Raw genomic sequence first — 144,179 nt, forward strand, 5'->3', positions numbered from 1 at the left:
TCGAAGGCAAAAGAGAGAATTTATTATTAAAAAACAAACTTTGTAAAGCTTTTAAGTCTTATCGGTCGAAGCTCTGTAGCAAACCCTCGACATATAAACATTGTATATACAACAAGAGAACCTAATAAGAAGAAGAACAAGACGAATTGCTTATTGGAAGTTAAAACCCTAACGATTTTAGCCACAAAACAACTTGAAGGTAATAAAAATGGTGTCATAGTATAAATGTTTATCTTTGACCTTAAACCCTTGAGCGAATTAACGTACAATTGCATGTTCGATGGAATTAGCAACATGGTAAACGGTAGAGATGGAAAACTCGTTTGTCATTGTTATTATTAAGAAAGTTGACCTCGAGAAATTTAGTTGCAGAGAAGTATGGTACATAACACAGTGAAGAAATGAACACACTTACGAGAATCGATGCGTAGTCATTACACACAAGTAAAACCCTAAAACTCTCATCATCGTTGATTCTACAGGGTAAATCACCATCGTTGGTTTGGTAAGTCAAAAAGACCGTGCGTGGAAGCACAACAAAATGACATGTATGCAGGTGGAAGAGTTTAAAGAAGACTCATATAGATTTTATGAACTATATCAAAATCATTACGTAAGCCCCGAAATAAATACCACATTGAAACTGTAATTGAGAAATGAGAGTATTCATGTAAGTGGATGCAACACATTACAATCAAATCAATATATATTTTGAATGCAAATGCAAGTGAGTGCATGATGTAATGGTTGGGGCGGTCGGTTTACACGCCTTTGGCCAGTATCGAGTCCTGCGGAGCTGCGCTGCAGCGTATTTGGGCCATGGCCAGTGTTATATGCCTTTGGCCAGTATCGAGTCCTGCGGAGCTGCGCTGCAGCGTATTTGGGCCATGGCCAGTGTTATATGTCCTGCGGAGCTGTGCTGCAGCGTATTTGGGCCATGGCCAGTGTTGTATGTACTATGTACAGAATGTATTTGACAATATATAGCTTCTTCAGCAGGGCCCCGCCCCCCTGAAAATATATATATATATATATATATATATATATATATATATAGATATATATTGAATGCAATTGATATATGACACACACATGTGAGTTAAAATATGAAGGGTCTAGATAAGGTTAAAATAATGCTGAGCATGGTTTTAATATAAATTTAGTTTAACTATAGAGAAACAACAATGCATATAAATCAAATGTGTTAAGAATTAAGAAACATATTTTTAGTAGATAGACCCCATGGATTATAAATACATTATCAAAAGGAAAATTTTGGACAAGTGGTAAATATGTTAGAGTCAATGAGTAAGGGACTAGGGGATTTAAAATAATTATATTGGAAATATAGGAACTTAAACCACAAATCTATGAAATGTTAGGATCACATATGAAATTTGTGAATATGGAAATACTTTGGTATAACTTCCCAAAGATCTAAAAACAAGTATATTAATGAGTAAGGGACTAGGGGATTTAAATAAAGATGATTGCAGAAGCATAGATAATAAAATATAAAAACAAAATTGCAAAGAAAAGATATTAACAATAGGGAAGAATTCAATGTTAGAAGGATTTTATTTGTTTAGTATAAACAAGTATGTAATTATCTATATTTCTCGAAAGGAAACATGTTTAGAAGGAATGATTAAATGTTTCTATATGGTTCAATGATTTACTGTAGTTCTTATTAAAAAAAATGTCAAAAGAGGTTCATTACAACTTCATAACTATTGATCAATTACACTAAAATTTTAAAGAAATTAAGAAATATTTGCACCCAGGGTAAAGAAAGATATTATAATGCCACCTATGAAGGAGTATATACAAGATGGGCTTAAAAGATCCTTCACAGAAAATAATACTGAATAACTATCAAAGGTAGTTACATCAAGAAGATTCAAAAGCCTAGGATATATATACTTCAACATTTGAATGTTGAAAAAGATATCATTCTATCTATCATTCATCTTTAAAATTTATGAGTGTATTTTTATTTTTGAAGCAATTTCCCTTCTTTCTTCCCAATCTTTAGTCCTCTGACTTTATCAAGTTTATTGCCCATTTGCAAACCGATCCCTAACTGTGTTTCTCTTTTCTTCAAGGTTACTATACTATTTTATTTGGTCCACAGGAGCCCCATCCCAGCCTATTTTAGGATAAATGCATTTCTTTTATTGTTTAAGTATCACAAACATTGTATAGTGTTGGAGGCACACACTATATTTGAGCTTAAACTTCAATTTGAAATATTTTCTCTCATAGAGAGCTATTATAGTTGTTAATGACATGTGTGGTTTCAAAGAAATTTTTTTTAAACCATGCAATCTTGTGAATGTTCTCCAATGCATCTTATGGTTTTAAATGAATGTAATTGTTTAAAGCCCTCTAAAATATCTAGATCATCATTTTTATTTTCTATTTACATATATTGCTTTAAATATGTTTCTCTCATAGTATGAATAGATGGATGTGATGGAATGAATTAGATATTTTTATTTATTAGGTTAATATTTTTTCAATTGTATTTTTATTTACTTCTCTTTATTTTAAACTCCATGATCCACTCATAGGTGTAGAGTTTTGAATGCTATAGTTATTTATGTGTAAATACATTAAAAATAATAGTGTAAAAAAAAAACGCCTCTATAAAAATGTAGAAAGAATTTGAACAATCTTTTAAGAGATTTACTTTTGTCCTTAATAAGCAAGGAGATTAACAATGCCTCAATAACAAATGTCCATTAACTAGTTAGAATTTAAGTAAAAACTGTATATATAATAGTAAAAACTATATAATCAATTACCAAATGAGTATTATCACATTTAGAGCTTTGTTGAATAAGAAACGAACATTAATCTTAATTATAAATATCTATAAAACTTTACTTAAAATTATTATTTATTTGTACCATTATTATTTTTTGTAGTTTATTTTCTATTTAATTTAAATTAGCCAATACTAAAAAAAATATTTATTAACATTAAAACCACTATAATTTAGAAATATATGTTAAACTTTTGTAATATTGAAAAAGTCAAACCAATTTATTTAATTTTTTTTTTCTTTCTTTCTGGGTAAAGACTATTTCTATTAAAAAAAGATAAAAATATTTACAGAGAGGTCTAGACCTTTGAGGGGGCCGAAGCCAGCGTTCCACCAAAGAAACTTAAACATATAGCTTTCTTCAATCACCTTACATAATTGAAAGACTTTGAAGCAAGAATTGAAGAATGCTAAAAGACAAAAAGCTAACCAGACCTATAGTTGACATAACAGCTCCAGTGGCAGCTCTGCGTTTGCTGAGAGACAATCTTTTGAAGCCACCATTACAAAAAGAATCAAAAACCAGGCTAGCTAGGCCATAATTGTTTATGAACTGAAGACTATAGCAATTCGTGCTTATACCAAAAGCAGTGCCAGAGGAGGCATGAGCAGATGTAACAAAAACCATAGATGCTTAACCTGAGGACGACAGATCATAAACGAGAATGCTGACAGAGCCTTTGAACCAAAATTCTTTAATCATGAGTATGAGAGTCGGTCGCGTCCTTATTTACTTGGCTAGGAGAGCCAATCCATGTAACCATTTTATTATCTTCAGCTTCCAGAACACCGCCATCTGGAGGAATTACTAGATTCAAAATGCTTTCTGTAAAATGCACCGGTTCACAAGCAAGTACTTGATCCTGAGAAGACACTGGCTGGGGTTGAGGGGCTTCCGGGATTTCACCTTCGTTATGCATATTATCAGCGTTGAGCACTACCCCAACAATCTCACCCTGAAATCCGCTTGCATTCTGAGACTGAGACTGAGACATGGAAATGTTGTCCGAACTGCTGGGCGCATCTTCCTCCTCCGTAAGAATTACAGTAATATTGGCAGAAATCAAAGGCTTATTGAGCCTGCTCCTGAACTTAAAACGGGTGGTCTGAAAGGAGCTGTTCAGAGAAGGCCGAGAATGATCAGAAGGTGGGGAGGACCGGGTGGCAAAGGCTAAAGGAGTGATGTTCTGAGGAGCAAAATGAGATACAGGGCTTCGATTGCCAGCATTACCACCACGACGTGAGACTCCGCGACGTCGAACCATGGCTGGATGAACAAGGAGCTTAGGAAGGGAAGATGACCAGAGCTGGAGGGGAGAGGACCAGGCGCAGGCTGAACAAGCCAAACTGAAGAACCAGAGGAGCTTCCAGACAACCTGAACAGAGCAGGGGTGTGGAAAAAATAACGAGCAAAGGAAGAAGGAGCCTAGAATGTCACTTGCAGAAACCAGAGAGCAGGCCATGATTAAATCACCTTGCAGAATTTCTCGAGCCGAATGCGCATTGAATGCCATTAACAGAGCCATAATGCTGTACCTTTCAACATTCATATCAGATGCTGCGGGAATGTGTAAGCTGCGTCCACCATCCAGGTGCCAGGACAGCTGCCTTCTCTGCATGCATCTCATCAATGCGGATTAATAACACCCGCATCCGGGTAAAAAGTCAAACCAATTTATAGTATATGGGAATAAGTAATTAATTTTTATAATTTTAATTAAAAATAAATTTCCAATTTACATTCTATTTTAAATTTTAAAATAAATTCTAACACCCCACCTTCGAACCACAATTTTTTAAATATAATTCTCCTTCATTAACATCTCCACAATTTTTTAAAAATGATTCCCTTTCATTAGCATTTCAATAAAGTGTGTTTCATATGTCCACAATTTTTTTAAACATATTCTGTGTCATTAACATTTTAATAAAGATTATTCATATTCTATTAGAATTTGCCCACAATGCATGATGCGTAAGAGCCAAAACAGTGAAACGTTCCGGAAAAGTGAACGCTGAAGTCAGCGAAGTTCCATGTTGAATTTCGTTTCAATCCAGTTGAACTCCTTCCTCGGAAATTTTGGAATTCCTCTTCATACTGATCTCCTCTTCCATTGTTTCCAATGGCTCAGATTCATGTTGTTGCTATGGGTTCCCAACAGCACGTCAGCAGAGAAGGCATGCCCATCCTGTTTCTGCACAAAACAATTGGCAAAATTTGTGTACACAAAAACATTTCAGGGATTAAGACTGTACTTTCCCAGAGCCCCCTAAGTGGAGGATCAGTCAGAGTGCGGGCACCCAATTCCAATTTATTTATGGTGGCTCCTTCCAGAAGGGATCAGGTGTTGCTGGCTGTCCATGGCCAAAAAGCAGACGCAACTGGGGCTGTAGGAGGTAACATGAAATGAGTTTTCATAACATATGTTTGTACTTAAAGGCATCTGTTTAACAGCTCTGAAATGAAAAATCACGACTTAAAAGAAAAGAAAAGAATCAGACACACGATCTCCCTGGATTTCAATAATTGGGGTATTCGGGGCTATGTTAAGTGTTTTGTTGTGTTTTAACGAAGAGCTGTCTCTACCTTGCCTTGACAGAAGATAATGACCAAAACTTGAAGTTTTAAGCTAAGAGTTCATTTTGCTTTGTTTTGACAGAAGATAATGAACTCAAACATGAAGTTTTGAGCATGCAAGACCAGGATGATGCAGAGCTCACTGTTCCAGTTTTCTCGCTTCCCAAGGTTTCTCTCAATCCCATTTAGGAGTTCTGAGGAGCATAATGAGTTCATTGTTTCTCACGGCACCATTCTTTTCATCAAAGTTCATGTTCACATTCTGCTTTCTGGAATTAGGTCGCTGTAAATATTTTTACTCCTAGTTCTTTTACAGTTTTTAGCATATATAATTTCCAGAGGACCTGCAGCTCCCAGGATTTTAGTAAAATATCAATTCAATTTTGATGTCATTTGTAAATGGATACCCTCTTTCCAAATGGTGCTCTTTTAGTTTTTATTATGTATAATTTCTAGAGGAACTACAGATTGTAGGATTTCAATAAATAATCAATTCAATTTAAGTGTCTCACAGTTTGTAAATGGATACCCTCTTTCCTAATGGTTCTATTTTAGTTGCTCAACAGTTGTTTTAAATAATTTTAACTTATAAAAAATAGCTTACAATCTAGAATAAAAATCAGGCTTTTTCGAACAACAATAAAAAGAGACTACAATTTAGAACAAAATTCGGACTTTCCAAACAGCAAGCCAATTTTGAATGAAAGTTTCCTTTAAGGACTCTAAGCTTCTTTCCACGAGGCCCTCTTTGCTTTCTTCATTTTGCTGTCGAATTTCTCATTTCTCTTTCCATCTGCCACTGCTTGATGCATCCCAAAGCTGTCATCCTCATAATGAAACAAACTACCTGCAAAAAATGAACATACTTCACCATTGAACTAAATAAATAGAAGAGAGACTTGAGGAAGATGCTATTTTTCAGCGAAAGATAACCATAGTTAACTTGCGTAAGCATAACTTGAGCGATTCTGACCAAGGCAGTTTGCCCAAGGCAAGCCAAACATACAGTAGTGAAGTTCAAACTCATACAATTACACATAAGAAGATTCGGATTTCAAACCATCCTATCTACACTTGTAAAATCGTTCTGCTGAGATTCAAAAATCTCCCATTCATTCAATTCAACAGCTTCCTTAGCGAGAGCATCCACTTTCTTATTCCAAATCCTGAAGACATGGTGAAAGGAGATACGATAAAAAAACATGAACCAGGTACTTTGTTTCAGACACGTTATCACCGAGAAATGGGTTTCTAGGAGTGTACTTACCAGACAAGAATTTAATAACCATATTTGAATCTTATTGTTTCTAGCCTTTGAGATCCCAGGCATTTGAGGCCAATTCATTTTACCTTGGCCTCTACATAATCATTACTGTTTGATCCTAAACCTATGTAAAAAAAATCGTCTACCTTGTTTCCAGAAAATCAAAGTTGTGTTGTGAAAATCACGAGTTTTTCCCTAAATGATTAAATCGGCAATTTTTTCATTTTGAAAAAATTGTGTGTTTTCCCAAAAAGTTGTATTTTTTGTATATACCCAATTTTTTTTTTTCGTCTAGTATATTCTATGTACCCTCACCGATTTAATCCCAATCGGGATTATCACAACATTGAATCAAACCACCCCCTACAATCCTGGATTTCTATGTGAAGCTCCTTCAAAGAGTAGAATAGGAAATTCCTAATCCCAAGATAGAATATCTTGCACCCATGTGATTGAATCTTTGTTTTCTTTGATCCAGTCCTATAAGAAGTTAGAACCACTCCCTCACCCACTTTTTTCCACCTGGTCATAAGATTGATAGAGAGAGTGTTGAAAATGCAACAAGAAAATCCTAATTTAATTTTGTCATTGAATTAAATTAGGAATGAAATTGTAATTCCACATCAAAAGACAACTTGTACGAGTTAACTAAGTTAAATTAACTTAGTTGACTCAGTTAATTCGAGTTGAGGGTCTAATTTCAGTGATGTAGAGTGTCCCCTACATTATGGGAGCCCTGGTTGAGTTTATTTTGAGTTGTAATTAATTAATTCAGTTTAACTGACTTAAAGTTAGTTAAACTAGTTCCAACTGATGGAGGAACTAGTAGGAGGTCAGACAATGGGGTGCTGCTTCATGTGTTCAACTAGTTAACTGATGATTCACTCATAAATAACTCATGCATGTCAGATTTGAGAGTTACCGAGTTGAGATTGGAGTTCAGAGACATTGTACTATCGGTTGTACAATCATCCAAATTGTATCGGTGGTGCATGTAGTCAGAGGAAGGCCTATGAGGATTGTGCAATTCATATTGAGGAATTCCCCTAATTAATAGGGGGCTAATTCCCAAGGAAACAACGCAAGGAAATAGGGACATGGGCAAGCAGAAAATTGGTTAAGTATTGGCCTGGGCTTGTCTACGAAGCTATGAGACAGATAAAGATAGTGCAGAGGTTGCTCGGGCTTGAGCAAAGCATTGTAATTTTCTCATATTTTCTGATTATTGCAATATACAAATAGTCGGGGTTTTTAGCTGTGGCTTTCCCTAAGAAATCATTGTGTAATGTGTTGATTGAATTCTTTTTCTTGTATGCTTTGTGATTTCATGATCGTTTAATTGTTTCCGCTGATGAGTAGAGTAGATTCAAGTCTATTGTTTTAGTAAATTATAATTAGTAGTTTGAATCTACAAGGAATTTCTACATGGTATCGGAGCATAAATCACTCTAGAAGAGGAGAATACGAGTTTGTCTTTTGTAGGTGAAATCAAATTTGCAGTATCATTCTTCAGAGTCAGCAGGATGTCGTTCTACGGATTGAGACTCGAATATGCCCTTGAGGGTAGTTCGAACTATATTGCTTGGAAGGACATGATGGAGGCAGTGTTGGAAGACAATGGGCTTAAGGAATTCATAGACAAAGATATTCCTAAGCCTCCAACAACTGATGCTCAAGATCTGGCAGAGTGGAGAAAATGTGTTGCAAAGGTGAGAAGGATCATACTAGAAGGAGTTCAAGATCATATTGTCTCGAACCTCCACGGTAATCCAATGTGGATGGCCTTGACAGACCTATTTCAGATGAACAATGACCACAGGAAGCTGGAACTAAAGGACAAGCTCATGAAAATCAAGATGGAGAAGGGCGACATAATACCAAAGTACTTGACCAAGTTCACCCAATGTCGGGATGAACTTGTATATGTTGGTGTGATAGTTGCTAAAAATGATCTAGTCAGCCTAACACTTCTAGGCCTTCCCAAGAGCTGGCACATCTACCAGGATTTGGTAAATGGGAGGGAGAAACTACTAGAGTGGGAGTGTTTGTGGTCCAACTGTGAAAATCCTATCACTGCAGCAACTGATTTAATTTTTCTACTTATTCCACAATAAGTTATTTATGAAATTACTTCAATAAACATTAAAATAAATATTACTGCAGATATCACACCGTAATACAGAAACAAACATATGCACAAGCATTAACACATTGACATAGGTATTTTGGACAACAGTCCTTGGAAAACCCAATGTGGGAAAACTGGTGCAGCAAGGGAGGATTTTATTATTCAACAATTTTTCTATACAATAGAGTGCCAAATTGGCTTACCCATAAAGAGAAATAATTCTCTAGCACTTTTCCCAATCCCAGCGTCAACCCGGCTAACCTCTACGTGTTTCTCAAACCCTCTGCGTCAGCCCCTGCTTGACTGCGTCAGCCCTAGGCCTCTCTGCGTCACTCACGCAGACCCGGCAAGTGACTGTGCAATCTTCTGCTACCTTTGCGTCTGCCTGAAAAGCCCTGCATCTGTCTCTCTTGCCTCAGCGCTGATCTCCAGTGGCTGATCCCGCCTCTCTGCTCCGTACTTGCTGCCTCCTGACTTCTCACCAGACCACTGGTTCAATTTCTTAGCTAACTCCACTCTAGAAATTGAATTGACTAGTCTCCCTCAGTGTCTTCTCCAAGTGACCCTCAAGCCTCCTCTTATACTTTTCTCGTTGACAAATCAACGGCCAAGATTAAGTCCCTAATTAACCGCTAAGATTAGATCTGGCGTGATCCATGACTTTTGGACCATTCTAACACAGTTTTATATTAATACACAAAAATATTTTATTTTCCTTAAGTTTAGACTTAAGGACTCTATTAAAAATATTAATTATTTTAATATCTCCCAAACTGTTTAGAATTTGCCCAAACCCTTTTTGACTATTGGAGATCTCATGTGCCTTAGCCTCTCCACCAATTTTCGTGGCTAGAGCACATCCGATGCTACCCCAAATCAACACTCCCTCTTAGTGAGGACTGTGTTCTAGTAATATTCCTCACTAAGTATCACCCTTATCATCTGGCATCGGTCCCTGTGTTGATGCTAAGTCTCCTTGCCCAACATCCTATGCTCTGCTGCATCCTGTACTACTGCCCATGGCTCTGCTACTGCCACTGCTGCATCTGTATGACAACTCCCTCTGCATCCGTGTTGCTACTGGTCCTTTCTCCCAACACTGCATCCACACTGCAACTCCCTCTGCGTCCTTGCGGTTATCACTCCCATTTCTGCTACTGAAATAGGTTCTTTACCATCCCTATCTTTTCCCTAAAGTAGTCAAATTTTGTCCTTCCAAGGGCCTTGGTGAGGATGCCCGCCACCTGTTTTCTTGTAGGAGTGTAGCTCAACCGTACGGCTCCTTGTTGGACACAGTCCCTGAAAAAGTGACACCAGATATCAATATGCTTCGACCTATCATGAAACACTAGATTCTCAGAGAGCTTGATGCAACTCTAATTATCACACATGATCCTGGTCGCCTCCATATTCCTTCTGAATAGGTTCACAAGCAGTTTTCTAAGCCATATGGCCTCACACGAAGCTGTGCTTGCCGCCATATATTCTGCCTCAGATGAGCTCAGAGCCACGAACTTCTGTTTCCTACTGCACCAGGAGGTCATTCCTGATCCAATGTTGAAACAGTACCTAGAGGTACTTTTCCGATCCACTGAACTTCCTGCCCAATCTGCATCAGTAAATCCACTCAATATGATATCCTTACTCCTGGTGTACAAGAGTCCATAATCGACTGTTCCCTGTAAATACCTGAGAACATGTTTGGTTGCTGCCCAGTGCGCCCTCTTCGGTTCCACCATGAACTGACTGAGGGTGTTGACAGAGTAGCAAATGTCTGGCCTGGTATTGACCAAATACATCAGGGACCCTATGAGCTGCCTATATAGGGTGGGATCGACATCCTTGTCTTTTGATGCATCAATCTTCTTCCAGTTGGTGATCATTGGCGTAGCCATAGGTCTATAGTGCTCCATCCCGAATCTTTTCAGGATTTTTGTAGCATACCTCCCTTGCCCAAGGAATATTTCTCCCTTCTGCTGCCAAACTTCCAACCCTAGGAAGTAGTGCATTTGTCCCAAATCCTTCATATTGAATTCCGTGGCTAGATTCTTCTTGCAGTCCCCAATGAGTCTAGATGATCCAATCAGAAAGAGATCATCCACATACAATACTAAGATTAGCTCGTTCTCTACAGCCAGATAGTAGAGATTTGGATCTGCGTCACTCTTGACAAACCCCATCTTCTACAAGTAGCCATCTATTCGACCATACCATGCTCTTGGTGTTTGTTTCAACCCATACAAGGCTTTCTTCAATCTGCATACATGAGACTTTTTCTCATGAGTTTCAAAGTCCTCTGGTTGTTCAATGTATACCTCCTCTTCTATTACGCCGTTCAGAAATGTCGTTTTGACATCCATCTGATGGATCTCCCATCCCATTTGGGTTGTAAGAGATATCATGGTCCTAATAGATGTATACTTGGCTACCGCGGCGAAGGTCTCCTCGTAGTCAATCCCTTCCTTTTGAACATACCCCTTAGCCACAAACCTGGCCTTGTATTTCTCAACACTGCCATCTGCAGCGTATTTGATCTTGTAGATCCATCTTGAACCTACCACTGATCTGTCTTGAGGTCTTGGCACAACCTCCCAGACATCATTTACCATTATGGAGTTGTATTCCTCTACCATCACATCTAGCCAAATCTGATGTTGATCTGCCTCCTTGAAACTGGCAGGCTCTCCATCTTGAGCTACTAATGCCTGATATCTATCTCGTTGTTTTTGCTCCCTCTTATTGTTTCTTGGCACACCGATGAAGTCCTCTGAATATCACAGAATTTGATGAAGTTCCCTACTAGTTCTTCCTCTGCTAGTAGGTGCTTCTGTTCGCTCCTCCTCCTCATCCTGAGAATCTTCCTGTCCTGAAGAAGAATTCTTTACTTCAGTTGGTTGAAGAGGCTTAACCAACGGCTCCTCTTTCGACTGCTCCTCGGAAGGCATCTCGCGAGATCCTCTGAAAGCCCTGCCCTCCATGAACTTTACATCTCGTTGTACTACTACCTTCCTGCTCCTTGGAAGATAGATTCTGTATGCCTTAGCATTCTCGCTATATCCTACCAGATATCCTTTTTCCGCAGTCTGATCCAGCTTCTTCCTCTTTTCTTCTGGTATGCGGCAATATGGTAGACTCCCAAATATCCTGAAATGACTAACTTCAGGTGTCTTCCCTGTGAAGACTTTCTCTGGAGTAATCTTGCCCATTGCCCGATGAGGAGTCTTGTTCTGAACATAGACTATTGTGTTGCATGCTTCTGCCCATAGGAATTTTGGCATATCCTGATCATACATCATGGCCCTAGCTGCTTCTACAATAGTCCTGTTCTTTCTTTTTGCTACCCCATTCTGCTTCGGATTATATGGAGCTGTCCACTCTCTTCTGATGCCCTCCTTAGCGCAAAAATCAGTGAAGTCCTTATCGACGTATTCTACACCATTATCTGAGCGCAAAACTTTTATTTTTCTTCCTAGTTTGATTCTCCACTAGAGCCTTGAACTCCTTGAATCGACAGAAAACCTCATCCTTGGTTTTCAGAAAATAAATCCAAGTTTTCCTTGAGTGGTCATCAATGAAGGTAAGGAAATACTCGGCACCACTGAGAGCTTTGACGGACATAGGTCTGCAGATATCAGAGTGTATCAATCCTAGTACACTCTTGGCCCTGTGTTTGCTCCTAGGAAATGCTTCCTTGGCATACTTTCCTAGAACACATCCCCTGCATACATCATCTCGTTCCGTACTTAGATTCGGAACTCCTGTTACAGTGTTCCTGAGAATTCTCAGAGCTCCATGGTGCAAGTGACTCATTCTTCTGTGCCATAGTTCGTTCAAGTCCTTGTCTCCATGACTGCCTATTAGTGCCATTGGTGATTCTAGTTGCAATCTCTACAACCGATTACTTTTCATCCCGATCTGCACTTTCTTTTTCCACCTTGGGTGTTTGACGTATACCTTCTCCTTGATGAAGTAGACGTCATAGCCCTTGCCTTGTAGTTGCGACATGGAAAGTAAGTTCATCCCTAATCCTCGTACATGCAGTACATTTGTAACACAGAACCGTTCTCCCGATTCTGTTTGAAAAACTATCGTACCCTTCCCTACTGGAGTACACTTTGCTTTGTTCCCCATGGTGATTTGAAAGTTCATCTTCTCTTCTCGATATTTTGAGAAACACTCCCTGATTCCCGTCATATGCCATGCAGCACCACTATCTATATACCATACTTCTGATGATGCAGAACTAGTCATACACGCCACTTCTTCTTCCAGCCTGGAAAGCCAACATAGAGAAATCAAAATCTCTTTCTCTTGTGCAATCTTTTGAAAATCTATGTGAGTCCCCTAACGTGGATGCCTCTGCATCGTGGTCTCAACCCATAACTGATTTTCCCTTTCTGTCTCTGATTACTTGCTCTGATACCATGTGAAAATTCTATCATTGCAGCAACTGATTTAATTTTTCTACTTATTCCACAATAAGTTATTTATGAAATTACTTCAATAAACATTAAAATAAATATTGTTGCAGATATCACACCGTAATACAGAAACAAACATATGCACAAGCATTAACACATTGACACAGATATTTTGGACAACAATCCCCGGAAAAACCCAATGTGGGAAAACCGGTGCAGCAAGGGAGGATTTTATTATTCAGCGATTTTTCTGTACAACAGGGTGCCAAACTGGCTTACCCACAGAGAGAAATAATTCTCTAGCACTTCTCCCAATCCCAACGTCAGCCCGACTGACCTTTGCGTGGCTCTCAAACCCTCTACGTTAGCCCCTGCTTGAATGCGTCAACCCTGGGCCTCTCTGTGTCACTCACGCAGGCCCAACAAGTGACTGCGCAGTCTTTTGCTGCCTCTGCGTCTGCCTGAAAAGCCCTGCGTCTACCTCTCTTGCCTTAGCGCTGATATCCAGTGGCTGATCCTGCCTCTCTGCTCCATACTTGCTACCTCTTGACTTCTCACCAAACCACTGGTTCAATTTCTCAGCTAACCCCGCTCCAGAAATTGAACTGATTGGTCTCCCTCAGTGTCTTCTCCAAGTGACGCTCAAGCCTTCTCTTATACTTTTCTCGTTGACAAATCAACGGCCGAGATTAAGTCCCTAATCAACGATTAAGATTAGATCTGGCTTGATCCATGACTTTTGGACCATTTTAACACAATTTTATATTAATACACATTAATATTTTATTTTCCCTAAGTTTAGACTTAGGGACTTCATTAAAAATATTAATTATTTTAATATCTCCCAAACTATTCAGAATCTGCCCAAACCCTTTCTGGGTATTGGAGATCTCATGTGCCTTAGCCTCTCCACCAATTTTCGTGGCTAGAGCACATCCGATGCTACCCCAAATCAACACCAACTTGGTGCAAGAAGAGATTCGGTGGAACACCAGAGATGGATCCTCATCTAAGCATGATGATGAGGAGAACTGTGCCTTAGCTGGAAAGGCAAAGAAAGGGAAAGGGAAGTCATCCCATTCCAAATTAGATTCTAGTCAGGGTGGCAAGAAGGACTTGTCGAAGATTAAATGTTTTCACTATCATGAGCTGGGACATTATGCCACAAAGTGTTCGCACAAGAAGCCCTTAGGAGGAGCGGCAGGTGAAGCTCTTGCTTCACAATTCGAGTTGGATTTCACCCTCATCGCTTGCATGGTGACATCGGTGATGGGTAGTGTGTGGTATCTGGATAGTGGAACCTCATTCCATATGACCAACAACAAATAATTCTTCAGTGACTTGGAGGAGAAGGACCTCCAGATGCACATCGAAATGGGAGATGATGGAAGGTATAGCACAACTGACATCGGTACTGTTACTTTTCAGAGGGAGTCTAGTTCTCCTCTCACATTAAAAGATGTCATGTATGTTCCGGGTCTGAAGAAGAATTTGGTTTCAGTTGCTATGTTGGAGGACTATGGCTACGATGTGATATTTAACAAAGGAAATATTTTCTTTCGTCACATAGCCTCGGGACAAGTGAAGTGGATCGGAGTTTGGGTGAAGAACCTCTACAAATTAGATGTAGAAGATTGTGTTGCTTTGAGTACAAAAGCAGAGAAGGTGCAGAGCCGAGACATCGGTGAGTTGTGGCATAGAAGATTAGGCCATTTGCATCACGGAGTTTTGAAGATGATGTAACAGATTTGTACAGGACTTCCCAAGGGTGCACTAGAGTAGAGAGATACATGCAAAGGGTGTACATTGGGGAAGTACACCAAAGCCACCTTTCATGATAAGGACAATCGAGTGCAAGTGATCCTTGAAAGAGTTCACTTAGATGTGTGTGGATCGTTCTTGACAGCCTCCATGACCAAACAGAGGTATTATGTAATATTTGTAGATGATTTCTCACATAAGTGCTGGGTTTTCTTTATGTAGAAGAAAGATCAGAGGTTCTCTAAATTTTGTGAATTTAAAGCACTTGTTGAGAAAGACACTGGCAGGAAAGTGAAGGCTCTTAGGAGAGATAATGATGGAAAATATGTGTCGAATGAATTCAAAAACTTCTGTGCATTAGAAGGCATTCAACGAGAGTTAATAGCACCCCATAACCCACAACAAAATGGGGTGGCTGAAAGGAAGAACAAAAGTATCGTGGGAGCTGCACGGGCAATATTACATGATCATGGCCTACCATTGCACTTGTGGGCTAGTTGACACGTAGTGGTCAACATAATGGCAGGTATCTCCATTTGATCTGGATTTCACTATTGTGCAGGATTTTTTTTTTTTTTTTTATGATTTTCAGGCGTTCGGGGAATTTCTCGGCTGAACCAACCAACTCCCGGATTGCATTTTCTGAAAGAGCCTAGCGAGTTCTTGATCACGGGCTTATCATTTGAATTTTTTTTTTTTATGAATGCATGAAGGGTTTTCTGAAGCATCTCACATTAAGCTTAAAATTCTGAAAATATCACTGTGGATTATTGACAAATCTGGCTGCTTAAGAGTCGAAAATCTATAAATATTGTAAATTTTTAGCTGGTTCTTAGGGTTTCATTTATTTTTTTGCATTTTCAAGTTCTGGCTGTTTGTTTTCATTGTTAACAGGCTGTAGGTTACAGGTCTGAGGAGAAATTTTTGTTTGAAGCCAGATCTAGGCCCTGGAGGGTAAGATCTGGCCTCAGGATCAATTCTTGCAGGTTTTTTGCCGAAGAAATTCGAGACTCTCCAAGCAATTTGTCTGCTGGGGTTTCATTTAAAATTGCTTTCCAGGAATATCAACCAGCAATCTTGCAGTCCAAGGGTTTTAAAATCATTCATTTTCAGATTTTTTTTTTTTTTTTTTAATGAGGGTTTCAAGAAATCTGAAGCAGAGTGATCTAAAAAAAAATTAATTAAGATTTTAGGGTTTCTGGTGAAATTTCTACAGGTTGATTGGCTGCCTGGTTCTTCATGAGTAGAAGAAAATTTCGAATTTGTTTTTTATTGTTGTCTTCTAGAGAATTTCAGAATTATTCTTTACTGTCTAATTTTGGGTTTTAAATTCTTCAAATCTGGAAAGAAAATTTTCAAACAGAGATTTGGGAAATTTCTGGGTCTGTTATTGCTGCCTGGGGTTTTAGTTTCGTTGTTGCAAATTGTAGGAATTTACAGGGTAAGTTCGACGGAAAGAATACCAAAAGGACACCGCTCACAACCAGATCTCAAATCAATACACCAGTATTTTGACGTGGTTAAAACCCTCAGAGTGCAAGGAGGGAAACAGTCCACGGCCTGTCCCAACGTGGGTACTACAGGCAATTTATTAATCAAAGAATGAAAATTTACATAAGCTTCTCTCATACATGGATTACCCGAACAATGACCCTCCATGCGCTTTAAATAGAACTCATGGACCAATCGGGTGTCAAGCCACGGATCAAGTGTCGGTAATACCGAGGTGAGAGTGAACCGTCGGATCACTACATATCGTGACCGTCGGATTGTAAGTTACAAAATGTACAACGGTAAAGAAACACACTTTACCTAACTCTAACCTAACTCTATACTAGACCAAGTTGAACTTAACTATATCCTATGTGTCGGAATATCCTAACATCCCCCCTTAAGAACAACTTGGGATAGGATTGAAGGATTTACAAATATGACACAATAGGAGAAGGAAGGAGGCACTAGAGCCTATCCCCCCTTAGTGACAACTTCCTGAACTCCAAGCATATATCGAAGTTTAGTGAACTTCGCCTCTGTGAGAGCCTTTGTGAAGATGTCTGCAACCTGATCATCTGTTGGACAATATTGCACTTCAAGAACATGGTCATGAATGAGCTTTCTGATGAAGTGCATGTGTAGTTCAATGTGTTTGCTGCGCTGATGCTGGACTGGATCTTTGCATAGCTGAATGGCACTTTGATTATCACACCAAAGTGTGGTTGGATGCTGCTGCTCAAAGCCAAATTCTGATAGGATCTGACGAAGCCACAAGGCTTCCTTACTAGCTTCCACGGCACCACGATACTCTGCTTCTGCTGACGAAAGAGAAATGGCAGCCTGTTTCTTACAAGCCCATGTAATAGGTCCTGAACCAAGAGTGAAGACATAACCGGCAGTAGACTTCCGATCATCAGGGTCACCAGCCCAATCAGAATCAGTGAAACCAACTAACAGAGGAGCTGCTTTGGCACTGTAATGAATCCCAAACTGTACTGTACCTCGAACATAACGAAGTATTCTTTTAGCTGCTTTCCAATGACTTTCACGGGGGTTTTGCATAAAACGAGCAACAAGGCCAACAACAAAGGAAAGATCAGGACGAGTATGGGTTAAATACAAGAGTTTTCCGACAAGTTGACGGTATAAGGTAGCATCAACTTCAGGAGAAGTACAAGAGACTGAAAGTTTGACTCCAGACTGAAAGGGAGAAGGGGCTGGCTTATAGTCTTCCATGTGAAAATGACGAAGAATATCACAAGCATACTTGGACTGGGAAAGGAAAATACCCTCTTGGGATTGCAAGACTTGAAGACCGAGAAAATAGTGTAAATGTCCTAAGTCTGTCATTTCAAATTTCTTTTTAAGGCTGGTTTTCACATGGTTTATAAGGTTGGGATCACTACCAGTAAGAATAAGATCATCAACATAAAGAACAAGGATGATAAGAGAGTTGCCCACTTTCTTGGTGTAGACAGTATTGTCAGAATGACACCTAGAAAAGCCAGATTCTAAAAGAAAGTTATCCATTTTGGCATACCAAGCCCGAGGAGCTTGCTTGAGGCCATAAAGGGATTTCTTAAGTCGACAAACAAGGCTGGAGTCTGTTTGTATGAAGCCAATGGGTTGTTCCATATAGATTTCTTCCTGCAAGTCCCCATGCAAGAAGGCAGATTTAACATCCATCTGATGGACTTCCCATTTTAAAGAGGCAGCAAGGGAAAGAACAAGGCGGATAGAGTTCATTTTGGCAACAGGGGAGAAGGTTTCAGTGTAGTCAATGCCTTCAACCTGTGAAAAGCCCTTAGCAACGAGACGAGCTTTATGTTTATCAACTTTCCCATCTGGTCCATACTTGGTTCTGTAAACCCATTTACATCTAACAAGTTTGCGTCCCTTTGGTAGAGGAACAAGATCCCATGTATCATTTGTCATTAATGAATGATATTCTTCATTCATAGCTGCTTCCCAATGTGGATGGCCTGAAGCTTCTGCAAAAGTGTCAGGATCATGATTTACTGGAGCTTGAGCCAGTAAAGAAGAGGCTCTTTCAAACTGAGAACGTGTACGTCGCTGATCTGTAGGATCACCGGCAAGATCACCTGCTGCATCCCGAGTAGCACGGACCCATCTTGGAAGTTGAGGATCCTGAGAAGGTGGGGGAGGATTATCATCCTCGCTTTCATCATCTGAAGAAGAAAGGTTTTCAAAAGTAGAAGAGATAGGAAGAGGTGGCACATCCGCCGGACTAGGCTCGCAGGCCGATTTATTTTCATCAAATTTTACATCTCTTCTAATGATAACATTTTTGGACTTAAATGGAATAAGTCTATAACCTTTTACATCTTCAGAATATCCAACAAAAGTACATTTCTCACTCTTAGGTTCTAAAGCTTTATGCTTTTCATCTGGAATATGGGCCCATGCTTCACTTCCAAACACACGAAAGTGACTTACATCTGGTTTAATGGAACTCCAAGCTTCTTCTGGAGTGATATTCTCTAGAACCTTAGTAGGAGTGCGATTGATTATATAATTTGCACAATTAATTGCTTCGGCCCAAAAACTAAGACTGAGTCCTTTAGATTGCAGCATACAATTAGCCATTTCCTTTAAGGTGCGATTTTTCCTTTCAGCTACACCATTTTGTTGTGGAGTGTATGGAACAGTATGTTGCATTTGAATTCCATTTTCGGTGCAAAAGTTGATGAATGTGTTTTTAACATATTCTCCACCATTATCAGTTCTTAGCTTAAGAATTTGATGTCCAGATTGTTTTTCAACAAAGGCTTTGAAGGCCAAAAAAGTGTTAAATACTTCGCTCTTGAATTTTAAGAAGTATACCCAAGTGCGTCTGGAGAAATCATCAATGAAAGTTAAGAAGTACTTGCAGCCAGAGAATGAAGCAACAGGAAGAGGACCACATAAATCACTGTGCACAAGCTGTAAAGGGGCTGAGGCGTGCCAAGAGGCACGTTTGTCAAAACTGTCCCGATGATGTTTTCCGAGTACACATCCGGAACAAACACCATCTCTGCAAGATACCATAGGAAGACATGTCACCATATTTTCTTTGCATAGATGCTGAAGGGAGCGATAGTTTAAGTGACCAAATCGCTCATGCCAAAGTTTGCTCACTTCATCATTATGAGCAACAAATACTGAGGGAAGATTGGATGACCCAAAGTTGTGAAACTTATACAACCTTTTGGAATCATCAGCAAGACCAGTAGCTAGAATCTGTTTAGGATCTTTTAGATCCTTGATTACAACATCATGAGGTGAAAATTCAACAATTTTACCTTCACCTGAGTGAGTTATCTGATAGACAGATAGAAGGTTGCAGGATAAGGTTGGAACACATAATACATCATTAAACTGACCATTGTCTAGATGAACAGTTCCAGTCCCTACAACATTAAGAGATCTATCATCACCAATATATATATTTTTGGTGTTACAATCATTTAAAGAAGAAAACATGGCTTGGTTTTTGGCCATGTGACAAGAGGCTCCAGAATCAATGAGCCACTCATGAGAATGAGAAGAAGAAGAAGATACATTTAATGCATAACCAGACTGAGATGATTGACAATGAGATGCAGAAAGTGCCATTCCGGAAGTTGAAGTTGAAGTAGGCTCCACATGGATGTTATGTTTCTTCATTGCGGCTTCCAAGGCTTCCATCTTCTTAAAGCATTTAGATTCTAAGTGGCCATCTTGATTACAAAAGTTACAATGTCTATCAGTCTTCTTCCATTTGTTTTTATTGGTCTTATCATTTTGCTGAAATGATATTTCATTTTGAGGCTGAGATGGTTTAGGACCATTCTTTTGAGGATATGACTTCTTAGGATTCTTTGAATTTGGTTGCTGCTGGGCGGCTAACGCTTTCGTGGAAGAGTTTCCAAGATTAAGAAGACCAAGGTGTAAGAGTTTTTCTTGTTCTCTTATTAAGGAATCACAAAAGGAGTCAAAGGAAGGGGCCTTGTAGTCTTGTCCTTGACAAATGAAAGCTTCCCTTGTAGAATGGAAAGTGGAAACAAATACAGAATAGGCTGGTCCCAACTTAGTAAGGATGGAATAAATAAGGTTACCATCTTCTTTCTTAACTTTAACACCTTCCAAGAGATATCTAAGGGTCTTGAATTTGGACAAGAAATCTTCAATGCAAGAAAAATTATTAGGATCCAAAGTAAGCAGCTCATTTTCAAGTTGATGGGCTCTAATTTCATTTTTAATCCCAAAAACTTTAGCAAGTTTTTCCAATGCTTCATGAGGAGTCTCAAGTCCTGCAATGTGGAATCTAAGATCAGGAGAAATAGACATCCCTATCAAACCACGTGCTTGATCTTGTCTATTTTCGCATTTTGCCGCCTTGTCTTCATCTTTTGGTTTCTTCTCTTGGTTTGTGGCTATTCTGAAGAGACCTTTACTTCTAAGTAAATCTTCCATGTATTCTACCCATTGGAAGTAGTTAGTGCTGTCAAGAATGACTTGGCATGGACTTTCCATTTAAAAAAAAAACTAAAGCTGAAGATGCTGAAAGTAAGTGTTCCAACGGATAGATCTCGAAAAAATAGGCGGTTTTAAAAAAAACGGCTTTGAAAAAGGCTTCCGGATGAAGAAGTTATGGCTTTTTGAAAAAAAATTGTTGACGTTGCCGGCAAAGTGCGCGAATGTGCGGGAATGAAAAAATCCGCCCCCACAAAATGGAGACTTGAACCCAAGACCTCTACTCTCTTAAAATAGCTTTGAACCAATTGATCTATACAAAAAATTAGAGAGAGAGAGAGAGAGAGAGGGGGGGGGGGGGCCTTGGTTTGCGTGCTTGCCTTGAGAAAGCTCTTTTTCCCTACAAAACACAAAACACAAAACCCAACACGAATATGCAAAGAAAAACGAACCTTGTGGCTCGAAGTTAGCTTTAGCCAAAAAACTAGAAATTTTAAAAAAAAATCTCAAAGTTAGCTTTAGCCGAAAAACTAAATATTTTTCTCAATGTTTTTGATTTTCCGAGATCACACTAAGGTGCAGGGAAAAGAGCATACGCATGAGAAAAATCCTTCCTTTCTGTTTCTGATTTGCCCAGATCGCACAGAGTCGCAGGGCAAAGAGCATACGCAGAAATGAAAGGTATAGATCCGGTTAAAAAAAAGGCTAAATAAACTGAGACCGAAATAAGCAGAGAGAAAATAACAGTAAACTGCAAAAGAAACACTGTATACCTCCCGATCTGAAAAATGACGCAGCTAGGGCTACCGGAAACCTTTTCGCGTGAAACGAAAGGGGTTCCTCACTGGAACAGATGCTCCGAACGCAACAGAGCAGTCCTCTCGGCCCGAAAGCAGTCAGAAACAGCAGATCTAGGAAATGACAGCCGCATGCAGTTCTACCGGCTTCAGATTTGGATCACCAACGGACGCGGCCCTCAAATAGCTCTGATACCATGTAGGAATTTACAGGGTAAGTTCCACAGAAAGAATACCAAAAGGACACCGCTCACAACCAGATCTCAAATCAATACACCAGTATTTTGACGTGGTTAAAACCCTCAGAGTGCAAGGAGGGAAACAGTCCACGGCCTGTCCCAACGTGGGTACTACAGGCAATTTATTAATCAAAGAATGAAAATTTACATAAGCTTCTCTCATACACGGATTACCCGAACAATGACCCTCCATGCGCTTTAAATAGAACTCATGGACCAATCGGGTGTCAAGCCACGGATCAAGTGTCGGTAATACCGAGGTGAGAGTGAACCGTCGGATCACTACATATCGTGACCGTCGGATTGTAAGTTACAAAATGTACAACGGTAAAGAAACACACTTTACCTAACTCTAACCTAACTCTATACTAGACCAAGTTGAACTTAACTATATCCTATGTGTCGGAATATCCTAACACAAATAAACCCCCGCTTCATTTTTCCATCCCCTCCATGCCTCTCGAAATTCGTCCTCACCTGCACACATACAACAGCAAGCAAATCTGCATTTCTCCACTCGCATTTTCCTCCAACCATGCTACCAACTTCACGTAGCCTTATACGCTGTCTATTCTACGCTGCCTGCTCAACCCTTTCACTTTCCGCTCCATCCTCTACCCTCAGCGGTCTCCACTCCATTCCCACGCAGCGATTTCATTTCCTCACGCAGCCTTCAACGCTGCCATTCCTCACCCAAATGCTGGCCCCATCTGCGTCAAAACTTCCAGCTAGCTCGAGCTGCTGCCACCACCCACGTCGACCTCCTTTGCTCTGAGCTGCATATCTTCCTTTCTTCCTACCCGCAGTCTTTCCATCTGCCTGTGATTTTTATCCCCTCTCCCTTCCACGTTTACCTGCTCCGCAACCCCTCTTTGCAGCGTACCCTCTGTCCAGCTTGCCCTCCTCTTCGTCTGTTGAAACCTTCATTCCATACGCACGTCCAAACCTGCATACGATCAATAAAACTGGCCTTCATTTGTTTTATATACGTTTAAATTTCATTTTGTTTAGTTTTTTTTTAATTTAGAGTTAGGCTTAACGTAAGTCCTCCTTTTTCTTTTATTTAGTTTTGGTTTTATTTAACTTAGTTCTTTTGGTTTTTTTTCTAAATTTAAATTTAGTTTTATTTCATTTTGACTTTTAAAAAATATATAAAATTTAAAAAAAGGCTTAAAAAAAAACTTTCTTTCAAGTTCCATTTTTCGTTTATTTTTTATTTCATTTAGATTTAAACTTTTAAATTTAGAAAAATCATAAAAGGGGAATTTTTTTTTTTTTTTTTTTTCTTTAGTTTAGATTAAATTTTAAGTTTTATTTAGTTTTTTAGATTTGAAATTTTATTTAGATCTTAGATTAAAGTTTAGTTTTATTTTTTTGATATACGTTAGTTCATGTTTAGGTTTATTAAATCTTTGTTTTAGCTTTAGAAATAAATTTCCTTTATTAGAATTGATTTTATTATAGTTTAGGACTTTAGAGTATTTGTAAAAAAAAAAAAAATCCGCTTAGTTTTAGATTTTTATATATATATATATATATAATTTTTTTGTGTTTTAGTTTTAAAAGTCAGAACTATAAAAAAATTATAAAAAATATAAAAATCTCTCATAAAATATAAAAAAGCATGAAAAGTTTTCTTTTAACTGAGATTAGATTTTTATTTGATTCAGATTAGTTTTTTTTAGATTTTTGATTTTAGTTTTATTTCAAGCAAAGAAAATCATAAAAAGTTATAAAAACATAAAAAATCATAAATGTTTAAAAAAAAAAAAAAAATAAATAAAAAGGTCCCTTTAGTTTAGTTTAGATTAGGACTTTAATTTTGTTTTATTTCAACCTTTTAAATTAAAAAATATAAAAAAAAAATAAAATAAAAGGTTTCTTTTAATTTAGTTTGAGTTTTAATGTTATTCAGAGTTTAGATTTAAAGTTTCATTTAGACTTTAGTTAGCTTAGTCTTGTTTTATTTGAAAATATAAAAATATTTTGGAAATTTTTTGCTAGTTTCAGTCTTGGCTCAGGGATTTGTCATGTTTGCAATATATCTTTTCTGCTGAGGCTAAAATTTTGATGTGGGATTAATGTTTATCATTTTCATGTGGTTAAATATGCTTGAATGATCATTTAAAGATTAGCTATATGAATGTGATCTCTGGTTAGCATTTAAAATTACGTGGTTATTTAAAGCACTTAATCTTTCGAATTTTAATTGCTGGAATATTGTTAAGACATTGAGCATTTATCGATTATCTCGCATTTGGCAAAAGTTAACCTTTGTTTGAGTTATTTGATGGTAAATGATTGTTAATGAGCTCATATTTCTGCAAGCATTTGATAAATAATCATTCAGTCATTAACTCCATAAGGCACTGGTCTATTAACTTAATAAAATCAAATAAGTGCTTGTTTTCCCTCGTGTCTCCCAACCCAACTGGTCCATAGTTGGTCATCCATTGTCCCATAGGGTCTACCCCTCTTAGCCGCGGGAGATAGGTTTAAACGGAGAGATCGGGGATCAGGGTGACAGCCCCCGGTCTGAGCGTTGTCGTGACAATCTGTGTGACAACATGGCTGAAGCATGCAACACAGTTGTATATGTGTAGAACATGAGTCCTCATCGGATTCTTGGGATGAGTACACTAGAAGAAGCTTTATCAGGTAAGAAACCAGATGTGGCACACCTTAGGATCTTTGGTTCATCAGTTTACTGTCATGTTAGGATACAAGGAAAAAGCTAGAGCCAACAACTGAGTTGGGCATATTTGTGGGGTACACTGATACACCTCACAACTATTGAGTGTACCTGCCATCTCACAGGGTGATAGTGGTTTGTAGAGATGTGAATTTCGATGAAAAGAAGGCCATGAGATGTTCCCTTGTGTTGGCTTATTGGGGCTTGATCCAGGTTCAGAGTTGATTTAGCCTAACAAATTCCGGTACTACTGGCCCTTTTGGCAACAGTTCGTGGAGCGCAGACTGAGTTTTCACCCGAAGTAGTATGGGAGGGTGCTAGAACCAGGTTTCCACACCCTGGATATGTTTGATGGTTTCAATTGGTCTACAGTTCGACCCTACGCGCATGTCACTACGCGCACTTACCCGTTCCTCACAGCCTGAGATGTTGCCTTTGCGCAGCCCTACTCGGGGGCCGAACAATGTTATTACCCAAGTCCTTACTAGTAATCCAATATTAGTTGATTAACTTAGCTTATTTGTATGCTTTCAGTTATACTTAACAATATTCACAATTCATACAAGTGCGCGCAGTAAAGAAACAATATATTCGCAAATGATATCAAACATGTAATAACTTAGAACAGATACATAGAATTGGTAACAAAACCTTTCTTTATTAATCCATTTTCTGATTACAGACTCAACTCCACCCTACGCACTCAGCTGCAGGGGTCCGCGCACTCAGCTGCGGACTCTACGCCCTTAGCTGTAGAGCCTTCTCCTACTCTATGACCCAAAATAGACTTCGCACTTCAACTTAATCTCTAAGACCTCTCCTGCCCATCCTCTCTTAGCTATCTTTACAACTTAGAGCCTCGCTTTATTTATACAATCCCATGGTCCGGGGACCATGGGTAGGCCGACATTACATTCAAAACTTAGGGCAGACAACCCTATGACTCTAACATACATTTCACGCCCACATTTTGCAGAGATTTACAATCATATCAAGTCAAAACTTGGGCTTTGAGCCCCAAAACATGCCTTGGGGGGATTCCATGCCCAACACCTTGCGAGGGAGCTTCAATTACAGGTAGATGAGGAGCTTTTAGCTCCAAAGGAAGAACCTTAGGATGATGTGGAGCAACCACATGCAGAGGAGCAAAGAGTGGAAGCACCCACTTATGCAGAGACTTCCAGAGATGGAAGGAAGCACACCAAAGAGGCTGACAGATTGATGCATGATGCTAGAGAGAATGTGGGAGCACCCACATCACAGCGTAGATAGAAGAGGTCACTAAATCGGTACACTGGCTACATGGCTCTGATGTCGAGATGTGTAGAGATTGAGCCATCCTCATTCGAGGAAGCCATGCAACAACCGATATGGGTTGATGCCATGGTAGAGGAGTATGACTCCATTATCAGAAACAGTGTTTGGGAAGTGGTCTCAAGACTAGCAGACAAGTAAATGGTGAGTTCCAGATGGCTTTACAAGATAAAGCAAGCAACAGATGGGAGTGTGGAGAAACACAAGGCTAGATTTGTGGCCAGAGGGTTTTTTCAGGTGGAGGGAATTGATTACGAGGAGACATTTGCTCCAGTAGCAAGATACTCTTCAATTAGATCTATTTTAGCACTTTCAATGCAGATGGGATGGAAAATACATCAGATGGATGTGAAGACAACATTCCTCAACGGAGTGATTGAGGAAGAGGTGTACATTGAGCAGCTGGAAGGATTTGAGACCTTCAACAGAGAGTTGCATGTGTGCAGACTCAAGCGAGCGCTGTATGGATTGAAACAAGCACCCTGTGCTTGGTACATTAGAATTGACAATTATTTCACCAATTTGGACTTCACCAAAAGTGAAGCAGATGCAAACCTTTACCATGTTGTGGTTGAAGGTAAATTGTTGATTATAGTATTATACGTCGATGATTTAATTCCAATAGGTGATGAGAAGCTGGTAAAATCTTGCAAAGAATATCTTGCAAGAGAATTCGAGATGAAGGACCTGGGGCTCATGCATTATTTCCTTGGTATGGAAGTATGGCAAGGAGATGAGGAACTGTTTGTCTCTCAGGGAAAGTATGCCAACGAGATATTGAAGAAGTTCCACATGGAGAGCAGCAAACCCATGGAGATTCCTCTAGCAAGGAATTGGAGGAAGGAAGATGCTACTTTAGGCGAAGTAGTGGAGGCTACTATTTACAGGCAGCTTGTGGGTTCACTTATGTATTTGGTGAACACATGACTAAACATATGTTTTGCAGTTAACCAACTTAGTCAAGCAATGGTTAAGCCAACCAAACTCTATTGGAAGACAACTATGTTGATTTTTGATAGCATCGGATGTGCTCTAAGTCTCAAATTTTGCAGGGAGGCTTGGGCACATGTATTCCAAAGAACCCAAAAAGCGTTTTGGGAAATTCCACCCGGAGATAGTTTTATTAACATAATTAAGTATTTTTAATGGGACCCTAAGTTTAAACTTAGGAAATTAAAATAATTAATGGTTATTAATCTAACTGTGGGTGTAACTTCTAGAAGAAGACGAGGATCAAGCAAAAATGATCTTAGCCATTGATTAGCTTCTAATCTAGGTCGTTGAATGTCAACGAGAAGATTATTTAAGGAGGCTTGAGGGTCATTTGGAAGACACACAGAGAGTTGATCAGTCAGATCGAATTGCTGAAGCTAGAGGCAGCGCAGTGATTTCGTAGTGATCACGCAAAGAGGGGCAGAGAGATTTTTGGCTAGAGGATCTTCTCTGGAGCCAAGAATACTTAGCAGAGAGGCAGAGAGACACACAGAGGAGGCAGCGCAGTGCCCAAAGAGGGTGACGCAGAGCTAGGAAGGGCTCACACAGGGCCCACACAGAGCAGTGCAGAAGCCTTCCACGCAGAGGTCCGAAATTTGCTGAGGAGGTTGACGTTCTGAGCTGAGAGGGCTGGAGTCAGCTCTTGAGAGCAAATCGATCCAGCAAAGAGGTGACACAATGCCTTAGAGGCTGATGTAGGTCCACGCAGTGACTGCGTAGGGGCATCACAAAAGTAGTCGGGGACTTATTGGTTCAGTTGCCGGATCAACTGGGACTTGCAATGTAGAGTGAGGTAATCTCACTAATTTCTTCTGCTGAGTGATATTCTCTGTACTAGATTGCCAGCAAGGCATCCAGAGATTGTATTTAGAAATAACTTCTACTTAATAATAAAAACCCTCAGATCTGTTGCACTGGTTTTCCTGTACTGGGTTTTTCTGGGGACGTTTGTCCAAAAACAACTGTGTCATTTGTGTTGTATATTTCTCTTGTTTAGTTTCTTGTTTCGACGTATTATTTTAAATGGTGTAGGCTGCAGTGTATGTATTTCAATGTTTGCCGTAGAAAACTGCAAATAACTTGTTCATGTAAATTAACAATTAGGAGAAATATCATCAGTTGCTGCAGTAAGGATTCTGATTTAGGATTTTTCACATGGTATCAGAGCAGTGTAGGTGAAGCAAGAAGAATAGTGCCAGAGAACCCAATGATGAGCAGAGAAGGAGATCAAATAGCTACAGGAGGTAGCAATTTGAATCCCTAGAGGGATTGCGCAGTCCAAGCCAGGAGGGCTGAAATTTCGAGGAAAGTCTCTCTCTGAGTGAGTCGACAAAGAGGAAGGGCTTCCAGATTGAAATTTTGTGGTGCCAGAGGGTGCATCATAGAGCCTCAATGTCAGGAAAGAGTTGGTGGGATGCATTTTTTTCAGTAGGAAAATTGCTGGGTTGATAGACGTCAGAAGAGAGAGGAGAAGCACAGTGAGGGATTTTTTCCTCAGTAGACATCCCGCCAAGAAGTCCGTTCCCTTATTGGCTGAGCAACAATAGTAAAAAGTAGAGAGGAGCAGTTCGACATTTTCGTGGTAGAGATGGCAGCCAGTAGACTGAGAGAACGGGACAGGTTGGATGGGGCATCCAACTATGTGATCTGGAAGGCAAGGATGTCGTGCCTTCTGGATGAACATTTTCCCAAGGTCCATGTCGATAGCATGGTGGCTGAGCCCGCGGATCTAGATCAACTGAAGAAGTACAAGGGAGAAATAGCGAAGACCAAGAGGATGATCCTTGATGGAGTAAAGGATCACGTAGTCTGTCACATCGCCAGTAGAGGGACTGTTAAGGAGATATGGGATGCCTTGGCAACGTTGTTTTAAGGATCTTCCAAGCAACGAAAGATGTACTTAGAGCAGAAATTGAGATCTGCACAGATGCAAAAGGGGTAGCGCATTGATCCGTTTCTCACAAAGCTTCAGGAGACCCGGGACGAGTTAGCAGCTGTGGGGTCTACACCTCAAGGTTTCAAGATGGTGAGACTGACCCTAAACTCAGTCTCAAAAGATTGGCAAGTCTTTGTCCAGAGCATCCTGGGCAAGGCAGCTTTGCCAGATTGGGATAGTATGCGGGCAGCTCTCAAGCAGGAAGAGCTGAGGAGAGATCTAGCCAAGTGTAAGCTCGACGAAAGCAGCAGCAATGGGTCGAAGCCCAAGGAGGAGGAAGAGAATGTAGCCCTCGCATCCAAGGGGAAGTAGGAGCAACGGGGGTGGAAGAAGGATGTCTCAAAGATCAAATGCTTTAGGTGTGGTGCAATGGGTCAATGCGCAACACAATGTCCTCTCAGGAAGAAGGACAAAGATGAGAAGCACGATTTGAAGGTTGCACCCACGAAGATCGAGGATTTTTCCATGACAACCGAGATACCTCGAGGAGGGAGGTGGACTGATTTGGAGATGTAGTTCAAAGAGCTATAGATGGGAAGGATTCTTAAGGAGCCCACCTCTCGAATCAATTCTTTGCTATGGGAGCCCAGATCAGAAGTAGCAGGATGGACCAGTGTCAGTTGGTGCAGAGGAGTGTTGGAGTGACAAATGCAATGGCTAGAACGCCATGTCTAAGCAGCATAGGGCAGAGTTGCAATAGTGCAAGGAGGCACAGTGCAGTAGCAACAACAATGCAGTGGCTTCAAAGGGATAATGTGGGACTAGCAGCAACCAGATCTTCAACATCGAGATGCATCTATGTTAAACACTTGTTCAGTAATTTGGGATGTTTTTCCATTGCTGATGTAGTAGCAACAACAATTTGTAGTGCAGGGGCAGTGGGCAGTGCCAGAAGCAGCACGAATGCAGAAATTCAGAGGGAGATGTAGTACGGATGCAGTGTTGACAGTGGCAATGTCAGCAACAGTACAGTTGCAGCAACAACGTAGTAGTTGGTGGACAACATGTCAGACATCAGCAGCGCAGAGGATGATGTTATGAAGTCAGGGTGATGCTTCAACTGGTTGCATTGCTAGAGCACATTCCTTGCTAAGAGGGAGTGTTGATTTCTGGTAGCATTGGATGTGCTCTAAGTCTCAAATTTTGCAGGGAGGCTTGGGCACATGTATTCCAAAGAACTTAATAAGCGTTTTGGGAAATTCCACCTGGAGACAGTTTTATTTAAATAATTAATTATTTTTAATGGGACCCTAAGTCTAAACTTAGGAAATTAAAATAGTTAATGGGTATTAATCTAACTGTGGGTGTAACTTCTAAAAGAAGATGAGGATCAAGTAGAAATGATTTTAGCCATTGATTAGTTTCCAATCTGGGCCGTAGAATATCAATGAGAAGATTATTTAAGGAGTTTGAAGGGTCATTTGGAAGAGACACAGAGAGTTGATTAGTCAGATTGAATTGCTGAAGCTAGAGGCAACACAATGATTTCATAGTGATCATGCAGAGAGGGGCATAGAGAGTTTTGGTTGGAGGATCTTCTCCAGAGCCAAGAATACTCAGCAGAGAGGCTAAGAGACACACAGAGGAGGCAGCACAGTGCCCAAAGAGGGTGATGCAGAGCCAGGAAAGGCTCACGCAGGGTACACTTAGAGCAGCGCAAAAGCCTTCTCCGCAGAGGTCTGAAATTTGCTGAGGTTGACGTTCTGAGTCGGGAGGGCTGGAGTCAGCTCCTGAGAGCAAATCGATCCAGCAAAGAGGTGACGCAGGCCCATGCAGTAACTGCGTAGGGGCAACGCAAAAGTAGCCAGGAATTCGTTGGTTTAGCTGCTGGATCAACCGAGACTTGTAATGTAGAGTGAGGTAATCTCACTAATTTCTTTTGCCGAGTGATATTCTCTGTACTGGATTCCCAACAAGGTATCTTGAGATTGTATTCAGAAATAACTTTTGCTTAATAATAAAAACCCTCAGATTTGTTGCACTGGTTTTCTCAGATTGGGTTTTTTCGGGGACGTTTATCCAAAAACAACTGTGTCATTTGTGTTGTGTCTTTCTCTTGTTCAGTTTCTTGTTTCAGAATATTATTTTAAATGGTGTAGGCTGCAATGTATGTATTTCAATGTTTGCCGTAGAAAATTGCAAATAACTGGTTAATTTACATTAACAAGTAGGAGAAATATCATCAATTGCTACAGCAGGGATGTTGATTTGGGGTAGCATCAGATGTGTTCTAACCACGAAATTTGGTGGAGAGGTTGGGGCACATGAGATCTCCAATACCCAGAAAGGGTTTGGGCAGATTCTAAACAGTTCAGGAGATATTAAAATAATTAATATTTTTAATGGAGTCCCTAAGTCTAAATTTAGGGAAAATAAAATATTAATGTGTATTAATATAAAACTGTGTTAGAATGGTCCAAAAGACATGGATCAAGCCAGATCTAATCTTAGCCATTGATTAGTGACTTAATCTCTGTAGTTGATATGTCAACAAGAAAAGTATAAGAGATGGCTTGAGGATCACTTGGAGAGTACACCAGAGTGATCAGTCATTCTATTCTCTAGAGCGGGGTTTGCTAAGAGAGATAGAATTAGTGATCGGGAGTTGCAACTAGGGGGCATTGAGTATAGAGAGACAGAGAGACAGAGATAGTGCCGGGAGAGTAGTGTAGTAGCCGGGGAGAGTGACGCAGAGCCAGCCAGGGCTCACGCAAGGCCACGTAGAGGTAGCTGGGAGCTGCGCAGAGCCTCAGAGAGGCCAACGTTATTGACGCAGAGGGCCAGAGGGCTGACGCAGGGCCTCCTAAGACTGACGCAGACCCATTCGGGGTGACACAGGGCCAAGTTCAGAGAGAGGCTGATGCTAGGGTTTCTGGGGCAGATTGGTGCTGAGGAGCTGCCGGAAGGATTATCCGAGGTTTTAGCCAGGAGATTTGTCTCAAATTGAGAAGTATTAATGCCAAGGAAATTCTCTATTGGGTAGGCCAGTTTCGGCACCCAGATTGTACTCTGATATTGCTTAATAAGAAATCCCTCAGATAGCTGCACTGGCTTTCCCACGTTGGGTTTTTCCAGGGACATTGGTCCAAGAATAATGGTGTCATATGGTGTGATTGTTTCTGTTTCCTTTAGTTGTTGATCTGTAATATGTTGAGCATGCACTAGTGTTTATTTTCAGTATTTACATTGTAAATAACTTGTTAAGTAACAAAACAAGTAGGTAGGAATAAATCAGATAAAGTGCATGGAGGGTTTCTAACTAAGTAGACTTAGAAACTTCAACATGGTATCAGAGCGTGATTGCAGATCACAGTAGGATTAAGGACATCAGCCGAGTAGAGCAATAGCAGTAGAAAACAGTTCTCCCGAGGTGACAGAAATTGTTTCTAGCGGAGCAACAACAAGGAAGTGTGACGCAGTGCTTGTGTCATCAAGGGTGAGCCGGGAAGAGGTAGCGCAGAGGCTAAGGAAGGCAAAGGGAGCCTCACATAGAGCCACGCAGAAGCTGAGAGGGTTGACACAGTTCGCTGAGGAGATTGGGTTGCTGGTGTCGGGATTGCGCAAAGCCTAGGAGCTCTCACCTTCAGGTTGCTAGGGTTTAGAAGGTTGTGGGAATATTGCAGAGTGGCGCTGGTGAGGTACTGTAGTTAGAACAATACCTGACAGAGCAAGGCCAAGAGGAGGGAGTTGCTGCCGAGGGTTTCTAGCCGAGGAACCCGGATTAGTGGTGCGGTTGCACAAGACGATCAAAGTAGGGGGCATCTCGACAGCGGGAGAAGGATTTTAGGAGGGAAATCAGGACTCAGAGGGAGTCTAGAAGAGAACTTCCAGATGGGAAGTAGAGACTCGGAGGAGTCAAACAGAGAACTTCGAGGAGGGAAGTAGAAGAGCATCATGGCACTACATGGAGTAAGAGACCAGGATAGACTGGACGGAGCGTTGAACTTCGCAGTCTGGAAGGCTAGAATCTTATCCGTAATTGTGTCAAGAACTTCGCCTTGAAGGTAATAGTTATCCCAATCGACCCCAATGATAATGAAAAGTACGAGGAGGCAATGGCGAGGGCCAAGATCATCATCCTTGACGGGGTCAATGATCATGTAGTACCACACATTGCCGAGAAGGAAACGACATATGAGATGTGGGAGGTGTTGACCACTAGAGTGGCACCTGATGATTATATGAAGACTCCATGTCCAAGGATGATCTAGAGGACACTTATACCATCAGATGTCGTCATTCAACAAAGTTTTTTAACTCTACTTCTATATTCTCATCATCTTTCTTGTATCCAAATTCCACACCCTACGGGGAATTGTAATGAGTGATACTAGTAATGATGAGTTTTAAATCTGTAACAGGGCTAAGATGTTGGGACTCTATCAGCAAACAAGTCCACCTTGGAGTGTTTTTTTTATCTGGTTAATTATCCTGTCTTTTTTAGAGGCGGATAATTTTTTAGGTTTTTTCACTCACGTTTTACCCCAAAGCCGAGGTGAAGGTTTGAAGGTTGAGCCCCTGACACATCTTAGTGTCTAAATTCGATGTATATTACCATACTAGATCACACAAAAAATTTCGTGGAATTTGGTTAGGTCTAGTTAGTTATTTTTTAATTTTTAGATTTTCCGCAGATCAAAAACTGCAAATAAAATTGTATTTAAATTGTAATAAGTGTAGTCTAGAGAAATTGTATGGGGTATGAGTAATCAAAATTACACCTTTCACCCTCAACTTTCTATTATAACACACTTTGAGGGGTTAATAATGTGTTTTGGACCCTCAAAACCCACTTTTCCTAAGTTTAGTGGGAAATCTGGCAATTAATTAAGTCAGAAATTAAATAAATTGAGAAAAATAAATATCCACACATGCTAAATGTTGTGGAAATGAGGTGGAAAATTATGGGGGAGTTAAAATGAAGTCCCAAGGTGACGTGGACTCCTAAAATCAAGGAAAAGACGTGCTCAAATAAAATCGAATTTCTGGCATTAAATGAAAAATATGCTTGGAAATTCGAATTTGTGAAGTTAATGCACATTTGGGAGGATTTGGGAGAATATTTGGTGGAGATTTTTGTGGGAAATTGTCCCCACATGGGTTACCACCCATATACACTTGTCATTCCACCATAAATTTCGAATTTGGCACATAAGGGAAGAAGAAAATGATGTCCACTTGTCAGAATTCAATTTTTACACTTGGCATTGGAGCTCCATTTAACAGATTCGAATTGATCTTTGGGATTGTCACTTCATGCCACTTGTTTAATCACTTCTACATTGGGATTGGCTCCAATGCCATTTGTAATTGTCATTCTTCATTGGGATTTGCTCCCAACTCTCTATATAATAAAGCCATGGGCTCTCACATTGTATAATATTGTAACTAGCTATTGTGCTTGCGGAAGCGCTTCTGCCTTGTACACTTTCAGAAATATCAATAAAGACTTTGGGGTTTCATTCATGAGGTGTTCCTCCTTTTCGAGTGTGATGAATTGTTGAGCATTGGTATAATTCCTTTTACTCATGCTTTGATCTAATTTGCTTCCATATGCTTTTGTAGATTTGTTAATGTAGAGCTATCTTGCATTGACATTTGATTTAGAAATATGCTCTAGGTATAGAATGCTCTAGTTGTTTTAAATAAATCTCTAGAGTTTCTTATCATTGGTTATTGCTAAATCTATATGGAACTAATTCTTGATTGAAGTTTTGTAGAGGGACCATCCTGTTGGAATTACAGAATCAAGCGTGAGGGAAAGTCTTTGGAGAGACCAACCCACTCTTGATACATTCTTAAAGGAGCTCTCATTTGTTCTTTGAACCTTCATAGTCTTATTATACAAAGTGGTTTTGCAGGGATTCCGACACATAGCTTGTACATAAGCCGAGAACTTCGAAATTTAAATCTCTTTTAAAAAAAATTGTTCCTCATTTCTTTCATTTGCTATCTAAGAGCTTGAAGATGGCTAAGCAAAGACGAGAGTTTACTCTTGCTCTTTAGCTTAGCCTTTTGTAAATTATAATTGTACATATACATTTTATCTTGCTGTTTTTTCTATTAATACTTAAACTTATTTTGTAGTCATTGTTTGGATTGTTTGCTAACTCTTGTGTGGCAGATTTTGAAGAGCAACTTCCCGCAACATCTAACAAGTGTTTGTAGGACCTTTGACAAGTGTTGGGTGTTCGATTTCCAAGGATGTCGTGAGCCCTTTTGAGGCTTATTTTGGCCAAGTTGAGTTCACTAGAGGGCTGCCCATTTTCCTCTTTAAGTCGTGGGCATTTGGAGGAAACTCACACCTTGTTTCCCTTGCATAAGTTTTGTGAGATCTTGTCACTACTTTCTCAAGAAATGAGGTCTAGTGTCCAAGTTTCAAGCAGTTATTGTGAGGACTCTCCTTGTAGTTTAGTTGAGGACTTTGAAGGACCTCTTCTCTTTGTAATATTAATAAAAGATCTAATTTTCTTGTGGGAGCTTGGGATTTCTTCCATGGTATCCTATCTCCCCATTTAAAGGGAGGCTTCTCTTGGGTAGATTGACATTTGCATGGTTTAAGCTTTCATACTTCATTCACTTACATGCATGCTTTAATTGGGAATTAACACAACCTCACTATCACATTTCATTAAGTTAAAGTTTGTTACAATTTCATTTGAGCTTTGCATTCTCTATCTCATTGTTGCTTGAAGCTACAAGCTTACACTTTACTTTGGGCAATTCATCCTTTACATGCAAGCATTTTATATTCTTAACAAACTTTGATTCGTTTCCATTTACCTTCGTAAATTGTTTCATGAGCACTTGAATACATGCTTCAATTTTATGCTACATTGTTATCTTGAATATTGGAGCAATTTATTGTCATTGTCTATTTGAAACAAATTTTACTTTCAAGCAAATTACTTGTATCATTTTAATTCATTGATGAAACACATGCAACACTTGTAAGCTAATTTTATTCCTCCAATTGAAGTTATAATTGCAACTTATGTTGAACACTATTTCATTTTCAAGCATTGCAAATCAATCTCTTTGAAGCATTTGCATGTATCATTATTTTAATTTGGGGAATTAACACAATTTGCATTTCATCTAGGCATTTTAGTGTAGGAAGGCTCAAGCCTCATTAAAATTTTACCTCCAACATAAGTTGGTTGAAGTAGACATCTTAGGGATCCTCTACTCCTCTATTGACTCCTCACTGTGAAATCCATATCATTGGGCGAGGGTGAGGTTTGAGGATTGAAGAGTTAAATTGTAATCTTGTTGTAGAGCTAATTAATAAAATTAACCAAGAGCACTTTCCATTACATTTACTTGTCTCTTGATGGTTTGAGTTTTCATATGCAAAGTCTATTCCAAAAGCAAGTATTGTAATCATTTCAAACAAGTGTTTTCTTTTCAAGTTTCAAGTTTAATTGCATATTGATGTCTTGGTTTAGCACTTCTTTTCTTTTACATTTCCAAGTTAATTACTAATTTTTGGGTTTTGGCAAGATATGTTTCACATGTTTTGATTTATAAAGTTGATTATCTCAAAAGCATTTTGTATCTTACATATCTTGTGCTAACAATTTTTATGTACATTTCAGGGTTACTTTGTTTTCTCTTTTGAGAGCATTGCATTTTACTTTGAGCAAATATATCTTTAAATTGTTGAGCAAATTCCTTAGAAGGCACTGGTTTTATGGTTTTTTTTTTAATCATATTAATGATTGGCATTGTTATTTCAAGTTGCTCATTTCATATTTGCTCATAAATCCTTAAAAGTAATCCATTTTCACTATAACACTCTCCTAGAAACTCACATCTTTTAACTTAACTTTTCATTAGGGACCAACCCCCTTAGCTAACCTAGGAAATAGCTCAAACGGAGAGAGTCGGGATTAGTGTGACAATCCCTTCTCTGAGTTCCCTGCCACCAACCACACGTTGTGGGGTTGAAGGCTTTTCTCACTGACTTGTAAGTAGGTGTAGGCGGCAGGGTCAACAGGAGGCTCTCAAGAAATTGTATTAGCATACTTCTATGCAGAGAAGGATGCTACTTGAGAATCAATTGAGGTCGTATCAAATGAAGAAGGGAGAACCGATTGACACCTTCCTCGGAGGATTGAATGAGATCCGATATCATTTGACCGCTATAGAAGCCATGCTGGATCAAGAGTTGATGGTGAGGACAACCTCGAATGCTGTCTCAGAAGATTGGGAGGTATTTGTCCAGAGTATATTGGGCAGAGGGACTTTCCCACCTTGGGACGAGATGTGGGTGGCTCTTCGCCAGGAAGAGATCAAATGGCAATCGAAGACGGGTAGCACCAGCAACGGGATCAAAGTCAAACAAGAGGAGGAAGATGTTGTCGTAGCATCTGAAGGAAAGCAGGAAAAGCAGAAGAAGAAGGATCTCTCCAAGATCAAGTGCTTCCACTGTGGGGAGCTAGGTTATTATGCGACCCAGTGTCCAAGGAAGAAGAGTAAGGAGAGTCTTCCGAGACTAAGGCAACGCCAACAAGGGTAGAGAAGGAAGTTTTGACAGACGATCACTGTGCCATGAGTGCATACGCACCACTTGAGCGGAAGTGGGGAGACATTGAGTTGTAGTTAGGCGGACTACAGGTGATGAGGGGCAGGATCCTTGAGGTACCCAACCTCTTGGATTAGACCTTGCTACAAGAGCCCCGAAGAGGAATAACAGGATTGACTAAGTCAGGTAGAGACGGATGTGGATGGAGCGGCAGAGAGAGCTACAGTGCAGGAGTCCCGAGACAGCACGAGGCTAGCAGGCTACAACAGTGCGAGAGGCACGGGAGTGTTGCCCCAGTGTAGGATGGCACAGAGAGGTGTGCAACGGTGCGAGATGCAGGGAGTTGTTGCAGCAACACAGAGGTAAGAGAGGGAGCACTTGTTAGCGGCAGAGGGAGCTTTAACATCAATGGGTGTCTCTAGCCCAACAATGAGGTCAGATTGGGAGATCAATTCCTTACTTCTCAGTAACTAAGTTGCAGTGCAGCAGTGGGTAGCACGATGCAACATGATGAGAGGAGGTGCAGTGCGGACGCAGTGCTAGAAGAAGTGACCAACAACAACACAGATGCAGAGGGAGCTGTCGTACAGATGCAATAGTGGCAATGGCAGAACCATGGGCAGCAGTATAGGATACAGTAGTGCAGGGGATGGTGGGCAGCAGGCCTAGCATTAGCACAGGGACCGATGCTGGATGATCAGAGTAATACTTAGTGAAGAGTATTGTTAGAGCACAATTCTCGCTAAGAGGGAGTGTTGATTTGGGGTAGCATCGGATGTGCTCTAGCCACGAAATTTGGTGGAGAGGTTGGGGTGCATGAGATCTCCAATACCCAGAAAGGGTTTGGACAGATTCTAAACAGTTCAGGAGATATTAAAATAATTAATATTTTTAATGGAGTCCCTAAGTCTAAACTTAGGGAAAATAAAATATTAATGTGTATTAATATAAAATTCTGTTAGAATGGTCCAAAAGACATGGATCAAGCCAGATCTAATTGTAGGCGTTGATTAGTGACATAATCTCAGTCGTTGATATGTCAACAAAAAAAGTATAAGAGAGGGTTTGAGGGTCACTTAGAGAGTACACCAGAGTGATCAGTCATTCTATTCTCTAGAGTGGGGTTTGCTAAGAGAGATAGAATTAGTGATCGGGAGTTGCAGCTGAGGGGCATTGAGTACAGAGAGACAGAGAGGCAGAGATAGTGCCAGGAGAGCAGCGTAGTAGCCGGGGAGAGTGACGCAGAGCCAGCCAAGGCTCACGCAGGGCCACGTAGAGGCAGCCGGGAGCTGCGCAGAGCCTCAGAGAGGCCAACGTTGCTGATGTAGAGGGCCAGAGGGCTGACGCAGGGCCTCCTAAGGCTGACGCAGACCCATCCGGGGTGATGCAGGGCCAACGCTGGGTAGAGAGGGGTTGACGCCAATGTGGAAAAAGTCGAAGTCGGGATTAATTCGGCAAGGGTCCAAAAGTTGAAAAACTCGGCAAAGTCGGGAGTTTTTCGAAAAAGTCGGCAAAAAGTCGGCAAAATTAAAAAAATACAAAAATATTCATTTTTAAAAAAATCCGGACTTTTTCAATAAAATCCCGACTTTTTCAATAAAATCCCGATTTTTTCAATAAAATCCCGATTTTTTCAAAGAAAAAAAAATCATTAAAGAAACTACCACGATTTTTTGGAAAAAGTCCCGATTTAATCCCGACTTTTTCGATTTAATCCCGATTTTTTCGTTTCTTAAAAAGTCGGCAAAAAATCGGCCGATTTAATCCTTTTCTTGAAAAAATCGCGTTTTGGGGAATAAATCCCGATTTTATCGGGACTTTTTCCACACTGGTTGACGCAGTCTAGAGAGAGGCTGACGCTGGGGTTTCTGGGGCAGATTGGTGTTGAGGAGTTGCTGGAAGGATTATCCGAGGTTTTAGCCAGGAGATTTGTCTCAAATTGAGAGGTATTACTGCCAAGGAAATTTTCTGTTGGGTAGGCCAATTTCGGCGCCCAGATTGTACTCTAATATTTCTTAATAAGAAATCCCTCAGATAGCTGCACCGGTTTTCTGACATTGGGTTTTTCCAAGGACATTGGTCCAAAAATAATGGTGTCATATGGTGTGATTGTTTCTGTTTCCTTTAGTTGTTGATCTGTAATATGTTGAGCATGCACTAGTGTCTATTTTCAGTATTTACACTGTAAATAACTTGTTAAGTAACAAAACAAATAGGTAGGAATAAATCAGATAAAGTGCATGGAGGGTTTCTAACTAAGTAGACTTAGAAACTTCAACAAGGGATTCCAGTCTAGGAATATTCACAAGCTAAACATGTGTTGAGATACCTCAGAGGCACCACTCAGTTTGGTCTCTAGTACATGAGGACAGAGGGAGTGAAGCTGCAAGGCTTCACAGATGCAGATTGGGTAGGGAGTCCATCTAATAAGAAGAGCACATCAGGGTGAATCTTCTGTATTGGGTCAACAATAGTTTCTTGGTAAAACAAGAAGTAACGATCAGTTGCACTCAGTTCGGCAGAAGTAGAGTACATGGCTACTAGTCAAGCAACTTGTGAGGCTATTGGGATGAGGAAGATCCTTGTTGGGTTATTTGGTCAACATATGGATCCTACAGTGATTTACTGTGACAATCAAAGTTGTATCAAACTCTTTGAGAATCCAGTTTTTCATGATCGAACTCTCTGAGAATTCAATTTTTCATGATCGGTCCAAGCATATCGACATTTGGTATTACCATCTACGAGATTGTGTGCAAAAGAGAATCATGTTGTTGGTACAAAGGAACAAGATGCAGATATTTTGACAAAGGCATTGTAAAGATGCAAATTCGAGTTTCATAGAGGCAAGATTAGGGTAACAGATAATCCCTTTCTTGTTGAGAGGGATTGTTGAAAATGCAACAAGAAAATCCTAATTTAATTTTGTCCTTGTATTAAATTAGGAATAAAATTGTAATTCCACATCACAAGACAACTTGTACGAGTTAACTAAGTTAAATTGACTTAGTTGGCTCAGTTAATACGAGTTGAGGGTCTAATTTAAGTCATCTAGAGTGTCTCCTACATTATAGGAGCCCTGGTTGAGTTTATTTTGAGTTGTAATTAATTCAGTTTAACTGAGTTAAAGTCATTTAAACTAGTTCCACCTGATGGAGGAACTAGTAGGAGTTCAGACAGTGGGTTTTCGCTTCATGTGTTCAACTAGTTAATTGATGATTCACTCATAAATAACTCATGCATGTCAGATTTGAGTGTTACCCAGTTGAGATTAGAGTTTAGGGACAATCTACTATCAGCGGTACAATCATCCGAATTGTATAGGTGGTGCATGTAGTCAGAGGGAGGCTTATGAGGATTGCGCAATTCATATTGAGGAATTTCCCTAATTAATAGGGGGATTATTCCCAAGGAAACAACGCAAGGAAATAGGGACTTGGGAAAGCAGAAAATTGGTTAAGTATTGGCCTGGGCTTGTCTAGGAAGTTTTGAGATAGATAGAGATAGTGCAGAGATTGCTCGGGGTTGAGCAAAACATTGTAATCTTCTCATATTTTTTGAATAATGCAATATACAGATAGTAGGGGTTTTTAGCTGCGACTTTCCCCAGGAAATCATTGTGAAATGTGTTGATTGAATTCTTTCTCTTGTATGCTTTGTGATTTTGCAATCATTTAATTGTTTCCGGTGATGAGTAGAGTAGATTCAAGTCTATTGTTTTAGTAAATTACAATTAGCAGTTTGAATCTACAAGGAATTTCTACAGAGAGCAGCAGGTAAGATTTTCCTTGATCACTTTAGTAATTGGAGATTTGGCTTGAGAAGTTACTAGAGATGCACTTTTTCTTGTTCCAAATGTTTTATTCTTATTAAGTCATCCTCAATAGAAAAATTTTAAGCAACAAATTCCAAACACTTCTCAAGATTTTTGTCCCCTTTCATCCTTTGATGTATAAAGATGCCCTAGCATCAAACGCTGTTCCACATGAACAACCATCACAGAAGGAAAAGGAAATGTCCTTATTAATTAAATAACATTCCACACCTCTCGAACAAGTGGGAGTAATCAGAGTGATATAGATTCATCATTTTATTTGCAATGAACACAACAAGAAGGATCGTAAACTCCCCTATATTTTAGGTGTTTTTCTTGTCAATTTTTTGTCTTTACTGAATATAGAACTGTAATGTCCCTTCCTAATTATTTTCCCAAGGTGAGGAGAAACCATTTTTGCCAATTTTGTTATTTTTGGCTTAATGCAATTATGATGAAAGAAATTAGGAGAAAAGGGGTCGATATGCCTTTTAGTGGATTGTGGGGGCCATTCACTCACCCAAAATATGCACCCCTTGGAGGTAGTTTGATTTTCCTAAGTCGGGGATCGAAATATTTGATGGGACCCACGTGGGGCCCAAGGGAGCAAGCATAAATAAAAGGAAGTGAGCAACATTTGAGACCTTTTTGATGATTTGAGAATTTCATTGTTGCTTTGGCTATTTAGCTAAGCTACAAGTGTTGTTCAACACAACAACTTCCCAAGGAGTGAAGCTCATCCTTCTCTTCGGTGGACTTCGAGTGCCACCCTAGGAGGGCTTTCTTTTCCATTGGTGACAGAGAGAAGATCATTCAGCAGAGGAGTATGCTGCCTTGGCTAGCAAGGACGTAGTTTTGGGAGCAGCTGGGACGTAGTGGGAGAGACTGCATGTTTGGTGGAGTAATAGAGCCAGGGAATTCAGATGTGAAGGTTGTTGGAGGTATTCACATCGAGTATCCACTATGGAAAGGAGAAATTACAACAGGAATGCCAGTCAAATACCCAGGTCGAGCTGCTGGTTAAAGGGCCTGCGTCATCCTCACTCAGGATTGCGCAATCATGAGTGGGGGTCACTTGGAAGGAGGCTTAACTAGAGGATTGGGGAAATGGGTTGTGGGGAAATTGTTGTTGGGTGTGGAGCCTGATTATCTTATGTATTCAAAGGTATCGCCGCATTGGACCCCAGTTCGTAATGGGGCGGCAAAGCCGCCCGTAAAATATACACTGCAGTCGGGTCCAGGGGGGATTGAGGGCAGCGCCCCCGAAGCTAAAAATAGATGTAAAATTGCCTTGTAAAATGTTGTAATTTTGTAGTCAATCTGGGCCGTTCATTAGGCGGAGATCTAATGGTAGAAGTTATGTTTAATTTAGGGTTTTGTGCCCTAGAAGGCAACCCCTCGCTATATATGAGGGAATTGTATTGCGTGTAAGTAGATCTGTATTCTGAGCAAGAAGAGAGAGTAGATTGAGAGAGAGAGAGAAGAGGGAATTACAACGGATCTGTTGTAGGTTGTATCTCTTCAATTTGTTGGATAATATAAAAGGAAGGACTGACTGTTTCTCCGTGGACGTAGCCCAAATAGGGTGAACAACATATATTTGCGTCTCTCTTGTTTTATGCGTTTTCTGTGTTTATATTTCTGCAATATTTCGTGTTCCATTGCTCTATAATATATAATTTTCTAACAATTGTTGGGAGTCCGATTTGGGGAGGTTTCCTGACTCTGTGGCAGCAAGTTACAACAATTCTAGTTACAGGCAGTGAGTTCTAGTATTGGAGGAGGGCCAATCCCTAAGGGGTTGAATTTGGCAGGTCAAAACTAGGGAAAACCCTTTCTGGGTTTTGCCGGGTTTTTGGACGAGAGTACATCCCCAAAGTTGCAGAAATTTATGGGTTGTTTTGAGGGGGTAAATCAAAGCTTGAAGTCAGCCAACAATGCAATTTTGAGGGGACATCACAATTTTCTGGGGGTAGCGAATTCATAGCAGCTGGGCACTTTTGTATTAATCCCCTGAGGCTTGTAGCTTGCCTTGTGCAAGCCCAGGTGCACCTCATCCAACTTCTATTGTACTCCAGCATATTTGTTTAATGAAAAATGAGTCGGGTGTTGATGAGAAATTTTTGGTCATATGTTCCTTACTGAATAAAATTTTATTGTGAATGTTATTACTTATCTTTGTTACCACTGCAAATTTTCCATTAGGAATATTACAATGGTATCAGAGCATGTTCTTGGCCAGGGTGGGGAACAAGAGTGGGTGATGCCATCGAGATACCAAGGACTGGTTTTCCAGAGAGGCTGTGGTAGAGGCAGAGGTAGGGGTCGAGGTAGAGAAGAGGGGCCAGACCCATTTTCAGACACTGAAGTGGAAAATATCATAGGCCGGATGGAGAACCAAGAAGAGAATGAGCAGCCCAGGCAAAGGAACACAAACCAAGTCTTAGAAGAGCTGCTGAGGACAAACCAACAGATGATGAGGCAAGGGCAGTTGATGATGGACATGATGCAACAGGTGATGGGCCTGCAAATGGGTGGAAGACCGGAGGGAGAACCTCAAGGTGACGGGGGTTCCAGAGTAGGAGGAGGCAGTCGTACCTATCAGCCTCCACACACCCCACAACATGGGCAAGCTGGCCACCCCACAATGCCTCATTTCATGGAGGAGGTTGAGCCAGAGAGAGAGCCGGACCTGGTTGCGGACTTGGTACATTCTGTCGCATCAGGCATTGATGAGTATGAGGGGTTGGATGGCTGGATCAAGAGGGTGATGTCCTTTGGAGAGTACATCCACCTCAAGGAGAGGCGCACTACCGGGGCTGGAGGCCACTATAAGGGAGGAGCATCCAACAAAGATGTGTAGAAGCTATCAGGGAAGATTACACTCCCAAATTTCGATGGGTCAGCGAAGAGCTCAGCTAGGGCATGGATCCAAAAACTTGATACATATTTTCACTTGAATCCCATGAGGGAAGCTGATGCCATACGTTTCGCCACCCTTCACTTGGAAGGGGATGCCTAGGAGTGGTGGTATCATGGGTTGATCATGTTGGGGCACCTTCACATCACCACTTATACAAAGTTCACCAGGAGATTGTTGGAGAGGTTTGAAAGGAAGGATCCAGAGCTACACTTTCGAGAGTTGGCCCACTTGAGACAGACTGGCAACCCAGAGATCTACATTATGGAGTTCCAGAGACTTGCAGTCATGTTGACAGATATTTCGGAGGCACGGCTGATCATGCTGTTTGTGGAGGGGCTTGCTAAGCCTTTGTGTGGCTCGGTGAGGGCTTACAAGCCCACATCACTACAGGATGTCATTTCTAGGACTTGGGACATGATTGATGCAGTGCCCAAGAACCGGGCCTTTGTTCCCACGAGACCCACAGCCCCACAGGGGAACAGAGATGCGAGGCCACCACAGAGAGATGGAGGACGTAGCCAGTTGGATGATGACACCCAGAGGGACCTCAGGAGGAGGAGGTTGTGTTTCACGTGCCAGGAGCCTTGGGCACTGGGGCACAAGTGCACCAAGGGAAAATCCCATTTCATTGAGGTGTTCTCAGATAGTGAGCCTAAGGAGGAGGAGGCCGAGGCAGTAGAGGAGTCGGGAGATGAGGGAGGACCATCATTAGGAGGGCCACCACCATCACCACCACCTAGAGGAGGGTCGTTTGCCCCAACCAGGGGAGTCCTCGCTTCACTTTGGGGCGTGCCAAAGTATTTGACACTCAGGATTATGGGGACTATACAGGGACAACATTTGTCAGTCTTGGTTGACAATGGGGCCACCCACAATTTCATTGATGCTCAGATGTTGGAGCGTAGGGGCATCCAGACAAATACATTTGAGGGGTTTAGACCATGTAATGTACCAAGTATGTACCTGCGTTGACCTTGAAGATTGGGAACTACTCACTCACTGACCATTTCTTCGTGGTTGATGTCCCAGACACCAATGTAGTGTTGGGTGTCCAGTGGTTATATGCATTGGGGAAGGTCACTACTGATTGGCAGAAGCTAGAGATGGAGTTCTAGGGTCCGGATGGGCAGTCGGTAATGTTAAGGGGAATGCACTCTTATCCCTCTCAGACAGTTTTAGCCCACCGGATGGAGGCAGATCTGCGACATGGAGATGTGGAGTGGGCAGTTGAGCTACAGATTTCTGAGTTGGGTGTTGAGAAATGGCAACAAGAAATTCTAGTTTAATTTGTCCTTGAATTAAACTGTGAATTAAATTCGAATTCTATTCTCATAGCAACTTAAAATTAGTTAATTAAGTTTATTAAACTTACTTAACTTAGGAAATTCGAGTTGGAAGTCTTTCTGTCGTCACGTGTATGTTCTCTCTACTTTGTAGGAGTCTAGTGTGAGTTTTAATGAGTCATTTCAGTTAAATTAGTTCTCAAACTGATTGAGAGAATTAATAGTGAGTTAACAGTCAGTGGTGTCACTAATGAACTCCACCAGTGCTACTCTAGTTAACTGAATATTTACTCATCAAAAACTCATGCATGTCGATTCTGAGAAAGACCCAGTTGAGACTAGAGTGCAGGGACAGTGTGCTATTTGTTTTAGATTTTTCTGAATTGCACTGACAGTGCATGCATTCAGGAACTGATCCTTAAGGGATTGCGCAGTTTTTAGAGGATTTATTTCCCTTTAAATACAAGCTATCCTCCATAGGAATTACGCATTGGAAGAGAGGATTGGAGAGCTTGTGAAGAGGCTAAGCTTTGACCTTGAGCTTGCTTATGAGTTGGAGATTGAATTTTATAAGTGCTGGGATTGTTCTAGAGAGAACAAGCTTTGTAATTTCATCTTGATTTTCCGGATTAATACAAAACAGATAGTGGGGTTTTGAGTTGTGGCTTTCCCTGGATATTTATTGTGTTATGTGCCTTTGATTTTCTTCCTTTATTGATTATTGTTTGCTTGATGTTTATGGACTTCCGCTGTAAAGAGTAGAAGTAGATTCTTGTCTCTTGCTTTAGCAAATTGCATTAGCTTGTGAATCTACAGGATTTTCTACATGGTATCAGAGCTAAGAACAATATACTAGAGGAGATTTCGAAGTTTTGAGTTTCTAGGTTACAGGTGAAAGTCGAATTTGCAATACATACTTCAAGATCGAAAAATGGCGTTCCATGGGTTGAGGCTTGAGTATGCCTTGGAAGGCAGCTCAAATTTCATAGCCTGGAGGGACAGGATGGAGGCTGTGCTAGAGGACAATGGCTTGAAGGAATTTGTTGAACAAGCAATTCCTAAGCCAGTAGCTATTGATGCACAAAACTTGGCCGAGTGGAAGAAGTGTGTGGCGAAGGCAAGGCAGATAATCCTTGAGGGAGTTTGAGATCATATTGTCTCGAGTCTCCATGGAAAGGAAACCTTGCATGCTATGTGGAAAACATTGACGGACTTGTATCAGAATAGCAGTGATCAAAGGAAGTTGGCACTGAAGGATAAACTTCGTAAAATCAAGATGGAGAAAGGCGAGACAATTCCAAAGTACTTGACCAAGTTCACTCAATGTCGGGATGAACTTGGAAGTGTTGGAATCACGGTTGCCGAGGAGGATATGGTGAGCCTTGCTCTTCTTGGACTCCCAAAGAGTTGGCATAGTTATCAGGACTCTGTCAATGGTCGGGAGAAGCTGCCAGATTGGGAACGACTATGGTCAGATTTGATGTAGGATGAGATCAGGAGGAGCACTAGGGATGGCTCTTCATCAAAGACTGATGATGAAGGGAACTGTGCCTTAGCGATTAAGGCGAGGAAGGGGAAAGGTAAAATTTCCCATTCCAAATCAAGATTCTTATCATGGAGGTAAGAAGAAGGACATGGCGAAAGTTAAATGCTTTCATTGTCACAAGATGGGACACTTTGCTACAAATTGTCCGTTGAAGAAGTCCAAGGAGAAGTCCTCAGGAGGAGCAGTGGGTGAGGCTTTGGCCTACCAATTCGAATTGGAGTTTTCCCTCATTGCATGCATGGTGTCTTCAGTGATGGGAAGTGTTTGGTACTTAGACAGTGGAGCTTCATTCCACATGACTGGCGACAAAGAGTTATTTAGTGAATTGGAGGAGAAAGATCTCAAGATGCAAATCGAGATGGGTGATGACGGTAAGTATAGTGTTATTGGTGTGGGGACTATTACTTTTCAGAGGGAGCATGTGGCTCCACTCACCTTGAAGAATGTTATGCATGTACCTGGACTGACGAAGAACTCGGTATCTGTTTCCATGCTTGAGGATAGAGATTATGATGTGATCTTTTCGAAAGGAAAGGCATTCCTTCGACACATAGCCATGGGTCGAGTAAAGAAGATAGGGATTCAAGTTTAGAATCTCTATAAGATAGAGGTAGAGGATTGTGCTGCTTTGAGTTCAAAAGCAGAAAAGATGTTGAGCCGAGACGTCGGCGTGTTGTGGCACAAGTGATTGGGCCACTTGCATCATGAGGCTTTGAAGATATTGCATCAAATCTCTATCGATCTTCCCAAAGGTATACTTGAGCAAGTTGATACATGCAAGGGTTGTACTTTGGGAAAATACACTAAGTCTTCCTTTGGAGACAAAGACAATCAAACAGGGTCTATTCTGGAGAGAGTCCATTCAGATGTGTGTGGACCATTCTCGACAGCATCCATGACCAAACACAAGTATTATGTTATATTTGTTGATGACTATTCTCGTAAATGCTGGGTATTTTTTATGCAGAAAAATGATCAAACTTTCACAAAGTTTTGTGAGTTCAAAGCATTGGTAGAGAAAGAGTCTGGCAAGAAGGTTAAAGCTCTATAGAGTGATAACAGTGGTGAGTATGTCTCCAATGAGTTTAAGAACTTCTGTGCAACGGAAGGGATTAAACGAGAGTTGACAGCACCCCATAACCCTCAACAGAATGGGGTTGCCGAGAGGAAGAACAGGAGCATAGTAGGGGCAACAAGGGCGATGTTGCATGATCAGGGCCTACCACTACACTTGTGGGCTGAGGCATGCAACACAACGGTTTATGTTCAGAACCGTAGCCCACATCAGATACTTGAGATGAAGACACCAGAGGAGGCTTATTCTGGTAAGAGGCCAGATGTTGGTCACTTCAGGATTTTTGGGTCATCAGTTTATTGCCATGTGACCAAAGATGCACGGAAGAAGCTTGAGCCAACAGCAGAGTTGGGGATCTTTGTGGGGTACACTGATACACCCCACAACTATCGGGTGTACATGCCGACCAGTCGGATGACAGTGGTTCGCAGGGATATCAGGTTCGATGAGGAGAAGGCCATGCGAGTATCCCTTGAGAGGGAGCTTGAGCTACATGTGGATGAGGAGCTTTTAGCTCCTAAGGTTGAGGGACCTCAGATTGATGTGGAGCAGCCACATGCAGAGGTTCAGAGAGTGGAGACATCCACTCAGGCAAAGTCTTCCAAAGAGGGAAGAAAGCGCACTAGAGAGGTTGACAGATTGTTGGATGATGCATGGGAGAATGTGGGAGCACCCTCTTCTCAGCGCGAACAGAGGAGGTCACCAGAGAGGTACACATGGCACTATGGGTGCATGTGTTGTGACAGAGCCATCTTCCTTTCAAGAAGCAGTGCAGCAGCCGGTTTGGGTTGATGCGATGGTGGAGTATGACTCCATAGTTCGAAATAGTGTTTGGGATGTGGTCTCAAGACCGGAGGACAAGTCAGTTGTGAGCTCCCATTGGCTTTACAAGGTAAAGCAAGCTGCAGATGGTAGTGTGGAGAAGCATAAGGCCATATTTATGGCCCGTGGCTTTTCACAGGTAGAGGGGATTGACTATGATGAGACCTTTGCTCCTGTTGCAAGGTACTTGTCAATCAGATCTATTTTGGCACTATCAGCACAGATGGGTTGGAAGATCCATCGATGGATGTGAAGACTGCCTTCCTCAATGGCATGACTGAGGACGAGGTGTACATAGAGCAAGCCAAAGGTTTTACAACCTTGGATCGTGAGTCACATGTGTGTCGATTCAAGAGAGCGTCGTATGGGCTGAAGCAAGCACCCCGTGCTTGGTACACCAGGATAAATATCTACTTCACTGGGTTGGGCTTCACGAAGAGTGAAGTAGATGTGAACCTATATCACATAGTGGTGGAAGATAAGCTGTTGATCATCGTGCTTTATGTAGATGATCTTATACTGACAGGTGATGAGAAGCTCATCAAATCTTGCAAGGAGGACCTTGCAAGAGAGTTTGAGATGAAGGACATGGGGCTCATGCATCACTTTCTTGGCATGGAGGTATGGAAGAGAGATGGGGAGTTGTTTGTATCTCAGGGCAAGTATACCAACGAGATACTCAGGAGATTTTGCATGGAGAGCAGTAAACCCATGGAGACTCCTCTAGTTGGTAACTGGAGGAAGGAGGATGCATCAGAGCCATGTACCCAGTGTACCTGTTGTCACTCCCAGAGACAGCCTTGGATTGCTTACAAGACCAGTGCCTGGGTACATATAAATCGGTGTGCCTCAAATGATTCTCAAGCGGGAGGAGACACCACCCGTATTTTATACACATATATTAGAGAGTTGGTTCTTTCATCCAAAGATACAAGCCATATGTTTCAGCATTTCTACACACACATGTTGAAATTTCTAAGTCTAACCGTGAGAAATTTTCTTGCACTATCTGGTTTATTTTTTCACCTACTTGTTTAATTACTTAACAAGTTATTTAACCATACTGAAATAAACACAAATGTAGTCTCAACCATCTACAAATCATCAATTGAAAGAAACAAACACACAAGGGACATCGTTATTTTTGGACAATTTTCCCCGAAAAAACCCAACTTGGGAAAACTGGCACTGTAGTTCTAAGGGTTTTATTATTAAGCAACTTTCTTGAGTACAACTGGGTGCCAAACTGGCTCACCCGACAAAGAAATCAATCTGGCAGTGATACCTCTCTTCAGAAGCAGATATTCGGCAAGTCTACTCCACGAAAATCTCTCCAACGCCTCTTTGAGGCTCTGCGTCAGCCCTCCTGGCCTTTGCGTTAGCCTGGAACCCTCTACGTCAGCCCTCTGATGCTCTGCGTAGGCTCTCTGGCCCTCTGCATCACTCACGCAGGCCCTCTGGCCCTCTACGCAGTCACTCTGGCCCTCTTCGTGGCTCCCGTTGGCCCTCCGTAGCCTTCTCTACCTCTGTGTTGGTCCTTTGGTACTATCTCTACCTCTTTGTTATGCGCACACTGTCCCTCGCTGCAACTTTGATCACTGGTTCGATTTATCTCAGCAAACCCCGCTCCAGAAAATCGAACTAACTAATCAACTTGGTGTATCTCCAACTTACCCTCAAGCCTCCTCTTATACTTTTTCTGTTGAGTCTTGAACGGCCGAGATTAAATCTCTAATCAACGACTAAGATTAGATTTGGCTTGATCCATGTCATTTAGAATCTTCTCACCCAGTTTTATATTAAGACCCATTAATATTTTTATTTTCCTAAGTTTAGACTTAGGAACCCATTAAAATTATTAATTATTTAAATATCGCTCTAATTGGGTGGAATTTCCCCAAACCATTTCTGGGTCTTGGAGACCTCATGTGCTTTAGCCTCTCCACCAATTTTAATGGCTAGATCACATCTGATGCTACCCCAAATCAACACTCCCTCTTAGCGAGGAATTTGCTCTAGTAATGCTCCACCACTGAACATCACCCTGATCATCCGGCACCGATACCTGTGCTGATGCTTGGCCTGCTGCCCAACATCCTCTAAATTGTTGCTTCCTGTACTACTTCCCATGGCTCTGCCACTGCCACTGCTACATTTGTACTGCGACTCCCTTTGTATCCGTGCTGCTACAGGTCCTTTCTCCCAACACTGCATCTGCATTGCAACCCTCTCTCATCATGCTGCATCGTGCTACCCATAGCACTACCACTGCTACTGCTGCACTGCAACTCAGTTACTGAGATGTTGGTAATTGATATACCCAACTACTGACATCCTTGTCAGGCTAGAAGCCCTCCTGATGCTGAAGCTCTCTCTGCTGCTATCTTGTGCTCCCTCTGCTGCCTCTGCGCTGCTGCAACAACTATGTGCCTCTCACACTGCTACAAACACCTTTGTGCCTCCCTGCATTGTTGAAACCTCTTCTGTGCCTCTCGCACTGCTGCAACCCTCACTGTGCTGATACATATCCCTGCATTCTAGCACTGTTCTACCACTCCATCCACATCTTGCTTCTACCGACATCCGTCATCCTGCTACTGTGTCTCAGGGCTCCTGTAGCCGGATATGATCCAAGAGTTTGGGTACCTCAAGGATCCTGCTCCACATCTTCTGTAGTCCTCCTAACTACAACTCAATGTCACCCCACCTCTTCTCTAGAGGTGCATGAGCACTCATGGCACAATCGTCATCAGTCTCCACTTCCTTCGCCGCCTTAGCCGGAGCTGCCTTGGAGTCAAAAGCCTCTCCCTTATTCTTCTTCCCAGAACACTGGGTTGCATAATGGCCCAGCTCCCCACAATGGAAGCAGTTTATCTTGGAGATGTCCTTCTTCTTCCTCTTCCCTTGCTGTCCCGCAGATGCCAGAGTTGCATACTCTTCCTCCTCTTTCTTGATTCGACCTCCTTTGTTGCTACTTCTCGTCTTGGTCAGCTGTTTGATCTCTTATTGGCGAAGAGCTGCCCACAACTCTTCCCATCCTGGAAGAGTCAATCTGCCCAAAATGCTTTGGACGAATGTCTCCCACTCTTCGGAGACTGCGTTCAGGGCGGTCCTCACCATTAACTCCTGATCCGGTGTGGCCCTTATGGAAGTAAGTTGGTTTTGAATCTCATGCAACCTACTGAGGAATAGATCTATATGCTCCCTCTTCTGCATCTGATATGACCGCAGCTGATTCTTCAATTGCATCTTCCTCTGCATGGAAGTGCTTTGATACAATGTCGTCAAGGTATCCCACATCTCCTTTGCCGTATTCTTCTCGGCAATATGCTGAACTACATGATCCTTGACCCCATCAAGGATTATGCTCTTTGCCTTGGCCATTGCATCCTCATACTTTTCGTTATTAGCTGGGTTGAATGAGATAGCCACAGTTCTCAAGGCAAAGGCCTTGATGCAATGCCTATCCAGAACAGACGGGATCCTAGCCTTCCAGATGACAAAGTTGGATGCCCCATCCAACCTGTCCTGATCCCTCAGTCTGTTCATTGCCATCTCTGCTCTTCTCTTTGACTCCCTCTGAGTCTCTACTTCCCTCCTGGAAGTTCTCTTCTAGACTCCCTCTGAGTCTCGATTTCCCTCTTGGAAATCCTCTCCTAGACTCCCTCTGAGTCTCGATTTCCCTCCTGGAAATCCTTCTGCCAACAGTCGAATCGCTCCTCTCCGATCCCCTTTGCTCCTGCAACACTGATTTGGATTTCTTGGCTAGAAATCCGCCTAGGTAGCGACTCCCTCTACCTTGGTTTTGTCCCATTAGGTACTATTCTGCTTTGACAACAACAACACCCCACCAACTTCACAATCCACAATCTGCCCACAGCTCCTAGGCCCTAGCAACTGAAGAAACTGAGCCACTTAGCTCTGTGCAATCCCGGCAAGGCTGAATCGCTCCTCTGGTCAATTGCGTCACTCCTACCTGGTTGAGCAGGATGACGTGGTTCTTCGTGAGCCTCTTCTGCCTCTCACTGCTTCTGTGCTGGCCCTCTCTCTGGCTTGAACTGATGAAGCAGGCCCTTTGCGTCACTCCTTCTCTGCTGCTTTCTGCTTGTGAACAACTTTTGTCACTCGGGACAACTGTTTCTACTGCAAATTTTCTAATTTAGGTGGTGTCTTCAGCGCTCTTGTGATCTGCAATGCTCTGACACCATGTTTAAATTTGTGAGTCTAACCCGTTAGAAATTTTCTTGCACTATCTGGTTTATTTCACCTACTTGTTTAATTACTTAACAAGTTATTTAACCATATAAATACTGAAATAAACACAAATGCAGTCTCAACCATCTACAGATCATCAACTGAAAGAAATAGACAAACACACAAGGGACACCGTTATTTTTGGACAATTCCCCCCCGGAAAACCCAACTTGAGAAAACCTGGTGCAACAGTTCTGAGGGTTTTATTATTAAGCATCTTTCTTGAGTACAACTGGGTGCCAAACTGGCTCACCCGACAGAGAAATCAATCTGGTAGTAATAACTCTCTTTGGAAGCAGATATTCAGCAAGTCTGCTCCACAAAAATCTCTCCAACGCCTCTCTGAGGCTCTGCATCAGCCCTCCTGGCCTTTGCGTCAGCCTTGAACCCTCTGCGTTAGCTTGGAACCCTCTACGTCAGCCCTCTGATCCTCTGCACAAGCTCTCTGGCCCTCTGCATCACTCACGCAGGCCCTAGAGGACTTAGCGCAGTCACTCTGCCCCTCTGCATGGCTCCTGCTGGCCCTACGTAGCCTTCTCTGCCTCTACGCTGGTCCTTTGGTACTATCTCTGCCTCTCTGCTATGCATTCACTACCCCTCGCTGCAACTCTGATCACTAGTTCAATGTCTCTTAGCAAACCCCACTCCAGAAAATCGAACTGACTGATCAACTTGGTGTATCTCCAACTGCCCTCAAGCCTCCTCTTATACTTTTTTTGTTGAGTCTTCAACGACTGAGATTAAATCTCTAATCAACGACTAAGATTAGATTTGGCTTGATCCATGTCATTTAGAACCTTCTCACCTAGTTTTATATTAATACCCATTAATATTTTTATTTTCTAAGTTTAGACTTAGGAACCCATTAAAAATATTAATTATTTTAATAGCTCTCTAACCGGGTGGAATTTCCCCAAACCATTTCTGGGCCTGGAGATCTCATGTGCTTTAGCCTCTCGACAAATTTTCATGGCTCGAGCACATCCGATGCTACCCCAAATAAACAACACATAGTTCCCATAAATATAACTAAAATAGTGGAGGCCAAGCACTTCAAAGATTTACAATTTTAATCAGCTTAATAAGATAAATGAAAGAAGTCAAAGAGGAAGAACAACTCAAGATATAGAACTCAAAGCACCAAGAATTCTATATGTAAAACATAGAGCCTGAAACCATGAGATTTACTATAACTACTGAGTTAGAGGAAGATGTAGTGGATAGAAAAGAAGTTGAGTGATATGCTTCACGCAATACAGCTTGAAAATATGATTTCAACCCCTCACACAGGCATATGCATTAACCCTTTAACGTAGATGAGTCTGAAATATCAAAGTATAGTATATATTATTGCATGAATTCAAAAGAGGAAAACATATAAGATGAATGAAACAAGGAAATAACACACTGTAAAACTTCAGAGGAGGAATCACCACCAATCCTGTAATATTCTGCAAGATCTATGTTACTAAGTGATACAATTTACAAAAATCACAGAGTTTCTTTTCAGATTTCAGAACCCTTTTTCAATGCTGTGACCCCCTATTTATAAGAAGAGGGGGTGCTTTCAATCATGGTTTCATACATAAAATCCTGGGACGAGTTTTCAGCTGTCAAGTCATCTCTCTCTCTCGGCCAGGGGAGGTTTTGTATCCAAAGACATTAAGAACAATAATAGTGGTCTCCCAAAGGAAGGCACATCACAGAATCGTGGAACAGGTGAGACATCAATGCAAAATCCCCCGCTCCCCATCCCTGTAATCACTTCTGTTTCATGGCTGCATTTAGTTCACGACATATGCTCCTGCGCTGCTCAAATAACTCTCGTCATTCCGTCTTAAAAATATTCGACGCCGACCTTGAGAACGGGTTATGAAGAGCCACTTCTGGGGGTTGCCCATACTTGGTTTTGAATGCTCCTTCCCCTGATTCACTGCTACATCCCGCCTTCGGGACTGACTCTGTCACTTCGGCCTTAAATGTTCTACTGAATCCCTCGACGCTATGCTCTGCCTGACCTCCTGACCTCCTCTGCAGCTACTTTCAGTGCCGACCTCGTTGATTTCAGCCATAAAACCTTTTGAGCACTGTCGAGGCCCTGATCCGACCTGGGGTGCGTTCTCGGTTTAATGATAGAAGTCTCAAGGGGCATGAACATTCATCTCTTCATACAGGGGAAAGGGCACAGACTTATACCTCTGGAATGAGCGAAAGGGCGCCTTTGGATTCCCCCCTTAGCTTCTCTTTGTTTTAGCCCCTTTATTTAATTTCCTTGTACGACCGAGGCTAGAACCAAAGGGCCCATGTGTTGGCTCTAAAGCTCTCAATAACTGCACGAGAGGCCTTTTCTTTATACCACAGAAGTCCCTAATTGGCCGATTTCCCGGACGCGAAATCCCTATATAATACAACACATAACCTATTGCATCCGGGGGCCCCTTTCCTTATCGCAATTGCAGCTAAGGAGGAAACACAACTGAAGAGAAAGCTTTACATTGAGCGATCGCCGATCACCGATTGCGATAGGTGACGTCATCACTGCCACGTGTCACCCTGTGAGTGGTGACACGTGGCACCCAGAAATGGCCCCATAGGACCCTTGAAAATGCCAAAAACGAGTGACACGTGTCCACCCGCTGCATCAGCATCCGTACGTGCCACGTCATTACTGACGTCAGCTCACTGGATCAAACATATGCCACCACGTGGCCCCCCTAGAGGAGAGAGAACAAGGCTTGCCCGACCTTGGTTTTTCCATGAAATCTTTTGTTAATCAGAATCGGCGCCTCCTCGGCGATTTAACATTGTATCGCAAAATCGTAGTGTCACAAGGTATTTTGAAGAGTGAGCCCTTTGCTCCACCAATCTGCCAATACGCGATGCGTCGTACCACCACGTGGAGGAGAGAGAAAGGGGACCACCTGCTCTTGTTTTTCCATGATTTCCTTTGTTAACGCTTTCCGACCCTTTCCCGAAGTTGCAAGAATATATCGCATTATCGGCCCCCGCATGGTTTGGAGTATGATGTAACTGAGGGATTGCTGGATCTGCGGTATGCGATATGCGATATCGGCATTCAGGACTGCTGTGATGTGGGATGCGGGATTGTGCCACGTGGAGGAGAGAGAAGGGGGGCGACCCGCTCCTATTTTGTTAACCATTTTCTTTGTTCATGAATTTTTTGGCCTCCCACGACAATATTACATTGTATCGCAATTGGCCCCCTGGCGCAGTCTTTAGGACTTAAATCCCGCCAATACCGATAAACGTGATGCCTTGACCTGCCAACGCCGATATGCAATATCGGTGATCGACGGATCACAGTTTCTGCAATTGTCGATGTTCTTTGCCTCCTGGTCCCCATCGATACCGATATGTGATTGCGATGAACTATCCCAAGTCCCGATTGCGATTTTTTCTCCATACTTAGCCATTTTCCTCAATCAGCTGGGCTTTCCAGGGGCAATCTTCTACAGGCTCTAACTTTTGATCTGGGAACCCTTTTTTGGACTTCTATATACCACCGGAAAGCTTTTTCCGAGCATTATGCAATGGGGAGGATCTCATCAAGCTCTGATAACTTCTGTGGCTCAGGAAATGCCTTCAAATTCATCGTTCTCATGCATCCTGGACCACTGATCATTTGCAAAGTCGTGAGTGAGCAGTAAATGGCAACAATACCGATCCAGAGACCTCCTCTACTTGCGCTTTGAAGTGGGTGCTCCCACATTCTCTTTAGCATCCTGTAATAATTTGTCAGCTTTCCTTGTCTGCTTCCTTCCTTCTCTGGATGTCTCTGCTTGAGTGCATGCCTCCACTCTCTGCTCCTCTGCTTGTGGCTGCTCCACAACTTCTTGAGGTTCTTCCTTTGGAGCCAAAAGCTCCTGATCATGTTGCAACTGAACCTCCCTCTCAAGTGAACACCTCATTGCCTTCTCCTCATCAAACTTCACATCCCATCTGACCACTGTCATCCCGAGGGATCGCAAGTACACCCAATAGCTGTGAGCACTAAGGTGTATCAGTGTACCCCACAAATATGCACAACTCTGCTATCAGCTCTAGATATTTCCTTTCTTCTTTGGAAACATGATGGTAAATCGATGATCCAAAGATCCTGAAGTGTGAGACATCTAGTTTCTTCGCTGAAAAAGCTTCCTTTGGTGTACTCATGCCAAGAATCCTGTGAGGACTCTTGTTCTGCAAATAGACCGTTGTGTTGCATGCTTCAACCCACAAGTGTAGAGGTAGGCTTTGGTTATGCAACATCGCCTGTGTTGCTCCCACAATACTTTTGTTCTTCTTCCCAGCCACCCAATTCTATGGTGGGTTATGAGGTGCTGTCAACTCCCGTCGATGCCTTCCTTTGCACATTTTAAACTCATTTGACACGTACTCACCACTGCTATCACTCCTGAGAGCCTTCACTTTCCTACCAGGATCTTTCTCAACAAGTGCTTTAAACTCAACAAATTTGGAGAATGTCTGGTCTTTCTTTGGCATGAAGTAGATCCAACACTTCCATGAGAAGTCATCAAGAAATATAACATAATACCTGTGCTTGGTGGTAGAGGCTGTCGAGAAAGGCCCACATACATCAGAGTGGATCCTTTCAAGGATTGCATGCGCCTTGCTGTCTCGATCATTGAAGGTGGCTTTTGAGTACTTCCCCAATGTACATCCTTTGCATGTATCCCACTGCTCTAGTGCTCCATTGGGAAGGCTTGTAGAAATCTGTTGCATGATCTTCAAAGCGCCATGATGCAAATGGCCAAGACTCAAGTCTTCTATGCCATAATTCACTGCACTTTCTCTGCTTTTGTGCTCAATGTTGCACAATCTTCCACATCTAATTTGTAGAGGTTCTTCACTCGAACCCCAATCTGCTTCACTTGTCCCGTGGCGATGTGTCTCAAGAAAGCCTTTCTTTTGCTGAATATCACACCGTAGCCATGGTCTTCCAACACTGCAACGGAAACTAGATTCTTCTTTAGACTTGGTACATACATCACATCCTTGAGCTTGAGAGGGGAGCCAGAGTCCCTTTGAAAAGTAACTGTGACCAATGTTCGTCGCGCTATACCTTCCATCATCTCCCATCTCGATGTGCATCTGGAGATCCTTCTCCTCCATTTGATCATCATCACTTGCATTGGATCATTCTCTCTTGTGAGATTTTCGCTATTCTTTTTGGAGGACGAAATTGGATGGATGGATGAATTTTGATGTTTGGATCTCTTCATTTTTGTCTTGGAGATTCTTTTTTGGCATATGATGATGATTGGATATACTTTTTCTTACAGGTAAGTGCTCTTTTAATGCTATTTTATCATTTTTCTTATGTCACATGCATGTTACTGGGGAATTTCTATACTAGGCTGAAATTTGTTGGTTTTCACTTTTCTTGTGTGAAATAGTGGAAATTTTTCTTTTTATAACGTTGCATCATGTCATGGGCCATGTTTGAATAAGTGAATATTCCTGGAGATATTTTGTTGAAATTTCATCTTGATAAGTCATCACATATTGCATATCAAAGTATAAATACCCTGAAACAATTGCCCCATGCCCTAATTGCCATGTGAAATTGTTCTTGACGCCTCCTTGACCAAGTGAATTTATCCCAAGCATTGGAATCTCCTCGACTCCATTTCTCCCAAAGGATTAGGCACTGGTCCTCCATATGTGATCACCAAAAAGCATACTCTTTATCACCTCTCCCTCTTTCTTCTAGGCCTAGCCTCCATAGGGGACCTAGGGAATCACATTTCTCACAAGTTACCCATCAAAAAATCTGATCTCCTAGCCTCTACTGTGTTGTTGTGTCTCTTAGGAGCCCTCCAATATTGAAGCCATTCTGATGGTGGGATCTCGAGATATTTCAAGCCCTAGCTCCAAGATTTATTCTCTCCCTTTGATTCCTTTGGCTAGTGACCTCATTGGGATCATTATTTTGAAAGTGTTGAAAATTTCTTCGTTGATCCCCTTCTCCCCCTCAATTAGGTCAAGCACAATCAACTCTACCAACTTGACCTAATTTTGGGTCCACCTGGTCCCACAACCTTTTTGAAGATAATTTCACAAAGACCACTTGGAATCCAAGTTTTCACAAGGATTTCTTGGACTAGGTCCCTCCTTTTACAAGTCTTATTTGTAAACCCTAGCCCTTGAAATGCCCTTGGCCCTTCTTAGAGAGCCTTGCAACTTGCTTCTCAAGCAAGCAAACCACAAAATTGAGTCTCTCTTGTGAATAGGCCTTAGAAATCACTCCTTATCTCTTCATTGTCTCATTCATCTAGTGATTCTCTTTTATACTAGGTCTCCTCCCATTGGTGAAAGTCCGTAAAGAGTAGGGAGCTTTCGCGTAGGTGATAGTGGGCTATCGCTCCATTGTTTCCCTTGACCTAGTAGTTGCCCTTGAGGATCCCATCCTAGGACCCCTGCTAGGTTGAGTGGTAATAGTTCCTAATTGCTAAAGTGACATAGCATTGCTCTCATTTCTTATTGTTGAAATTGCTAATTGATAAGATTTCTTTATAGCACCTCGTGAGCATCATATTTGGATCATTAAGGTGAGATTTCAATTTTGAGTAATATTGTGGTTTCAAGCATGGTTTCACTCAAATCTTATAAGTGGATAATCTCTATTAGAAGTTGCCATTTGTATTGCTCATTGTCTCCTTTAATTTCTAATTTGCACATCAAGTTGTAAAGGATCCGATGATAGATTTGTGCTCGTTGCCTTTCAGTGTAATTAGATATTGAGCACTTTTCTTTTTGATTATTAGTTCATTGGATAAATATTTAATTGGTTTTGAAGCACTTTAATTGATAAATCAAGTGGTTTATTGGCACGTTGCTTTAGTTGAGATTGTTCCTATAATCGCTCTTTAAGTATTTCTCTTATGCTATTGTATTGAACACCATAAGCATTGAATCTCAAGTAATTCAACTTGAAGTACTTAGAGATCATTTAATCTCACTGAAAGCTATCACTCATATCTTGCATATCGTTGCCCAGGGTTAAATGCCCTAGGACACGCACATTGCCTACTCTAGGATGGAATGATCTATAGATGTGAATAAATCAACATTGCAAACTCGTGAACTTTTCTTAAGGAAGGAGAAATTTCAGCTAAGGAGAAATCTATTTGTAGCTAAGGAGAATAATTCCCTTGCTAAGAGGGAGTGTTGATTTTTTGTAGCATCGGGAGGTATTCGCACGTGTCAAAGAGGTCTCTAAGTTGGCCTAAAAAATTAGATAAATTTTTTAGTTTTGGAGTGCAAGTCGACACAACCAATGAAGGCATGTGTCCCTTGGCTTATTTTAGCCCATTCGACAAGTATACATACATGATGTGACATTTCATTTTTATCACCAAGCAAGCATGTTTTTTCTTCATTTCTGAGGTCTCTTGGACAACTGCATGTGTGGAGAAAAGGAGGAAAAATTGACTATTTTTGACTGAGATGTTTCTCTCTCTGTTTGGCTGAATTTGACACAGTTGACCAAGCTGCAAGAGGGCCGAGTTTGACCGCAGTCAACTGCTGGAGCTGTATGCTGAAGTTGTACCAGTTTGATTGCAGTTGACCGCAGGAGTTGTAGGCTGAAGTTTGATCAGTTTGACGGCCAATCACAGGTGACCACATGAGATGAAAGTCGAACTTCGACCAATTTGACTGTAGTCAACTGCAGGAGCCGCAGGCTGAAGTTTGACTGTAGTCAACCACAAGAGCTGTAGGCCAAATTTGACCAGAGTTGACTGGTTTGACAGGTTTTGACTAATGTTAACCTGTTGCTGATTTTGATCAGGGTTGACTGGTATTTTCTTGGCTTGGACGTTGGCACAGATTTCCAGACAATTTGGATTTGTAAACCTTGTTGAAGAATAATTTCTTCTAAAAGAAAAGTTGTTGGGTTTTCTTCCAAGGTTGGGTTTCCCAGGGTAAAAGTATTGTCTCTATTGTTCATCATTGTCTTTCTATGATCTTTACTGTTTTTGCTGCATTTACGATTGAGATGTTTCTGTGTATAATTGCTCAATGATGTCAGTGGCATGATATAATTGTTTGAAGATCATTAGGTAGTAGTTATTAAATCAGAAAATTGATTTCTACTATGCATTTTGTAGAAAATTCAATAGGAAACACAAACTGAAACATGTTTCAACATCTGTACGTGTTTCCAAATGAAATTTGTCAGATTTTGCCTTGATTTAATTGTTGAGACCAACATTTTTGGTTTTAATTACTATTTAGAGGTTGATTACAAATTAGTGAAAGTTTTAGAAACCTATAAGACCAGAAATTTTTATTTAAAAGAGGGTTTCACTCTCAGTTTGCACCAAAATGTTGGCAATTAATGGCAATGTGAAATTCACTTTTACTCAAATTTTTAACATAATTATTATTTGTTTTAGGATGTTTGAGAGTGGTTCCAACCTCATCGGACTTCATATTGACAAAGTAGAATTTTCATATCCCATATAAACTTTAGTAGACTTAACAATTTTCAAGATTTCAAGATTGGTAGGATTGTAGCATTTTCATTAGATTCTATCATGTATGAGAATATGGATTGGTAGTTAATCAAGAGCACCAAGTCCTTTATTTGCCTCAATGTTAGTGATAATGATTGTTGGACTCCTTTATCGTTGCCTTAACAAAAATGTACTCTTCACCCAAACCAAAATTATTGATTAGGCATGCTAAGCTTTTTGTACCATATTTTAAAGCTTCGGCTAGGTAGTTTCATCAAAATTGGGTGGTGTTGGATAATATCCCTAGAATATTGAGGTAGAGGCAAAGGGTGACACTAATAATGAGGATCCCAATATAAGCGATTGTGGAAAAGTGCTTGTCGTTTATGTTTGTCATTTAAATGTTCTCGCTTATTTATTAGTAATGATTTCGTTCCAAGTTTCAATATAATGTGCTCTCTCTCTCTCTCTCTATATATATATATATATCCTTGTTTCCAAATTTTGGGGGGTCACGTTTCTAATGTGTTTCCATTTCTGAAAGTTGTACCCTTTTCCCCATGTGCCACATGTGACCTTATTGCTAATGCGCTTGGCCTATTTGACATGTTTTGACATTAAGACTGCACTTTATGATGGATATGCACTTCATTGTGATTGAGTGCTCACACATTTGAAGGATTTACTGGTGGTTTGGCTCTTGGAAGGCCTATCTTTTGAGTCCCTTGATTATTTGGAAAATTTTGACACTTAGAACACTTTGTGATGGCATGGCCTATCACTCCTACTGGAGTGCTCCTCTTAGCACATTTCTTGATGTAATCCTAGTCCTCACTCCTCACAACACCTAGTTGACTCATTTTGACCCAGTTTGAGGATTATGCACTCCTCTTAGCACATTTCTTGATGTAATCCTAGTCCTCACTCCTCACAACACCTAGTTGACTCATTTTGACCCAGTTTGAGGATTATGATAATTAAACTTATAGTTTCACGTGTACTTGTATTTAGTCTTTTACTATTTTTCTTAACATCAAGAAATGGCGTGATTGGACCATACCTAACAAGTGTTAGGTTGTGAAGCTATTACAATCAAGTGTTTTCTTGTAAACATAATTCTTGTAAATTAATTAGAGCTTTTTAACTAGTCCCTTAGTGTAAAGTCTACTTATTGTATTGTAAGCTTAGAATTCCCTGGGGATTATGAAGCTCAGCGGTGATATCCAATTTTTCAAAATTTTCACATAACATAGGTCTTTTCTTTTTTGTTCACATTAGTAAACTAGCACTACCTTGTTAGGAATAGTGGGCAAGGTAGTGATGGAAACATGGCTTAATGTGCAGACATTTTAGAAAGAAATCAATCAGACCTAGACATGCTACATATGAAGAGAAAAGCATGCAACTGAATAACATTTACCCTTCATATTTTTTTGCACATGCTACCCTAGTTTGTTCTCAACATTTTTTTTTAGCATTTTTAGTTTGAAGTCATGACTGTCTTGATATCTACTATATATAATGGAATGGATGGTGTCATTCATTTTCAGATCTATGAAGGGAATATTGAATTTAGACTTTAGTTTTACATGTAACACGTTTCAGTGATGTTGAATTTTCTCCTGGTTGGATACCTTTCCTTGATTGCAAACCTCGATTTTAAAAGTTAAATATGATTGTTACTAGGTGATAGAAAAGATGCAAGAGAACACAGGAAAAAGAACAGGCAAGCAGTCTTATCGAGCCATGTATTCAAGCATATTTGGAGGTATAACTACTGATCCTACATTAATGGTCATTCCGATTGATGATCACATGGTGCATAGAGGACATGGGGTTTTTGACACTGCTTTGATAATCAATGGGTAAGATGTAATAAGATTCCTTTAAATGTCTTATTTAATGCATGCTATTTAAAAGGAATAGTTCTTAAAATTGACAAGCGTAAAGTTTCGTTTGTATGTTTATACAAGTATTCTATGTCCTCTATGACTGTAGCTTGAATAGTGATACATTTGTTGTTGATACTAACTATTTGCTGAGGGACCAAGGTCCCTTTTATAGTGTTCCTTTCTGTTTCGAATAGAGACAATGCTTACAGAGAAACTTACATGAAAATTAACTCCTTGGCATACTATCTCTAGTAACTAGCTGCTATGAAAGGGTTTATAATACTTCTATAATTAAATTTGAACTAATCATGTAACCACAATTGACTAAAATAACCAACTAGTTAATTCAATCTAGGATGGTAACAACAAGATGTTAGTTTCTGTAGCATTGGATGTGTTCTAGCCACAAAATTTGGTGGAGAGGATATAACACATGAGATCTTCAAAACCCAGAAATAGTTTCTGGAAATTCCACCTAGAGATGGCTTAATGAGATTGTTAACCAGTTTTTAAATATTTCCGAAGTCTAAACTTAGGGAATATGGTTAATTAATCAGAATTAATTAAGCCAAGGTGTGAATCATCTAGAAATTCACACGGATAGACTCCAAGATGATACTAGCCATTGATTAAGATTTAATCTTGGTCGTTGGTGCTCGAATAGTGGATTATAAGAGGAAGTCGATAGGCACTTGGAGAAGACACACTAGAACACCAGAAGTTCGATGTCCTTGGCAGATCAATTACCAGAGAGCAACAACAGTTGCTGGAGAGCCAAAAATCGAAGCAGAGAGTGGGGCAGGGACAATGAGGTTGGAGGAAGTTTTCCAGATCCAGCAAGTGCATTTGCATAGAGGTAGAAGTACAACAGTGAGGTTGATGCAGCAGCTGTGCAGAAGCCTCTAGAGGGCAGTTCGATTTAGCTGGAGAGAAGTCGAGTTTCAATTCCAGAGGCCGGGAAAGGGTTCCAGAATGCCGGAGAGATAGTTTCTTAGCCAGTGGTAGATAGGATGACTACAGGAGCAGTGGATTCAGGCTGAGCATGGCAGACACTGTGCTAGGGCGATGCAGGCCAGCGCAGAGGCAATTTGGACGGCTCACTTGGTGCTACAGTCAGAGCCTGAATTTGCTTATGGGGTGAGGAAAATTCCTCGCTAGAATTTTTCCAGAGTTTTCTCTGTAGGATTGCCATATTTTGCATCCAGATTATTGTACTCAGAATTTCTCATTGCTGCATAATAAAACCTTCAACTGCTACACCGTTTACCCAATCTGGGTTTTTCTGTGATTTTGTCGAAAGATAATGGTGTCATTTTTATTGTGCGCTAGAATTTTCTCAGTTTCTAGCACTATTATTTTTGCAGTATCTTATTTGTGAAAGTTGTAGTGTGATTAATTTGGTATTTGTCGTAGCAAATAAATTGTTAAATTAATTAACAATTAGAAGAACTAATTCCAGTTGCTACAATAGGATTTTGGTTTTGGAATTTTCACATGGTATCAGAGCGTGAGTGATTAGCGGGAAGCTCAGAAGCAGAGGAGAAAATTTTGCTGCTCAAAGGGAGCAGCAGGTCGAAATTTTCAGAGATAGCGCAATACCCATATAGGCACGCTGAATTGTTGGGGCAAAAATTTGATTTTCAGTTGCAGGGTTGCAGAAAAGTCGAGTTGTCCATGTTAGTGTTTCCAGTAGTCAAAGGGAGCAATTGCAACTCAAATTTTTGTTGAGTAGATTCCTTGGTTGGACGCAGAGGGTTTTGCAGCAGTTTGCAATAGTAGAACCGACGTCAGGTGGAAGAGAAAAACACACACAACAAAGGGAAAATTTCTCTCAGGGAACTTCGAGTCTCAGAAGTTTGATTTTTCTAGGCAGATTGGCAGTAGCAGCTAGCAAATCTGCGCATTCTGGAAGGGAGTGCGAGTAGCAGAGCAACAACCAAGCAGAAGGAAGGAGGGGGTTTTCGACAATTCTTGAGATGACCACAACAAGGCTTAGAGATCAGGATAGGTTGGAGGGTTCCTCCAACTATGTCATCTCGAAGGCTAGGATGTCCTCCCTGTTGGATGAATATGGCCTGAAGATCTACATAGACAGTGTTGTGGCAGTTCCCTAGGATGCGAATCAGCTGAGGGAATACAAATAGGAGATGGCGCAGGTGAAGCGGTTGATCCTGAATGGAGTCCTGGATCATATATAGTCTCACACATAGATGGCAAGGATACTGCCAAAGAGATGTGGGATGCTTTCTCCATGCTATATCAGGGCACTTTCGAGTAGTGAAAGATGTTCTTGGAAGAAAAGATGAGATGCATTAGGATGCATTAGGGGAAGGCATAGATCCCTTTCTCACCAGGATTCAGGAGGTTCGAGACTAGCTTGCATCTGTTGGGGCAATGCCTCAACCAATAGAGCTAGCGAGATTCACTGACACTTGAACAATGTCTTTGAGGAGTGACAAGTTTTTGTCCAAAGTATATTGGGTAGAGAAAAGCTACCAAATTGGAACAGGATGTGGGTCGATTTGCAGCAGGAGGAGATGAGGTGAGCTTTGTTAAAGAGCTCCATCAGTGGCAACAGTAGCAGCAGACCGAAGGTAATGAAGGAGGAGGAGAATGTGGCCCTTGCATCAAAGGGTCCCAGTCAGGGGCAGGGGGAACAAAGAAGGAAGAAGAAGGACCTGTCAAAGGTCAAGTGCTTCAGATGTGGTGAGCTCGGTCACTACAACACGCAGTGTCCTCTCAGGAAGAAGGACAAGTTAGAGAAGCAGGACGAGCAAGCAGCATCAACTGAGATCGACGAGTTGTCCTCGAGGTTGGAGTAAGACTTTGAGATGTTGGTAGCCATACCTCCAAGAGTGAGGTGGGGTGACTTGGAGTTGTAGCACGAGAGAGCTATAGAGTTTGCGCAGGATCCTTGAGGAGTCCACCTCATGGATCATTACCTAGCTACGGGGGTCCACAATGTTCAGTAGCAGGATGGATGAGTGGCTGTTGGTGCAGTCAATACCAGTGTCACAGTTGCATACTCGTAGCAGTCAGATGCTGAAGAGCACAGTGCAGTTTTGACAACAGAGTAGGTGGCTCAGTTGCAGAGTTAGGAACAACACTGAAGTACAGACGCTGAGGAGCGCAGTGCAGTTTTGACAACAGAGTAGGTGGCTCAGTTGCAGAGTTAGGAACAACACAGATACTTCAGTGATAGGGCAGATGCTAGTAGTAGTCAAAGACTTGGGAGATAGATGCATCATACTAAACACAATTGGTTCAGTATTTTGGATGCTTCTTAGTTGAACGTGACAGGAGGTGATACAGAGACAGAGTGTTGTGGTAGGATGTGCAACACTAGAGAGAGAACACAGTCCTCACTAAGAGGGAGTGTTGGTTTCTGTAGCATTTGATGTGTTCTAGCCATGAAATTTGGTGGAGACGCTAGAATACACGAGATCTCCAAAACCCAAAAATCATTTTTGGAAATTCTATCTAGAGATGGCATAATTAGGCAACTTGGGGCCTGGTTACTAAGTTAGTACACTCTAGAGTGTTTTTTACTTGACTAATTATTTTTTGTTTTTCAGCGATAAATAACTAGTCAAGTTTTTTCACTTATATACCTCCAAAATTGGAGTGCGGCTTAATAATTGTGCCTTGATTATGTCTAAATGTGTAGGGTCAATGTATATTACCATTCTAGGTCATATCCAAAATCTTGTGGAATTTGACTAAGTATTTCTAGGAATTTTTAATAATTAAAAATTATCGTAAGACGAGATTTTTAATTAATTTCCTATGTAATAATGTAAATAAGTGGTATTTATAAATGTTGGTGGCATGTGGATGCTCAAAATTTATGCTCAGAGCACCAACATTATCCTTGTACCCACTTTGGGGATCAAAAAATGATTATTTCCCCATGAAAACCCACTTTTTTTCCTCGAAAAAAACCATATTTTCATTCAAGTAATGATGAGAAAGGCATTCTGTATATGCACATGGAAGGTGCATTCACTAAGACCTACCCAGATCCTATATTGGCTAGAAAAAAGGGCACGCAAGCCTGCAAAAGAACCCAAAGGTTGCAAAAAGAAATGCCAGAATACCTAGCAAACGAGATATTAACCAAAATACAAGCCAAAAAAACTGGGCACAGGCCACCCAGATAGCCCCAAATAATATGCCCAAAGATGACCTTCATAACAAAGAACAAGCAAAGGTTCCACAAAAACAGCATCAAAATCCCAGATGGAACGACATTTGAGGGACTTCGTCGACAGTGACAGTCTAGGCACAAAACAACCAAAACCCTACACCTGCATCCGCATTCCTCAGCTTGTAGGAGGCACTAACTAGGGTTCATAACAATGAAAGCCATCAACAAACCTGTTCCCTCAACTCTCCATGCAACCACGAGATGAAACACAAGCAATAGGTCGACGAGCCACTAAAACCCAAGAGACGGACCTTGAACACTACTCCAAGAGGTTGCAAAACGGAAAAATGCAGAGTCTCTTCCCTTCGAAGGCGGCATTAGGAAAACGGAAACAAAATCTGCAATAGTGGCACCATCGAACCAAAGTGGCAAAGATTAGAAAGGAAGAGGGGGCTAGGACGGCTAGGGTTCCAACTATTGAGCCCCCTCATTGACAAAATCTAGAAACAACCAGGCAACTAGGATTTATTTCCACGCAGAAATTGTTGGTTTGGGGTAGCATCGGATGTGCTCTAGCCATGAAAATTGGTGGAGAGGCTAAAGCACATGAGATCTCCAAGACCCAGAAATGGTTTGGGCAGACTCTAACCGGTTTGGGTGATATTAAAATAATTAATATTTTTAATGGAGTTCCTAAGTCTAAACTTAGGAAAAATAAAATATTAATGGGTATTAATATAAAACTGGGTTAGAAGGTTCCAAAAGTCATGGATCAAGCCAAATCTAATCTTAGCCATTGATTAGAGATTTAATCTCTACCGTTGGGGGACGAACATGAAAAGTATAAGAAGAGGCTTGAGGGTCAGTTGGAGAACACACTGAGGGAGACCAGTCAGTTTGATTTCTGGAGCGGGGTTAGCTAAGAAATTCAAACTAGTGGTCTAGAGAGCAGCAAGTACAAAATAGAGAGTCGGTAACAACACCAGGGGAACAACGCAAAGGTTGGAGAGGCAAATGCAGAGGCTGCAGACTGCGCAGTCACTGGAGGGCCTGCGTGGGTGACGCAGAGAGGCCCAGTGCTGACACATCGGTTTTCCCACATTGGTTTTTTTGGGACTGATTGTCCAGAATATTTGGGTTGATGTGTTAATTCTTGTGCATGTGTTTGTTTCTATATTATGATGTGATATCTGCAGCAGAATTTATTTTAATGTTTACTAAAGGATTTTCATAAATAACTTATCGGGAAATAAGTAGGTAAAATAAATTAGTTGTTGCAGTGATAGAATTTTCACATGGTATCAGAGCGCGTAATTAGAGACATGAAGGGAAAATCAATTATGGGTCGAGACCATGATGCAAAGGCATCTACCTCAGGAGACTCGCACAGATTTTCAGAAAATTGCACAAGAGCAAGTGATTTCGATTTCTCTATGTTGGCTTCCAAACTAGAAGAAGTGGCTTATGTGACTAGCTCTGCATCATCAGAGGTATGGTATATAGACAGTCGAGCCTCTTGGCATATGACGGGAATCCGGGAATGTTTATCAGATTATTGAGAGGAGAAGATGAACTTTCAGATCGCCATGGGGAACAAGGAAAAATGTACTCCAATAGGGAGGGGTACCATAGTTTTTAAAACAGAAACGGGAGAGCGGTTCTGTGCTACCAATGTGCTGCATGTACCTGGATTGGGGATGAACTTAATTTCCGTGTCGCAACTTCAAGGAAAACACTGACGTTTTCTTCATCAAGGAGAAAGTATACGTCAAACACCCGAGCTGGCAAAAGAAAGTGCAGATCGGGATCAAAAGTAATAGGTTGTACAGGCTACAACCAGAATCACCAATGGCACTAATAGGCAGTCATGGAGACAAGGATTTGAACGAACTATGGCACAGAAGAATGGGACATTTGCACCAAGGGGCTCTGAGAATCCTCAGGAGCACTGTAACAGGAGTTCCGGATCTTAGTATAGAACGAGATGATGTATGCAAAGGATGTGCTCTAGGAAAGTATGCCAAGGCAGCATTTTCTAGAAGTAAAAATAGGGCCAAGAGTGTACTAGGATTGATACACTCAGATATCTACGGACCCATGTCCACTAAAGCTCATAGTGGTGCTGAGTACTTCCTTACCTTCATTAATGACCACTCAAGGAAAACTTGGATTCATTTTTTGAAAACCAAGGATGAGGTATTTTGTCGATTCAAAGAGTTCAAGGCTCTGGTGGAGAATCTGATTGGGAAGAAAATAAAAGTTTTGCGCTCAAATAATGGTGGAGAGTATGTCGATAAGGACTTCATTGATTTTTGCGCTAAGGAGGGCATCAGAAGAGAGTGGACATCTTCGTACAATTCGGAGCAGGATGGAGTAGCAGAAAGAAATAATAGGACTATTGTAGAAGCAGCTAGGGCCATGATGTATGATCAGGATATGCCAAAATTCCTGTGGGTAGAAGCATGCAACACAACAGTCTATGTTCAGAATAGAACTCCTCATCGGGCATTGGGCAAGATTACTCCAGAGAAAGTCTTCATAGGGAAGACACCTGAAGTCAGTCATTTCAGGATATTTGGGAGCTTAGCATATTGCTGCATACCCGAGGAAAAGAGGAAGAAGTTGGATCAAACTGCAGAGAAAGGATATCTAGTGGGATATAGCAAGAACGCTAAGGCATACAGAATCTATCTTCTAGGGAGCAGGAAGGTAGTAGTTCGACGAGATGTGAAGTTCATGGAAGACAGGGCTTTCAGAAAATCTCGAGAAATGCCTTCTGAGGAGCAGTCAAAAGAGGAATCGTTGGTCAAACCTCTTCAACCAACAGAAGAAAAGAATTATTCCTCGGGTTAGAAAGAATCACAGGATGAGGAGGAGCTAACATAGGCACCTGCTGGAAGAGGAAGAATGAGTAGGGAACTTCGTCAGATTTTGCGAGATGCAGAGGAGTTCATCGTGTGTTGACCTCTACCGGTCAACTATCCATGCAGTACAAAAAGGGGCAGCACCTGATCAGCGTGTCCGTGCCATCCTGCCATCATCAGCAACTTGATCATTTTGATTGTAAACCCAGTCTGCATGTATTAATTGTAAATAATCTTAGCAGATGCGAGTCGTGTATGTAAAATTGCCTAGGTGGACCTAACTTTCTAGTGGTAATCTACGTCCCGGAAGGTTTTTCGTCTCACCGATCCATGGATCGGCAGAGTTTTCCTTCAAACCTGACCCCAAAGCCGGGATGGATTTTGTCATTGGAATTTTAGGAGAATCCTAGTGTGTTGATCTGCTAGATTATAGTTGTGTCGCAGAACTGGGTGATTTGTGAGGGTCTATGTTAAAGGGGTTTTCTCCCTTAAGATGTAAATTGTAAAAGTCATGATGTAATGTGTCCTGAGGGTCTAAAAATGTTTTAAATCCCCTCATGAGTCCTAAGTCCTAGGTCCTAGGTGATGTTTCCGAAGGCTTAGTTCGATGATCCATTTTAAAATGAATTAAGAAATTAAAAAATGAATAAAAATAATAAAATAATAAAATAAATAAAAATTAAAAAATGAAATAAATAAAAAATAATAAAAAATTAAAAAAAAATAATAAAACCCTAACTAATAAAATAATAATATTTTAAGTGAATAAATCGACGGATGAGATCAAGAGATGTCTTGATCCTCATCAACGGTCGAGATCATTTCTACATGGATCACTCGAACTAGCCGTTGGGATCATTTCCTTTAAATAGGGTGCTAGGGGTCTTTTCAGATCATTGGATCTGTGAGTCTTGTACTGAAGAAGCTCTCTTGTAAATCTGTTTCTGGTTAATAAAAGAAGACTTTGGGGTCCATATCTTGCTGGTGTTACTCTCTTGAAATGCTGTGAGATCATTTCATTTTCTGCATATGTTATTTTCAGCCATTAATAATAGCTTTTTGTAGAGTATTGTGAGCACAGGTATCTTGTTCACTTGCTGGGGTTTGAGTGCTGTTAGGGTTTCTGAAATAATGGCAGGTATCTCCATTACTGTTTGAGATCTAGCAGCATTTTTGCCCTCTTTATTGACGGTTGTTTTGAGCGGTGCAGAAAGCATTTTATGAAGGAATTTTGTGGGCGTTCGGGGAAGTTCTCGGCTGAACCAGCCAACTCCCGCAAGCATTTTTTGTTGAGCCCAGTTGGATTTGATCCTGGGTCTATCATTCGGTTTATTTTTTTTAATTTGCATGAGAGATTTTCTGAAGTTCTTCACAGTGAAAACCTTAAATTTTTATTCTTAAAATGTTTTCTGTGCTTATTGCTGAATCTGGCTACTAAAGAGCCGTAGATCTGTAGATACTGTAATTCTTTTGCTGGATCTAGGGTTTTGGATTTTGTTTACTGCAATTTTTTTTGTGATTCTAGGTTAGTTTTGAAGGGTTTTACTTTAAAATTTTGTGTATATCTTTTGGGTTTTGTTTTCTTCTTGTAGGTTACAGACCTGAGACAAGATTTGGAGGAAAAATTAAGTTTTTCAGAGAAGCACGTTCTCCTGGGGTATATACTGATCATTGCATTGCAAATACAATATTCTGCCTGCACAAAACAGCGAGGATCGGAGAGCCAAATTTCATGTGTATACATTGTATTTCATAGGGGCAATCGGGATTGGCCCGCAGGCCTCTCGAGCATCTCTGCCGTCACCTGAGCATATCGTAGGCTTCAGAGGCATTACGCTGGACGCCAACTTTAAAAATATATACCCACGCTTTTTTTTAGCCTCACGCTTTGAACAGTGGTGGACATACGGTGAAAATCATCAGTTTGCTTCTACATAAGTATCCCTGAACGAGATCCCTTGACGCCATCGAGTTCACGTGAGCTGTAAACGATGTTCCCTTTTGCCCTTTTCCGATCAGCATAACATTTTCTGTGGAGGCTCCAGTTTCATCAGTAAAAAAAAAAAGAAACGCACACGTGGGTGACATATTTGCCTCCATCGGCATTCAAAACCTGCAGATAACAAACCCTGCCGTCTGGTCTATGAACCAGCAAGCCTGCGGATCAGACAATAGCACCGTGCGTGACTCCATTTGCGTCCAGCGTTAAACGGTTTGGGCGTTTTATTCATGTGAAAGCCGACTGCATGAGACATCAGTTTACCTTGCTAAAAAAAAAATCATTCCGCTCCAGGCTCTCAAACAATCTTATTCCGCCATCGAGAAAGAATCTTGTTCGTTCTTCAGTCTTTGTGCGTATGGTAAGTTTGCGTATAGATGTTTCGGGCTCAGTCAATTAGATTTTGTAATTCTTTTTTTTTTTAGTTTTAAAGTTTTAATTTTAGATTTTAATTTAAATTAACGTAGATTTTCATTTATATTTAGACTTTAGGTTTAAGATTTAGTTAGTATTAGATTTTAAGTTTTAACATAGTATTATAAATTTTTGAAAAAAAAAAAAATAAAAAAAAGGGAAAAGAGGTTTTGTTTAGAATTTTAGACTTAGTTTATTTTGAATAGACTTTAGATTAGTTTCTAATTTAGGAATTGATTTTTTAGTTAAATAGTTTAAATTTCTTAAGTTTTAGTTTTATTTTTGTTTCATCTTTTTTTAGATTTTGTTATGAAAAATAAAAAATAAAAAGATTCATTTATAATATTTTTTTTTTTAGATTTTAGATTTAGTTTTAATTTTTTTAGTTAAGTTCTCATTTTATTTTATTTTTATAATTAAAAAAAAAAAAAAAAAATTTCGAAAAAGTATAAAATTTTTTGTGGAAAATTTTCTTCGTCAGATCCAGTCATTTTCGGTATTTATCATCTTTCATGCTGAGATCTAAAATTTTCTAGTCGAGATGCGAAATCGATATCTAGTTAATGATTTACGATTCTCGTGGTGTTTTAAGGCATTCATCTCTTCAAAATTTTCAGTTGCTGGATATCATTTTGGTCATGTGATTTAGCTGATACCTTTCGATGACAAATGATTGCTGTTCATGGTCCATAGTTTTATATCATTTAACAAGTAATCATCTTTTAAGGCACTGGTCTGCTAAATTAATCAAATCCATCTAGTGCTTTTCATATCGTGTCTCGTGTCTCCCAACCAACTGGTTGACAGTTGGTCTCATCATCTCACAGGGAATACCCCCCTTAGCCGCAGGAGACAGGCTTAAACGGAGGGATCGGGGATCAGAGTGACAGCCCCCGGTCTGAGCGTTGTCGTGTCAATCTGCGCGACAACATTTTTTGGCGCCGTTGCCGGGGATAGAGTTTTTCTGTCCTTGGTGTTTCAACGACTTTTTATCATTCATCGTGCATCTTTCTATCATTCGTTTGAGCCGGCAACGCCAACATTTTTTGGCGCCGTTGCCGGGGATACTTTTTCTCGGTGTTTCAAACGACAAATCATTTTTCTCATTTCTTATCTCTTCATCTGGCCCGGCAACGCCAACATTTTTTGGCGCCGTTGCCGGGGACAGAGTTTTTCTGTTCCTGGAGTTTCATCGACATTCATCTTCTCATCTTTCTCATCTCTCATTTGAGCTGGCAGATTCAATATTTTTGGCATCTTTTCATCCCATATCAGCAGCATCGCTTGGGGTTGTTTCTTGTTTGGGTGGCGACTCCACTTTCTCATTTTTCCCAGACAAGAAGCTTTCCTCATATCTGCTTGTGGTTACTTTTTGGATCCTAGAATCAGATTCATTGTTCAAGTGGCGACTCCACTTCTTTCATCTCTTAATTTTCTTGAGCAGAAATCTCTTTCTATCATCCATCTGATCCCTTACTGTTCATCATGGATTATTCATGTAAACCATGTCATTTTACTGATAATCTCCATGATCTTCCGAAAGAGGCCATTTCTAAATTATTTAAGTTCTCGGGTGGTGATTCGGTCACTGTTAAACAACATTTAAACATGTTTACTTGTGTAATGATCTTATATTGTAGATTTCCTCAATATAATCATGAAGATTTCAAGATGCGTCTATTTGTCCATTCTTTAGAGGGTGATGCTTTGAATTGGTTTAATAATTTTCCTAATGATTTTTTCACTTCTTTACAAGACATTCTCAATGCTTTTAAAGATAGATATGATAGTACAAACAACTTGCCTTCTGCCTCTAAAATTGTGCATCAGAATGAAAGTAATTTGATAAGAGGTCCAACTGAAAGATCCCAAGACGATTCATCATGTCAGAATGTGTCATCCACCGGAAATATTGCAGATCAAGTTCATGATAGTGAAAAATCAGGGACAAATGACAATGAAAAAGAAGAGCAAAAGCAAATTATACGAGACCTAATGATGCCGGTAAGAAATATGGAAATCAATCAAACTAATTATGTCAATGATGTGAAAACTTTATGCACCCACCTGGAAAAACGTAATAGGGAGATTGAGGTCACGCAAAGTCACCATGCTAAAGAAATTGAGGCCATGAAGACTAATCATGAAACAGAAATTAGAATCATGCAAAGCAAGATGTCAGTCTTAGAGGAAAATATGGTGACCATTAAAGCTGATCATGATAGGAAAATTGACTCTATGCAAAATAAGTTATTAACTATGGATGAGGAAATGACTATCATGACATTCAATCATAATAATCAGTTGGCTGACATGCAAGCGAATCATAAAGAAGAAATAAATTTCATGCAGCATTGCTTGATGAACATAAAGGAAGAAAATGTTAAAGTAATAAAAGATATGCAAGAACACCATGTCAGACAAATCGGTGATATAAAGGTTGAACACTCAAGTCAGATGGATGCCATTAGAATACAAGTTCAAAGGTTTCAGCAATTGGAAGATGAAAGAAACCAGGTGACATCAATAGATCAGGAGCCTTCTCATTTGCTGCAACAAGCTCCATCTTATTATGAGGAGGTTATTGATTCAATTGAAAGATGGTTAATTGAAGGTGATCCGGACAGACTTAAGAATGATAAAGATCAGATGCAGGATAAAGAAAGACATAGCACGCATATCTTACATACTTCATTTGATAGCTTTGAAACAGAAAGTTCCGTGTCATTAGTAATTCGACCTGCAGGAAAGAAAAAGCGCAAGGGAAAGAAAATAAGAAGAAGATTTGACGCATCAGACGGCCGCGAGCAGCTTGATTTTCGGATAGGAAAAAGTCCTACTATATGCAAAATTGGACATGGCACATCCGATAAGCAACCGACAGATTTGCCTGAAAGTAGGCAAATGCTCAGTATGCACTATATTGAACACATCTGATGCCGTGGGGCATCTTTTGTATCGTATTTCTAACTCTACTCCTTGTCTTTTCTGCATTTCATTTCTGTTTTAGGATTAGATTTACTTTTCATGTTATTAGATAGTTAATAAATGAAGAGCTTTTATCTTTCCTGTGCTTAATGTATATGATGATTTTGGATGGACGCTACTTATTTTTGTGTTGTATGGATGCAGATTCTGGATTCTCACATTCCTACAGTGCAGCAACGTGTCCCCAAGTAGAGCCAGATGTTGACCTCTACCGGTCAACTACCCATGCAGTACCCCCCCCTTTTTTCTTTGCAAAAAGGGGCAACACCTGATCAGCGTGTCTGTGCCATCCTGCCATCATCAGCAACTTGATCATTTTGATTGTAAACCCAGTCTGCATGTATTAATTGTAAATAATCTTAGCAGATGCGAGTCGTGTATGTAAAATTGCCTAGGTGGACCTAACTTTCTAGTGGTAATCTATGTCCCGGAAGGTTTTTCGTCTCACCGATCCATGGATCGGCAGAGTTTTCCTTCAAACCTGACCCCAAAGCCGGGATGGATTTTGTCATTGGAATTTTAGGAGAATCCTAGTGTGTTGATTTGCTAGATTATAGTTGTGTCGCAGAACTGGGTGATTTGTGAGGGTCTATGTTAAAGGGGTTTTCTCCCTTAAGATGTAAATTGTAAAAGTCATGATGTAATGTGTCCTGAGGGTCGAAAAATGTTTTAAATCCCCTCATGAGTCCTAAGTCCTAGGTCCTAGGTGATGTTTCCGAAGGCTTAGTTCGATGATCCATTTTAAAATGAATTAAGAAATTAAAAAATGAATAAAAATAATAAAATAAATAAAAATTAAAAAATGAAATAAATAAAAAATAATAAAAAATTAAAAAAAAATAATAAAACCCTAACTAGTAAAATAATAATATTTTAAGTGAATAAATCGACGGATGAGATCAAGAGATGTCTTGATCCTCATCAACGGTCGAGATCATTTCTACATGGATCACTCGAACTAGCCGTTGGGATCATTTCCTTTAAATAGGGTGCTAGGGGTCTTTTCAGATCATTGGATCTGTGAGTCTTGTACTGAAGAAGCTCTCTTGTAAATCTGTTTCTGGTTAATAAAAGAAGACTTTGGGGTCCATATCTTGCTGGTGTTACTCTCTTGAAATGCTGTGAGATCATTTCATTTTCTGCATATGTTATTTTCAGCCATTAATAATAGCTTTTTGTAGAGTATTGTGAGCACAGGTATCTTGTTCACTTGCTGGGGTTTGAGTGCTGTTAGGGTTTCTGAAGTAATGGCAGGTATCTCCATTACTGTTTGAGATCTAGCAGCATTTTTGCCCTCTTTATTGACGGTTGTTTTGAGTTGTGCAGAAAGCATTTTATGAAGGAATTTTGTGGGCGTTCGGGGAAGTTCTCGGCTGAACCAGCCAACTCCCGCAAGCATTTTTTGTTGAGCCCAGTTGGATTTGATCCTGGGTCTATCATTCGGTTTATTTTTTTTAATTTGCATGAGAGATTTTCTGAAGTTCTTCACAGTGAAAACCTTAAATTTTTATTCTTAAAATGTTTTTTGTGCTTATTGCTGAATCTGGCTAATAAAGAGCCGTAGATCTGTAGATACTGTAATTCTTTTGCTGGATCTAGGGTTTTGGATTTTGTTTACTGCAATTTTTTTGTGATTCTAGGTTAGTTTTGAAGGGTTTTACTTAAAAATTTTGTGTATATCTTCTGGGTTTTGTTTTCTTCTTGTAGGTTACAGACCTGAGACAAGATCTGGAGGAAAAATTAAGTTTTGCAGAGAAGCACGTTCTCCTAGGGTATATACTGATCATTGCATTGCAAATACAATATTCTGCCTGCACAAAACAGCGAGGATCGGAGAGCCAAATTTCATGTGTATACATTGTATTTCATAGGGGCAATCGGGATTGGCCCGCAGGCCTCTCGAGCATCTCTGCCGTCACCTGAGCATATCGTAGGCTTCAGAGGCATTACATTGGACGCCAACTTTAAAAATATATACCCACACTTTTTTTTTAGCCTCACGCTTTGAACAGTGGTGGACATACGGTGAAAATCATCAGTTTGCTTCTACATAAGTATCCCTGAACGAGATCCCTTGACGCCATCGAGTTCACGTGAGCTGTAAACGATGTTCCCTTTTGCCCTTTTCCGATCAGCATAACATTTTCTGTGGAGGCTCCAGTTTTATCAGTAAAAAAAAAAAAGAAACGCACACCTGGGTGACATATTTGCCTCCATCGGCATTCAAAACCTGCAGATAACAAACCCTGCCGCCTAGTCTATGAACCAACAAGCCTGCGGATCAGACAATAGCACCGTGCGTGACTCCATTTGCGTCCAGCGTTAAACGGTTTGGGCGTTTTATTCATGTGAAAGCCGACTGCATGAGACATCAGTTTACCTTGCTAAAAAAAAATCATTCCGCTCCAGGCTCTCAGACAATCTTATTCCGCCATCGAGAAAGAATCTTGTTCGTTCTTCAGACTTTGTGCGTATGGTAAGTTTGCGTATAGATGTTTCGGGCTCAGTCAATTAGATTTTGTAATTCTTTTTTTTTTTAGTTTGAAAGTTTTAATTTTAGATTTTAATTTAAATTAACGTAGATTTTCATTTATATTTAGACTTTAGGTTTAACATTTAGTTAGTATTAGATTTTAAGTTTTAACATAGTATTATAAATTTTTGAAAAAAAAAAAGGGGGAAAAGAGGTTTTGTTTAGAATTTTAGACTTAGTTTATTTTGAATAGACTTTAGATTAGTTTCTAATTTAGGAATTGATTTTTTAGTTAAATAGTTTAAATTTCTTAAGTTTTAGTTTTATTTTTGTTTCATCTTTTTTTAGATTTTGTTATGAAAAATAAAAAATAAAAAGATTCATTTATTTCGATTTTAGATTTAGTTTTAATTTTTTAGTTAAGTTCTCATTTTATTTTATTTTTATTATAAAAAAAAAAAAAAAAATCTCGAAAAAGTATAAAATTTTTTGTGGAAAATTTTCTTCGTCAGATCCAGTCATTTTCGGGATTTATCATCTTTCATGCTGAGATCTAAAATTTTCTAGTCGAGATGCGAAATCGATATCTAGTTAATGATTTACGATTCTCGTGGTGTTTTAAGGCATTCATCTCTTCAAAATTTTCAGTTGCTGGATATCATTTTGGTCATGTGATTTAGCTGATACTTTTCGATGACAAATGATTGCTGTTCATGGTCCATAGTTTTATATCATTTAACAAGTAATCATCTTTTAAGGCACTGGTCTGCTAAATTAATCAAATCCATCTAGTGCTTTTCATATCGTGTCTCGTGTCTCCCAACCAACTGGTTGACAGTTGGTCTCATCATCTCACAGGGAATACCCCCCTTAGCCGCGGGAGACAGGCTTAAACGGAGGGATCGGGGATCAGAGTGACAGCCCCCGGTCTGAGCGTTGTCGTGTCAATCTGCGCGACAACACGGTGCACCAAGGAACAATAAAAGAGTGAAAACAGCGAGATAGATATCAGGCATTAGTAGCTCAGGACGGGGAGCCTGCCAATTTTCAAGAGGCAACTCAACATCAGGTTTGGCTGGATGCGATGGTAGAGGAGTACAACTCCATAATGGTAAACGATGTCTGGGAGGTAGTGCCAAGGCCTCAAGACAGATTAGTGGTAGGTTCGAGATGGATCTACAAGATCAAATATGCTGCAGACGACAGTGTTGAGAAATACAAAGCCAAGTTTGTGGCTAAGGGGTATGCTCAGAATGAAAGAATTGACTACGAAGAGACCTTCGCCCCAGTAGCCAGGTATACATCTATTAGAACCGTGATATCTCTTGCAGCACAGATGGTGTGGGAGATCATTAGATGGATGTAAAAATGACATTTCTGAACGGTGTGATAGAAGAAGAGGTATACATTGAACAACCAGAGGGCTTTGAGACACATGAGAAGAAGTCTCATGTATGCAGATTGAAGAAAGCCTTTTATGGACTGAAATAGGCACCTAGAGCGTGGTATGGGCGAATCGATGGCTACTTGCAGGAAATGGGAAGAGTGACGCAGATGCAAATCTCTACTATCTAGTTATAGAGAATGAACCTCTAATCTTAGTATTATATGTGGATGACCTCTTCCTGACAGGATCATCCAGGCTCATAGGGGACTGCAAGAAGAATCTAGCCACAGAGTTTGACATGAAGGATTTGGGACGAATGCATTATTTTATGGGGTTGGAAGTTTGGCAGCAAAAGGGGGAGATCTTCCTTGGGCAAGGGAGATATGGTACAAAAATATTGAAGAGATTCAAGATGGAGGACTGTAGACCCATGGATACTCCAATGATAACCAATTGGAAGAAGATTGATGCATCAGAAGATAAAGATGTTGATCCCACCTTATATAAGCAGCTCATAGGGTCCCTGATGTATCTGGTCAATACCAGGCCAAACATTTGCTACGTTGTCAACACCCTCAGTCAGTTCATGGTGGAGCCAAAGAGGGCGCACTGGGCAACAGCCAAGCATGTTCTCAGGTATTTATAGGGAACAATCAATTATGGACTCTTCTACACCAGGGGTAAGGATATCAGATTGAGTGGGTTTACTGATGCAGATTGGGCAGGGAGTTCAGTGGATCAGAAAAGTACCTCTGGGTACTGTTTCAACACTGGATCAGGAATGACCTCCTGGTGCAGTAGGAAACAGAAATCCGTGGCTCCGAGCTCAGTTAAGGTAGAATACATGGCCGCAAGCACAGCTTCGTGCGAGGCCATATGGCTCAGAAAACTGCTTGTGAACCTATTCAGAAGAAAGATGGAGGCGGCCAAGATCATGTGTGATAATCAGTGTTGCATCAAGCTCTCTGAGAATCCAATGTTTCACGAGCGGTCTAAGCATCATGATATCCGATGTCACTTTGTTAGGGACTATGTCCAACGAGGAGCCGTAGAGTTGAGCTACTCTCCTATAGGAGAATAGGTGGTAGACATCCTTACCAAGGCCCTTGGAAGAACCAAGTTTGATTATTTTAGGGAGAATATGGGGATGATAAAGAATCCATTTCAGTAGCAGAAATGAGTATGATGTCGCAGTGCAGTTGTAGTCAGCAGTAGCACGATGCAACATGATGAGAAGGAGTTTGCAATGCAGATGCAGTGTTGGGAAGATGGACCAGTAGCAACACAGATGCAGAAGGAGCTACAGTACAGATGTAGCAGTGATAGTGATAGAGCCATGGGCAGCAGTACAGGATGTAATAGTGCAGAGGATGTTGAGAAGGGAGGCTTAGCAGCAGCACAGGTACCGATGTCATATGATCAAAGTAATGCTCAGTGTGGAGTATTACTAGAGCACTGTCCTCACTAAGAGGGAGTATTAATTTGGGGTAGCATCGGATGTGTTGTAGCCATGAAAATTGGTGGAGGCTAAATCACATGAGATCTCCAAGACCCAGAATTGGTTTGGGCAAATTCTAACCGGTTTGGCAGATATTAAAATAATTAATATTTTTAATGGAGTTCCTAAGTCTAAACTTAGGAAAAATAAAATATTAATGGATATTAATATAAAATTGGGTTAGAAGGTTCCAAAAGTCATGGATCAAGCCAAATCTAATCTTAGCCATTGATTAGGGATTTAATCTCGACCATTGGAGGACCAACAGGAAAAGCATAAGAAGAGGTTTGAGGGTCGGTTGGAGAACACATTGAGGGAGACTAGTCAGTTTGATTTCTGGAGCGGGGTTAGCTGAGAAATTCGAACTAGTGGTCTGGAGAGAAGCAGGAGGCAGCAAGTACGAAACAGAGAGTCGGGAACAACACTAGGGGAACAACGTAGAGGTTGGAGAGGCAAACGTAAAGGCTACAGACTGTGCAGTCACTGGAGGGCCTGCGTGGGTGACACAGAGAGGTAGGGGCTGATGCAGAGGTTCTGGGAGCAACACAGAGGACATCCAGGCTGATGCTGAGACTGGGGGAAGTGCTGAAGAATTTTCTCTCTGTTGGGTAAGCCAGTTTGGCACCCAGTTGTACTGAAGAATTGCTAAATAATAAAATCCTCCCTTGCTGCACCGGTTTTCCCACATTGGGTTTTCCCGGGGACTGATTGTCCAAAATATTTGTGTCGATGTGTTAATTCTTTTGCATGTGTTTGTTTCTGTATTATGATGTGATATCTGCAACCGAATTTATTTTAATGTTTATTGAAGGATTTTCATAAATAACTTATCGGGAAATAAGTAGGTAAAATAAATCAGTGGTTGTAGTGATAGAATTTTCACAGAAATCACCTTGGTCTATTTCAAGATGAAAACCCACTTTTACTCGAAAGTGAGGAAAAAGAGACACAAAAATTGCAAAAATTAATAAGTGGGAACATATTAAATATGTGTTTCCAAGTCAAAGAGACAAGCCAAGTGATATGGCATTGAAGTTGAAGTCAAAGTTGAGTTTAAGGCTGATTTGGCAGTCATGTTGGAAGGCCGAGTTCATGGCCAAGTGGTGCACGAGTTAGTTAGCCAAATAGGCTGAATTCACTGGCAGTTAGAGGGCCAAATTGCTGAGTTGTTGGGTCGACTTTCCAACTGTTGAAGACCATGATTTTGAGGCTGATTTGATGGAGATTTTGTGGGAGTTAACTCCCCTTTTCTCCCACCTGTTTACACTGCCAGCCTAGGCAGACCCACACAACAATTATCAGTCATATGCAGGTCTGTTATGGGACCCCCACGCAATCGTTTTGTTGATAGTTGGTTTCTCACAGCATTTTTGGGCCTGATTTCACTTGGGTTTGCTACAAGTTAAGTGGGATACTGTGTCCACTTATCCCCCTCGAACCCACACATGAAAACAAACAAGGAATATGCACCAAATTGAACAGGATCAATGCTGCCAGCTAGAGGCCACCTACAACAGTTCATTGGGACACTTGTGGAAGTCTGTCTCCACTTGGAGAAATTCGACTTGCCTTGGGATTGACGCCCTTTACCACTTGTTTGATTAGTTCTCAATGGGATTTTCTCCCAAAATTGTATAAATAAACCTCAACTCTCATTGCTTAGACAATATTGAAGCTTGAGAGCTTAGGGAACCACTGCCAAATTGTTGTAATGTCCCTTACTAAATATTTGGCTAAGAAGAATCACAATTTTGCCAATTTTGTCATTTTGGGGTCTAAAGTAATTTTTGGAGAGCAAATGAGGAAAAGAGGGTCGAAATCTTTTCCTTAGTGGAGTGGGGGCCACTCTCCCACAAAATACATGCCCTTGGTGGAGGAAATTCATAATGCTTAGGAAGGGGGCTCAAATTGCTGATGGAGGGACCCACATGAGGAAGGGAGAAGCAAATTATAAATAGGAGGGGAGCAACATCATTTGGGGCCTTTTGATAATTTGAAAATCAATTGTTGCTCTAACTGCTTAGTAGAGTCACATAGTGTTGTTCAACACTAGAGTTTCCCAAGGAGGAAGCTCAACCTTTCTTCGATGGACTTCGACAACTCAAAATCATGGTCTTCAAGCTCAACCTTTGGAGTTGGAGAGAAGACCACGCAGTTGGTATGATTTCTGGGTCAGTTGGGACATAGTTTTGGGAGCCACGCAGGGGGTGGTGGAGAGAAGTGCTGGACTTAGGGGTTGTAGTGTTGTTCGAGCATTCCCTTATCAATTTTAGGCAAAGGAGGAAGATTTGCAAGGACAGAGAGCATCACTCTTCAGCCATTTGAATTTCTGGAAGTGGGCCCGCGTCATCCTGTTAAAGGACTGCGCAGTCTTTATTGAGGTAGTTTGTGGGATGGCTTGTTAAGGAGATCTGGGAGTTGGGATTTGTGGGAGCTGGATTGGAGGGGATTGTGGAGAATTTTCCAGGCTTTGGTGGTGCAACAAACTCAACATCTGCTTCAGTTCAAATTATCTGCCTGTGGAGGAGGGCCAAGTATTTTGGGGTCAATTTTGGAGTGTCAAAACTAGAGCAAACCCTTTTTGGGTTTTTCTTGGTTTTGATAAGGATTCCAAAAATAATTTAGCATAATTTTCTAAGCAGTTTTGAGGGGTCAAACAGGGGTCTTAGCACAACCAGTAATGTAGAATTACAAGGGCCAGTGCAAATTTTTGTAGGGGAAGCTCCTGCAACAGTTGGGCATTGATAGATCATTCACCTGAGGCTTGTAGCTTTCCTTGTGCAAGCCCAGGTGCACTCTTTCTATTTCATATTGTACTCCAACAGATTTACATATAAAATTTGGCCCATTTTGGCGTGTTTGGAGCATTTTTGGTTTCTTGGTGTGTAATGAAATATTTTTGTGCTAAATTGTGTTGCATGTTTTTGTTATCACCGTAATTTTTCCATTAGGAATATTACAATTGTGTACTTGTTATATCATTTAATAAAAAGGCTTTGGAGGCAAGACGGGTGTATGACTTATGTGGTTGCTTTGATCTTTCATGAGGTAACATTGTATTGATTCCATTGCTTTGCTTTGATTGGTTATCATAGGCTTTGATAGGGAATTGTTGCCCAAAGGAGGAAGCAAACAATATTGGTTGTTTGTTTGCTTTCTTGGTAGTGTTGTATCTTGGAATTAAATGTATCATGTTTTTCTGGGTTGAATGCCATGATCTTTCAATTTCCATATGCACCTTCACCTATCTTGACTAATGTATTGGCAAGATCCTAAGAAATTTGTAGGTACCTCAAGGCTTAAAGACTTGGGTCTCTCCTCTGTTGGAGCTGTTGGAGTGCCTTTCTTCAAACGATTGGAGTATTCTCACCTTGCACCAATTTTTTCTTTTGTAACCTTTGAAGTCTTCTCCAACAAATCTCTCATTTCTTCTTGCTCAAATATTATAAAATTTCTCTAAATTCCTTGGGTTTACTTTTGGAGCATTATTATTGAATCTAGCAAACTAAAGGCTTATTTGTGTGGATGTCCTAACAGTCACAAATCAGCCAAGAAAAATTGACTCAATCCCAACTCTTCTTGGTTATTCTAAAATAGAAATTTCATTTTTTTATCTAGATTTTATTGAGATATTTTTGGATTAATCCTTCTACTAACTATCGCGGATGTCCATGTTGATGTGAGTAGCTTCAATAGGTCTTCTGTATCGGCTAGGTGTCTTAGTATGTGGAAGACATTATTTTCCTCTGCTAGTGATTTATGTCTTCTTTCCTAAGTTTAACTTAGTAAAAGTACAATATTTAAAGTCAATTAATTATTGTGGACTATTGGGTTATTTTCTAAGGATAAATAATTTAATTATTTAAATGACTTAGAAATAATCTCTACCATTGATCTTCAAGATGTTTCTAGAAGGAAGATTTTGTAGAAATTTCTAAGTCTATTCGTTAGAAATTTAATCTGTATTCTTCTGGTTTATTTCTTCTACTTGTTAATTACGAACAAGCGATTTAAAACATTAAATAACGAAATAAATACAATACAGTCTCAACCATCTATAGATCAACAGCTAAAAGAAAATAAACACACGTGACACCATTATTCTTGGACAACTCATCCCCGAAAAAACCCAATGTGCAAAAACCAGTGCAACAATTATGAGGGTTTATTTATTATGCAGTCTATCCTTGAGTACAACTGGGTGCCAAACTGGCTCACTCGACAGAGAAAAATAATTGGCAGTAATACCTCTCTATTCGGAAGTAGGTATTCAGAAAACCAGCCCCATGAAACCCTCTCCAACAACACTGAAACACAGTGTCAACCCTCCTCGCCTCTGCATCAGCCTCGGACCCCTCTGCGTCAGTCCTCTGAGGCACTGCGCAGCCTCTGGGACCCTCTGTGTCACTCCTGCTGCCCTTTGTGTGGATGACGCAGGCCCTCTGGCCTTTGCGTTGTCTTTGCTGGGCTCTGCGTGGCCTGCTCTGGCTTCTGCGTCTGCCTCTCTGCCTCTGCGCTGGTCTCTCGGCACTATCTTTGCCTCTCTATCCAGTACTCACTGCCCCTCGTTGCTGATCACTGATTCGACTCTACTTAGCAAACCCCGGTCTAGTATATCGAATGACTGATCACTCTGGTGTCTTCTCCGATGGACCCTCAAGCCCCCTCTTATACTTTTCTCGTTAGTCCTTCAACGACCGAGATTACATCTCTAATCAATGGCTAAGATTAGGATTTGCTTGATCAATGACTTTTGGAACCTTCTAACCCAGTTTTATATTAATACCCATTAATATTTTATTTTTCCTAAGTTTAGACTTAGGAACTCCATTAAAAATATTAATTATTTTAATATCTGCCAAACTGGTTAGAATTTGCCCAAACCATTTTTGGGTCTTGGAGATCTCATGTGCTTTAGCCTCTCCACCAATTTTCATGGCTAGAGCACATCCGATGCTACCCCAAATCAACACTCCCTCTTAGCGAGGAATGTGATCTAGTAATACTCCTCACTGAGCATCACTCTGATTATACGACACCGGTATTTTTGCTGATGCTAGGCCTCCCCGCCCAACATCCTTTGCACTACTGCATCCTGTACTGCTGCCCATGGCTCTGCCACTGCCACTGCTGCATCCGTACGACAACTCCCTCTGCATCCGTGCTGTTGCTAGTCCTTTCCCCCAACACTGCAACCCCTCCTCATCATGCTGCATCGTGCTACTTCATACTGCTACTGCACTGCAACTCAGTCACTAAGAAGTAAGTAACTGATCCACCCAACTACTGACATCCTTGTCAGGCTAGAAACACTCCCGATGCTGAATCTCTCTCTGCCGCTATCAAGTGCTCCCTCTATGGCCTCTGCGCTGCTGCAACAACTTCTTGCATCTCGCATCGCTGCAAACCTCTTTGTGCCATCCTGCACTATTGCAACGCTCTTCATGCCTCTCGCACTGCTGCAGCCTGCTAGCCTCACGCTGCCTGGGGACTTTTGCACTGTAGCACTCTCTGTCGCTTCATCCGCATCTGTCTCTACCGACATCCGCCAGTCCTGCTACTCTCTGTTCGGGGCTCCCGTAGCAAGGATCTGATCCAAGAGTTTGGGTACCTCAAGGATCCTTCCCCTCATCACCTATGGTCCTGCTAACTACAACTTGATGTCTCCCCACCTCTTCTCTAGAGGTACATGAGCACTCATGGCACAATCGTCATCCTCCTTTACCTCCTTTTCCGCCTTCGTTGGTGCTGCCTTAGAGTCAGACGCCTCTCCCTTGTTCTTCTTCCTTCGACATTAGTTCGCATAATGACCCAGATCCCCACAGTTGAAGCATTTGACCTTGGAGAGGGGTCCTTTTTATTCCTCTTCTCCTGCTTTCCCGCAGATGCCAGAGCTGCATCCTCTTCCTCTTCCTTCTTCATCCAGACTCCTTTGCTGCTACTTCCCGTCTTGGACTACCATTTGATCTCTTCTTGGCGAAGAGCCGCCCACAATTCTTCCCAATCTGGAAGATTCGCCCTGCCTAGTATGCTTTGGACAAATGTCTCTCACTCCTCGGAGATTGCGTTTAGAGCGGTCCTCACCAACATCTCTTGATTCGGTGTGGCCCCTATGGAAGTCAGCTGGTCCCGGATCTCCTTCAACTGACAGAGGAAGTGATCTATCTGCTCCCCCTTCTGCATCTGGTATGACCGCAGTTGATTCTCAAGTAACATCTTCCTTTACACGGAAGTATGCTGGTACAACGTCTTCAAGGCGTCCCACATTTCCTTTGTCGTCTCCTTCTTGGCAATATGTTGGACCACATGATCCTTGACCCCATCAAGGATGATACATTTCGCCTTGGCCATTGCCTCCACGTACTTCTCATTATCAACCAGGTCAATTGGGATCGCCACTGTTCTCAAGGCGAAGGCCTTGATGTAATGTCTATCTAGAATGGACAGGATCCTGGCCTTCCAGACCACAAAGTTGGACACCCTGTCCAACCTGTCCTGATCCCTTAGCCCATTCATGGCCATCTCTTAGCTCTTCTTGTCGACTCCTCCAAGTCTCTCTACTTCCCTCCGGAAGTTCTCTCTTCGACTCCTGCTGAGTCCTCTACCTCCCGCCTAGAAGTTCTCTTCTAGACTCCCTCTGAGTCTTGATTTCCCTTCTGGAAATCCTTCTGCCAATCGTCAAGTCATACCTTTCTAATCTTTTGTGCACCTGCAACATTGATCTGGATTCCTTGGCTAGAATTTTGCCTCAGTAGCGACTCCCTCTACCTTGGTTTTGCCCTGTTAAGTATTGTTTTGCCAACAGTAATCCCACTAGCTTCCCTCCCACAAACTGCCCACAGCTTCCTATGCCCCAACAACTAAAGGACTGAGCCTCTAGGCTCTGCGCAATCCCGACACCGACAAAAAAATGCTCCTAGCCAACTGCATCAACCCTCCTGGTCTCTGCGTGAGCCTATTTCTGCCCTCCTTAGTCTCTGCGCTGTGAAAATTCTATCACTGCAGCAACTAATTTACTTTTCCTACTTATTTCACCATAAGTTATTCATGAAATTACTTCAATAAACATTAAAATAAATACTGCTGCAGATATCACATCGTAATACAGAAACAAACATATGCACAAGAATCAACACATTGACACAGTGATTTTGGACTAATGTCCCCGGAAAAACCTAATGTGGGAAAACCGATGCAGCAAGGGAGGATTTTATTATTCAGCGATTTTCTAGTACAATAGGGTGCCAAATTGGCTTACCCTTAGATAAGCAAATTCTCCAACACTTCTTTTGAACCCAGCGTCTGTAGGAATTTACAGGGTAAGTTCCTCAGAAAGAACACCAAAAGGACACCGCTCACAACCAGATCTCAAATCAATACACCAGTATTTTTGACGTGGTTAAAACCCTCAAAGTGCAAGGAGGGAAACAGTCCACGGCCTGTCCCAATGTGGGTACTACAGGCAATTTATTAATCAAAGAATGAAAATTTACATAAGCTTCTCTCATGCACGGATTACCCGAACAATGACCCTCCATGCGCTTTAAATAGAACTCATGGACCAATCGGGTGTCAAGCCACGGATCAAGCGTCGGTAATACCGAGGTGAGAGTGAATCGTCAGATCACTACATATCGTGACCGTCGGATTGTAAGTTACAAAATGTACAACGGTAAAGAAACACACTTTACCTAACTCTAACCTAACTCTATACTAGACCAAGTTGAACTTAACTATATCCTATGTGTCGGAATATCCTAACATCCCCCCTTAAGAACAACTTGGGATAGGATTGAAGGATTTACAAATATGACACAATAGGATAAGGAAGGAGGCACTAGAGCCTATCCCCCCTTAGTGACAACTTCCTGAACTCCAAGCATATATCGAAGTTTAGTGAACTTCGCCTCTGTGAGAGCCTTTGTGAAGATGTCTGCAACCTGATCATCTGTTGGACAATATTGCACTTCAAGAACATGGTCATGAATGAGCTTTCTGATGAAGTGCATGTGTAGTTCAATGTGTTTGCTGCGCTGATGCTGGACTGGATCTTTGCATAGCTGAATGGCACTTTGATTATCACACCAAAGTGTGGTTGGATGCTGCTGCTCAAACCCAAACTCTGATAGGATCTGACGAAGCCACAAGGTTTCCTTACTAGCTTCCACGGCACCACGATACTCTGCTTCTGCTGACGAAAGAGAAATGGCAGCCTGTTTCTTACAAGCCCATGTAATAGGTCCTGAACCAAGAGTGAAGACATAACCGGCAGTAGACTTCCGATCATCAGGGTCACCAGCCCAATCAGAATCAGTGAAACCAACTAACAGAGGAGCTGCTTTGGCACTGTAATGAATCCCAAACTGTACTGTACCTCGAACATAACGAAGTATTCTTTTAGCTGCTTTCCAATGACTTTCACGGGGGTTTTGCATAAAACGAGCAACAAGGCCAACAACAAAGGAAAGATTAGGACGAGTATGGGTTAAATACAAGAGTTTTCCGACAAGTTGACGATATAAGGTAGCATCAACTTCAGGAGACGTACAAGAGACTGAAAGTTTGACTCCAGACTGAAAGGGAGAAGGGGCTGGCTTACAGTCTTCCATGTGAAAATGATGAAGAATATCACAAGCATACTTGGACTGGGAAAGGAAAATACCCTCCTGGGATTGCAAGACTTGAAGACCGAGAAAATAGTGTAAGTGTCCTAAGTCTGTCATTTCAAATTTCTTTTTAAGGCTGGACTTCCCATGGTTTATAAGGTTGGGATCACTACCAGTAAGAATAAGATCATCAACATAAAGAACAAGGATGATAAGAGAGTTGCCCACTTTCTTGGTGTAGAAAGTATTGTTAGAATGACACCTAGAAAAGCCAGATTCTAAAAGAAAGCTATCCATTTTGGCATACCAAGCCCGAGGAGCTTGCTTGAGGCCATAAAGGGATTTCTTAAGTCGACAAACAAGGCTGGAGTCTGTTTATATGAAGCCAATGGGTTGTTCCATATAGATTTCTTCCTGCAAGTCCCCATGCAAGAAGGCAGATTTAACATCCATCTGATGGACTTCCCATTTTAAAGAGGTAGCAAGGGAAAGAACAAGGCGGATAGAGTTCATTTTGGCAACAGGGGAGAAGGTTTCAGTGTAGTCAATGCCTTCAACCTGTGAAAAGCCCTTAGCAACGAGACGAGCTTTATGTTTATCAACTTTCCCATCTGGTCCATACTTGGTTCTGTAAACCCATTTACATCTAACAAGTTTGCGTCCCTTTGGTAGAGGAACAAGATCCCATGTATCATTTGTCATCAATGAATGATATTCTTCATTCATAGCTGCTTCCCAATGTGGATGGCCTGAAGCTTCTGCAAAAGTGTCAGGATCATGATTTACTGGAGCTTGAGCCAGTAAAGAAGAGGCTCTTTCAAACTGAGAACGTGTACGTCGCTGATCTGTAGGATCACCGGCAAGATCACCTGCTGCATCCCGAGTAGCATGGACCCATCGTGGAAGTTGAGGATCCTGAGAAGGAGGGGGAGGATTATCATCCTCGCTTTCATCATCTGAAGAAGAAATGTTTTCAAAAGTAGAAGAGATAGGAAGAGGTGGCACATCCGCCGGACTAGGCTCGCAGGCCGATTTATTTTCATCAAACTTTACATCTCTTCTAATGATAACATTTTTGGACTTAAATGGAATAAGTCTATAACCTTTTACATCTTCAGAATATCCAACAAAAGTACATTTCTCACTTAGGTTCTAAAGCTTTATGCTTTTCATCTGGAATATGGGTCCATGCTTCACTTCCAAACACACGAAAGTGACTTACATCTGGTTTAATGGAACTCCAAGCTTCTTCTGGAGTGATATTCTCTAGAACCTTAGTAGGAGTGCGATTGATTATATAATTTGCACAATTAATTGCTTCGGCCCAAAAACTAAGACTGAGTCCTTTAGATTGCAGCATACAATTAGCCATTTCCTTTAAGGTGCGATTTTTCCTTTCAGCTACACCATTTTGTTGTGGAGTGTATGGAACAGTATGTTGCATTTGAATTCCATTTTCGGTGCAAAAGTTGATGAATGTGTTTTTAACATATTCTCCACCATTATCAGTTCTTAGCTTAAGAATTTGATGTCCAGATTGTTTTTCAACAAAGGCTTTGAAGGCCAAAAAAGTGTTAAATACTTCGCTCTTGAGTTTTAAGAAGTATACCCAAGTGCGTCTGGAGAAATCATCAATGAAAGTTAAGAAGTACTTGCAGCCAGAGAATGAAGCAACAGGAAGAGGACCACATAAATCACTGTGCACAAGCTGTAAAGTTACAGGGTAAGTTCCTCAGAAAGAACACCAAAAGGACACCGCTCACAACCAGATCTCAAATCAATACACCAGTATTTTTGACGTGGTTAAAACCCTCAAAGTGCAAGGAGGGAAACAGTCCACGGCCTGTCCCAACGTGGGTACTACAGGCAATTTATTAATCAAAGAATGAAAATTTACATAACCTTCTCTCATGCACGGATTACCCGAACAATGACCCTCCATGCGCTTTAAATAGAACTCATGGACCAATCGGGTGTCAAGCCACGGATCAAGCGTCGGTAATACCGAGGTGAGAGTGAACCGTTGGATCACTACATATCGTGACCGTCGGATTGTAAGTTACAAAATGTACAACGGTAAAGAAACACACTTTACCTAACTCTAACCTAACTCTATACTAGACCAAGTTGAACTTAACTATATCCTATGTGTCGGAATATCCTAACAGCGTCAGCCCTACTGACCTATGCGTGACCTAAAACCCTTTGCGTCAGCCTGTTGAGACTTTGCGCAACCTCTCTGGCCTTCTGCGTCACTCCTGCAGCCTCTGCATCGATGACGCAGACCTTGTTGGCCTCTACGTGGCTCCCTCTGGCCCTGCGTCTGCCTTTTCTGCCTCTGCGCTGATCTCCTGTTAGACCACTAGTTCAATTTCTCAACTAACCCTGCTCCAGAAATTGAACTGACTGGTCTCCCTCAGTGTGTTCTCCAAGTGCCCCTCAAACATCTTCTTATACTTTTCTCTTTGACAAATCAACTGCCAAGATTAAGTCCCTAATCAACGGCTAAGATTAGATCTGGATTGATCCATGACTTTTGGACCATTCTAACATAATTTCATATTAATTCTCATTAATATTTTATTTTCCCTGATTACATTAAAAATATCAATTATTTTAATATCTCCCAAACTATTTAGAATCTGCCCAAACCCTTTCTGGGTATTGGAGATCTCATGTGCCTTAGCCTCTCCACCAAGTTTCGTGGCTAGAGCACATCCGATGCTACCCCAAATCAACACTCCCTCTTAGCGAGGACTGTGCTCTAGCAATATTCCTCACTGATCATCACCATGATCATCCGGCATCGATTCTTGTGCTGATGCTAAGCCTTCCTGCCCAACATCATTTGCACTACTGTATCCTGTACTGCTGCCCATGGCTCTGCAACTACTACTGCCACTATTGCATCTGTACGACAACTCCCTCTATATTTGTGCTGTTGGTAGTCCTTTCTCCCAACATTGCATCTGCATTGCAACTCCTTCTTTATTCATGCTGCTAACACACTCATTTCTACTTCTAAAAGGGGTTCTTTACCATCCTTATCTTTTCCCTGAAGTAGTCAAATTTTGACTTTCCAAGGGCCTTGGTGAGGATATCTGCCACCTGTTCTCCTGTAGGAGTGTAGTTCAACTGTACAGCTCCTCGTTGGACACAGTCTCTGACAAAGTGACACCGAATATCAATATGCTTTGACCTATCATGAAACACTAGATTCTCAGAGAGTTTGATGCAACTCTGATTATCACACATGATCCTAGTCGCCTCCATATTTCTTCTAAATAGGTTCACTAGCAGTTTTTTAAGCCATATGGCCTCACACGAAGCTGTGCTTGTTGCCATATATTCTGCCTCAGATGAGCTCAGAGTGACGAACTTTTGTTTCCTAGTGCACCAGGAGGTCATTCATGATCTGATGTTGAAACAGTGCCCAGAGGTACTTTTTCGATCCACTAAATTTCCTGCCCAATCTGCATCAATAAATCCATTCAAATTTGATATCCTTCCCCTTGGTGTATAAGAGCCCATAATCAGTTGTTCCTTGTAAATACCTGAGAACGTGTTTGGCTGCTGCCCAGTGTGCCCTCTTTGGTTCCACCATGAACTAACTAAGGGTGTTGACAACGTAGCAAATATCTGGCCTGGTATTGACCAGATATATCAGGGACCCTATGAGCTGCCGGTATAGGGTGGGATCGACATCCTTGTCTTCTGATGCATCAATCCTCTTCCAGTTGGTGATCATTGGCATAGCCATAGGTCTATAGTCTCCCATCCCGAACCTTTTCAGGATTTCTGTAGCATACCTCCCTTGCCCAAGGAAGATTTCTCCTTTCTGTTGCCAAACTTCCAACCCTAGGAAGTAGTGCAGTCGTCCCAGATCCTTCATAACAAACTCGGTGGCTAGATTCTTCTTGCAATCCTCAATGAGTCTGGATGATCCTATCAAAAAGAGATCATCCACATATAATACTAAGATAAGCGGCTCATTCTCTACGACCAGATAGTAGAGATTCGGATCTGCGTCACTCTTGACAAACCCCATCTTTTGCAAGTAGCCATCTATTCGACCATATCACGCTCTTGGTGCCTGCTTCAGCCCATACAAGGCTTTCTTCAGTTTGCATACATGAGATTTCTTCTCATGAGTTTCAAAGCCCTCTGGTTGTTCAATGTATACCTCTTCTTCTATTACCGCGTTCACAAATGTTGTCTTGACATCCATCTGATGGATCTCCCATCCTATCTGGGCTGCAAGAGATATCACAGTCCTAATAGATGTATATCTGGCTATCGGGGCGAAGGTTTCCTCATAGTCAATCCCTTCCTTTTGAGCATACCCCTTAGCCACAAACCTGGCTTTGTATTTCTCAACACTGTCGTCCGCAGCATATTTGATCTTGTAGATCCATCTTGAATCTACCACAGATCTGTCTTGAGGTCTTGACACCACCTCCCAGACATCGTTCACCATTATGGAGTTATACTCCTCTACCATCACATCTAGCTAGACTTGACGCTAAGTTGCCTCCTTGAAATTGGCAGGCTCTCTATCCTGAGCTACTAATGCCTGATATCTGTCTGGATGTTTTTGCTCCCTCTTACTGTTCCTTGGCTCACCGATGAAGTTCTCTGCATCATGTAGAATTTGACGAAGTTCCCTGCTAGTTCTTCTTCTGCCAGCAGGTGCTTCTGTTCGCTCCTCCTCCTCATCTTGAGAATCTTCCTGACCTGAGGAAGAATTTTTCACTTCTGTTGGTTGAAGAGACATGAGCAGCGTATCCTCTTTCAACTGTTCCTCGGAAGGCATTTTGCGAGATCTTCTAAAAGCTTTGTCCTCCTTGAACTTTACATCTCGTCATACTACTACCTTCTTGCTCCCTGGAAGATAGATTCTATATGCCTTAGCATTCTCGCTATATCCCACCAGATATCCCTTTTTTGTAGTTTGATCCAACTTCTTCCTCTTTTCTTTGGGTATGCAGCGATATGCTAAACTCCCAAAATATCCTGAAATGATTGACTTCAGGCGTCTTCCCAGTGAAGACTTTCTTTGGAGTAATCTTGCCCAATGCCCGACGAGGAGTCCTGTTCTAAACGTAGACAGCTGTGTTGCATGCTTCCGCCCACAAGAATTTTGGCATATCCTGATCATATAGCATGGCCCTAGCTGCTTCTACAATAGTCCTGTTTTTTCTTTCTGCCACCCCATTCTGCTTCGGATTGTAGGGAGATGTGCACTCTCTTCTGATGCCCTCCTTAGTGCAATAATCAGTGAAGTCCTTATCGACATACTCTCTACCATTATCCGAGTGCAAAACTTTTATTTTTTTCCCAGTCAGATTCTCCACTAGAGCCTTGAACTCCTTGAATCGACAGAAAACCTCATCCTTGGTTTTCAGAAAATAAATCCAAGATTTCCTCGAGTGGTCATCAATGAAGGTAAGGAAATAATCGGCACCACTGAGAGCTTTGACGGACATAGGTCCGCAGATATTTGAGTGTATCAATCCTAGTACACTCTTGGCCCTCTGTTTGCTCCTAGGAAATGCCTCCTTGGCATACTTTCCTAGAGCGCATCCCCTGCATATATCATCTTGTTTCGTACTCAGATCCGAAACTTCTATTACAGTGCTCTTGAGAATTCTCAGAGCTCCATGGTGCAAGTGACCATCTTTTTGTGCCATAGTTCGTCCAAGTCCTTGTCTCCATGACTGCCTATTAGTGCCATTGGTGATTCTAATTGTAATCTATACAACCGATTACTTTTGATCCCGATCTGCACTTTCTTTTTCCAGCTCGGGTGTTTGACATATACCTTTTCCTTGATGAAGTAGATGTCATAGCCTTTGCCTTGTAGTTGTGACACGGAAAATAAGTTCATCGCCAATCTTGGTACATGCAACACATTTGTGGCACGAAATCGCTCTCCCGATTCCGTTTGAAAAACTATGGTACCCTTCCCTACTGGAGTACACTTTGCCTTGTTCCCCATGGTGATCTAAAATTTTATATTCTCTTCTCGATATTATGAGAAACACTCCCTGATTCTCGTCATATGCCACGAGGCTCCACTATCTATATACCATACTTCTGATGATGCAACACTAGTCATGCACGCCACTTCTTCTTCCAGCCTGGAAGCCAACATAGAGAAATTGAAATCTCTTTCTCTTGTGCAATCTTCTGAAAATCTGCGTGAGTTCCCTGAGGTGGATGCCTCTGCATCGTGGTATGGACCCCTAACTGATTTTCCCTTTCTGTCTCTGATTACTTGCTCTGATACCATGTGAAAATTCTATCACTGCAACAACTGATTTACTTTTCCTACTTATTTCACCATAAGTTATTCATGAAATTACTTCAATAAACATTAAAATAAATACTGCTGCAGATATCACACCATAATACAGAAACAAACATATGCAGAAGAATCAACACATTGACACAGTTATTTTGGACTAATGTCCCTGGAAAAACCCAATGTGGGAAAACCGATGTAGTAAGGGAGTATTTTATTATTCAACAATTTTCTAGTACAACAGGGTGCCAAACTAGCTTACCCACAAATAGGCAAATTCTCTAACACTTCTTCTGAACCCAGCGTCAGCGCTACTGACCTTTGCGTGACCTGAAACCCTCTGCGTCAACCTGTTGAGACTCTGCATAGCCTCTCTGGCCTTTTGCGTCACTCCTATAGCCTCTGCGTGGATGACGTAGGCCTTGATGGTCTTTGTGCAGTCTCTGCGTGGCTCCCTCTGGCCCTGCGTCTGCCTTTTCTACCTCTGCGCTGATCTCCCGTCTCTTTGTTCCGTACTTGCTGCCTCCTAACTGCTCTCCAGACCACTGGTTCAATTTCTTAGCTAATCTCGCTCTAGAAATTGAATTGACTAGTCTCCCTCAATGTGTTCTCTAAGTGCCCCTTAAGCCTCCTCTTATACTTTTCTCGTTGACAAATCAACGACCAAGATTAAGTCCCTAATCAACGACTAAGATTAAATCTGGCTTGATCTATGACTTTTGGACCATTCTAACACAGTTTCATATTAAAAATAATAATTATTTTAATATCTCCCAAATTGTCTAGAATCTGCCCAAACCCTTTTTGCGTATTGGAGATCTCAGGTGCCTTGGCCTCTCCACCAATTTTCGTGGCTAGAGCACATCCGATGCTCATCGAAAAAATGCTCCCTCAGCCAACTGCGTCAACCTTCCTGGTCCCTGCGTGGCTTTGCATGAGCCTATTTCTGCCCTCCTCAACCTCTGTGCTGGCCTCTCTCTGGTTCGGACTGATGACGCAGTCCTTCTGCGTCAACCCTTCTTTTGTCGCTTTCTGCAAGGATCAGCTTCCATCACTCGGGACAGCTGATTCTGCTGCAAATGCTCTGCTTCCACTGATCCCTTCAGCTCTCCTGTGATCTGCAACCACGCTCTGATACCATGTTGAAATTTCTAAGTCTATCCGTTAGAAATTTAATCTGTATTCTTCTGGTTTATTTCTTCTACTTGTTGATTATGAACAATTTATTTAAAACATATAAATAACGAAATAAACACAATACAGTCTCAACCATTTACAGATCAACAGCTGAAAGAAAACAAACACACAAGTGACACTGTGATTTTTGGACAACTCATCCCTGGAAAAGCCCAATGCGGGAAAACTGGTGCAACAATTCTGAGTGTTTATATATTATGTTGTCTATCCTTGAGTACAACTGGGTGCCAATCTAGCTCACCCAATAGAGAAAAATAATCGGCAGTAATACCTCTCTATTCGGACGTAGGTATTCAGAAAACCTGCCTCGCGAAACCCTCTCCAGCAACACTGAAGCACTATGTCAGCCCTCCTGGCCTATGCATCAGCTCTGTAAGGCACTGTGCAACCTCTGGGACCCTTTGTGTCATTCCTGTTGCCCTCTGCGTGGATGATGCAGGCCCTTTGGCCTCTGCGCTATCTCTGCTGGGCTCTGCGCGACCTGCTCTGGCTTCTGCGTCTGCCTCTCTACCTCTGCACTGGTCTATCTGCACTATCTCTGCCTTTTGGTTCAGTAGTCACTGCCCCTCGTTAGTGATCACTGATTTGAATTTACTTAGTGAACCCCGCTCTAGTAAATTGAATGACTGATCACTCTGGTGTATTCTTCAACTGACCCTCAAGCCTCCTCTTTTACTTTTCTTGTTGGTCCTTCAACGGCCGAGATAACATCTCTAATCAACGGCTAAGATTACGTTTGGCTTGATCCATGACTTTTGGAACCTTCTAACCCAGTTTTATATTAATACCCATTAATATTTTATTTTTCCTAAGTTTAGACTTAGGAACTCCATTACAAATATTAATTATTTTAATATCTCCCAAACCGGTTAGAATTTGCCCAAACCATTTCTGGGTCATGGAGATCTCATGTGCTTTAGCCTCTCCACCAATTTCATGGCTAGAGCACATCTAATGCTACCCCAAATCAACAGATTCAAGATGTTTCTAGAGGGGAGATTGGGGTTTGGGATTTGGACTCAATAAAGATTATAAATGGAGGCTAACAATGGAGGTGAAGACACAATGACGAGCACAAGTATGTGACCGAGTCATCACAAGAGAGAGTGATTTTCTTTGCAGTGCAAGTGGTTTGGTGACCAGTGCGTAGAGAAAGAATAAGTGCAAGTGGGTTTGAGTGAATCCAAGAGCGATGAGTTAGACGAGATTGCAGCGCTGAGTTTCCTGAAGGAGATCGTGTTTGTCTCGAGGAGGTCGAGTTGCTAGAGTGCTGGGGTTTTACCAATGCACATCAATGTCAGGGTGCATATCAAGTTGATGGAGGGCACATATTCGATTGCTGGAGGCTAATTTCTTTAAAGCGATTTCATCTAGAGGAAAATTTCTTTGAGGCTGATTTACCTGGGCCGAATTCATTCGAAGGGAGTCTAGTTGCAGGTTCTAGATTGTATTTCTTTTTGTATCTTTGTGGGTCAAAATACCCAGATTTTCCGGATAATGAAATATAAAGAATTGTTTGTGGGTTAATTAATTATGCAATGCGTGATTGATTTCTTTGGTTGATTTCCGTTTCAAAATTTTAATTCTAGAAGTTAAATATATCGGTGATTTTATCTTTTGGTGATTCACTTATTATTTGAGTAAATAAATAATAAACTAGAGATAAATCAAATTGCCATGAGGAAATAAATCTAGGATGTATTAGAAATTTAACATGGTATCAGAGCTATCTAGAAGACTCAAAGAGATAGATTTGAGATCACAAGGGTTTGCAGCAGAGGGTTTTCCCTTTTGCAGCAACAAAATTATTTCTAAACATTTTGTAGTTGGGTTTTGTGGCCATGGTTTATCTGCAAGGATGTCATCATTAAACTGTTTGAGATATGAAGATAGGTTGGATGGGGTATCAAATTTCAGCCCTTGGAAGGAGCGAATTACCTGGATTCTGAAGATGAATGATCTTTGGGATTTAGTAAGAAGAGATGTGCATGTTCCTTCAGATCCAGTACAAGCAATAGAACACATAACCAAGGATATGAAAGTTAGTTGCATAATTCTGGATGGTGTGAGGGATCATATAATTCCTCACATATCAAGGAAGGATACTATTAGATAGATGTGGGTACTGTTGTCTAGGTAAATCCTCTCTGCAGACAGAGACGATCCCTTTAGTCCAATGAGTGGGACTAGCAACTTACATGACAATCTACTGGACATTTTCCTATGTTACAATTGAAAAGAGAGACGAAGAAGATGGCCTACCTCGTTCTGATGCTACCATGTCTTCGTTTGTTGAAGAGCTTGTATCACTTGCATCACGGGCGCATTCCTGCTGCTCATAGCATTTATACACCTGCACAAGAGATCAAGACACAACAAGGCATGCAAATACAAATAGCATATTCTGTTGGACACAGATTGTCATTGATGTCAATATGGCAATATTCGAGGAGCAGATAGAGACGAGAGGAGCAGACGGAGCCGAAGAAGAGGAGCACACAGAGCCATCGGAGCAGATGGAGTGCATCGTGAGCTGTTGGATCATATAAATCAACGGTGGTGATCGCATCGGATATACCACAGATAACGCTATCTGGAGTGTGTCGTGATCCATCGGATCATATAAATCAAAGGTGGAGATCGCATTGGATATACCACAGATAACGCTATCTAGAGTGCATCGTGAGCCGTCGGATCATATAAATTAACAGTGGAGATCGCATCGGAAGGAGGTATCGGGAGGAAATATGGATGGAGAAACGAAGGCCGTTGGATTTGGACGCGGAAGATTTGACGGTTGACGAAGGCGAAAGACGCACGGAGATTAACGTGCGGGAGAACAGTGGTTTTGGGCGGCAGGCGGTTTCCCCGCACTGCTTACCGGGGCTCGGTGGTATCCGTATACGATGGCGCGATCTCGTAAGATCACAACGCGTGGCAGACAAAAACCACCGCCCCCGCGGGTTAACGTGCGCGCAAGTTGCACAATCGGGGCTTGCGACTACCGTCTGATCGTGCAACGGACGGTCAGATGACGAGGAAAGTGCGCAGGGTTTAATCGTGCGGTAAACATAGTGGAGACCGTCGGATTGTGGGCGATCGGCAGTGGAGATCAAGGCGGATGGTTAATTACAGAGGTTTCCCACTGTTATGACAGGGAGAAGGTTAACTCGAGGATTGAATGAAGGCACGAGGCTTCGAAGAGTTCTGTAAAAGGATGGAGGAAAGCGAGGAAAGAAGATTTTCATGGAAGAAACAGAGACAGCTGAAAGCGGGAGCGGAGGAGAATATAGGTTTAGGAAGGATTTAGAGGAGAATAGAAGCAGCAAGAGGTTAAAAGAGTGTAAGGAAACCGAATGAGAGGAAGGTGAAAACACTGTTGCGCGCTGCTTTCTCGGCACAAACAAGCCACCAAACCTGAATTTGGCCCTTAAACGTTGAAGTTGTAGCAGAGCTAACAAAACCAACTGCTGCGAACCTCTTGAAAGCACAACCAACACTGCCAAACCTGCTTCTTACCCATCAAAAGCTTAATCTTATAGCAAAGCTAACAGTCACAGTGATCAAGGAGGGAAGCTGAAAGATCAAGTGAGTCAGAGGAAACGATAGCGACTGAGGAGGAAGCCTAAGAGACGATGTAAGCGGAAACGAATGGACAAAGGCACGGGAATGTATAAAACAGTAGAAACAGAGAACTATTGGTGCGGTTATGGTGGTGAAGAACCCGAGGGTGAGATAGTAGAAGCAGCAAAGGCAAAAGAGGCTGAAAAAACAGCGGAGGCTGTGGAGGCAGCAGAAGCAGCAGAGGCAGGAGAGCAGGAGTGAGACAACCTCAGCTGAATAGAGTGCAGCAGCATACCTGTTTATACCAAGGTTGGGTTGGAGCCCAAGAGGTTGGAGCCTCAGAATTGAACAGGACTGAAGTCATTGGGGTAGGTGCTCCTAAGTGCAGAACCACTGCAAAACAGAGTTGGTGCTCTGGAGGTTGGAGCCTCACTGAAGTCCAAGTTGGAGCTTGGCAACTATTCACAATCAGAGTTATACTTATATTGTATTTATTTCTTTGCACTGTCTTGAGTTTTAATAAAAGCATTGAATTCAGTTGTTGATTTCTGTGTTCTGTGTATACTTATACATATCTATATAGGTTGTTGGCAATCACTAGAACAATTAAAAAAATAAAAAAATAGTAAGAAATACTAATTCACCCCCCCCCTCAGTATTTCCAACAATTGGTATCAGAGCAGGCTTCTTCATACTAGCCTAACAGCTTGAAGAAGGATCCGCAGCCATGATGAGAAACCATGAAGCATCAGGAAGACCTCCTTTATTTGATGGCACTAACTTTGGTTTCTGGAAGGAAAGAATGACTTACTACTTAATGTCCCTTGGCCCTGAAGTCTGGCATTTTGTTCAAAATGAATACAAAAGTACTTCCACTCTTCCAACAGACCAAGATGAGAGGAAAGCCTCCATCGCAAATGCGAAGGCCATGAACTCCATCACTAGTGGAATCACTGATTCTGAGTTTACAAAAATCATGCACTGTACCTCGGCCAAAGAAATGTGGGAGAAGCTAGTTGGCTTGTACGATGGAAACTCACAAGTAAAAAAGGCAAAGCTTCAAACTCACAGAAGACAATTTGAAAGTTTGAGGATGGAAGATGAAGAAGATATTGCAGCATACCTCCTCCGAGTAGTTGAAGTGGTAAATTCCCTGAAAGGATTGGACGAAAAAGTTGAAGAAAGTACCATTGTTCAAAAGGTATTAAGGTCTCTTCCAGACAGGTTTGACTCCAAAATAAGCGCTATAGAAGAAGCAAAGGATCTAGATATCCTCAAAATGGATGAACTCCATGGAATTCTCACTGCCTATGAAATGAGGAAAGGTGGCCCAAGCTCCAAAGATGCAGCATTCAAGGCCTCAAGGTCAAAGAAGGGGAAAGAAAGGAATGATTGTAGGGATGAGTCAGATGTGGAATCCGAATTGGCTCAATTTGTACGAACACTGAAGAAAGGATCTAAGCTTAAAGGCAAGTATCCTCTTATCTGTTTTAAATGTGGTAAAATAGGTCATTATGCAGCAAAATGTCCTCATAAACATGACAGTGATGATGAAGGAAATTCTAAAAGAATGGCACATAAAAAGAAAGGGTTCAATAAGAAAACTTCTTCTCGAAGCAAGATGAGTCTGATGAGGATGAGTTTATGGTCATCAAAAGGAAATCAGATGAGGAAAGCGATCATGATGAAAGCCAAGAAGCATTATTCATGGCACTCGCAGATGATGATGACTCGTGGCTGGAAGGAAATGTAGATGAACTGTTAATAAGTGCCATTGAAGAAAATGAGAAACTACAAAACAAAATCATTTATCTCAAAGTGGAAAACGAGGAAATAGGAAGGAGAGAAGATCTCTTGGAAGCAAAGCTTAAAGAAAAGGAAGAGACTTGTGAAGAACGCAAGACCGAAATAGTGTCTTTGAGAAAGGAGTTGGAGCAAATTAAAAAGGGCTGTAAAAGCTCTCAAATACTTGAGAGTATTCTGAAAAATCAAAAACCTCAACATGACAAGTCTGGAATAGGTTTCAAAGGAGAATCCTCAAGCACTAAGAATAATGCGAAAAGCTATGCCGATGCACTTTCCTGCAATCCAAAAGATGAAAAGTGCACCCCAGATCCCAAGAATGAAGAGAGAATTACTCCAAAGAAGAATGTGGAGTCGAATCATGGACACTATAGCAAATACAAACCTGTACTCCACCAAGGGCCCATCGCAAATCCAAAGAACGAGGGAGGAGTAATTCCCAGGAAGGAAATCAACTCAAACCATGGTTGCTTCAACAAGTACAAAACCATCTTTCTTGGACACTGCTTTCACTGTAAAAACTTCAGTCATCAAGCCAGACATTGTATGGCTCGCAGAAGTGAAAAGACAAAGCTAAAGGATAGAATAATCAACTCATATGCCCCCAAAAGGCAGGGACAAATCAAAACCTTTAATTCATTTGATCCCTTGACCAAATTTGATCTAATTTGCTCTTTCTGCTACAATAATGGACACTATGAACAAGACTGCCCACTCAAAGGAAGAAAGACGAGTAGCAAGAACTCCAGCATGGACAAATGCGACCTGGCTCTATATGCTCAAAATAATGGAAACCAGTGGTTTATAGATAGTGGGTGCTCCAGACACATGACAGGAGACAGAAGGAAGTTTGTCTCACTGAGCAAAAAGGAAGGGAATGTGTCCTTTGGAAGTGGATCTGGCAGAATTGCAGGAAAAGGAACAATTACTCTGATCAATGGAAAAGGAAAAGCTCAAGGTGCTCTGCTAGTTGATGGACTCAAACACAACCTCTTGAGTGTCAGCCAAATCTGTGATCAAGGACATAAGGTTGTTTTCAGCACCAAAGACTGTGAAATAAGGAACTCTGCCTCAGGGAAACTTGTGGCAAAAGGGGTGAGGACACCAGACAACATTTACATTCTGAACAAGATTCAAGAAAATAAATGCTACCTGAGTCAGACAGATGAGAGTTGGCTGTGGCACAAGTGACTTGGACATACAAGCTTCGAAAATCTGATCAATATCAGCAAGATCAAAGCTGTACGAGACATTCCAAGGCTGTTCAAACCAAATCAAGTAGTATGTGGTCCATGTCAACATGGAAAGCAGATCAGAATCAGCCACAAGAAAAAGGAACACTCTACATCGAAGCCCTTAGAGATCATCCATTTTGATGTATGTGGGCCAACTAGAAATCAAGCACTCCAAGGAGAAAGGTACTTTGTGTTATTTGTTGATGATTATACTAGAATGATGTGGATATATTTCATAAAGTATAAATCTGAAACTTTTGAGTGTTTCAAGAATCTAAAAGCCCTTGTAGAAAATGAAAAAGATTCAAAAATTAAGTGCCTCAGAACAGACAAAGGAGGAGAATTCACATCAAACGAGTTTAGTGAGTTCTATAATATTCATGGAATTAAAAGGGAACTCTCGGCTGCCAGAACACCTCAGCGAAATGGGATAGTTGAAAGAAGAAACCTAACAGTCCAAGAAATGGCAAGAACTATGCTATTAGCAGCAGATTACAGCCTAGATTCTGGAGAGAAGCAGTAAGGACAACTGCCTACACACTGAATCGAACTCAATTAAGACCAAATTGTGATAAAACTCCTTATGAGCTATGGAAAGGAAGACCTGCTTCAGTGAAGTACTTCAAGACCTTTGGAAGCAAGTGCTTCATAAAAATAAATGATGGTTCACCAAGAAAGTTTGATTCTCGGGTTGATGAAGGGATATTTCTTGGATACTCTACACGGAGCAAGGCTTACAAGTGCTACAATTATTGACTGAAGAAAATAGTGGAAAGCATTGATGTAAAGGTTGATGAAGATCTTCCAGTAAAGGAAATTGAAGAACATGAAGATGACTCTCTCAATGAAGAAGAAGAACCTAAAGAAAAAGAAATAGATGAGGAAGAAGAAGAAGAAGAAGAGGAAAGAGAACCACCTAATAGCCCTTCTAAGACAAAGTATGTCCAAAGACACCATCCAGAAGAGCAGATCATTGGCGATAAAGATGAATGTGTGCAGACTCGAAGAAGGATAACAATTACACCCAAGAGAAAAGTCATTGCCCTCCTATCTATGATAGAACCAGAAACATTTGCAGAAGCAAGTAAGGATCCTCATTGGGTAAAAGCCATGGAAGAAGAAATGATCCAAATTGAGAAGAACAAGACATGGGAGCTGGTACCTCGTCCAAAGGACAAAAACATAATAGGAACCAAATGGGTGCTCAAAAATAAAATGAATGAGGAAGGACAGGTTATCAGAAACAAGGCAAGACTTGTCTGCAAAGGCTATTCACAAATTGAAGGAATTGACTTTGAAGAGACATTTGCACCAGTGGTCCATATGGAAGCTATCAGGATGTTCTTGGCATTTGCTTGCTCAAAAGGATTCAAAATCTATCAAATGGACGTGAAATCAGCGTTTCTAAATGGGGAACTCAAGGAGGAAATCTACATGGAGCAGTCAGAAGGTTTTGATCTAACAGCCGGAAAGGACTTAGTTTGTAAGATGAAAAAGGCTTTATATGGGTTGAAACAAGCTCCTAGAGCTTGGTACGCAAGACTGGATCACTATCTACAACAACAAGGCTTCAAAAAGGGAGTGGTTGGAAGCAATCTATACATAAAGACAGATCAAGGTAAGTTACTAGTTGCTCTTGTTTATGTTGATGATCTGATTTTTGCTAGTAATAATGATGAAATGAGCCATGAATTTTCTCAAAACATGTCAAAAGAGTTTGAGATGTCAATGATAGGAGAGCTGTCCCACTTCCTTGGACTTCAAATATCTCAAACTAGAGCAGGATTGTGTATATCTCAAACCAAATATCTCAAAGACATGCTCAAAAAATATGGAATGGAGGATTGTGCACCCATGAGCACACCTATGACCACAAACTGCAAACTGAGCAAAGATGATGACTCCCCTCTAGTAGATGAAACTCATTACAGGTCAATGACTGGAGCCCTTTTATACTTAACAGCTACACGACCAAACATAATGCAAGCAGTAGGAATGGTGGGAAGATTTCAATCTGCTCCCAAACAATCCCATTTATTAGATGTAAAAAGAATTCTAAGATATCTGAAAGGAACTTCTAATTTCGGTCTTTGGTACCCAAAGGACTCAACACTAACTGTAACTGCATACATCGATGTTGATTGGGCTGGAAGTATAGATGATTGTAAAAGCACTAGTTGAAATGCATTCTTCCTAGGAGACTGTTTGGTATCCTGGCTCAGCAAAAAACAATCATCCATATCATTATCCACAGCCGAAGCTGAGTATATTGCTGCAACAAACTGTTGTTCTCAGATACTATGGATGAAGGAAGCTCTAAAAGATCTCGACATATGTACAAGTCAACCAATTTTCATCTATTGTGACAACACAAGTGCTATCAGTCTCAGCAAAAATCCCGTGATGCACTTAAGAACCAAACACATACCAATCAAGTATCATTTCCTCCGTGAACAAGTAGCTGAACAAACATCATCCTGGAATATATCAGTACTAAGGAGCAGATAGCTGATATTTTCACAAAACCTCTTCCTCGAGAAGCATTCGAACATCTGCGTCAAAAGATGGGGTTTATTTCTTTATCATCACTCAAGTTAATTCATAAAGATGTAGCAGGACAGGGGGAGCAGTTTGACAGGGGGAGTCCATATGCATCCCTTTGCCATTGATGTCAAAGGGGGAAAAGCAGAAGAATATTGCCATCAATAACAAAGGGGGAGATTGTTGGACACAGATTGTCATTGATGTCAATATGGCAATATTTGAGGAGCAGATAGAGACGAGAGGAGCAGACAGAGCTGAAGAAGAGGAGCACACATAGCCATCGGAGCAGATGGAGTGCATCGTGAGCCGTCGGATCATATAAATCAACGGTGGAGATCGCATCGGATATACCACAGATAACGCTATCTGGAGTGCATCGTGAGCCGTCGGATCATATAAATCAACGGTGGAGATCGCATCGGATGTACCACAGATAACGCTTTCTAGAGTGCATCGTGAGCCGTCGAATCATATAAATCAACGATGGAGATCACATTGGAAGGAGGTATCGGGAGGAAATATGGATGGAGGAACGAAGGCCGTTGGATCTGGATGCGGCAGATCTGATGGTTGACGGAGGTGGAAGACGCACGGAGATTAACGCGCGAGAGAACAACGGTTTCGGGCGGCAGGCGGTTTCCCCGCACCGCTTACTGGGGCTCGGCGGTATCCGTATACGATGGCGCGATCCCGTAAGATCACAACGCGTGGCAGACAAAAACCACTGCCCTTGCGGGTTAACGTGCGCACAAGTCACATGATTGGGGCTTGTTACTACCGTTTGATCATGCGACGGACGGTCAGATGACGAGGAAAGTGCGTGGGGTTTAATCATGCGGTAAACATAGTGGAGACCGTCGGATCGTGGGCGATCGACGGTGGAGATCAAGGAAGATGGTTAATTACAAAGGTTTCCCACTGTTATGACAGGGAGAAGGTTAACTTGAGGATTGAATGAAGGCACAGGGCTTCGAGGAGTTCTGTAAAAGGATGGAGGAATGCGGGGAAAGAAGATTTTCATGGAAGAAACAGAGACAGCTGAAAGCGGGAGCGGAGGAGAATATAGGTTTAGGAAGGATTTAGAGGAGAATAGAAGCAGCAAGAGGTTAAAAGAGTGTAAGGAAACCGAATGAGAGGAAGGTGAAAAGACTGTTGCGCGCTGCTTTCTCAGCACAAACCAGCCACCAAACCTAAATTTGGCCTTTAAATGTTGAAGTTGTAGCAGAGCTAACAAAACCAACTGCTGCGAACCTCTTGAAAGCACAACCAACACTGCCAAACTTGCTTCTTACCCATCAAAAGCTTAATCTTATAGCAGAGCTAAAAGTCACAACGATCAAGGAGGGAAGCTGAAAGATCAAGCGAGTCAGAGGAAACGACAACGACTGAAGAGGAAGTCTAAGAGACGGTGTAAGCGGAAACAAATGGACAAAGGCATGGGAATGTATAAAACAGTAGAAACAGAGAAACTGTTGGTGTGGTTATGGTGGTGAAGAACCCGAGGGTGAGATAGTAGAAGCACTAGAGGCAGAAAAAGCAACGGAGGCTGTAGAGGCAGCAGAAGCAGTAGAGGCAGGAGAGCAGAAGTGAGACAACCTCAGCTGAATAGAGTGCAGCAGCATACCTATTTAGAACTGAACAAGACTGAAGTCATTGGGGTAGGTGCTCCTAAGTGCAGAACCACTACAAAACAGAGTTGGTGCTTTGGAGGTTGGAGCCTCACTGAAGTCCAAGTTGGAGCTTGGCAACTATTCACAATCAGATTTATACTTATATTGTATTTATTTCTTTGCATTGTCTTGAGTTTTAATAAAAGCATTAAATTCAGCTGTTGATTTCTGTGTTCTGTGTATACATATACATATCTATATAGGTTGTTGGCAATCACTAGAATAATTAAAAAAATAAAAATAAATAGTAAGAAATACTGATTCACCCCCCCCCTCTCAGTGTTTCCAACATATTCAAAAGTAACCTACTTAACAGATCAAGGAGCGTTAAGATAAATGATACATGAGCATACACATTTAGGGTAAATCAACCAGCAGTTGTATATTAATAGAATAAAGGAGGAAGCATACAACCAAACCTTGATGTCAATAGGTTCTCCTTGAATGAATGTCCAAGTCCAAGTTAGGCTCTCCAAGCACTCCTTCTCCAAGCCAAATGAGTAGCATATAGGCACAATCTTAGCATAAGGGTGCAAATATACATAGACCAACCATTTGGGAATGGGAGAGGATGAATATATAGGCTGGGAAAGGGAGTTAGGATCTCTCCAAAGATAGGAGCAGGTCCTCATCTCAAGGAGGTATCTCATAGGGATAAGACCAAGAGGCCAAGTTGGGAGAACTCGACCTCATCTACATCGAACAACCTCCAGCTCACTGCGGTGGAAGCTTCTAGATCACGAAGCTTCTCATCCTCTTTAGGAAAATTGCCTTTTTGGGATCATCACAGGTATACAAGTAAACAGACTGATGCCATCGCGGGTTGAGTATAATACAACAGGTGACCATCACGATTTTTAGTCTCATAAGAGCGAGGATTCTCAAATTAGGGTTTAAGAGTTATTTCCTTCAGGGGAAGATCAAGGCATTTTCCAATCAATGTCTAAGGAAGGATTTGAGCTGCATATATGAATGAGTACATTGCATTATGGTCATTTTTTTGGGCGCTTCGGGGTATGTCATAGGGAAGTGCATGTTGGAATTTCTAAGTCTAACTGTTAGAAACCCTTCATGTACTTTTCTGATTTATTTCTGCCTACTTGTTCTGATTAATTAACAAGTTATTTACCATGTAAATACTGAAAATAAATACAAGTACATGCTCAACACATTACATATCATCAACTCAAGAAAACAAAACAAGCACACAAGTGACACTGTTGTTTTTGGACCAATGTCCCTGGAAAAAACCAATGCGGGAAAACCAGTGCAGCTATCTGAGGGTTTTAATTATTAAGCAATTTCAGAATACAATCTGGGTGCCAAAACCGGCTCACCCAACATAGAATAATCTCGGCAGTAGTACCTCTCAGTCGGAGATAGATGTTTCGGCTGAAACCCCGAATAAACAATCTGACAACTCCTAGCTCCAATCTGCCCTATGAAAACCCCAACGTCAGCCCTTTCTGGCCCAATGTCACCTATCTTGCCCTGCGTCAGCCTCTGGAGGCACTGTGTCAGCCCTTAGAGCCTCTGCGTCACCCACGTTGACTCTCTGAGGCACTCCGCAGCTCCTGGCTGCCTCTGCGTGAACCCTGGTTGGCTCTACATGAACCTCTGGTTGGCTCTGCGTCCCTCTCCTGGCTTATGCATTGATCCTCTTGGTTCTATCTCTGCCTCTCTGCTTCTGTATTCACTGCCCCTCAGCTACAACTCTGATCACTCTTTCGATTTCCTCAGCAAACCCTACCCCAGAAAATCGAAATCTTGATCGACTCGGTGTGTACTCCAAGTGACCCTCAAGCCTCCTCTTATACTTTTCTTGTTGAAAATTCAACGACCGAGATTAAGTCCCTAATCAAAGGCTAAGATTAGATCTGGCTTGATCCATTACTTTTGGACCATTCTAACACAGTTTTATATTAATTCACATTAATATTTTATTTTCCGTAAGTTTAGACTTAGGGACTCCATTAAAAATATTAATTATTTTAATATCTTTCAAACTATTTAGAATCTGCCCAAACCATTTCTAGGTATTGATCTCATATGCTTTAGTCTCTCCACCAATTTTCGTGGCTAGAGCATATCCAATGCTACCCCAAATCAATAGTGCAAGAGGCGTGACAAAAAATTGTGTAATAGGTACTCTACCTCTTCTTAGCTGAGTGCAACAAAAGTTTTCTTCCTATTAAACCAAGATATCATAGTTGATCCCAAGCTGAAGTAGGACCTTGATATTCTCTTTCTATCCTCTACACTCCGGACCCAATCTAAATATGTATATCTTGTAGCCTCACTTCACCATCTGAGGCGTATCTCAAACCATATCTAATATACCATGCAGGTACCTCAACCATGCTTTGTTGCAACCCAATGTATTTGCCTTGGCTTGACCATATACTGGCTTAGGGTGTTCACTGCAAAGTAAATATCAAGCCTGGTGTTAACAAGGTACATCAAGGATCCAATCAACTGCCTGTACATCGTGAGAATCACCATATCTACAATCCCAAGAAATAGCGTATCTGGCCAGTATCCTTCATTTCAATCTCTGAGGCCAACTCCCTCTAACATTGAAGCAAGTCTTCCTGTGGTAGTCTTGGTTGCTCCCTCTATCATAGAAGCAAATCCTCTTGCCACTGTTGCTCCCTCTCACACAAACAAGTCCTACCACTGTTGCTCCCTCTGTCACATAAGCAAGTTCTTGTGTTGTTGTTGCTCCCTCAGTCATGTAAGCAGGTTCTTCTGCTATTTTACATGGTCTCCTCAAAGAAGGCATATTACTCCTAGAGCCCTGTCTCTGAGCATCTTGACAATCTCAATCCATGACATCCTCTTGGAAGGTTTCTCCTTCCATTTAGCCTTTGCTTCCCTCGAAACTGGAAGCTCTTCCTAGTCTTGATGTTTGTGTACAATTTCTCCCTTTTGAACACAAATAACTCTTCTCAGGCCCTTAAGCCTATTCATCAGAGATTGGAGCAAACATATCCTTGCAGTCTACTCCCTCTTACTGGGAGAACCTTCTTGTCATAAGCCTTGCTTTGTTCTTTCTTATGCTGCCATTTGTCGCGAAAATCATTGCCTTGGCAACCTTCATGATTTCCCTACAAACCTCATTTAGAAGGCCATGGAGGAAATAATCATAACCAAGCAAAAAATACAAAAACAAGAGGTTGACCAATGAATAATAATAATAATAATAATAATAATCAAGGGAGAAAAATATGAAGTACTCATCTCTTGATTAAGAAGGAAACTGTTGAGGGTTGTAGGGAATTTTCAACTCCCTCTTGATCCTTGCCTCCTTGCAGAAATCAATGAAGTCCATCTTCAATCTTATCAAGCTTAGATTCCTTAGTCTTCTTCTGAGGTGGATGCTCATCTTTGTCCTCAACATCAGTTGTTGATGTATGATGCTTTCCTTTCTTTTCTTTGCATGAACTATACGGGCTAGAGTTTCTTCATCTTGCGGTTACACCAAGGGATCAACAACAAGCTAGCATCAATACCAAGTCATTCCATATGCTATCAAGGAGATGAACGAAATGTGCATCACAAAAACTTTACTTGCATTAGCACTCCAACTCTTGCTTTAGGGCTTAATTCCACAAACCCTTCAACAAGTATAAGGAGTCCAAGACGAATAAAAAACTCCTCAACTTCCTAATCATAGTAGCCATTGATTACCTAGTTGTTAGCCCTCCTCATAGCCCTTTTGTTCATTGTGAAAATTTCACTACTGAAATCCTATTGCAGCAATTGGAATTTTTAGTCTTTAGATCTAATCTAGATTCTAAAATATGAATGGTAATATGAAATTTTTATTTTTTTAAATATATATATATTTAATTTTTTTATTATGTACCATTTCCTACCATATCATATCCAGATACGATTTTTTGGAAATTTTCCATACCTGTTTCAAACCCCGTATCCGTTTTAGAGCAACTTCAACATATATACGTTACATTGATCTTGTTGATCATATCCATACCTTGTTAAAAAAATGTCAATTGAAGAGGGATTACATATGATTGACTTGTTCAAGAAACACTTTTAACGTTTTGTCTATCTACATCCGATCTGGTTTACTACTTTCAAAATAAAAGCAGAAGATGAGTGACATAAAATACATAAGAGTATAGACAGGTCAGACTAAGTGATTGATATTTTTTATTTATGTGCAGCTACCTTTATGAGTTGGACGCCCACCTAGACCGGTTTCTAAGATCTGCATCAATGGCCAAGCTTGCTCCTCTTAATCGCTCATATTTGAGAAGTATTCTTGTGCAAACAGTAGCTGCATCACAATGCAAACAAGGAGCGTTACGGTATTGGTTAACTGCAGGTCCCGGAGATTTCTCGCTTTCTTCATCTGGTTGCCCTACTTCTGCTTTTTATGCAGTGGTTATTGAAGAACAGTCATCAACACATAGACAGGGTGTAAAAGTTGTAACCTCCTCAATACCTATGAAGCCTCCTGAATTTGCAGTCATGAAGAATGTAAATTATTTACCCAATGTTCTCTCTAAATTGGAAGCGGAAGAAAAAGGAGCTTTTGCTGGTATTTGGCTTGATAATGAAGGTTTCATTGCTGAAGGACCAAACATGAATGTTGCATTTGTCAATACAAACAAAGAACTTTTAATGCCTTCATTTGAGAAAATTCTGAGTGGTTGTACTGCAAAGCGTTTGCTGGCTCTTGCACCAAGACTCCTAGAAGAAGGACTTATCAAGGGTATTCGAGTAGGGAATATAAAGGTAGAAGAAGGAAAAGAAGCAGAAGAAATGATGCTGGTTGGAAGTGGGGTGTATGTTCTCCCAGTGGTTATGTGGGATGAGCATCCAATTGGAAACGGTACCAAATTCATACGTAATTCTTGCATTTTTCTGTATTATTTTAGCTAATCTATTCAGTTATAACATATGGGAAAAGAGGAAAGTGTGTGAGTTGTGGCTCAATTGTAAGTATTTACTAAAAACATAATTCCTGGTTATTTTAATACCTGTCAATTACGGTGCTCTTAGTGCATAACTTCTGAGAAGGGTTATGATGAGGAACTAGGATTGATGATGGGTTATTTCTTTGCAGGAAAAGAAGGTCCTGTCACACTTGCTCTTTTAAATCTGCTTTTGGAGGACATGAAAGCCGGACCTGCAAGCGTACGCATTCCTGTTCCATATGGAGTGGAGAATTCTCAATCTGTCAAATGAGCTTCATCTAGTTTGGCAGTACTGAGACATGATAGACATACCACGTCTGGAGAGTGTTTGTTTCTTACATGCGTCATTTGTACAAACCCAGCCTCTTTCTTTGGACATATTCGGTAAATAATCCAGACAATAAGAAGGCATGCGTGAGGGCATGATCTTGCTTTCTTATTGCCGTCGTCATAAGAAGATTGATATGTTAGGAAAACAAAGAAGAAATATATCAGGAAGGGGTGCAGTTGTAAAGAAAAATTGGTTATCACCACAGGAATGTTATAATATAAATTGCAGTGTGGGTAGTTACTTTTTTATAATATGGAAAACACGATGCGCTACAGAATATGCTCAACCAAAGGAATGAAGAATGACTATTATGGAGATGAATTTATTATAATTATTAAATTGAATATTATGAAAATTAAAATAGTTTTTAATTTTTTATTGGTTCATATAGATGGACTAATTTGATAGAGTTATAAATAAAATTGGTTAAAAATAAAAATTATTTTAAAAATAAAAAATAAAAAGATTTCTAAATGTCATATATACATATTAAATTTCAATATTTATGAAAAAAGTACACACATTAAATGTCAATATTTATGAAAAAAATACATATTAATTTTTTTTCAATATTAATGCAAATATCATTGTTTATAAAAAATTAAAAATCAAAAAAATTACATTTGTCACCAAATGTTATATTAGTGTACACATCAAATCTCAATGTTATGAAAAACTCATTTGTAAGTGTGTCAAACTCATATTTGACTTTTAATTAATGTGTAATTTTTAAAAATAATTTACAAAGTTTTCTTAAGTTTTTGAAAATTTTTACAATCACATTTTCATTTTATAATATTCTTTTTTGGTGGTTTTATATATATATATATATATATATATATATATATATATACTTTTGTCTTTGAATAATGGTGATGAGTCAGTGTGCATTCGCGAATAGTAACCAGAGATGATTGTCCTCAATCTGGTTTGACCACTGCCTTATGATAGATTTTTCCACTCTGTAAAAAATATATACTTTTGATATTTTAAATGTGAAATTACTTTATATATAGATTCACTTTTATATATGATATTAACATATATAATCTACTTAATAATAATAATAAAAAAAACATATAAAATTATTATGTTGTTGAGAAATTGCAACAAGAAATTCCAGTTGAATTTGTTCTTGAATTAAATTGAAAATTAAAATCGAATTTTATTCTCATAGCAATTTGTAAATAGTTAATGAAATTTAATTAATTTAATTAGCTTATGAATTTCAAGTTGGAAGTCTTTCTGAAGTCATGTATATGTTCTCCCTAAGTTTTAGGAGTCTAGTATGAGTTTAAATTGAGTTGGAAATTAGATCACTCAGTTTATTGAGTTAAGTTCAGTTAAATTAGTTCCAAACTGTTTGAGGAACTAATAGAGAGTTATCAGTCAGATGATGCAGTAGTGTATCCACAAGTGTCACTCTAGTTAACTGAAGATTCCCTCATCAGAAATTCATGCATGTCGATTCTGAGAAAGACGCAGTTGAGACTAGAGTGCAGGGACAATGTACTATCAGTTGTGTGATTTACTGAGTTGTAAATATCATGCATGCAATTAGAGAAAAATCTATGTTTGGATTGCGCAATTTTGGAAGCATGAATTCCCTTTAAATACGGGTTATTCATCCTAGGAATTACGTAAGGGATTAGGGACTTGGAGAGCAATGGCTAAGTGTTGGCCAAGAGCTAACTTGTGCGGAATTGTTCTAGTGAGAACAAGCTTTGTATCTTCACTCATATTTTTGATATAATAAATAAAGATAGTGGTGTTTTGAACAATGGTTTTCCCTAAATACATCTTGTGTTATGTGCCATTGATTTATCTTCTTCCTGTTCATATTGTTTTCATCGATCTATTGGTTTCCGTTGGTTGAAAGTAGAAATAGATTCTTGTCATGTGTTTTAATAAATTGCATGAGCTTGTGAATCCACAGGATTTTCTACGTGGTATTAGAGCTAAGAACAATATACTAGAGGAGATTCCGAAGTTTTGAGTTTTGGGTTACAGGTGAAATTCAAATTTACAATACATACATCAGAATCAACAGATGGCGTTCTATGGTTTGCGGCTTAAGTATGCCTTGGAGGCAACTCGAATTTTATAGCCTAGAGGGATAAAATGGAAGCTGTGCTAGAGGATAATGGCTTGAAATAATTCATTGATCAAGAAATTCCTAAGCCAACACAATCGGATGCATAGAATTTGGCCGAATGGAAGAAGTGTGTGGCAAAGGTGAGGTGGATAATCCTTGAGGAAGTTCGAAACCACATTGTCTTGAGTCTCCATGGCAAGGAAACTCTGTATGCCATGTGGAGAGCATCGATGGACTTGTATTAGAATAACAGTGACCAAAGGAAATTGCCACTTAAGGACAAACTTCGAAAAATCAAAATGGAGCAAGGCGAGACTATTCCAAAATACTTGACCAAGTTCACTCAGTATCGTGATGAACTTGGAAGTGTTGGAATCACGGTTGTCGAGGATGATATGGTGAGTCTTTCTCTTCTAGGACTCCCAAAGAGTTGGCATAGTTATTAGAACTCTGTAAATGGTCGAAATATGTTGCCGATTGGGAACCACTGTGGTCGGATTTGATGCAAGAGGAGATTAGGAGGAACACCAGGGATGGTTCTTCATCAAAGACTAATGATGAAGAGAATTGTGCCTTAGCGTTTAAGACAAAGTAGGGGAAGGGAAAGCTTCCCATTCCAAATCAGATTCTTATCATGGAGGTAAGAAGAAAGACATGACGAAAGTTAAGTGCTTTGATTGTCATGAGCTGAGCCATTTTGCTACAAATTGTCCACTCAAGAAGTCCTTAGGAGGAGCGACAGGTGAGGCTTTGGCCTGTCAATTCGAATTGGATCTTTCCCTCATTGCATGCATGGTGTCATCAATGATGGGAAGTGTGTGGTACTTAGATAGTGGATTTTCATTCCATATGACTGGCGACAAAGATTTATTCAGTGAACTAGACGAGAAAGATCTCCAGATGCATATTGAGATGGGTGATGACGGGAAGTATAATGTTATTGGATTGGGCACGATTACTTTGTAGAGGGAGCATGGTGCTCCACTCACCTTGAAGAATGTTATGTATGTGCTCGGGCTGAAGAACAACTTGGTATCCGTTGCCATGCTTAAGGATCGAGGATATTGTGTGATCTTCTCTAAAGGAAAGGCATTCCTTCGACACATAGCCACGGGTCAAGTAAAGAAGATATGGATTCGGGTGAAGAATCTCTATAAGTGGGAGGTAGAGGAGTGTGCTGCTTTGAGCACAAAAGTAGAAAGGGTGCAGAGCCGAGACGTTGGTGAGTTGTGGTATAGGCGATTGGGCCACTTGCATTATGGGGCTTTGAAGATATTGCAACAGATCTCTATCGGTCTTCCCAAAGGTACGCTTGAGCAACTGGATACGTGCAAGGGGTGTAATTTGGTAAAATACACCAAGTCTTCCTTTCACAATAGAGGCAGTCGAGTAGAAGCTATTCTAAAGCGAGTCCATTTAGATGTGTGTGGACCATTTTTGACAGCGTCCACAGCCAAACACAGGTATTATGTTATATTTGTTGATGATTATTCTCGTAAATGATGGATATTTTTCATGCAGAAAAATGATCAAACCTTCACAAAGTTTTGTGAGTTTAAAGCATTGGTGGAGAAAGAGTCAGGCAAGAAGGTTAAAGCTCTACGGAGTGATAACGGTGGTGAGTATGTCTCAAACGAGTTTAAGAAATTATGTGCAGCAGAAGGGATTAAACAAGAGTTGACGACACCCCATAACCCTCAGTAGAATGGGGTGGCTGAGAGGAAGAACATAAGCATAGTAGAGGCATCGAGGGCGATGTTGCATGATCAAGGCCTACCACTACACTTTTGGGCTGAGGCATGCAACACAATGGTTTGTTCAAAATCGTAGCCCACATCGGATACTTGAGATGAAGACACTAGAAGAGGCTTATTCCCATAAGAGGCCAGATGTTGGTCACTTCAGGGTTTTTGGGTCATCAATATATTTCCATGTAACCAAAGATGCACGGAAGAAGCTTGAGCCGACAACAGATTTGGGGATATTTGTGGGGTACACTGATACACCTCACAACTATCGGGTGTACTTGCCGACTAGCAGGATGACAATGGTTCGCAGGGATGTTAGATTCGATGAGGAGAAGGCCATGTGAGTTTCCCTTGAGAGGGAGCTTGAGCTACATGCAGATGAGGAGCTTTTAGCTCCTAAGGTTGAGAAGCCTCAGATTGATGTGGCGCAGCCACATGCAGAGGATCCAAGAGTGGAGACATCCACTAAGGCAGAGTCTTTCAGAGAGGGAAGAAAGCACACCAGAGAGGCTGACAAATTGTTGGATGATGCATGGAAGAATGTGGGAACACCCACTTCTCGGTGCAGGCAGAAGAGGCCACCTGAGAGGTACACTGGATACATGGCTCTTATGGACGACTGTGTTGTGACAAAGCCATCTTCCTTTCAGGAAGTAGTGCAGCAACTGGTTTGGGTTGATGCCATGGTAGAGTATGACTCCATAGTTCGTAACAATGTTTGGGATGTGGTCTCGAGACCGGAGGATAAGTCCGTGGTGACCTCCCATTGGCTTTGCAAGGTAAAGCAAGCTGCAGATGGTAGTGTGGAGAAGCATAAGGCTAGATTTGTGGCCCGTGGCTTTTCACAAGTAGAGGGGATTGACTATGATGAGACCTTTACTCCTGTTGCAAGGTACTCGCCGATCAGATCTATATTGGCACTATCATCACAATGGGTTGGAAGATACATCAGATGGATGTGAAGACAACCTTCCTTAATGGCATGATTGAGGAGAGGAGTACATAGAGCAACCTAAAGGTTTTGAGACCTTTGATCGTGAGTCGCATTTGTGTCGGCTCAAGAGAACGTTGTATGGGCTGAAGCAAGCACCCCGTGCTTGGTACACCAGAATAGATAGCTAGTTCACAGGGTTGGGCTTCACGAATCATGAAGCATATGCGAACCTGTACCACATAGTGGTGGAAGGTAAATTTTTTATCATTGCACTTTATGTTGATAATATCATACTGACAGGTGATGATTAGTTGATCAAGTCATGCAAGGAGGACCTTTCAAGAGAGTTTGAGATTAATGACTTGGGGCTCAAGCATTAGTTTCTTGGCATGGAGGTATGGCAAGGTGACAGGGAATTGTTTGTGTCTCAAGGCAAGTATGTCAACGAGATACTCAGGAGATTCCGCATGGAGAGAAACAAACCCATGGAGACTCCTCTATTAGGTAATTGGAGGAAGGAGGATGCTACTTCAAGGGAAGTAGTGGAAGCTACTATTTACAGGCAGCTTGTGGGTTCACTCATGTGTGAAAATTCCCAGACTCGAAGAAACCCCTACTGCAACAAATCTAAATCTACTTCACCTACTTGATTTTTAAATTACATTCATCAAGTTATTCTTCCGAATACTGAAGAAAATTACTTCTGCAGCCTACACTAATTAAATATTTGATCTCATGAAACAGAAAACAGAGCAAAGAACAATATACATAGGACACACTTATTTTTGGACATATTAGTCCCCGGAAAAACCCAACGCGGGAAAACTGGTGCAGTAATTCTGAGGGTTTATTATTATGCAGGAGAAATATCTGAATACAAGTATGGGATTCTCATCTAGCAATCCTTTACAAAGAAAAATACTAGCGGAAAATCTGAGTGAGTTTTACCTCACTTCACCCTACAGAATTCTGGTTGATCCGGCTCAAGACTGGCTAACCCCAACTATTTCTATGCCTGACCTGCATAGGCCCTACGCCAGCCTTTCAGGCTCTGCGTCAGTCTTGCATCATATTCTCTGCCTTCTTCATTAGCTATCTCGGTTGTTCTGGCAGTTCCGGCTGTTTTGGCAGTTCTGGATTCGCGTGACAGACATCTTTTCTGCTCTATGCTGGCCCTTCTAGCTCTGTGTCAGGGTTGTGCAGGCCCAGACTGGCCTAATGTCAGCTCTCCCGACTTCTGCGCTGCCTCTCTACAAGCTCTCTCCGCCTTCTCTGTTAGTATTCTCCGTAAAGTCCTTCTGGATTATCACTGCCCCTCTGCTATTGAATGATCACTTAGTTCTAATTTCTCAACTTCCTAGCCCTAGAAATAGAACTCTAGATCAATTGTCTCTCTCTCTCTCTATGCATTTCCAAATGAACCCCAAGCCACCATTTTATATTTTTCCTGTTGAGTCTTCAACTGGCTAGATTAAGTCTCTAATCAATGTCTAAGATTAAAACATGTCTTGATCCGCCTTCTAAATCATTTTCACCCATGTTTAGATTAATACTCATTAATATTTTAATTTACCTAAGTTTAGACTTAGGAACTCCATTAAAAATATTAATTATTTTAACAAAATACAATCCGGGTGGAATTTCACCAAACGGTTTATAAGTTCTTTAAAAATCATGTGCCTTATCCTCTCCACCAATTTTCAAGGCTAGAGCACTTTCGATGCTACCAAAAACTAACACTCCCTCTTAGCAGGGAAAGTTCTCTAGCAACAATGTCCACCTGCATGTTGCTTTGTTTTTTAATCATCTCCTTTCTGCACCACTGTTGCCGCCAACACAGTGTTGATGTTGCTACTGTACTGCTGTCCATGACACTGCCACTGCCACTACTGCATCTATACTATAACTTCCTCTCAAACGCTGCATCTGTTATGCTGCTAGAACTGCCACTCCTAACGTTGCATTCGTACTGCAACCCAGTTGTTAAGAGAAGCAACTGAAAAACATCCAAAATTAGTTGAACTTAACTGTGTTCACCATAATACAATGAATGTTGGAATCTGACTACTGCTGATTCTAACCCTCTGAATCTTTTGCACTGTGCCAACTGCACTGCTGCCAACCTTGCTTTGCATTGATCAGTCTCTGGTCCCGAGCTACTGCATCTGTCCTCCAAACACTCCACTGCATCATTCTGACACTAATTCCATCTCTCTACTACTGAATCTTGGGCTCTTGTAGCAAGGAATTGATCTAAGAGGTGGACTCCTCAAGGATCCTGCCCACATGTAGTCCTCTTGATTACAGCTCAATATCGCCCCATCTCCCTCCTAGAGATGCGTGGGAACTCATGGCATACTCTTCCTCGTGTATCTTCGCAGCTACAACTTTTGGATCATGCTTCTCATCCTTATCCTTTTGCTTCAAAGGACACTGAGATGCAAAGTGACCCATCTCGCCACATGTGAAACATTTCACCTTCGAAATGTCCTTCTTCCGCTTCTGTTTTTGCTGTCCTTTTGATGCTAGAGCTGCGTTTTCCTCCTCCTTCATCTTTGTGTCACTCTCACTGCTTCCATTGAGGTTGACCTTTACTAGGTCCCTCCTAAACTCCTCATGTTGAAGATTTACCCACATCTCCTCCCATGAAGGTAGTTTTTCTCTACCCAATATGATTTGGACGAAAACTTGCCATTCATTGGAGACTCCATTCAGGGCTATCCTCACCATCGCAGTTGGCTGAGGAGTGGACCCCACTGTAGCAAGTTGGTCTCTAGTGTCTTGAAGACATTGAAGATATAGGTACACCCCTTCTCCTTTCTGCATCAAAGTCCGCTGCAACTTCTGCTCTAAATACATCTTTCGTTGTTCGAAAGAGCATTCATATAGTGATGACAAGGATTCCCACATCTCTTGGGCTGTATCCTTGCCCTATAAGTGTGAGACCACATGATCTTGAACTCCATCGTGAATGAGCCTCTTTGCCTTCTCTTGCTTGGCATTGTACTTATTCTTTTGATCGTTGTCAATAGGAACATTTACAACACTTTTGACGTAGACCTCAAGATCATATTCCTCTAGAACAGCTAAGATTCTGGTCTTCCATATGACATAGTTGGAAGCTGCTTCCAACCTGTCTTGATCTCTGAGCCCATGTGATGCCATCTCACCCAACTGTCGAACTGACTCCTCTAGTCACTGCTTAGCACTGCTCAGCAAGTGAGAAATTTGAACTTTCTGGCGGAAAGTTCTCTGAGGAGAAAATTCCCCTTCTATGTGTCTTCGTTCTTTTCTAGTGGATTTTTGCCCCGGCAGAAACTACGCCCTTAAAGAACTATGTTGAGGCTCTGTGTCACTCCCTCCACCTCTGCAAACTCACGAATTAGAAATCGTATCTCTCTGTTGTCTCACTCAGAGAGAGAATTTCTCGAATCTTATTCCCAGCAAGGACTACGCAATCCCTTCAAGGGGATTCGACTTTCTGCTAAGTGTAATTTTCGGCCTCATTGCTCAGCACTGGAACTGCTCTTCCTGTTTCAAAATAAATCCTATGATACCATGTGAAAAATCCTAAACTCGAAGGAACCCGCATTGTAGCTAATCTGAATCTACTTCACCTACTTGATTTTTAAATTACATTCATCAAATTATTCTTCTGATACTGAAGCAAATTACTTCTGCAGCCTACGCTAATTAAATATTTGATCTCATGAAATAGACAACATAGCAAAGAACAAGATACATAGGACACACTTATTTTTTGACACAATAGTCCCCAGAAAACCCAATGCAAGAAAATGAATGCAGTAGATCTGAGGGTTATTATGCAAGAGAAATATCTGAATACAGATCTAGGATGCTCATCTAGCAATCCTTTACAGAGAAAATCACTGGCAGAAAATTTGAGTGAGTAACCTCACTTCACCCAACAAAATTCTCGTTGATCTGGCACAAGACTAGCTAACCCCAGCTATTTCTGCGTTGGCCTTGTGTAGGCCCTGTGTCAGCCTTTCAGGGTCTACATCAACCCTGCATTAGCTTCTCTTCCCTCTGCGTCAGCTATCTCAGATGTTTCGGCAGTTCTAGTTGTTCTGAAATTTCTGGATTCTACATAATAGGTAGCTTTTCTGCTCTATGCTGGCCCTTCTGGCTCCGTGTTAGGGCAACGTGGGCCCAGACTGGCCCAACATCAAGTCTCCTGGCTTCTGCGCTACCTCTCTACAAGATCTCTCCGCCTTCTCTGTCAGTATTCTCCGGAAAGTCCTTCTTCCAGATTCTCACTACCCCTCTGTTGCTAAATGATCACTTAGTTCGAATTTCTCAACTAATTAGCCCCAGAAATCAAACTTTAGATCAATCTGTATGTGTGTGTGTATTTCCAAATGAACCTCAAGCCTCCATTTTATACTTTTTCCTGTTGAGTCTTCGATAGCCGAGATTAAGTCTCTAATTAATGGCTAAGATTAAAACATGACTTGTTCCATCTTCTATACCATTCTCACCCATATTTTGATAAATACCCATTAATATTTTAATTTCCCTAAGTTTAGACTTAGGAACTCCATTAAAAATATTAATTATTTTAATAAAATACAATCCGTGTGGAATTTCACCAAATGGATTTTGGGTTCTTTAGAACTCATGTGCCTTAGGCTCTCCACCAATTTTCAAGGCTAGAGCACTTTCGATGCTACCAAAAACTAACATCATGTACTTGGTGAACACACGACAGGATATGTGTTATGCAATTAACCAGCTTAGTCAAGCAATGGTTAGGCCGACCAAGTTGTATTGGAAGGTGGAAAAGCATGTGTTGAGATACCTCAAGGGAACTTCTTAGTATGGATTATGGTACAGACAGACAGAGAGAGTGAAGCTTCAAGGCTTCACCGATGCAGATTGCGTAGGGAGTCCATCTGATCGGAAGAGCACATCAGGAGGGATCTTCAATATTCGGTCAGTGGGAGTTTCTTGGTACAGCAAGAAACCGAGATCGGTTGCACTCAGTTCGACAGAGACAGGGTACATGGCTGCGAGTCAGGCAGCATGTGAGGCCATTTGGAGGAGGAAGATCTTAGTTGGTTTGTTTGGTCAACAGATGGATCCAACTGTGATTTATTGTCATAATTAGAGTTGTATCAAACTCTCTAAAAATCCAATTTTTCATGAATGGTCCAACCATATTGATATATGATATCATTATCTCAAAGATTGTGTATTGAGCTACATTATGTTGTTAGATTACATTCCCACAGAGGAGAAAGATGTTGACATTTTGACAAAGGCATTGTCAAAATGTAAATTCGAGTTTCACAGAGACAGGATCGGGGTAGCTGATAATCCCTTTCTTGTTGAGAGAGAGTGTTGAGAAATGGCAACAAGAAATTTCAGTTTAATTTGTCCTTGAATTAAACTGAGAATTAAAATCGAATTATATTCTCATAACGATTTGTAGATAGTTAATTAATTTTAATTAACTTAATTAGCTTAGGAATTTTGATTTGGAAGTCTTTCTGAAGTCATGTATATGTTCTCCCTAAGTTTTAGGAGTCCAGTATGAGTTTGAGTTGGAAATTAGATCACTCAGTTTATTGAGTTAAGTTCAGTTAAATTAGTTCCAAACTGTTTGAGGAACTAATAGAGAGTTAACAGTCAGTGGATGCACTAGTGCATCCACAAGTGTCACTCTAGTAAACTGAATATTCCCTCATTAGAAACTCATGCATGTCGATTCCGAGAAAGACCCAGTTGGGACAATGTACTATCAATTGTGTGATTTACTGAGTTGTAAATATCATGCATGCAATCAGAGAAGAACCTATGTTTGGATTGTGCAGTTTTGGAAGCATGAATTCCCTTTAAATACGGGCTATTCATCCTAGGAATTATGCAAGAGATTACAGGCTTGGAGAGCTGCTGATCCAGGAGGATTCCGTTGATTCAATTGTACAGGTGTTCAAGTGTCATCATCAGTGTTCAATGTCGTCATCGCTTTAGTTCAACTTCGATAGATTGACAGTTTTGTTTATGGATCAGGTTGTTCAACAGGCAATGTTTATGGTTTTCATGGCGTTCAGTTAATATGGGTTTGCACCTGGTTGTCGAAATGAGTTCATCAATAGTTCCCCAGGATTTGGTCGACGACATGTGTTTTGTCGTTCGTCTTTGCAAAATTTGGATTCGACATGGGTGTCGTCCGTGGCATAGGTTCATCGTTAGGGTTTTCATCGCAAAGATCACTGGAGTCGACAATGTGTGTGGTTTTGTCACATTGTGACAAATGATTGTAAAAAGGGTTGTAAATGGGTCTTGATGTAAGTCCTAATCCTAATCCCTAAAACCATACTCTAAAGACATAAACCTAATGTAAAATCTAAATCTTATATCCAAAATCTAAGTATCATGTATTACAAATACTAAAACCTAATTCATCAAACCTAACCCTAAGCCTAATTCCTAACTCTCAGGCTATATGTAAACACATTATAAAACATTATAATATAATAAAACAGTCTAAACCGCGCAGTCAACATAGACCGTATTGGAAGGTCATGTGAACAATGGATAGATAAGTCGTCAGGTTAGCATGACCGCCAGGTCCTAACCACCGGGTTGGAGACCGCATCAGAACCAGCATGACATGTGAACACGACATTGTAGTGACTGTCGGGGTTTCAAAACTGTGGAGCTTACTTAACCGCAGACAGTTAACATGTGAACGTGAGGCAGTGGAGTTGACTGTCGGCTTGGAGAACTGTCGGAGTAAACCATAGCATAAACTTTCGTGGATTACATGTGCACAGTCAAGAGTTTAGCTGCAGCGGGTTTGGTGGGTAGTTATGGCTAGGTGGCTACCAAGGATTAGACCGCTTGGTCACATGCTAGCGGTCCATCCAATTCGCGCCACCATAACTGCTAACGGTTCGGAGATAAAACCAAAGTCTATTATGGGTTTTTTTTTTAAGTTTTGTTTCAAAATTAATTCCACCACCATAACAACTAGCCCTATGTGTCCTCTTGCAACTAGACCGAGTTGTAAATCTGATCCAAACCTAATCAAATTCACCTCAAATGTAGTCAGAGGAGGTTTTGATGCATCTACAGGCCTATAAGAGGCTAATTTCTCTTCATTGATCAAGAGGAGTGGTTTTTGACTTTTGTATGCAGATTCTAAAAGACATAGGCAAGTTTGTTTTCAGAGTTTCAGGAGCATCCGAGGCCAGTTTTGGAAACCGTAAGAAGCATTGGAAAGCTGGTTCAGAGGGCTATCTGATGACAGAGGTCAAAATTTCCTGTGTGCAAGTTCATTATGACTAAATCACTGTGTAATCGACTCCTTTCTTCTCATTCCTAATAAAAACGGTCGCCCATCTTGAAAGCGGACCCAGAGACGTAGTCCATCAAGGACGAACTCCGTCATCAATTTGTTGTCTGGTATCGCTGTGTTTTTACTATTTTCACTTCTGTTATGCATCGATTTCATGTTTAATCAACTGTTGTAAAGTTTTCTTTTCAAGTAGTTTTTCCTCGGTTTGCGTGCTTCAGCGAACATTCAAATCATTAATGGTTAATCAATTCTACATCAGAATTTAGTTTATGATCATTTCAAATCATATAATTTAGTATTAGAGCAGGTTTCATTTGTAGAATGTGCCATTGAATGTTAACCAGGTCAAAATCACAACGAGGAGAAGGAATCCTTGAGCAGATCAATCCAGAGATTGGAAAGCGACGAGTCGTTCAGAAATCAACCATGTCAGGACCTGATGCAGGTGAAAACACTGAAACTAAGATGAGTGAAGAACAGTTTCAACAAGCATTCTTAACCATGCAACAGATGTTGGGAGAATTGTACGAAGACAAGAAGGTGAGAGATGCAGCTTCTTCTTCAAAGACATCGAAGAAGGACAAAGGTAAAGGCAAGGCTGATAAACCACCTTCACCTCCATCATCTCCATCATCCTCTTCTTCTTCTTCTTCTTCCAGTGCAGAATCTGAAATAGAAAAGAAACCTAAGAAAACATCTCTTTTGAAACTTGATGTGAAATTTGAGTTACCTATATATGATGGCGAAATGAATCTTGAAAAGTTAGATAACTGGATTAAGTAGTTAGAAGTGTATTATCACATTTAGAACATTTCTAGAGATAAAACTAAAGTTCAGTTAGCTACACTTAGAATGGGGGGAACAACTTTAATGTGGTGGGAAAGTAAAACTCAGGTAGATGTAAAGCATAAAGGAAAAGTCATCTCTTCATGGTCTAAGTTTTTAAAGGCTCTTAGGAAACAATTCTATCCTTTAGGATACATGCAACAAGTTGTTATTGATTGGCAGCATCTGAGGCAAGGTAAAGGGCAGAGTGTTCAGGATTTTACTCAGGAGTTTAGAAAGAAACCATTGGCACTTGGTATTTCATTGGATACAAATGAAACTTTGTTAAAATACATCGGCAGTTTACATTCATATTTGTAGCATACTTTATTGATGTTTAATCCTGATGATTTTGATGAGGTGTGTGTTCAGGCCATACATATTGAATTAGGTGGTAGACCATTCAAGATTTCATCGTAGTCATCGAAAGAGTTGGAAACCAAAGGTTCCAGTGACAGTAAGGGGAAGAACAATTCGAAGAAAAATAAATCAACGGTCGTTTAGAAGGAAAGACCTACTTGTTCTAATTGCCAGAGAATTGGTCATGATGAATTGAAGTGTTGGAAACTTCATCTAGAACTTAAGCCCAAAAATTTCCTTAAGGCGAAGGATGAAAAGAAGGCCATTGCAATCGTCCGGCAAGATCTGGGTTCAGATTCAGGAGATGAAAGGAGGATAACCACTATGGTTACAACAAGTAAAACTTCTGATACTGGTTCAAGTTCAAAAACTATTGTATCTTCTTCAAACATAAATCCTTTACATGAGGATAAAAGAGTTTAACTCTTCCACATAAGGATAACTTCTAAGCATATAAATATAGACACAATGTTTGATAGTGGATCACAGACAAATTTAATATCTGAACATATAGTTAATCAATTGGGATTGGAGACACAGAATCATCCAAGACCATACCCATTAGGTTGTATTAATAAATCAACTCAGATACACGTCACAAAGCAGTGTCGGTTAAAATTTGCAATTACATCTAAGTACATTGATGAAATGGAGTTAGATGTGGTCCCAATAGACATATGTGGAGTTGTCTTAGGAATTCCTTATCTTTATGATAGAGATGCAGTGTTTTACAGAAGAGAACATAAATATCACCTAAAGAAAGAAGGGGTTGAATTTATTGTTAGGGCACATAAAGTCAAATCAAACTTGGATTTAATTGTTACAAATCAAGTTAAGTAGTTAATAAGTTCAAGTAATGTGTACTCATGTTTATTAAGGAACAAAATAAGGATGATTGTTCGGAATGCGAGATTCAGTTTATAGATCAATTGGTCAAGGTGGTTAATTCTTTTCCAAGAAATCTTATTCATAAACAGGATAAACAACATGGGATACATTTAATGTCCTATGAACATCTTCTTAAAAATAGAATGACACCCAACTCATTCATTCAACTGAATTCTAGAAAATATCATCATCAACAATGTATTGCAGGGAATGGTACGTGTGAGTCTAATAAGAGACTTGTTTCAGATGGTATGTTTATTTACAGTTTCAGGGGTGCAGGTCAGTATTGGGGAAAGTCGGTATTACATTTCTTTGATATTGCATCATCATTTCATGCTTTAAAAAGTAATGAAGCCTCTTTTCAAGTGGAGGGGAAGTCTATAAGTTTTCATGACAAAGAATTTTCGAAAGTAGATCTAAAGTTTCCTTATCATGATTTGAAAACTAATGCATTAATTGAAAGTGTTAGTCAATGGAGATATCAGTTAAGAGACGAAGAAATAGTGATTCAAGTAAATCAACAATTGCTTAGATACTTTCAAAGTCAAACTAAGTTGCAGCGTTCTTTACATCAAAGCTAGATGGGTTCAATGCAGCAAGTTCACCTAGTAATCAGTCAACAAGAAAGTAAATCAAGTCAAGTAATTGATATGAAGTCAAAATCAAAGGAGTCTTTGAATATTCCAGTTATTCTGGAAAGTAGATTGTTAATACCCATCAGATGTATTAAACAAAGTTCTACAAATATTGTTTTCAAAGATTGTGAATCACTAACTCATGATTCTTCGTGGAAAGAATTCAATTGTCATGTTGATAACAGGTTGTTTTCCCATCGTTGCAAGTTTTTCATACTGCAGATGGAAGAAATAGGTCACCTAATTGAAAGGTACCATGCTCAGCATCATCAAGGTCATCACTTACAGGTGATTGATCGAGTGTGATGGTACATCGTCAGGTCAAGGTGGAAAGAGAGGGAGTTCTACCCTCATCGACTATTTGTTTAGTTAAACTTTTGTGGTCCAAAAGCTTTCAAGTGGAGAGGAATGATCCAGGAGGATTCCGTTGATTCAATTGTACAGGTGTTAAAGTGTCGTCATCAGTGTTCAGTGTCATCGTCGCTTCATTTCAGCTTCGACAGATCGATAGTTTTGGTTATGGATCAGGTTGTTCAGGTAATGTTTATGGTTTTCATGGAGTTCAGTTAATATGGGTTTGCACCTAGTTGCCGACATGAGTTCATCGACAGTTCCCCAGGATTTGGTTGACGACATATGTTTTGTCATTCGTCTTCGCAAGATTTGGGTTTGACATGGGTGTTGTCCATGGCAGAGGTTCATCGTCAGGGTTGTCGTCGCAAAGATAGCTGGAATCAATGATGTGTGTGGTTTTGTCACATTGTGACAAATGATTGTAAATGGGTCTTGATGTAAGTCCTAATCCTAATCCCTAAAACTATACTCTAAAGACATAAACCTAATGTAAAATCTAAATCTTAGATCTAAAATCTAAGTATCATGTATTACAAATGCTAAACCCCAAGTCATCAAACCTAACCCTAATCTTAAGTCCTAACTCTCGGGCTATATGTAAACACATTATAAAACATTATAATATAATAAAACAGACTAAACTGCGCAGTGGACATAGATCGTATCGGAAGGTCATGTGAACAGCGGACAGATAAGCTGTCGGGTTAGCATGACTACCAGGTCCTAACTGCCGGGCTGGAGACCACATCAGAACCGGCATGACATGTGAACACGACATTGTAGTGACCGTTGGGGTTTCAGAACTGTGGAGCTTACCTAACCACAAACAGTTAGCATGTGAACGGGAAGCAGTGGAGTTGACTGTTGGCTTGGAGAACCGTCGGAGAAAACCGTAGCATAAACCACCGCGGATTACACGTGCGTAGTCAGGAGTTTAGCCTCAGTGGGTTTGGTGGGCAGTTATGGCTAGGTGTCCACCAAGGGTTAGACCACTTGGTCACATGCTAGCGGTCCACCCAATTCGCGCCACCATAACTTCTAACGGTTCAGAGATAAAACCAAAGTCTATTATGGGTTTTTTTTATTAATTTTTGTTACAAAATTAATTCCACCACCATAACAACTAGCCCTATGTGTCCTCTTGCAACTAGACCGAGTTGTAAAGCCAATCCAAACCTAACCAAATTCACATCAAATGCAGTCAAAGGAGGTTTTGATGCATCTACAGGTCTATAAGAGGCGAATTTCTCTTCATTGATCAAGAGGAGTGGTTCTTGACTTTTGTATGCAGATTCTGGAGGACATAGGCGATTTTTTTTTCAAAGTTTCAGGAGCATCTGGGGTTGGTTTTGGAAACCGTAAATAGCGTTGGAAAGATGGTTCAGAGGTCTATCTGATGACAGAGGTCAGAATTGCCTATGTGCAAGTTCAATCTGACTAAATCACTGTGTAATCGACTCCTTTCTTCTCATTCCTAATAAAAACGGTCGCCCATCTTGAAAGCAGACCCAGAGACGTAGTCCATCAGGGACGAACTCCGTCATCAATTTTTTGTCTGGTATCGTTGTGTTTTTACTATTTTCACTTTTGTTATTCATCGATTTCATGTATAATCAACTGTCGTAAAGTGTTCTTTTCAAGCAGCTTTTTTCCTCGGTTTGTGTGCTTCAGCTAACATTCAAATCATTAATGGTTAATCAATTCTACATTAGTATTTAGTTTATGATCATTTCATATCAGATGCAAAATTGGTTAAGTGTTTTCCATGAGCTAGCTTGGGAGTTGAAAGATTTGAGCATACTTGTGCGGAATTGTTCTAATGAGAACAAGCTTTGTATCTTCACTCATATTTCTGACATAGTAAATAAAGATATCGGGGTTTTGAGTGATGGATTTCCCTAGATACATCTTGTGTTATGTGCCATTGATTTATCTTCTTCTTGTTCATATTGTTTTCATCTATCTATTGGCTTTCGTTGGTTGAAAGTAGAAGTAGATTCTTGTCCTGTGCTTTAGTAAATTGCATGAGCTTGTGAATCTACATGATTTTCTACAGATGTCACTACTTAAATAAAATATTCCCAAGATATAATGGGAATTTTTTAACAAAAATTCTTTTAGGTCTTACGTCCCCTTCATCATAAATCTTTATAGCTCTTTGTTATGCCCCTAAGTCAACATGCCTTTTCAAAATTAATTATGTATTCCTTTAATATTATATAAATTTTTTTCTTTCAAACATTTTTACCTACCTTTAATAGCTAGCTTGATTTTCTGGGCAACTTGTTTAGGAGTCATATATGGCCTTGAAATATCAAGTTGTTAAATAATGCAAGGTAAGAACTTATAAGCATTTGTATATGCATTAGTTATTTAAGAATATAGACAACAAACAAAAGCCAATTGATGTCATTTGTTGTGGAAATTTTTGTTATAAATGATTTTGATGCAAAATAAAAATTTCATTTTTTTTAACTAAACACTCATTGAATCTTAACTTTGTGAATTCAAAAGTCGAAGAAGATCTCAACTATTATAATGTCACCTCAAATAGAACCTTGCAAATCACAAGTTTTAATAATTAAAAAAATTTAAAATCTTTATGCGTGGGCACGAGGGGAATTTTAATCTTAGATACAATAATTTTTGCTATCAATTACTTGTTGCATAAGAGATAGTTACTAAGCAATAATGTTGCATATTACACTTGTTCTAGTTTTGTTGCTTCTTCCACATTGGAAATCATTGTCCCTTGAAATCTAGTATTAAAAGATAGAAAATGACATTTTGATATATGTAAGGACTTAAATAATTAATAAAATAAGGATTTTAAATAGTTAAATAAAATCAAAGCTAAGTGAATAGAAAGTTGTTGTACTACCATGCTTATTTTAGACATTACATGATGTCATTTTAATTGTCTGCTCCTCAATAATAAAATGTTACAATGTTTAGAGACTGTTGGGAGATAGGTTAGTAGGTTCCAAAAAGGACTAGTATTTAGATCCTGCTGTACTTAAGTTTTCCCTTGAGGAATTACACGTAATTATACATATCACATATAGGTTGGAATCACATTCAAGATTCCAAGAAGCCCTAAATAATAATGTTGTTCCTTTTCAATTAATGGTTCAAATTGTTAAAAAGTAGAGATCTCCTCCCACACCATATTACAACATGTCATTGAACCATATGCAAAATAATAAATGGAACACGTTATCAAACCATAGACAAAATAATAAAAAGGACTTTCATTTGAATTAGTGTACGTGGTTATTAGGTGGATAAACAAGACAAATTGTAGTATAATAATTCTCCTAATCCTAGGTACCAAGGATAAACTCTACTGACAAGGGGAATATTGTATCACGCACACCTTTGTTTGTTTCTATGCATCTACATTTTGTACATTTCCTATGCTTCTATGCGAGTAATGTTACAATAAAATTTCCAAATTAATATTTGGCATTACAATAAACTTTCTATTAAAAACATTCCAGAAGACTCCTTGATACAAAACATAACATCATCTTGCTAAAAGAAGATTGAATCATATTGCTATTTTTTAACACTCAATACATTCAAAATATGCAATTTTATCTCCATATTGTAGTAATAATCTAATCTCCTTGTCGGGGTGATAGGTGCACTTGGGGGAATTAATCTAGACCTCATGGGAAATCGAGAAATGGCCTACGATTATGAAATGGGCACCTCAACCAACAACAAAGAAAAATTATTAGCCTTATTTCAAGATATTTTCCTCATAATCAAGAAATGGATCCACAAGGAAATTGTGATTGGGGACTCAAACATTCTTACAAGGTTCTTGTTATTGCAAAATCTAGCAACATAATGCAAAGCCTCACTAATCATTCCAGGTCTAGGGAAACAATAAGATCCACCACCATTGTTACCTCAGTGGCTTTTCCCCTATTGTTTTGTGGTTGGATGTCATCCCCACAATGGAGGCTTCCCCAACAAGACTTAGATATTAGATGACTGAGGAATGCTAAGCTAAATGGCTCTCCAATGAGCTTGCAAATTATACAACCTAAAAGGATTTTCAATAAATATAGGCTTAGGAAAAAAGTGATAATGGGTTGGAGGAGATTATTGACAAAGCCTTGGAGGCCAAGATAAGTTCTATATATATTTTTAGGTTATCCCTCTCACTAGCCACCATCAATTTATGGATTGTTGTTATAAGTAGGGTTTCAAAGGAAAGAAATTTTACAACATGAAAAACTTTATGATAGCAAAATCAAGAGCCTTTTAAAGGTATTATCAACAAGGGAGTTCAGGATATTAAGGGGATAAACAAGGGATAGGTCAATAGATGGCTTAAAATGCACAAAACAACAAATATGACCTAGACATCAACCCTAAATATGGGGGTGAAAAATGCATGAAATGATATATTTTGAATTTTAACATTGATAGATGTAATAAAAAACTTTAGGATGTTAATATATAAGTGCAAATTATTTATAAAACATATATTTAACCAAACCCTAACCCTTGTTTATCATAAAATAAAGAAAAATGGAGAAAATGGGGTAAATGATCATCAACCCAAAGAATGGAGGTGGATACAAATGAATGATGGAAAGTGATAAGTATGGATTACCCTAGGAACACTATATCAATCTATGCCTCCTATTTATGCCCCTCCTTACAAGTAGAAAGGCCTCAGGTGATAGGGAATGCCACATTGGACTAGGGGCAAGGGATAACCTCCCAGGTGAAACATGGGAACAAGGATACAATTAAGAGCAATGAATCGTCAACCCCAACCTATGATTCATATTAGAATTCCTTTAACATTAAATGAAAGAACATAATCATAAAAATGGCTAATGTATCTTATAATATATGACTCGCCTTCCTTTTCTAAGTATGCTATATGGAAGAATAACATTGACCATGTTATCACTTAGAAATGTCCTCTTGGATGTAGGAGAGGAGTCTCTAAGGTAACCTTTGCAATCCAACTTATAGATTGAAGGCTAGCCCCTTCAATCCAGAGAGGGCTCTCTCTCACTGTGTAATTACTGAATCAACAACTGACTGTAACATTACACAGTGGCTAGATCTTCAGTTGTGTAATGTAGATGTAGGGTTTGGTTGGGCCTGAGTGAGATAGTTCATTGTGAAATGGAGTCAAGCATCTAGGGTTTATGTCAATTTACCAAGATAACTAGTTGTCTGATCAGGATTGATAAAGGCAAGGTAGATAGCACATCCTAGACCTTTGTCATCATTATAGTTGGAGGGAGAAAATAGGAGAACAATCCACTATAGTAGGGCATATAAAATGAATCCTAGAGTAGCTTTAGAGGATAGAGATGGGAATACCTGAATATCTTAACTCAAAGTATCAAACCATAGATGAATTTTGAATCAATTAATCTTATTCAAATACTCAGAAGATCATACATTTGAATGAGATTACAAAGAAGGAAACATTGAAACATACATAGAATAGATACTAAGACTTAATATCACATAAATCTTTATATCAATGGTCAAAATATACTAATCTTGGCAAACTGTAAATGAATAAAGACTTCAACACATAGATAATGTCTATTCTTCTTTCAAAAACCAACCTTTTTTCCATATTTCTCATGTAATATATAGGAAAAATACAATAGAGATACACTTCTCAAAGTTTGGTAGCAATAATTACAAGATATGTACCTCTAGAGTGAAGTTATGTGAGGATGTAAGTTCCTGCCATGTCTTCATTTCTGGCCCTGTATCCTCGAGAAATGACCAACTCTACCTCCAAAACTTATCAGTAATACGGTATGGATGATGATACTGATAAGTGGGCAACCAAACTATAGGAAACCTGAATCTAAGTCCTATCCAAGCTGCATCACACCTCTTAATACCACTACAAGGAAAAGACCCTTTAGTGGAGGTTTTTGCAGAAGCCTCTATAAAAATAGCCCAAAAATCTGTTTGTAGCAGAGGTCACTTGTAGAGGTGGGTGGGTAGTGGATATTTGTTTAATGGGGCATCTATAATATACAAACACACTGGTTCTTTAAAATACATATAAGCATAAGTGCCTAATAGAACATGGTGCACCATGGCAAATTTATTTTTTTTAACAGTGCGCTAAATAACAAAAAGCATCGATGTGTATACTACTCGATAACACCGAAAATGGTTAAATTTACAAAAATGTTGGTAATAAAATTCATTTTTTCCAATCTCGTGCTATACTATGACAACAAACCAGTGCTAAACCAATACTATAACGCCCCGATGTGTCCACAGTATACAACACACTGGTGCTTACACTAATCGATAGCATCAGATAAAGGTTAATTTTAAAAAATTTCGATGTTATATTCACGCGAAGCACCGATGTTGTTCTTGTATTAAAACGCTCCAGTGCATACTTAGAAAGAGCACCTCTATAGGGTTTTTTAATTTTTAAAAAATGCGGAGCTATCTTCTTACGAAGCATCGGTGTTGTTCATGTATTAAAATGCCTCGGTGCATCTAATAGAAAGCACCACTAGATGGTTTTTAATTTAAAAAAAAATGTGGTGCTACAATCCCACAAAACACTAGTGTGGTTCATGTATTAGAAGACATAATGCATCATAACAAGAGCACCGCTATATGGTTTCTAATTTATTTTTTTAAAAGTGGTGCTCTTGGAGATGTTACGCACCAATGTGGTTATAATAACGCACCAAAACAAGGTTAAATAACAAAAGCCTACCGGTCGTAAATTTAATTTTTACCATCTACAATAATGTAGAGCCCTGAAGCACCAGTGCCACTATTTCCTCAAGCAAGCACCCTGTCATCAATGCTTCTCTTTCTCACCATCCTTTCATACCATGCTCAGTGTGTGGCTTTCCAATTTTCTCAAACGGTGGTGAAATTTGTTTTTCTCAATTACGTGCAAACTATGCCTTTCCGATGACCAAATGTCCAGGTAATGTCTATGTTTCTCTATAATTTAATTTTGTAGAGGATTAGAATTGCAAAATAGGTCAGAAAATACATTGTTTTTTATTTTTTTCCTAGTCCAGTGCATTCAACAACTTTGTTTCGCACTGTTAGCAGCGCACAACAGTTCGGTGCGTGAACCTAACACACCGTAGTTTTTAGAGAGATTTTCGTAAATTACAATGCACCAGGAAAATCTATAAATTGTATGTCGGTGCATACATTTTTAGGTTACGCCAGGTGTGTTTATATTTACCAAACACATCGCACACATAATATTAAAAAAACATAGCTTAGTGTGTTCGATAACTTGAACGTTTCGTACTGGTGCTAAAGGTTATATGTACACACCGATGCATAATTTTATCGAGACGCACTATGCTTAAAATGTATGTATGTGAACCAAAAGTGGTGTGTCATACATATGTATGCATTGTTTCTAGTGTTGTTGTGTTCGATAGTACATCGAAGCCCGATGTGTTACTGTGTTTTGAGCGCACTAGGGATTTTTTTTTCTTTTTAATTGAAAGTTATGTTTCCATATTTATAAATACATTTTTCATTTAATAAAAAAATTAAGTTTTATGTATGAGGCTGATGTATTTTATATGTCAATCATGTAGCAGATACGTCAACAAAGGGAGCATCAGTAGGAGCAGGAGCAAATGGTGGACCAATATAATGTGGTCTGACCATGGGTGGCCCAAGAGAGGGAGAGGTATTTATACCCTCAACCTATTAGCATAGCGACTCAAGTGCTCTTGAGGAATGTAAGCCTCCTTAAGTACTATGAGGAGGCTACATCCCTGAAGGCACACTCTATCTTGTTGGCACACCCGATCTGTAGGTGTAGTGTCTAGGAGCAGTCTTTACATGTCGGTCCTCAGGCGTGGTATAGGCCCTCTAAGGAGGACATATATTTTATCACTGGCCTATCCAAGAGAGGGGAGGATTTTCCTGAGTTCCTCGATGTCCCCCATGGGGTTGCAGTAGAGAGTTGGCATGTCTACTCTTAGAGATATGTTGGGGGTCATGTAGTCCATCCAGTATGACAACTACAAATTGCTCCTTTTTTTGTACAGGAGGTTAGGTGCCTCTCATTATCAGTAACCACTATTTCAAACTATACTAGTGATGGGAAGTGAATTAGTTGCCATCATTTGTATTATGTATATTATTTGAGGTAGGTGCCATGATGTATCAGATGGTTTACCATTTTTTTAGGCAGATTTGTAGGGATTTAGATAGATGTCATGCGATGATATATGGGAGGGCAAACTTCCCTTTCACTTCAAATATTTTTTGTTTATTTTTTTAGAGGTTTCCAGAGACAATGTCTACATTTGACCGTCGCCCTCCTAGGCCGATGACTAAGGTGTGGATGTGCATGTGGGGCTAGATGATTCCCAAGAGGGACCTACCAGAGTATCCCACTAGGATTTATTCCGAGGCACTAGCGCTACTGGCCAATGCAGATGATGACATGTTTATCTTGGTGTCATGTCCGTATGCAAGAATGGATTGGAGACAATGTCCCAACATCCTCTTCACACCAAATGAGCCTGCAAATGATAGAGGTAATTATTATAGGCCATTTTGTTGCATCTGGTCAATAGGCCTTCAAACGGGATCAATTCACATCCTTCAACATATTGTCATCATCCCTACATGAAGCCCTAAGAATGGCTTTGTTAATCCCTCAATTTTTTCTCTTAACTACTAAGCTTTCAAGCTTTATAGGCCCAGTGCACCCTGACCCTTTAGGAACCAACATTGACTACTAGGTTGACCCTCTCTACACTTGTGCTGATCACCAACATGTTTCTCAGTCTTGGGGGTGCGTTGATTCTAGAAATTTAGGAAAAATAAAAAGAATCCTGAAATTTCCTCTTCAAGAAGCTTCCTGAGGTTGTTTCAACTATTTACCTTGGATAAGAGTATCGAATCCTATCCTATCGTATATTGGATTTTTCACCTCTCATTCCTTGAGCTCATCCTCCCATCTCAAGTGGATCTCAAGCCTAGATTGGTAAATGGATAAGAATTCATGAGCTACCTCCATCATCGATATATTTACAGCCATCCATGGGCAAGGGGTTAGATTTTGGAGATTGATTCTACCCTCATGTTGTTTCTTTGAGAGTCATTATTACATGCATTAGGGTGACATAGAGGCATACTTTGTGTCAAGGAAAGGACAAGTCAACTTGGGGATATCTTCTACAAGATCAACTCATATTTTTGGTTGTAACTCTCTCCATCTCTATTGATACAAAGAGTAGATTGTTTTCTTATATATGATGTTATGATTTCATGTATTTCAATACCATGTTGATATAATGAATGAAGTGATTGGATTATGCTACATAGATGTTGTATATCTTTAGATTGTCTTGTTTGATTGTGAAGGTTCTAATTATAGCAATCAGAGCTAGAATTGGAGCATACAAGCCGAGGAAGGAGTGAAGCTTGTGATAGATTCCAGGTAGGCCTCATCCCATTATTCAATTACTTTAAGGAAGACATTATTCCCTTTGCTTTATTTTATTATAGGTCAGTATGCCAGGCCTAGGGAAGGCATTTCTGTCTGCAGTAGTAGATTTCATATAACAAATTGGCGACTCTGCTAGGGAACGATTCAATCCCTTGGTGGTTTTATTTTCTCTTAGTGTCTACTTTTCCTCTTGTTTTGATTTTTATAGTTTCACTCAATATTGATTAGACATAGGATGACCTATCATTGAGACTCCATTGCATTTTTGTGCCGAAACTTGAGATTCCTTGATTAGAGCACCCTCTGGTATGGAGATAGGTCGTTGTAGTGCACCCCAACCCTCTCTGTGGCTGCGTTGCAAGAGAACTGGCGCCCCTTAAGCATTTGCATTGATCCCTATTTCATGCTAAAATTTTCCTTGTTTTGGTTTTCTCTCTGTCCAACCTTCTTCCAGTTGCTCTTCCTTGTGTCCTGTTTGGTCAATTTAGTATGTCCTAAATTGCTATTTAAAATGTCAAACCGGGATTCGTAAACTGATGAAGTGAAGTGCACTGTATGTGAAAGATAACCGTTTTCTTAGTCTTTTGTCGTTTTTGAGTTTTTTTAGTTTGTTTTTGGGTTTATCTTCTGTGGATTCCCTAGTGTGAGATGGCGAAATTGAAAGTTAAGTATGGATGGTAATGGTGATTTCTACAATGATTTTCCAAACTTAAAAGTTCTGAAAAAGAAGGTTTCAAACTGACTGTAATGAAATCAATTCTCAAAAGGAAGTAAATGTACCAAAACAGTGAACTAGTGACAATGGCCCAGTATCCTTACTGCTGTATAAAAAAGAAAATAAAAACTGAACTTAAAGCAACTCAAAGACTGAAAGCAAAGCAAACTAAATCACACTACTTCAACCCACATTCTGACCCTTCACCTTTCGACTCGCTCCGGCTATAGGAAGTAATCATAAACAAGCTGAGTAATATGATATCTAAATTGTAGGAAATTAAATTGCATAAAAGGAAACTACGATTTAACTACTCATTCATATTTCAACTCTTGAAAATGACATAAGTAATTCAATCTCTAACTTGCAGGAAAGCAAACTAAATCATACTACAACAAGTAATATTCTGATTCCTTACTAATTGAGTTGCTTGGCTATAGAAAGGAAATCATAAACAGATGAGTAATATGATGTCTAAGTAGCAGAAAAGTAAATAAGCAAAACAAAACTTGAAAGAAATGACAATGCTGGAATTAAACTAAGGAAATGAAAATCAGCAGAAAGGACAAGATGATCTCATGTCAGTAGTTATCAAAAATATGTAAATTTTCCCGGCCTACCTACAAAAACCTGTAAAAGAAGCACTGATCAGCTAACAGTTATAAAAAAAAACATAAAGGAAATATGGACAGTAATGAACATCAGAACAGCGCAATATATATACAAGAAATGATTATAAAAACAGTAAATGAAAGCAAGTAAGAAACTATACAAAGCTTTGGTGTACAGGGGCCCTCTGCAACCTCAGCCAGTCAATCACTTAGTCACAAATCGAATTCAGGAATGCTGTCTTCTCATATATTTAAAGTGCAGTAATAAAACAGAGTAAAGCACAGTACAGTGGGCTGATAACAACAGTCAAAATTACATCTCTAAAGCTAGCTATCCAGCGTATATCAACACGTTATTTATAAGTGAAAATGCTGCAACTAATTCCTAGATTTTATGCTGCCAAGAGACATATAAATCTCCTCGACCTGAGATCTAGCGTTATGGTCATCATGACAGTTGAATCCATGGAGTGGTTGCTGCGCGATTCAGTTCACGGGCTGATCTACAGGTGTGCCAGTACCTCCAGAAACTAAGGATCGTGCCACGTAAACCTTCACATGGGCAAAACAGAGCCGTGCCACCGCAAAACTCCTCGTTTGGCCCTTCCTTTGACCGTCGTTGACCACGACCGTTTATGAGTGATTTGGCTGAACTGAGGGGACACACTCCATGTACACGTCACTTGCAGCTTGCCCATGTGGCCGGTTTCTCCATTGGACACCTGTAACATAGCCTTTAACAAAATGGCTGCGGAAACTTGGGCTGGTTGCGGAAAGTGACAAGTTTCCGCAGCTGTTTGAACAAAAATCTAAATCAAACAACAGTCATAAACATAGTTAGGAAACCATTTCATAAGCTCTTTTTAGACTAATATGCAATGATTTGACAGCTTGGTGGATGAAGTAAATGGAAAAAGAAGGTTGAAAGGGTATATAGGGAAGTGCAGGTTTGGGACTCAACATACCCCCACTGTGAAGGTGTTGCATGTCCTCATGCAACCAAAATTTAGTCATTCCCCTCTAATCCATATGTTCTGATGCTTCTGCTGGGACATCTAGCCCTCTTTTCTTCTTCTTTGGTGCTACTACCATCCTTGGTTTCCTTATTAGACATCTGAATTTGAGATTGATCAATGCTCTGCTCAACTTTTTGCACTTTTTCTTCAGTTTCTTGTTTTTCTTTTGCCATAGTCCCAAATGGAGCATAGTGTTATCATGAATAATTTTATCTACTTTGCTCTGCTCCTTGAGTGCTTCATTTTCCTGCTTGATATGCCTGTTTAGGACCTCTAATTCAAATAACTCATGCTTTAAGGACTGAACTTGTGCATCTAGTGGCAGAGTGGTACTCGGATCTGCAACTGATTTTTCTAATGATTCCAAGTAGTCATATACCTCCTGTTGATTGGGATCTACTTCAGGTGTCTTTCTTGGACTGAGTTCAAAATCTGGTGGAGGAGGAGGATTGCTCTCTAGCTCTGGCCGAGAAGGGCTTTCATCATGTGGAGGACTACTTTCAATGCTTGGCCGAGGACGAGGTGGACTACGGCCAGCTGGAGTTTGTTCAGGTGTCTCTCCACCCAAGTCGATGAAGTGGGGTTGTTTTATTTGTGTTTTACTTCCCTTTCCTCTTAGCCTGGTGCTTCTCCTTAAGTATGGTGGACTAGTACTCTTTTCTTGTATACCTTGTTTCCCTTTTTCCTTTTTCTTTGCTATAGCAGCCTGAAGATGTACTAATCTTTCTGATAGTGGTTGATAATCCTCCTTTATGGATGGCTCAGTTGATTGGTAGACTTCTTGGATGGTCCTTTTTCCTTTCTCTTTCCTCTGTTTCTTGTCTTTAGTTCTGTTTTCTTCTTCTTTTTGACCGACTTCTTGAGTTTCTGTAGTAGGGGAGTCTTGGACTATGGTGCTCTTTTCTCTTCTCCTACTTTTTCTTGGTGTCTTTGGTGTACTACTTTCAGAGGCCTCAGATGGCTCTTGGAAGTAGTTTCTTATCAAGAATTGTTCCTAGGTATCTTTGTTTTTCTTTAGTTGGTCTTCAATAAGAATTTTTATAAGTCCATGATGATATAGATGAGGTTCTATATTGCCTATGTGTTTTTGGACTGTAATACTCATCTTCTTCAAACTCAACAGTAAGAAATAAGGCAAATTAAGAGTCTGATTCTCTAAGAAATTCATCAACAGTCTAGCATGGTACATGTACATCGAACCAAAGTGTCCTTCACAAGTGACAAATTTTTGGATAACTAACGGCAGACTGGCCCATTCTTCCTTCAATGCATGAACAAGAATTCCTTTAGTAAACATAGTGGTGTCCATACCTGGGTTTCTTAGCATAATTCTCCATGCCTGTTCATCCACGATTTTGTTTTTGAACCATCGCTCACCTTCCTGGGATAAGGCTATGGCAGCTGCTACTGTTGTTTTGGTCACCGTGAGCTTCAAATCTCCAATCTCCACCATTTGACCATCGAAAGACCGTGCAAAATCCTTGGTTACCTCTTTGTTATAGCCTTTAAACTTTTGGATAAAGCGTAACCATTTGGCTTTCTTCAGCAAATCCTTTGCTTGAGGGTAACCTTCTAGATATTTCGGTCCTTCTGGCTCTGCCCTTAGTAGTTTTCCCATTCCTTTCTCTGTTTTGAATTTCAACTGAGGATGCAATTGTGTATGAGGATTTAGCAGAGGGAAGGTAGCTCGGTTGCAGGTTTATGGTAAAATGCAGTGGCTGCAATCAGTAGCAGGTAACGGGAATGCTTCAGATTACAGGCGGAACAGAGGATAAGCAGTCGCAAATAAGTTCACAAATTGAAATGCGTGTGTATGAAAAGGAAGATCTTTAATGAAATGGTAAGTGAACGGAGTGGAGGTGAGATCTTTTTTTTTGAATTAACGGCTGCATACGGGAGATCACACGTTTTGATAGATGGCTGCGGGAAATGCGGTGGAGAGGAGCCGTAAAGGGATTGGTCACATCTCATGAGCGTAGGTGGCAAATGAAAGTGCAGTCAACTTGAGTTTAAACCCGAAAATCCATCATGAGACCGTTAAGAAATGAATGCATGGTGTATAAAGTAATATCGTGGAATAAGAGTGGGTAATGGAGCTATCATATCGAATCATTGCACATAGTAGAACTTTTTATGGTTTGATAACTATGCATAATCATGACTTTAATTGTTATTTGATAAAAAAATTTGCTCATGCCTTTGGAAACTTTGTCATTTCTTGCTCATAGCTTTTAACCAACTGTTCTTTCTTGATGTCTTGGAGATGCTCCATGTATTCATGGCATTTTCTCAATTACACCTGCATTTTCATGATTATCGCACTAACATTTTGACTGTGAATTTGAAAAACAGAGTGGTGGTAGCTGCGGAAATCGTTTCTGGTTGCGGAAACTGTTTCTGGCTGCGGAAACTGCTTCCAGCTGCGGAAACTGGGGCAGCACCCACTTAGCTGAATAAAGATAGTTAGAAAAGAACTAACTGAGTGAAAATAGTCCTGAAAGGAACTTTTATTGATGAAATGAAAATGAAATGAGTGGAATGGAGTGAAAATGAAGCGGAGTGAAGTGAAGCGAAAATGTGAATGAGATGGAGATGGAGTGAAATGACAAATGAGGTGGAGTGAAGATGGAAAAAGAAGGAGAGGAGATTTTTTTTTTTGGAAAATATAGAGTGTCAAGTGTCCCTGATTTTCACTCTATATTTTATGTATAAGACTGCCAATCTATGATTGGTTTTCAGGCTTATACATTTTTATTTATTTTTTTATTTTTTTATTTTTTCAACTGAAAGAAACAAAGGCTAGGCTGGTGGGGAAGAAGGATTCTTCTCCACCAGCCTTATTGCAGAATTCTCTTGGAACATATTGACAAATTCCTCTTTTGAGAGTGGCTTATGATAAATTTTCAATCGGTGGCCATTCACAATAAGAGGAATCTGAAATTCATCAATGGTCTTGATTCTTACCGCTCCATTGTTAAAGACTTTGTCAATTTCATATGGCCCAAGCCAATGGGTCTGAAATTTACCTTTGAAGTCTTTGAACTTGGAATCAAACAGTAGCGCCCAATCTCCTTCTTGAAACTTTCTTTCTTTGATGTATCTGTCATGCCACTTAGCTCTTTGATGTTGAACTAGATCAGTCCTTAAAATTGCTTCTTGTCTGATCTCATCTAGCTCATTCAGCTACTCCATTCTGTGCTTTTGGGCTTCTGATAGATTCATCCCCAACTGGATTGCCATATTGAAAGTCTTGACTTGAAACTCAATGGGGAGCAGGACTTCTTTCCCATAAACAAGTTCATAGGGAGAATGTCCTGTTGTATTCCTCCATGTAGTTCTGTAGGCCCATAAGGCTTCAGGAAGCCTTTCTGCCCAATCTCTTCTGTGTAGATGAACATTTTTGGTGATGATGCTCTCAAGAACTTTGTTTGTAGACTCCACTTGGCCATTTGCTTGCGGATGGTAAGGAGTAGATTTTCGGTGCTTGATTTTGTATTCTTCCATGAACTTCTCCATCAAGTTAGATGTAAATTGACTTCGCTAATCTGTCACAATTTCTCTTGGGACACCAAAACAAGTAAAAATATCCTCAAAAATAAATTGAACAACTGAATTTTCAGTGGCAGAAGGCAATGCTTTGGCTTCTACCCATTTAGTGACATAATCAGTGCATACCAATATATACTTTTTCTGTTTAGATGGTGGATTAATGGG

At 40.5% G+C, this 144,179-nt stretch overlaps 1 protein-coding gene across 2 annotated transcripts; it reads left to right on the forward strand.

Annotated features, from left to right (window-relative positions):
- Nucleotides 1-4,778: 4,778 nt before the first annotated feature.
- LOC149257128 (D-amino-acid transaminase, chloroplastic-like) lies at nt 4,779-113,806 on the forward strand. 2 transcript variants are annotated; one of them, XM_089413627.1, is made up of 5 exons: nt 4,779-5,224; nt 5,488-5,573; nt 63,310-63,488; nt 112,399-113,084; nt 113,304-113,806. In XM_089413627.1, exons 1-5 carry the CDS (start codon nt 4,951-4,953, stop codon nt 113,423-113,425), a joined length of 1,347 nt encoding a protein of 448 aa, XP_089269753.1. In that variant the 5' UTR covers nt 4,779-4,950; the 3' UTR covers nt 113,426-113,806. The 2 variants fall into 2 exon arrangements, with proteins under 2 accessions (XP_089269753.1, XP_089269756.1); XM_089413630.1 differs by having other exon boundaries at nt 4,781-5,224; nt 112,399-113,069.
- The last annotated feature ends 30,373 nt before the right edge of the window (nt 113,807-144,179 follow it).

The sequence above is a fragment of the Pinus tabuliformis genome, chromosome 6, assembly GCF_031772625.1.
Source record: "Pinus tabuliformis cultivar Carrire ecotype Pingquan chromosome 6, CPIR1, whole genome shotgun sequence".
Lineage (NCBI taxonomy): Eukaryota > Viridiplantae > Streptophyta > Pinopsida > Pinales > Pinaceae > Pinus > Pinus tabuliformis.

Bases quoted from the DNA above. Each gene is read 5' to 3' on its own strand.
- LOC149257128 (XM_089413627.1), top strand. From the start codon at position 4,951: ATGGCTCAGATTCATGTTGTTGCTATGGGTTCCCAACAGCACGTCAGC. The intron at 5,225-5,487 runs GTAACATGAAAT...TTGTTTTGACAG, and splicing joins CGCAACTGGGGCTGTAGGAG to AAGATAATGAACTCAAACAT. The intron at 113,085-113,303 runs GTAATTCTTGCA...ATTTCTTTGCAG, and splicing joins AAACGGTACCAAATTCATAC to GAAAAGAAGGTCCTGTCACA.